Raw genomic sequence first — 144,179 nt, 5'->3', positions numbered from 1 at the left:
GTCCTCATGAAATCAATTCAACCTTATTTACTTTGTTAGCAAACATTACATGGTCTTGGGGTGAACAATTAATCTGTGCAAGTTAATACACAGAAAAAAATAGTTTTCCATGGTCATGTTTAATCAAAATATGAAAAGTAAAACATTTCAGATGATGTCAGTTTGACGACTTGGGTTTGAACAGAGCCATAGAAAAAACGGCTGTGGGTTTAATATTCTTAACCACTCCCCTCCAACCAATAGTCTGCTATACAGAGAGATGGAGAGGAAAAACCCTGCCCTCTATTCAAATTCAATTTCACTTGGAAATACATCACAGCACTGAAATAAAATAATGTGCAACTTCTGGTTTACTGGGACTTTCTGATAGTACCTACGATATTTAACCCTCACCCTTCCCTCAAGTCATTTTGGTTAAAAACAAAACAAAATTGATAGTGGATTATTCAATTAACCCTAGGACTTGTATCACACTTGAACAATGAATGCACACAAAAATTAACTGGATTCAATGAGTTTTGTGGTTGAAATAAAAAAACAAAAGTAACAAATCCTAAAGGTATTAATGGAATGTGTGGGATGTTTCAGTACAAATAGAAAAACCTAAAAATGCAGACAGACATGACACAAGGAAGGACATCACCAAGTGCAATGCAAAGCGTGGGATGCAGTGGTGTAAAACATGCTGCCACTGGACTTTAGAGCAGTGGAGACGTGTTCTCTGGAGTGACGAATCACACTTCTCTGTCTGGCAGACAGAGTCTGGGTTTGGTTGTTGCCAGGAGAATGATACTTGCCTGACTGCATTTTGCCAAGTGTAAAGCTTGGTGGAGGGGGGATTATGGTGTGTGGGTTATTTTTTCAGGGGTTGGACTTGGTCCCTTAAACTCTAAATGCTTCAGCACACCAAGACATTTTAGACAATTTTATTCTCCCAACTTTGTGGGAACAGTTTGGGGATGGCCCGTTCCTTTTCCAACACGGAACAATGCACAAAGCAAGGTCCATAAAGACAGAGTCCTGACCTCAACCCGTAGAACACCTTTGGGATGAATTAGAGCGGAGACTGCAAGCCATGTCTTCTCGTCTAACATCAGTACCTGACCTCACAACTGCGCTTCTAGAAAAATGGGAAAAAAAATCCCCAAATTCCTAAACCTCATGGAAAGCCTTCCCAGAAGAGTTAAAGCTGTTATAAGGGTATAAAGGGTGGGACAACTCCACATTAAACCCTACAGATTAAGAATGGGATATCATTCAAGTTCATGTGTACGTAAAGGCAGGCATCCCAAAACGTTTGACAATATAGTGTATATATGTACGTTATAATGTTTAGACCACTAATTAATTGTGAAAATGTGAAGAGTTCCAACCAGTGTAACAGAGAGCATATTTATAAAGAAATGCCTACCCCACCTTTAACTGAAAACCAGAGGTGTATAAATACTGTTCTTTAAGTTATAGTGATGTAAATCTGATTCAAACCACTTCTTAAACAAGAAAAAATCTAGGAACATTTTGAAATGTTAAAAAATGTTGTCCATCGGGAATTGATCGGACCGTTGTTTTTCTATTACAGTAATCTCATGTGAGGGACAGGTTGTCCCATCCTTGCACCAGTAAACACATCATCAGTGAAAGTTGCTCTTGCAAGAGGAAGAAATTTAATTTATTTAAAGTTAATACTATTACAATATATTTAAAAAAAATGTATTTGTCAATTTTGATTTCATGGTGACTAACCATGTCTGTTAACTTAATTTTGATGAGGAAATTGAAACTTTTACTCTGATGTATTTCTTTCTCTAGATGCTTTCATTACATTTGTGCTGAAAGAGAATAGTTACAACGAGAAGTGCTGGCCTTTTGTCAGTCATGTAACAAGAGAGTTGTCGAACTGAGCTCAGGGATCTTTTTACTGCAAGACAATGACAAAAACTGACCCCTCGGACTAAAGATGGGCAAATGTCAAACTAGAGGACACAAAACCCTCAAACATGAAATATGACTCTGGGAACTCTGAGGAAAGTGATATGAAACGAGCGGAAAGCATTGAAATTAAACAAGGTCATTGGTTATTACCCAATCTGTCCAGACTGAAAAAGTTAGTAGTAGCTGTAATTTACTGAGCAGAATGTTCAATTATCTAAAACCTCTCGAGAGATAACCACTAAATTACTTTTAAGTTCTAAATTAATTTAGATTAAAATTCGAATTAGTTTACTACAATTTTTTTTTATTCTAAAAAAATTGAAGCTCTAAATTTAGAACTTTTGAATTCAAATGCATATGCATGTGAACATACAGATTGGGAAGTAGATGATGGGGCTAATTGAAAGGGGTAATTTTCAGTGAATTTTAAATTAACCTCATTACTATTCACCCTGTTACCACCAACTTGCGGTTATATTAACTAAAAATAAAATAAAAAAACTCCTTACTTAAAAATAAAAAATAAACATTAACTGAATTAAAATGAAATATAAAAAGTAAACCTTTTATTTCAGCTAGGTGCCAAAGCATTATATTTTTATTTTTAAGTTAAAGTATTAAAATGATTAAAACTTAAAAACTGTCGACATGTAAAAACAAAAAAACACAAAAAATATAATAAAAATAAATAACATGAACCTGTAGTGTGATGAAATTAAAAAATCCATAAAACTGCATGGTCAATCAACAAAGTATCATTTAGATTGTAAGACATTTTTTAAATCCATTATAGATGACATCCCACCGCAGGACACGGCTTGATTACTTCAACTCATCTTCAATAAGACAAACAAAAGACAACAAATACACCAACGTTGAAAACAACTTTATTTTTTCGCTACTTTTTTTTCACAAACAAGACCTGATATTTAATGAAAACTACTATTCTGCAGGCTTGAACAATAAAATATAAAAGAAAATTTGGTTAAAAATAAACAATAAAAATACAACAGGAAGCATTTTTATAATATAGAAATAACATGTACGTCTGAAATCAAGATGAAAGTTTTGACAGGAAGGTCAACACATCATCTCTCTCACACTCACACTCACACTCACACTCGACAAGAACAGTGAAAAATTGTTTTTGAAGGCCTAGGTTTAAACAAAACAAGCCTATTGCCGGGAATTTAACATCTGCACATGCATGCACAAACAAATGTCCATAATTAGTCTTAAAACAACCCTTACCATTCAAATCAATAAACAAAATATTAAACCAATTATCTACAAATCCTCACTCAAATCTCAAAAATATTAAGGCACTATTTTAAATCCTATTAATTTTCCCCTGTCACCGTGTTCAATTTTGACATCAACACAACCGTCACAGCAGATTACCACATCATACTAAATCAAAATAAGTCACTTTAGTCTAACAGTGCTGTTGGGTAACCCAGTGCTGTGGTTTGATAAGCTGGCAGTTCGCTAAGTGGATTTTTTGCATGAGCTAATTAGCAGCAAAAGTCTTTGTACCTCTGCATAGTTCATTGTTCTGCTTACTGGTTATACTGAATGCATTTATTTTTTTACTTCACTGTAGCAGTCTTTAAAGGCCAGGGCATGTTGCAGTGAGTAGTAATAGAACTGCGCAACCGGTCAGTTATACCAGAGGAATGTCTTCATTGATACCTAAAAATTCAGTTTTTCAACGGTTAAAACCAAAAAAGGTGTGCTTATCTATGGCTAGCATGAGACAAGGTCAGTCACAGTCAGTTAGACTTCCAACAATACTGATCTCCAAGAGTTTTTGGTTTGGTACACATGTTCATGAAAAAGGAAAAATCTGACCATATGCCATCCTGAGATGACATGACGGTGTTCAGCTTTCAGTGTCTTAAAGCCGAACGACTTGATTCATACAAACAAAAACAAGACGAGCGCATGGAAAACAGGTGAGAGAGAGGGTGGGAGAGGCACGAGAGACATGATGAGAGGCCCAATGAGGTGAGGTCTGATGATGAGGAGGAGGAGGATGCTGGGACAGGTCTGCAGGGTGAGGGTGTTCATGAGCATGGTCCATGTACACTGGAGCACAGAGGGAGGACACAAGGAGGCTTTCATTTCTGCAAAGACAGAGTGACACACAAAAGCATTTCATTCATACAAATGTCAAATGCTGAAATGGCACAACCATTTTCAATATTGATAAGAAATGTTACTTGAAGAACACATAAGCATATTAGAATGATTTCTGAAGGATCGTGTGACACTAAAGACTGGAGTAATGATGCTGAAAAGCATCTCTCAGCTCACTTATCACAGAAAAACATTGCACTTTAAAATATGTGACCCTGGACCACAAAACCTTAAAAGGGACAAAAATGTGAAATTGAGATAATACATCTGAAAGCTGAATAAATATGATGTATGGTTTGTTAGGATTTGACAATATTTGGCAGAGATACAACCGTTTGAAAATCTGGAGGGTGAATGAGGGTAAAAAAAATCTCAATATTGAGAAAATCTCCTTAAAAGTTGTTAAGCCAAAGTTGTTAAAGTCCTTAGCCATGCATATTACTAACTAATAATAATACTTTTTGTATATTTACAGTAGGATATTTACAAAATATATTCATCGAACATGATCTTTACTTAATATATTTGGCATAAAAGAAAAATAATATAATTTATATTATTTGGAAAAATGGGTATAATTTTTGACCCATACAATGCAATGTTTAGCCAAGAAATCTAGACGCACCCTATAGCGGCAGCAAATCTAATCTGCCGCGAGTGTAGTCTAGCAACTCTCAATAGACTTCGGAGCAGGAAAAACCAAACTCTAGTCAGGCCAATCACATCGTGTATAGAGTCGGTGGGCGGGCTTAACATAATTACGGCAGAGTTGCGTGCTACTTGTAAACAAAGAAGCTGCCGAACGGCTGAGACTCTGGAAGACTTGGAGTTAAGCTTTTCTTTGAGAAAAGAACAGCACTGAAATCATTCTTAAGAAGGGAAGATGTGTTCGGAGATTTGCCGAAAGGATACGGCGAAAGTTGACTCAATCAACTAGCTCCGCTTCATGTTGCTCTGGTTGGTGTAGCGCTATCCTATCGCTTGCAGAGGAAGTTTGAAAGACAACCGTTTATCCCGCCCCTCGGACTGAGCCCTGTCTATGGTGAGTTTCCAGACCAAACATCTTGATGTGGGTCTGGCTTGTCAGGCTATGTATTGTTGGCTATTGCCACAAATATACCCGAGCGACTCAATGATTGGTTTTGTGGTCCAGGGTCACATACATTTCATAGAAAACAGTTCTTTTAAATTATAATAGTTCACAATATTGACATTTTTTATATCTTTGATCAAATAAAATGTGACCTGTGCTGTCAAAATGAATCACAACGAGAGCCCTTCAAAATGATGTATGGTTTGTTTCAATCAGACAAAAAAAAAGGGGAGGGGGGGGAGGAGGAATAGGAATGAGCTACACCTGTTTGAAGTTGATGGAGTCAATTTTGAGAAAAATTAAGTAAAAAGTTTTTTGAAAATTCCAAAACAAAATCACCTAGCAACCATAGCTTAAAATACATATCAGATGTTTCCCCCAAACATTAACCAAACATTTACATAAGTACTGTAATTCTGTAAAAACAAGAGCTGTCTTTGTGCGCATGCATGGGATCGGTCAGTCAGCGCGAGTAAGATTGTTTTCATGGAAAAAGGGAGGGTACTCCTCTCAGAAAGCATACAAAAAAAGATACTTTTAGACATTTAATTGCTATTGGGATTGCTAGATGAGGGCTTAAAGAAAAATGTTTTATGAAAACCTCAAAAATCAACCAAAAAAAAAAAAGAAGAATAATTTTTCACTTGTTTTGCCTGTAGCCTGAAAAGTTTGTGCATATTTCTGACTCATTTTGCCAGCACGGGTCACATATGCTTTGATGAGCAGGAAACTTCAAAAGCATGCATTTAATTTCACTAAAAGTAGAAAAACAGCTGATAACACGATGACACTAAAAAAATCTTTTTTTTTTTTTAAACAACTGTGATGCAGAGAATCTGTGACAGACAAGAAACAAGGAAGACATGCTGTTTTCATGCATTATCATTCCGTTAATGACAGCTTTGATGAAATGCCCAAATGCTGTTGGAAGCATCAAATTCTGACCCTCTCAATGCATGTTTTAGTAATCATTTTATCCAAGTTAATTGTTAAATTGTGCTACTTATGTGATTAGCTAACCAACAACCGAGCAGTTACGTGGCTCTGAACTTGGTCTGGTGTGTGTAAGTGTGTGTTGACCTGTTTGCTGCATCAATACCTCTTTCCTGTTTTCGGAGTCGCTCTTGTTGCCTCTTAATCTCACGGTTTGGGTTGGAGATAATTTCCTCAAAGTCATGACATGAGTTTGAATGGCTTGCTGACCTAGTCCTAGAGGATGTTTTGGTCCTACAGGGGAATGAGCATTTCTGCTGTTTATCTGATGGACTGTACGGGGTGGATTGACTGCTTGGAGACGCTACACTTGAGGTTCCCTTAGGGACAAATTTGGATTGCGTTGTAGACGCCGTATTTGAACAAGCTAAGTGACTCGACGTAGTTCCCTCAGCGGATCGGGATTTAGAGATGTTAGACTGCTTTTTGAGAAACGCACGTTCTGCATTGGACTTTTTAGAAAGCTTCAGATCATTTTCCTCCATCTCAACTTTACGCCTTTTCTCTGATCCATCAGTTCTACCTAATCGTACGGCAAAAGCTTCGACTGAATGTGAACCGGTTTTGGTCACGGGTAAAGATGTGCGACGTGCTTTAATAAACGTGTTACTGCGAAATGGTGCTGACATTTTCTGCTTATTTGCCTGTGACTCATTAACTTTGGGTTGTCGTGACTGAATAGCGAAGGGTCCTAACCCTCCGGTAGAGTCATCTAAGGAGCGAGACGAACTTGACCCGTAACTCCGAACAAAAGTAGTGTCACGCACAAGACCGACAGATGCTAAACTCTGTGTGGACGTGGAGGACTCGGGTTCATTTGAGGCAGAAAGAGACGAGGATGAGGAAGAAGACGAGGGCACTCTTACGGGGCTGCTGTGAAGGCTGCGTGAGATCATCCTCAAGTGGCTGCTCATGTTCTGCGGGCCTGTAGAAACCAGCACCGGACTGGAGCGTGGACTGCTTCTCATGGGGCTTCGCTGAGCTCGGCCTGATTTGGTCAGATGCTTGGTCCGGGAATGGCGTGGACTCCCACCGTTACTGAGAGGCGACAGAGGGGTCTCCAGGTCCTCCAGCCGCTGGGTCAGTGCCAGTTTCTGCTGAATGGCCATGCGGAGGAGAGAGTTGAGTGTCTTTTTCTCATCCTCAGCGGCGGCGAGCTGTCTCTGAATTTCATCTAACTGATTTAAGTACTGGTCACATCTGTGAAAACAGAGGGAGATAATAAGAGTACAGGAAACAGGAATGGAGATACATATATGATGAAATAATAAAAGAATAAAAGGGATTACACTTTGCATAAACATCCTGTGAAAACATTTTAGTTTTTATTAAAAACTGATGCAAGAATGTCTGGAATAGAGAGCGGTACACACACACGCACGCACACACGCACGACATAAATCCATTTTAACTATAATGTGCGTCTATCTATCTATTTTTAAACAGGATTTAAATAATTAATCATTTCCTATTATTGAATTAAATATGATTGTATTCTTATTATTCCAAGCATATGACATTTTACAGCAGACAATCATTCGACTGACCACTTGAGTAGTGTTCCCAGGTGTAGATTACAAAACTTTATTATTATCATTATGTGTTGCATACCATATGAGTTATTATAAATGTTCCATAGAGGTCTAGGGTTTTTCTTTTACAGTTACTTGACTCAAAACGTTATCCCTGCTTCCACTACTCACCGTTCCCTTGACACTTGATCTATGACTTGAGCTCAGAGCTCAGAGAGCATGCACGTTAATCAGCATGTGAGAGGAGCTCGTGGGAGAACGGGCCTTGAGATTATAATCTTATTAGCGTGCTTTTAAAACAGGGTCATGACTGTCTAATCTCTATGACTGTATCCCAGACCTCTCATAAGTCTCTATAAATGTAAACAAACGTTGACTGCAATCTTTCACCATGATTCAGGTTGTACTATGACTATAAAACTTCTATATAAACCTTTATATCACGTCAGCTGATGATTTAGGATTTCTCAGCCAGCCCAAGACGATCCATGAAGATGATTAGATTTAAAAGTTAAAACTACTAAAACTAAAATTGTTTTCTAAATTGTTTTCTGATTGAATCAACTTCTCCCATGAAATCATCTGCATTCTTTCCATAAATCAAACCAGTATACAAACAACCAGTTTAACCCTAAACCCCATAGATATCCTTAGAAAGGAGCTGCACGAACGATGACCTGAGAAACTTCCTTGGCCTGCGAGTACACAAAGCACTTTGTGCACGTGTAATCCCATCATACCTGCTTGCGAACATGACCCTTAGGGAGGAGAATGTGGCTGCATCCTCCTTCAAAGCCTTCAGTTCATTTCTCAGCTTCATCATCGTCTCAGACACCATACTTTTCTCTGTCTCATACTTTGTCTTCAGGTTGGTCAAAGCCAACTCGGCTGTCTGGAAGAATAATTTTTTTTGAAATAAAAATGTATCCAATCACATCAAAATAATCCATGTGCCATGTATAAAAAACGTACTCTACACTGCACAAAGAAGAAGTGACAAATTGAAATACTGGCCATGCCCAGTAGTTTACCAATATATGGCCATTTTTAAGAGTTGTTTGCTCTGAAATCTAAACTTCTCAATGACAATGTACGTTTTCTGTTTAAATATGTAAAATGTTTACTGCTTGAATTGTAATGATACGATTAGAGCTGAAAGGGATATATGTAAGAATTTATGTATTAATTGCTTTTTTATTGCCAATGTGTGAACCGCTTGTAAAGAAACTTCCTAGGTTGCCTATTAAAGCCTTTAGACTGATTTTATGAAGGACTTGAGACGTTTTTGTCTGGAAAAATCAACGTTTATGCACGCTCCCAAGAGCTTCTCTTCCATTCAATGACACATGAAATGAATTCTTATACCTCATCTGTCAACATAATGCCAGTAAATTGCAGAGCTGGTACAAACATATCCACATCACTATGACAGGATTTTTCCTACATTTAAATTTTTTTGGCAGCCGCCAAAACTCATTTTTGTCCCACCAAAGCCTTATTTGATCAGTTATTGTGATTTTTAGTGATGTAGAATAGATGACTGATGCGCTTGTGATAGGGCACGTTAACCGAGTTAGGGAGAACGATCAGAGAGCTCCTCACCCCAGCGCGCACTTTCTTCAAAATAAGCACTGTCTTAGCTCTCTCACATTTAACATATTAATCACAATCCAAAGTTTGGAAGACCGAATCCATAACGCATTCGGACAATTTTTTACTTGAATTATCGCTGAGTATGTATTGCGCTGACATAGTCCATAGGCCTACTTTCAAAAAACAGGAAACAAATCCTATCCAGTTATGAAGTGGTTTCTGTGTGTTGACAAGTCTTTTACAATGTTCACAGACGGGATTCGTATCGTCTGCTAATGTCCGATTCACAAACCAACGGCTCCTTTGAGCCGAATCATTTTAACGACTCATTAAAACAACTGATCTGTCCAACACTGAATTTACAAATCAGGTTAATCATTTACTCAGAACACAAGTGTGCTTACCCAGTTCAGCAAGAGGGGATAGTAAGAATTAGTTTTAATTATCCACAGTATTTCAGCTTATGTTGACAATGTGTAGAAAAATAAATAGCCTAAAATCGACTGGAGTGAGGTGAAAACAAAGTTGTTGTTAGCTAGATGATCATTGAATTAAATTGTATTAGGCAGAAAATTAAGGTATTTGTAAAAAAAATAAGTAAATAAATAAAATAAATAATGCTACTTAATCTGTAAATTTAAAGAACATGAGGAATAAAAAAAGCAAACGGGAAGCAAGGGAAGAGATCCTACATAATATGAGAAATCAAAATAAGATAAGCAATAATTACAAACTGTTTCTCTGCATTTATTTTAAATTTATTGTCAGTATTGCGCTTGCAGATCAGGTGGGTAGGATACTTTTTAGTGTGTGTGTCGATGACGATGTCTGTCAGCCAACACCGAAGACCATTTTTGACCCAGGAAAAACCCTGTATGATTAGATGCTTTTCTTAAAGGTGCCCTAGAATGATTTGAAACAATATGTTAAATTGTTCTCTGATATTTACATAAAGGGTATGTGGCTTATTTAAGGGCAAAAATTTTCCAGATACGGTTTTACAGGTCCATTTACAACCCTATAAATTGTCCCTAGGATGTAATGCTCTGTTTTTGCCTTATTTGGAAGAGTCATGAATATTAATGTTGAGCTCTGCTCTGATTGGCTTATTTCAGCAGCTCACAGCAGTTCAGCTCGTGAGTCCTGACTAGAGGTTAGATCGGGCTCAAAAAAATCAAGCCCGACCCTACCCGAGCCCGTGCACGTTGTGTCCGAGCCAGGCCCGACACATTAACTGTAATTATGAGCCCGAGCCCGATTTAAACCCGACCATTTTTCAATACGTGGCCGTTTTGACGAGAACGAGCCTGTAATGAGCAAAGCGCAGCGAAATGGACCGGTGTGACTCATGTTAAAACTAACGTTGATAAACTTAAATGAGTTGATAACATCACTGTTTTCTCCACAGTGTCTGTACAGCCGAATCAAATTTTGTTGCAATATTTTCCTGTTTAACACTTTGAAGCTGCTTTGAAACAATCGTCATTGTAAAAGCGCGATATAAATAAAGTTGACTTGACTCCGCTCAATAATTCGCAGGCGCGCGCTAATGATCCGCTCACCGCTCAAATCCAGCTTAGACATTTATCTGTAGCTTACTTTGTGGTAGCCATTAAACAATGTTTTTCCTTCATATTTATGGTTAAATATTATAATATTATTTTTACATTTCATCTGATTATGAAAAGTGAAAAGATGCGAGTGGGTCAGAAATGATTTTGGTGGTTATATTTAGTTTAATATTAAGTTTTGTTTTATAGAAAGCATTTCTTTCGTTTTATTTAAATTGTATCTTAATTTTAAAAAAGGTTTCTTAGGCCAATTGCCTGGATTTAATAAATAAAAAGCAAATAGCAGACTATAATCGTGAGGTGAAGTCGTGGGAATGATCGCTTTCATTGCTCATGAACTGGAGCGCGTCTCATAAATAAACCGAAACTCAGCAGCTACTTGCCTCACAGACATGAGAAATATGCGTATAAAAAGCTTGAAATGTCCACTTTTAAACGAAACGATTCGAAGATATTTAATTAAGCAAAGTGCATTGTTCACGCGAGCAGCTCTTGACACAGCGTTTCTGTTCAGAATCAATACTTCACTCCATCACTGCACGAGCTGTGAGTTTAACGCGCATTTTTACACTAATCCTGACCTGTGCAACTTTGTAGCCTACACATTTGTTTCTTAGTTGTTGTATTAGTTCTTACTTTGCTAAAAATATATATAATTTCTGATTATAGCCCAATAAGACTAGTAAAGTAGACTAATGATTAAAAAAAAAAAAAACGCTTGAGCAAGGGCCCGGCCCTACCCGGCCCGAGGATAGTGCCAGGAAATCTCTTCGGGTCAGGTTCGGGCTTGGGCTCGGGCAGAGAATCTAAACTCTAGTCCTGACCGTCCTGACAGAACACAGACTGACTGAATGACACTTTAAGCTTGCTTGAAATGGGCCAAACAAACGAATGATTTGTTGTGATTATAATAAACCTCAACCATGACTGCTGACATTTGACAACAGTCCCATGCACAGCCTAAACATGACATGTGTCATGAGAGCCATTTTTGCTATCCTCAAGTGTCGTTTGATGATTCGGCTGCGTCATATCCACCTGACAATGAACATGCTTGGACAGATGCAAATGTTGAGGATGTGCATATAAATGATCCCGAACGCTTGCGTCACGGTTGGGTTTATGTTGAGAAGCAATTTTTTCTGTGGAGTTTTTGATTTACGAGATTTACATATGAAGGAGGAGGCAGTGGTGTTTGAGACTCACAGTATGTGATGTCCATGAACTGAACTCTTATTATTTCACTATGGCAAGGTTAATTCAATTTTTCATTCTAGGGCACCTTTAACTGCTGCTTTCTCACCACTGTCATTTTTGTTGTGTTTATTTTGTTATTGAGAGGAAAGCGCACAGCACATATTTAGATGAGCATGTAAATGCCACTCTCAGCATCATGGGCAGTGTTGGGATGTTCGTTAAAGGGATAGTTCACCCAAAAATGAAAATTCACCAATTCACCCTCATGTTGTTCCAAACCCACAACACCTTCGTTCATCTTTGGAACACAAATTAAGATATTTTTGATGAAATCCGAGAGCTTTCTGACCCCACCAGCAATTGAATTAACACCTCTTCAAGGCCCAGAAAGGTAGTAAAGACATATTTAAAATAGTTATGAATGATATGAAAGATATCATCAAAAATATCTTCCAACTGTGTTCTGAAGATAAACAAAGGTCTTGCAGGTTTGGAACAACATGAGGGTTAGTAATTAATGACAAAATTTTTATTTTTGACTGAACTTACGCTTTAAAAGTATATCGCTGCAAAGGTATTTCAAACTTATTTTTACCTCTAAGCAAAAAAGAGCAGAAAATGGACTATGCGGTGACCATATCGGGACCACGAAACGTTTTGTGTGAATGAGTAATAATTTGCTGGCTGCAGTTCACATAACGGCCACGGGTGTCGCTAATAACAAGGGTTTCTGAATTATAAATATAGACCCTTTAAATATAAATATTTGGGTAACGTTTTTTTTTTCTAGAACTTTGAAGCACATTTTTAATAGGTAGTACACTAATTATCTAATATCTGTACCTGTTTGTTGGCTTTTAGGACGGTTCTGAGTGTGGCTATCTGCTCTCTCTTGGTGCTCAGCAGAGACTTCAGTTTTAACACTTCCTCAAGCAGTGCCTCTGTATCACGGTCTGAATCAGTGCTTCCTCCTGCTGCTGGGGAGGACAACAGGTTGCGCTGCCTGCACAGGTCAACCGCCACCTGAAAAGGTTGCAAAAGTAAGTATTTAAATAAATAAGATGCATTTATAAAACACACTCTAACACAGCAATGCTGACCCAAATTATTGAACCAAGTAAATAATAATTATATAAAAAGCATGACATGCATAATATAAAAACAATCATAAACAGAATATAAACATATTACATCAAAAGCTCCAAAGAATAAATAAAAAGCATACGTTTAGATATTCATATAACTATTTTTTAAAAATGCTTTGCTTACTTGAGTGGATTCAAAGCAACATTGCTGCTATAATCCAAATTTTGGTGCTACAAAAAGATTTAGGCAGGCATCCTAATGCAGCCTTGTCAGATCCGTTTATATTTCATGCCTTACCTCACCCCCCAAAAAGCAGCTTAAAGGCTTAATATAAAATAGTCCACCCAAAATTTAACATTTTGTTGTAATTTACTAACCCTGTTCCAAATTTCTTATTTTCTTCCTTTTGTGCAACATAAGAGATATATATTATACGTTTATATAAATGTTCCACAAAAGAAAGTCATACAAGTCTAGAATTCTACTATACACTTCCTAATTATTTCTTAAAGGTGCACTATGCAACTTTCCGTCCACTGGAGGGCGCCTATTCAAAACAAATGCGTAGTTTGATGATGCAAAGTTTGAGCGCTGCATCTTGGGACATGTGGTCTTCACCTTACAGCCGGTGGAAAATAGGACTCAGGCAGAAATCATGTTCATGCATGTGGTTATTAACGTTACCGAGTGTTGTGGAGCTGAGCACAGCTGCTGGAGCGACTGTTAAACAAATACCACCTCGCAAACACCAGGACTTTTATTATGACAGGACGGGACACATTCGCCGGGCGCCTGCACTGATCCGCTCTTTCGGTTATGATTATGAGGTAATGGAGCTTTTATCATATTAGATACATTTAAGAGAGTTTAAAATGATGTTATGATGTTATGACGTTACGCCGTGCGTTTACTTGTTCACACTGCTAAGAGTAAAGTGCTCCTGGCCAAATAAAACACACGACATCAAGGGTAGCGCAGATATGACGCAATTGACAGGCGACTTCCTCAAACGCTATGCTGAAACATCCCGGTCCTTAGTTAAAATAGAAATTTTCTCACAATTCACAAATAGTTGGAAACATCGGCCTAGTGATTTTTGGATATTTTACTGCAAAAATACTACATAGTGCACCTTTAAGTATTTGTACTATAAAGAATAGAGCCATACCTGTAAATGTTTAATCTGGCAGCGTATGATAGCTACCAGATTGCGCACATTGGTTGGGTCCCTGAAGTCTAATGTAGGAGACCCTGGACAACTTCCACAGCTAGAGGACGTCTCCCCACTACCTCCGCTGCCCAAGTCCAACACTTCACCTGACCGCCTGTGCTTGCGGAAGGATCCGCGATAGTGGTGGGATTGTGAATGGTTGTGCGTTCTCCCTGCTTGGGCTCCTTCACGATAGTAATCCAGTGTGACACGACTAGGCGTGAGGTTATTACAAACACACACATGATGGTAAAGGTTGGCCAGCTCCTCAGAGAAGGCCAGAAGCTCCTCCTGCGCAACACTGAGGTGGCCTTCAGAGTCGGTGGCGACCTGTCGCGTGGCACCAATTTCTCGCTCCAATTGTCCTATTCTTTCCTGGTCGTGACGGCTAGCAGCGATACACTGTCTAATTTTATCAGCGAGTTCTTGCGCCTCACCCCGCCAGCGTTCTTTCTCCTGCTTGCAGCGCTCCTCCAGGGCCTTGGAGCGTTCACCAGCCTCTTTCAGCTCCTTGCGCAGATGCGCAAGCTCCTCAGTTGCCTCTTGCATGCGGCACTCTAATACTTCTGTGTTTTTTGCATCCACTTCGTAATAGTTGATGCCATTATCAGCCTCTTGGTTCTGAAGGGACCTGGGAGACAGACTTATTCCATTCCCTTGTTCACAAGATCTTTTTGAGACTGTTCTCTGGAGGGTCTCCAAACATAGGGTGAGCTGATCCATCTTCACCTGTTGCTCACTGAGAGAATCTTTGGAATGGACTAACTGCTGCTGAAGGTCATGCACAGTGCTGGTCAGTGTGGCTTTCTCTCTCTCCACCTGGACATGGGTACACAGATGATAAGGCTCTCAACAAGAGTATTTTGTCACAACACAAGGTTTATTCCGATTGACTAAAAAAATTCAAATGTTTTGGATAGAAAACAACACTCAAGAGAAACTGAAAACTCTCTAAAATAAGAGCCAGTGAGTAAGTGTTCCTAAATATTCTATCAAATAAAGGAAAGAAGGCCAAAAATGTACCTTAATCATTAAATAAAAATAATGAAAATCCATTATCAATTATACACTTTATAAATAAATTAATAAAAACTATCTGCTATGAAAGGTAAAAGCTGGGTGGATGAAAGACACTTTGTTACTTGATGATACATCCTGAGAAGGAAGTGGTATGAAAAAGGAAGTAGTACTCATCTGTCAGATGAGGGTATTATGAAACTGCAAGTAAAAAAAAAAAAAAAAAAAAACCAACAGGAACATTTTAAACAGGTGTTTACATCATGGGGTCTGAATCTTTTATACCTTGGTCTGAGGTTAGATCTGAAGAGGTGGACATCAGCCGATATGACCCTGACTACTTTTTGACCTTACTTGCTCCCGATGTACAACCATGCTATAGCATAGGGCTATTGTGAATTCACAAAAACTGTGATTCAATTTAAAAAAAAAAATATATGCCCTGTGCTTTAATTATTTGAATGCATCTCAGAGAGGCTCTGTTCACAGTAAATGCTGCTCCACATTAACTGTTATCATTTACATGCGTGGAGCAGCTCAAAACCCATCTCTGCATATGCTGTGAGTTTGGGCTGCTTATAACGTTCATCCGGGAACGCATTGTGCCAACACAGGAGAATACATCAATCAATATGTTTCTAAATATGCAAACCGACTATTTCAAATAAAAGATGTCCACATATTCATATAGCTGTAGCATTTCTTTAATAAAGTAGAAGTCAGCTGTAAAGTGTAAAAACAACACCGAACCGTTGGTGTTGTCGGCAGGCATTTGCTATAATACATAATGTACACAAGATGATTGTTTATATTATATTATGCATTTTAATGGTATTTTTCTATAAAAATCATGATTACTTGCTTTATATACTTTGTTTGAACCAAATATTGTTGCCTCATTGTTCACCAAAATGATGGTTGTGTTGGTAAGTACTTCTTTTTACAACACCGGCAAAGATCGTTTACACTCATCTTCTTCTACTTCTTCCAGAGTGCATGCAGTTGAGTTCTGTTGACAACTAAGCGTCGCTCAACACTTACTCTGTTGCTCTGATTGGTTGTAGGTCTTTTTAGAATGCAGAGGCATTTTCTTTCCTGGTTCGGGTTGAAACACACCCCATAATCACAGCCGTATTGAGCAATATCAGACTCATATTCTGACTAGAATCTGAGTATGACCACATCAGGCTATCATTGTTATACATTTTAAGTAATTTTAAATGCTATTGTTTGCTTAGGTTTAATTTTATTACCACAAAAAAAATCAGATTAATATAATATAATATAATATAATATAATATAATATAATATAATATAATATAATATAATATAACATAATATAATATAATATAATATAATATAATATAATATAATATAATATAATATAATATAATATAATATAATATAATGTAATATAATGTAAAAGGTGGTTGGGTGTGTGAATTTGGAATGTGTATTTCCACTGTCCAATAAGAAAAATGTGTATTTAATATCTAATTTGCAAAGTAAAATGTGTATGTCAGTGCATGCAAACCAAGGCAGGAAGGAAAGAATACACAAATACACACACAAACAATTCTCTCAAGATAGTTTGGCAAACTTTCCAATGATGAACCTCTGAAAGGACAATGCTGCCACAGCTCAAGAAATGAGTAAAGAGCAAGTAGGATGTGAACAGGTTGCCTCACCTGCAGCAGTTGCTGCTTGAGTTTCTGGCTGTCGGACAGGTGCAGCTCACTCAGAAGGTCGGCCACCAGCCCAGGAGCCTGAGGTCTGAGGAACATGTCGCTGTTTCTGGGTGTGGAGCACCGGTTTCTCTCCATCCCTTTAGAGTTATTATACCCACTGTCCATCTCCTCGTCCTCCTCTCCTCCCTCTTTGTCCTTCTCTCCATCCCGGCTGTCATCCAGCTGTATCTCCAAGTGGCCGATAGAGTCGAAGGGGTTGAGGGTAAGGGCGGTGAGTTCTCGTCTCAGGCTGTTCTTCTGCTCCCTCTCCTCTTTCAGGGCCTCGAGTGCCTCATCCAACTGGCGCTCTGCGATCTCCCTCAGACGCCCGGCCTCTTCCAGCTGTGCCCTCATCACCTCTAGCTCCTCGTCTTTATGGGTCAACTCCAACTTCACTAACTCAAACTCCACCTGTGGGCACAAAAATAAATGTTTAGATAGTCTGTCTAGTTGCAATAGTAAATCAAATACAGACTAATTTTACTGGTTGAAAAAAATAGGTATAAGGATAAGGAGGACTTTGCAGTTAGAGATCTGAACATGAACGTGAAAACTATTGTTATTATATGCATGCTATTATAGCATTTATTAATATTTTGAATTAGCTTTACTTATATTTTCAGTATGAATTTTTCATCTAATATGCATGGTGTTGTCCTGGAGGATATCACATTAGCAAAAAAATGTGGATGGAAATTAGGAAACACATTACATGTTCAGGAACACATCCCTCTGTGCAGAAAAAGGTTTATAACGTAAGGCCGTATGATTTGTGATGCAGAGGGAATCTCAGAGTCCAGTCATGAATATTAACTTTACATTTAAATGAAGAATTCATGTAATACACGCAAACTGATGAACAAATAACTTGTAGGCCTACAGCTCTAAGTAGAGCTGTAGGCCTACAATAAATCAAATCACGAGTCACAACATGGTCTGTGAATATTAAAGTGCAAAACGTTGCTATATAAATATATAATCTGCTTGTTCTGTCTCTGTGTGAATGAGCAGCTCCATCTACTACATACTCAAGTCTACTCGTGATGCTCATGGTGTTTTTCACGGCTCACAAACCATATTTGGACATGAACACATCCTGAGCTGATCTGAGAAAATGCCTAATGAGCATTTTCCACATTTTATTTGAATAAAAACCAGTCAAATACACTCTGTACCCAAGTAAAATTTAATTGAAGTAATTTTTACTTGAGTAGAATATTTTGTTACTCTTTCCACCTCTGCTTTCTCTTGTCCCATGTAGCTCCCTGCCCCCAAAACATACCACCACAGTGTTAACTTGTTAGGCTGGATTAGCCTGCCTTTACTGATCTAACGTCATTTAACAAATGATCACAGTAAAACACAAACAATAACCACACTCTTAACTGATGGTTAGTTCCCATTTTCATAAACAAATGACAATAAATATATATTATTTTACTAGGGTAAAAAAGGAAGCCATGTAATCCCTTTATGGCATCCTAGCCATCACTACGACACTAAATTTAAATAAAAAATTTATTCAGTGTCACGTTGCAGTGTTAATCCCAAACCTTTGCATACGATGAGATGGTGACATCACGACATGCTGTTAAATTCTTGAAAACACACATTTGAGTTAATTCACTATGAGTAGTCTAGTTATTAAAGTCAAGTCTTGAGGACAAATTATTTTGTTTATTTACTGCATGAATTCACCCTGAGCAAACCGGTTTTTAGTCCAACAGGGAAGGCGTCCTCGTGTGACTGTGAATATTTATGCGGGAAGTGAATAAGACCTTTCTCTTGTGTGTTCCCTCAAAAGGAAGGCTTTGTCAAAAATCAGCTGAGTCTGAAATGCTACAACAGAAGTGTTTGTACTGCAGTGACAGCAGCTGTGAGAAACACATTCAAAGTCATAAGACATCTCAAGTGAATATTCCACTAGGAGAGACTTATGTTCAGTAAACACAAAAAGAAAGAGCTTAGCCTCGCATTAGAGGATTACTGACATATTTATGAGAAACATAGCTGGTTACTGAATAAAACAGAGAAAACATCAACACAAACAGTACTTAAATATTAGCCTTCTCTAGACCCCCAGCAACACCACCCACAACATTTTCTCACACACCTGGTTCTCCTTAAGCACTGAGACTTGTTTCTGCAGGGAGATGTTCTCCTCTTCCAGCTCACTGTTATCCTGAAGCTGCTGCACCTCTCGAGTCTTGTACTCCTTCATCTCCTCTCTCATACGGGTCTTCTCCACCTCCAAACACTCGCACTCCTAGAGAGCAGAGAAAGTCAGTCAGGGCAAGTCCACAGAATTCAGACTGAACAGAAATAATTAGAGCTACTACACAGCAATTACATGGTGGTAGCTTTATAAAATGTTGCAGCTGTAAATCTATTCAAGGGGATGGTTTACTCAATTTAAATTTTGTAATTTAATACTCAATTTTACGTGTCTTGATTTGCACGTCCACATATTCCAAACCTTACTTTGACCAAAAAAGGTGACGTTTAGCACAATGTCCCAGTTGCACTTTCCATACAACTAACAGTGAAGACGGCCATTGACCACACCAATGGCATGACAAATAAATGGACAATAGTTGTGCAGACATTGTGAAGCTGTTTAAAATAAGGCAGAGAAGTATTATTATTATTTTTATTATTATTTTATTAAAGAACTCGCCACATTTCCTTTAGAATTAAAAAAAAATCTTAATTAAAAAAAGTGCTTGGTTATAAGCTAAAAATCATATTTTTTCCCCACAAAAAGTGTAAAAATTAAATTAATAATTCAAAAAGAAAAGAAAAAAACACCTTTTGGCCCACCGTCTTCAAATTTCTTGGCTTTGGTCAAGACTGAAGAATTTATTTCAGTGCATTACTACAAGAATGACATTTATACAACTGAGCATTTGCACACTGTAAGTGTATTGTACACGTACAATAATTCTGTTAGTAGCTCACTTGGCCTTTCTTCACTTCAAGCTGACTTTGAAATTCAACCTGGTTTTGTGTCACATGATCAGGCCTCATGAAAACAAGGACTCTTATTACCACTTTTACTTTGATCAGCTTGTAAGCCAGCAGATGGTGCATTGTTTAGCTCCATTTCAGCTCAGATTTTTTTGTAATGTTACATATAAATAGGGCCTCTTAGCATATGAACCCTATTATACAGCTCATAACTTAAAGTCAATCAGCGTTTTATTGGAATTGTGTATGTGGTTAGGAATGGTTAGGCAAATTTTAATGTAAAACCGGTCTTCTGACTGATGATGGTGTATGTACCTTCTTCAGCTGAGTGGAGAGCCCGGACAGTCTCTCGTTTTCAGACGAAACATTGGCCAGCATTACACGGGCCTGTTTAAGCTCCGTCTGCAGCTCATCCATGCGAATCTCCATTGCCGCCTCTTTAGTGGCCGACTCTTGCATGAGCCTCTCTTCTCGATTTTCCCCATCTGCGGCTGCACGCTTATGGCTGCTCACAGAGTCTGCCAGAGCCTATAAACATATACATCAATCAAACCCTCTCATCTCCATCATAACAAAGACACTGAATTACATAAGGCGTTTTTGCCAGTTCCCAACAAAAGAAGAAACAAAACAATTTAGCTGATTGACTGAATGAACAAGCGACATTGACACAATTTACGGCCCTCTGCTACTTTGCGTGAATATCTGAAATTCTTCAAATGAGAACAGCAGTTTTCAGAGCTGTTGAAAATTAAGAAGTTGTTCGTCTTATTATTTTGAGTAATTTGTTTACTTGGCTAGTCAATAAACAACAGCAACTGTAAGAGGTGGGCGAAGTGAAACCCTATACATTACATTCCAGCGTCACTGGCAACCAGAGGGTGCAATTACAATGCATTTAATGAATGCTTTTGTGCTTGGACAAATTGTGACAAACATGCCCCAGATTGTCTCACCCAGAACTGAACTGTTACCAGATGAACCAATACTGGACAGGTTACCATTAACTTAGCCACACACTTTTCTCTGAACATTATAATTTGAATCATGTGAGAACATGTGGGAAAAACATGCTTGTGCTACTCTATAATTAGTGATGAAAGGCAGAGTGAAGCAGGGGAATTGAAGCGTGCATGAGAAAGCCTGTAAGCGTCATGCAGAAGAGTTTATACCGAAAATGCTGTTTAAAAGATTTGCTTATCCACCCCAAATGACTTCCTTGCGTGAAACACAAAAGGAGACGTTAGAATATCTCAGCAGCTCTTTTCCATACAACAAAAGCAAAAGGTGATTTATAAGGCCAAGCTCTTACTGACAAAAAAATAGTTTTTATAAATATTTAGATTTTTTTTTTTAATTATCTTTTCATTTGAGTTATTTTCAGTAATTTTGTCATTCACGTGTGTATTTTTGTCAATTCGTATTGTCCATAGTTTATACACTTATTTCAGTTTTAGTTATTTTGGAAAATCAAGTTAAACTAAATAAAAATGATGCAGAAATTTATATATATATATATATATTATTTTTTTTTTTTTCCTTTTTTTTTTTTCTCCAGTAAACAAACATTATTTAATGATTTTAAAGGTATAGTTCACCCATAAATTAAAATTACCCCATAATTTACTCACCCTCCAGTCCTTTTGAGTGTATAAGACATTCTTCTTTCAGACGAATACAATTTAAGTTATATTATACTTCTGAAGTGAACTTATGGGTTTCTGTAGGGCTGGGCGATATGGCCAAAGAAAAAAAAAATCATATCATATCTTTTTTGGTTGAATGGCGAGGCACGGTATATATCCCAGGATTTACTAGGTTACTCTATTTGGATAAAAGAAAAAAAATCTGTATTTATTTTAATAATGAAACTATCATTTTATTACACATTTTATTTCACATCCTGCCCAATGATGTCCTAAAAACAATGTTGATATTGAAGGCTATAAACAAATACAGTGAATGCAATGTAGGCCATGCAATACATTATGTGCAAAATGGTATTTACAATCTTAAAAAGAAGTATAATAATTGTGTTTTTCAATTCACTAAACTAAAATATAGGTATATTAGCCTATATTTGATATAATGGTCACTTTTATTAAAAAAAATATATATATTTACTTTTAGGTTTCAAAATTCAAAATATGGCACATTTATGGTCCAATACATATTTTAGAAATATGTATAGTTTAGTCATAATTATTGCATTCCTGTTCTGTTGCACTCAATCTGTTTGACGTGGATGCACGAGGCGATGCTCATTCACGGAAGCCTGAATTATAGCGGAGATTCACTTGCAGAAGGCTCGACCTCTCCAGAGAGCAAAATGGACATATTCGCATGACTTTTTCAACATTTACAGATGGAGAATATACCTGTGAAATGTAAGTTATGCACTGAGGAAAGCACCACATTTCAAACACATTGAACACCATAAGTATTTATTTGTCTGTCAGCACAAGCAGCCTACCTCTCAGAGCATCTGACAGGACAAGCTGCTTTAAACTATACATATAACCATATTATTCATATTACCAGTAATTTTGAAGCCCTTAATAGAAAGCACGTGTCATGTTTAGAACAAATTGTATCATGCACTTTCCCTGCATCAGCTTATTCTGCCATTTACTGCCATTATAATGCTTGGATTAGACAGGACATTTTTTAATACAACTCTCTATTTGTATTTGTCTGAAAGAAGAATGTCATATTCCTAGGATGGCTTGACGGTGAGTAAATCATGAGTTTGAATCATGAATCATGAATTTTTGGGTGAACTATCCCATGAATTATAAATACCTTGCTGCACATCTTTCATATGACCTCTAAAATCTAAACAACACACAATAAAGAACCAATGACTTTTGGCATCAACACTATTTTTGTAGTCATTGTATGGAAAAAAGCTGCTTGGACATTCTGCCCCAATTCTCCTTTTATGTTTCAGGATAGAAATAAAATCGTATTGGTATGAAACAGCATGCGGAGGCGGGAGGTTGTCAGTAAATCTTCATTTGTGGCTAAACTATTGCATGAAAAAGATAATTCAATACAAATATTCATTAGTAGAATCTTAGAAGACTAAACAGGAAATGACGGCTGCATCTCTAGATGATACACTAAAAAAAAAAATTTTTTTAAATAAATAAATATATATATATATATATATATATTTGCAGTTTGGCACTAGACCCAGATCTGTTCACTCCAGTCATCTCACTCTACCACACTCACCTACTTTGCTGATTTCATGCTCTACTAATCAGACACACAAAGAGAGAAATACATGAGCCTAATCTTCTACCACAGGGAGTGGGTCTACAATGTGCCACATATATGTGAACTTCATATCTGTGACATATTAGCTGAAGTTGGCCAACTAATAATGGATATGCACATATAATGTGCTCAATATGCAGCAGACCTGTAAAACTGTAAAAGTCCAAACTCAGGGATTTTGGGCCCAGATTTATGTAGTAAATCGGTTAAGAAAGAGAGCCAAAAAGGCTCACTCATACCAGGCTTACAGCCCATTTGTTTTCCTATTTGGCCATTGACCACATAGACTGATCTGTCTGAACTATGAACAGTGCTCTATTAAAATGCTGGTATACACACAAAATGGGAACACATTAAAGGTCCCGTTCTTCGCGATCCCATCTTTCAAACTTTAGTTAGTGTGTAATGTTGCTGTTAGAGCATAAATAATACCTGTAAAATTATAAAGCTCAAAGTTCAATGCCAAGCGAGATATTTTATTTAACAGTAGTTCCCTTTCAAAGCCTACAGCTAATGGCCAGTTTGGACTACACCTCCTGCAGGAATGACGTCACTAGAACCGTTTGTTAACTAACCCTCCGCCCACAAGAACAGCAAAATAGGGGGGTGGGGGGGTGGGGTGGGGGGACTTCATAGAACAAGGAAATCATCAGGCCGTTTTTAGGACAGAGGGAACAGCGCTGTACAGATAAGTCAATTGTGTGAAAAATGTTTTTTACACGCGAAACATGAACTCGTTATATTGCACACTGTAAACATAATCAAAGCTTCGAAAACACGCGAAGAATGGGACCTTTAATACACGTCCTCAATTTTTAAAGTCAAGACACCCCTTAATTTCAAACCTTAATAACTATGCATTTCCCTCCAAATATGGCAAAAAATAAAATAAATAAAAACATTTGAAAATAAAATGGCATCTTTTTTAAATGGAGAAACACGGCAGTTTAAGTAAATAGAAATGGCCTGACAATCTGCTAAGAAGTAAAGTCCTTGGTTTGCTTTCAGCTCATATTTCACAGGAGCTCATTAAATCTAGAAAAGATTATTATCCAAAAAAAATGAGCATGCAGACCACTAGATCAAGCTCTTTGTTGGCTTGACAAATCCCCAAAGCTACAGAATTTTTTTGCCATCAGATGCAAAAATCTAAAATTACTACTGGTTACTCCCCTGGGTCCCAAAGAACTGTTTATGACGTGGTTATCATTCAATTTAAATGTCAAGTTGCTTTTTATGGATTTCTGCAGGGAAAAGCTTTGGATAATTTAGCCATCATACCCAAGCTGAGTGCTCAACCAAAAATGAAATGACAAATCCTGCATGACACTGACTAAAAGGAAAACAGGTCACTTAAGGTGAAGTGTCCTATGTCCAGACAAAACATCAAGTATACAAACTATCCAGGTATAATACCACAAGGATATGTATCACAATGCAAGAAAATGATTCTGATCATTCAATATAAGAAGGGCAAAGAGAAATCCCAGGGCTGGTTGTGTAACAGCTAAATGACAGCAATGCTTCTCAATGCTTGACTGTTACTTGGACAAAATTCTTCTATGGGAAAAAGCACTCAGTGACTCTTAGTGGTTCTGAATTGGTGAGTCATGATCCAAAATTGAGTTGCATGTCTGTTCTGATAGGGTCACAACAATAAACAAAACAAAAAACAACAAAGCTAAACTCAAAAACCAACATGGGCCTACCCATGTAATCAGACAAATTAATAGGCTTTTGAACTTTTAAAAGGAAAGAGAAAACCCATCAAATTCTATGGAATTTATGGGAAATAATTATAGTTAGATCCAAAAGATGCTACAGAACACTGTTAGCTTACTAGCTGTAAAAGATAGTGTGCTACACTAATATATTACTTCACAGGCATTACTGGCTTGTACTTTTAAATCCATTATATTATAAAGTTACAGTTTATTGATGTTCTGTGGTTTTACAATTATTTTTTAAAGATGTCACATTATTTGAAGGTGAGCTAATATGAAAATCACAGGTTAGGTGTGATATCAAAAAGAAAAGGTATAATTTCATAGATTTTTCAATAGCTTTTCATATTCAAATATGTATGAACTGAATACATGACCTAGATTATTTATTTAGCAAAAATGTCCTTTTAAATTTATACAATTTATTGTTAATTAATTAAAGGTTTGCTGTTCTAATAAAGCTCAGTTTGCTCCCTTTAAGCTCCTTATGTAATGTAAATACTATTTAAATATATAAACAAACTTTGAATATTAACTAATTATTGTCAATTCAAGTTCATCTTTATAAAATTATTCTTTAAAATGTTGTTTAAAATAAACAAGAATTTTTCCCAAGAAAACGTGAGCTTAATGGGAACAGGGGTGTGCTTAAAGGGTACAAACATGTACCCATTAAGTGCAGCCAGACCTTTTGCATTAAAGGATGTATATCTTGAATTAAATGCTTTTGTCATTAAAAATAAAATGAAATTTTATTGTGTGAGAGATTAATCTTTTATTTTTACATAATTTATTTACTCAAACCAATACCCTGTGCACTAAAATGTCTCAATGTAGATTTTGTGAGCTTAATAGGTATGTTTACCGCTATATCAACAAATGTATCTGTTCTCAAATGCAAACATGAAGTGGTTGGGATATGCCCACATCCTAAAAAAAAAAACGATAAACAAAATACGGAAGGTAATAGGAGACATGACCCAACTGTTTACAGTTAACAGGCTCACTTGCTTCAATAATAAACATGGTTTGTTTGATTACAAATGTTTTGTGCTGAAAATGATTGGCTGCTGAGAAGTCATTCAGACAAGAAATACTCACTCCTACGTCATAATAAATCATTTTAATTATTTCCAAATATTTAATTAATAATTTAATACAATAAACAATTTTGGTGGTGTTGAGTCATCACTTGATATCAAATGCAAATGGAAAAAAAGCTTCTGCCCCTCTTCTTCTATATCTTTCTCTTGACTGACCTCTCTCAGCTGTTGCATTTCCATCTTAAGGGCTTCATGTTCTTCTTCCAGCTGGCTGTGTTTGGTTTTAAGAGCAGCACTCTCCTCCAGAACGGCCAGACCGTACCGTGCAGCCTGTAACTTCTCCTCATTGGCTTCTTGGAGTTCTGCCGTCAGCCTTTCCACCTCAGCTTGAAGCCCCTCTCCTCCTGCTCCGATCTCCTCCACCTCTCCATCACCTTCCTCCAGCATCCTCTGCCCAACCTCAAGTTCTGGTCGAGAACAGACAATTCACTCCCGTCTTGTCATCCTTGAAGTCAGCAAGAAGACAAACGGACTAGGAGTTAAGGCCAGTTCACACCTGGACGATAACTATAAATGTAATGATAAATATATATTAGCATCCACTCCAATGTGGATTGCAAGAACTTGTAAGCACAGTCTGCAGTTATGTTGTCTGCCATTTCAAATGTGTGAGCTCTTTAACCTCTGGTGGATTTTTATTAGCTGTTAATGTTATTATTGTTCATCAGGTGGGAAAAAATGTCCTGAAAGTTCTTCCAATGATATTGATTGTCTGTGTTGTTATAGCTGTTGGTTAGCCTGGATGCCAGCCGAACTTAACCCCGCCCACAAAATGTTTAGGTCGGGCAGTTCGGTCTGGCCTTGCTCCATTGAGGAGTAATTATCCCCGAACAGAAACTGTTCGGACCAATGAAATCATCAATCTCATGTCAATCTTGAGTACCTATAGAGCAGGGCTATTCAAATCTTACCCTGGAGGGCCAATCCAGTGCAGAGTTTAGCTCCAACCTTAATCAAGCACACCTGAACACGCTAATCAATGTCTCCAGGATCATTAGAAAATCACAGGTTGGTGTGTTTGATTAGGGTTGGAGCTAAACTCTACAGTGCATTGGCCCTCCAGGGTAAGATTTGAATAGCCCTGCTATAGAGTATTGCATCCTTCATATCTCCAAAAAGTCTTTAGTTTTATCATATTTATAAAAGAAATATAGGAAAAAAAACGAGCGCCTGGAGGCGTATTGTGTGAGCGGAGCTAAAGAACGACGAATGCGCACAAAGCGGTGGTGTCCTCAAGCTAGAGCCCTGCACGGGCCTCAAATCTAGGCCCTAGCCCGGCCCTGGCCCGAGACGCTGAGGCCCTAGCCCGGCCCGTGTCCGACAGCTTATCAAAATTCTCGGCCCGAGTCCGACTGGAGCCCGTTTTTTTTTTTTTTTTTTTTTTACATTGTTGCGGTCATTAAAATAGTTCTGTTTTGTTTTTAATGTCAAAGTAGTTATATTTCGTTTAGTTTCTTTATTAAGTTAATTTAGAAAAATGTTTAGAGCATTTTTTTGTTTGTTAAATTAAAGTTTAAATTTTTTAAGTGACGACCAAAAGCGGCCAGCGGCCACAGTGAGTTAACCGCATATTTAATCGATTTAGTCTCTCAAATCAACTCTTGACTTGTCTTGCCTATAATAAAATCCATAAAACACTTTAAGCATCACATTAACAATTAGTTAATTTCGCCTACTATTACCACCAGAAGCCTAAAAGGCATTTTTGACGAGCTGAGGCAGGCTGATTCTGCGGCTCTCGCAAACGGAGCTAAACAATCTAAAAACAAATAATAATAAAAAAGAACATGCAGGTTGTCTTATAGCCTACCTTACACCTACGCAAAATGAATATAAATCCCATCTTCAATTCCCGGGGTATATGCTCATTTAATGGAGTTTACAGGAACGAAAGCATAAGATTAGATGCATTTTATTCAGCAGCTCATTTCAAATTCAAAGACCACATAAGAGAGCGCGACCTAAGCGCACTGGTAAGATAATTTAGTCACATTCATTTTTATTGAAGATGATTGTGTTTTTGAGCATCTAAGACTTATTTTAAGTTTAATTTACGGCCATTTGCATTGGCTTGCATTAGTCATTTGCAGCGATGCGTGTTGCAGCACCATCATATCTATCTGACTACAACATATATAGCCCATAATACATTGTGACACACATAATGACATTTTCATGTTTGAAAGTCTGTAGGTTAACATAAATGCAGATAGGCCTAATTGTAATAATAAAAAACAACATACCGGTAATTATCGATTTTGAAATATTAAGCCAGTCAATACAGAACGAAATATTCTGTAGCCTTTTGCCGTCAATATGGATATGGTATGGGCCGGCTACTGCCGACGTTGTCTTTGCTGTATCAATAGGCAATATATTTATATTTAACATGAAGTATAGGGCTTCCCTGTACATTAATAGCAGCAGACGCCCCGCGGATGACACGCAACAGAAACGCCACGCTCACACCACGCTTGCAGTGTGTCTCCGGCCTTAACTCTAGCAGCTGCGCTGAAGAAACGCGCGCTGCTGCTGCTGGCACGGACTCTGAACCTATGCTTTGAACACTGTGCGAGCCATCTTGACAGTCGCGTTAGCTATTATGGTGTCGTGTTGTTTCCACCAGCGCAGAACTCATTGTTCCTTTTAAGTGATAAAATAAATATAAAACGAAGGAGAAGCCTAAAAAAAGGCCCGAAGCCCGGCCCGCGTTTTAGGCATGACGTGAAAATTGGCCCGAAGCCCGGCCCTAGGGGCGTAAAAAAGTCGGGGCCCGTCGGGCTCGGGCATAAATGCAGGGCTTTACCTCAAGCGTGGAGAAACCCGTGGCTATCGATCCAGAATCAAATTCGGAGGCTGAAATAAATTAAACAGGAAAAACAGCAACAGCAGGACGCCCATCTCTGTGGTATGTACTGTATTTAGTGGCCTGTCAACATTTGTGTGTGTTTACTCGCAGTTTATGAGGACATGATTCGGTTTATGGACTATTGTATGCGACTAAACCTTAGCAGTAGCAAGCAAAACGGTTTTGCATGTCAGACTAGTGTAACGTTATACAAAGAACAACAATGGAGTAACCGCTTTTGAATGACGAAGCACACGATCGTGTTGTTTACTGATGTTTACTCACGCGACGATAGCCAACAGCTTAGACATTTGAAGCAGTTTGAGGGCTTGTGAATCAAAATCGGATAGAATTGGAACATCTGAATCGATACCCAGCCCTAGTAAATGCTACAGTTAACAGACTGTAAGTCCCATTTGTTAACTAGGTTGTATTAGCTTATTTAGCTCGCTTACATGAACTAAATGCATTATGCAATATACACTCACCTAAAGGATTATTAGGAAGACCTGTTCAATTTCTCATTAATGCAATTATCTAATCAACTAATTACATGGCAGTTGCTTCAATGCAATTAGGGTTGTGGTCCTGATCAAGACAATCTCCTGAACTCCAAACTGAATGTCAGAAAGGTGATTAAAGCAATTTTGAGCATTGCCTGGTTGTTGGTGCCCGATGGGCCGGTCTGAGTATTTCACAATCTGCTCAGTTACTGGGATTGTCACACACAACCATTTCTAGGGTTTACACAGAATGGTGTGAAAACGGAAAAAAATCCAGTATGCAGCAGTCCTGGGGGCAAAAATGCCTTGTTGATGATAGAGGTCGGAGGAGAATGGGTCGACTGATTCAAGCTGATAGTAGGGCTGGGCGATAAATCGATTTTATCGATTAATTCGAGTTTGTAGTTTCATGTCGATTTTTGTGAATGAAAATCGGTTTTCTCTCAAATCCGCCGATGCTCCCTCTGGGCTCCCGCAATAGCTCAGCCCTCCCCGCGCGTTTGCCAGTGCCACAGAGATACACAAACAACAAGGATAGCGTTTAACAACATACAGTGTCATTGGTTCAGTTTTTCACAGAACTATTAACAATAACTTGCTGTAAAGTGTGTTTGAAGTCTGAACGGAACTGCACTCATTTGAGCTGCGTGGACAACGAACGCAGCGCGAGCTCATACACGGGCCGATCTCGTGACAGACACGATACACAGCGCTAAAGATCCAGTGAGAGAGCGTTTAAATTCACCACAGAATTAATAACATCGCTGCTGTGATCTAGTGGAAGCGTTCGGTGCAGAATTCTGTTATTAACCACAGATATCAGATCAAAGCTTGACGTGGAGACGACATGAGCGAAGGTCAGGGGTTTCAGTCACAAATCACCAACATTCACCATGATTTACTGTAGTAAAACCACATGGATTTAATGTTGTTGTCATTATTTATCTCCTGTACAACCTTTTGAGATTGAAATTCAAGCACTTTCCAATGGTTTCGTACACTTATTTGTACACGTACTGCACTTATTTCCAGCACTTCAAAGCTCTAAATATCCAAAATATGCTATTTTTAATGTGATGGTTTGTAAAACTAAAAGTTTAAAGGGGTCTTGTGAAAGAAATAGTCTTTTAGTTTATTTTTTTAATGTTTAATCCATTTTGTGGCAAACAAGCATTTTTTATTAAAAAAAGATATGCCGTGCCCACCACTATAACCAGCAGAAGAGCACTTATTGATTTATTAGCCATTTCCACTCCCTAATATATGGAGAAAAGTACGAAGTCACCAAGTCTCATGAAAAACTAAATTACACAGAAAGCAAGTAAAGAGCTCATTTAATAATAACTGAAGCTGTCGGTCAATTTAGTGTGAGACTATTGAAGAACAATGGTAATCTATATTAAATAATATCATTAGCATATTATTAAATAGCATAACATTAAAATTTTTCCAATACTTTTTTTTTTTGCACATTACTGTTGTTAATAAAAGTTAATTTGATCTGCATATCAATTAATAAACCTTTGATATGTATACTGTATATTGCAAAAAATATGGTGCCCATTTATATTGTGGAATGGTCTGGGTTATTCACATGCTGAAAGTTTTGCACCCCAGGTAGGCACTCTACCAAGCTGCAAATATTTTACCTAAACAAAATAAAGTTAAAACTTGTTTTGAACAATTTATTTGTCATGCAGATTAATTTTAAGTAGGAAGAAAAAAGAAAAAAAAAGAAAAAAAAAAAGAAAAAAAATCGATTAAAATCGTAAATCAAATTTTTGGCAAAAAATCTATGATTTTTTTGTGGCCATATCGCCCAGCCCTAGCAATTTGCACTCAGTATTGGTAAAATCCACTGTCTGTCGGCCTCTAATTTTAACCCAAAATTCTTACATATTGTGCCTTTACGTTTTTTAAAAAAAAAAAGTATATTTAATGCTCAACAAAACTGCATTTATTTTGATCAAAAATACAGTAAAAACAGTAATACTGTAAATTTTATGTTTTTGAAAGTCTCACCAAGGTGATACCCCAAAATTGTAAATGGTAATGTAAGATTGCTGAATAATTATTTTTTTAATTCTATGATGCATTAAATGTGTCAAAAAGAAAGTAAAGACATTTTAAATACTGCTCCAAAAATGGGTTTAATAAAATGCTGTTTGTTGATGTTTCTATTTATCAAAGAATCCTGAAAAAATAAGCAGCAAAAACAGTTTTTGACATTGATTAAAAAAACATTAATAACTGAGTATTAGAATAATTTCTGAAGAATCATGTGACACTAAAGGGAGGAGTAAAGATGCTGTAAATTCAGCTGTCATCACAAGAAGAAACTACATTATACAAATATATTCAAAATTAAATAAGAAACAATAGAATTAGAATAGAAATTAACTAATTATTATTTTAAAATTGTATTGTTTTACTCTATTTTGATCAACTAAATGAACAGCATTGGTGACCAGAAGATACTTCTTTCAAAAACATTTTCAAAGGTAATTATTCAGAACTTTCAAATTGTAGTGAATTATATTATTGTCCTTTATGGAAACAGGCCTTTCATGTGATTGTTTACATTTGTGTTTATATATATGTTACATTTTTGTTGATTTTAACTTAATCTTAATTACTCAAAATACTTTATTTTATTGTTCCTCCCTTTAAAGCACTTTGAGACTTTCTTTAAAATGAAAAGTGCTTTATAAATTAAATGTATTATTATTAAAATGTATAATTGTTCCTCTTGTCTAAGCTGCTCTTGATTCCCATCTACTTGTATTATATTGAAAAAGAGCAGCTTTGACATTCTGCTAAACATCTGTGGAGTGCCACAGAAGGAAGTAGTATGGGTTTGGAACAGTATAATAACAGCTAAATCATTTTTGGGTGAACTATTACTTTCACATTCAGACAAAGAATGTGTATTAAATATTACTATCAGTCCTAAAGTAATGAACCAATAAGCTTCTTCAAAACAAACTGTACAGCTCAAAGACCTCAGATTTAACATTATCATGAGATTATCAAAGCTGTTAATCTGACATTCAATGAATCTGTTTCCCATCAGACCAGCAGGACACAACCGAATGAGCTTTAACGTTACTCTAGCAGCTTAAAAGACTTTTACACTTTCACTCTATAAAGCTATACGTCCATCTAATGGCATGATGGTTTAACATGGATTACTGAACGGACAGCTCACACAAACCTGAGATTACGTCATTGTTTACTAAACCTCATGCTATTCCAAACCCGCATAACTTTTGCAGCGGAACACACAAGGATAATAGTCTGAGTCATCATTCGCTTCAATGGTGGCAGAATTGTCATTTTGGGGTGAACTGTCCCTTTAACATCATCCAATATGTCTGTGTAAACCACCGAGCATTTTAAAACACTGACAGTTCTTCCTTCCTCATATATTAACACAAACAGTGCCGATTTTTTGGTTTTAGGCTGGGGGGTTTTCTGCCAAAAAAACATTCATATTTTGGTGGCTTATTGATATTTTTAGTTCAGGAAGTGACAAATTGTTAATGTACGTTACGTTATTACACTTCATTGCGAATTGGGATGGTCAGGCTACGAAAGCTAATGGTTAGTAATATGTTGGTTCCTAAACATTTTATTTGTATACAAGGTGACTTTAAATTTGTCAAAACATTTGTATGAAGTTAGATAACGTTAGTTTGTGAATAGTTTGCTGTAGCCACGGTGCTAACATATGAAGGGTTACAATTTTCTAGGATTTAGCTTGAGGTTACAAAACACTCTTTCTTGTCATTATGAACGTAGCAGATGTTGTCTAAAATGTCCAACTGTCCATTTGAAAGTAACGTTAACGTTAATGTTATCTGTATAAACTCAATACATCCGCTTTATTTGCTACAAGGTTAGCTAAGGAGAAATTGTCAGCTGGCGCTGGCTAACGATAAGAATGTCGCTTTTAATCGTCTCTTACCTTGAGATTTGGTTGGCAGAATTATGCAGTAAACGGATGAAACATGAATTTGAGCTCGAAGGAGATCAGCCCTTTCCTTGCTTGCGCGCGCTCCAGAAGTCAGCCGTTTGAATGAATGCACGCGCACAACTCTGAAGAGTCAGGTCAACAGCCAATGACGCGCGTCCACTTCCGCCACACTCTGTGCGGTGCGCACGCTCGCGCAGCTTCAGCGAACATGTTACAGCCACACAGCGGATGTGGTTCTGTCTATGAATAAACACAAGATAAAGTTGTCACGCATGATAAAAACGTGAAAGTTTCTTATTTGATGTCTTAAAGTCACAAAGGCATCCAACAAAATTAGCCTATAGCAATACATCTACCTACCACTGGTAGGCTATGAAACAGCACTGACCAGTTGTTTCTTCCAATAAACACCCCAATGTAGCCTACATGAAGTAAGCCTATTTTTTTGTGATCATTCCTTAAATAACTGACTATCTAAAAAAAATATTGTTTTATTCATACATTGATAATTTAACAATCAAATAGGCTAGTCAACATGTATCTTGTCACCATTCAATCAAAAATTGGCATGAAGTGCAGTAGTTTACCTATATATATATTTTTTTTTTTTTGGTAAAAATTATTAAAATTTAACATTGTAATCTTTAATTAAAATAACTTCCCCTCTTTTGCATCAACATCTCTTCTCTGATGATGACGTCTTCACCGGCACAAGGGCAGGACAACCTGTCACTCACATGAGATCACTGCAGTGGAAAACCACAATGATCCAACAATCCAATCATTTCCCAATGGACAAAATCAAGGCTGCATCCAAAAACCTAGGCAGTTGACTTGTTGCATTGCTGGCTTATCATCAGGCAATGACTTGTAAGACATTGTAAGGGCACAAAGGCACCCCACAAAACTGATTTTGGACAGACCTCTGAGGACCTCTGTTTAATGATACAGCAAAATAAATGAGTTTGTCGAGAACTAAAACAAAACAAAAATTACATTTACACACAAACATCTGCTTATTTCAGATACCATCTTTCTTTTTCCAGCTCAACTGTCACGACATGGAATGCATCGGCCTATATGGATTGTGGGGTCAAAGGCAACGAAGGATGCATCTATACTGCCTTCAAAAATCCATCAGATGAAGGTCTCTCAGGAGGCAGGAAGTGAAGCTAACTGTAGAAGCTAAATCTAATACAAGCTACTGAGGTGTTTTGGTCCCGGAGAAACTAGGTTGACTCGCGTTACGTTGTTTCTAGTTCATCCATAAACACAAGAAAAGCCATTCTTTCTTTGCATCCGATCACCGCTTTATTGTGGCTCGCCAACTCCAAACACCATCAATTACTCTCATTGTGTACAGTTCATTTAATGGAAAAGAGTGTCCTTAAATGTTCCCCGCTATTGCGGTCAAAACCTTTTTGCCCTTCCGGGTCAAAACACCTGGCTTCCATCACAAAGGAAGCACACATATATACAGCAATAGTGTACCAACAGCGCCACTCTGTGGTCAACACAAGAACATCTTATTTTGGCTCCTACATACCGACCCCTAATTGTTAATGATAAACAAACATAACAATTCAAATACAATAAAAAAGGAGCCAAAAACATTACCATACACCCAGTCAAAGCAATGTTATTTAAACTTCATGTAGTAGACAAAGTTTTGTTATTGGTCGTTCAATGATGCTGGCTTTAGTCTGCAACCTCACAGAACGCACCAAACCATGTTTATCTGAAAAAACCTCTATGACCTTGCCCAGAGCCCAGGGACCACGAGAAGCTGATGAGTCCATAATCGCCACAATGTCTCCAACAAGTAAACTCCTTTTCTTTAGATTCCACTTTTGCCTCTCTTGAAGCAAAGGCAGGTACTCCCGTAGCCATCTTTTCCAGAACAAATCTGAAAGGTATTGCACCTGTCTCCATCGTCGTCTCATATACTGGTCATGAGGTTCAAACACACCAGGTGGTAAAGCTGGTTTCCCTTTTAAGAGAAGAAGATGATTGGGCGTCAGAGGCTCCAGATCATTAGGATCGTCTGATAACTTGGTAATTGGTCGATCATTCAAGATTGATTCTACTTCACAGAAAACCGTGTGAAGTCCATCATCATCTAACATTTGTTGATGTAGAACAGAGCGGAGAACCTTTTTTACAGAGCGTATCATTCTTTCCCATATACCACCATGGTGTGAACCTGCTGGTGGATTAAAGCTCCAACGAATTCCAATCTGTGCCAATTCTCCTTGAATTTGATCATGATTTAACGTAGCAAGAGCCTCCTTCAGTTCTCTTTGTGCTCCAACAAAGTTGGTACCATTATCTGATCTTAAATGTTCCACTTGTCCTCTTCTACTAATGAAACGTCGTAGCGCATTAATACATGCATCTGTTTCCAGTGAACTTGCTACCTCAAGATGTATTGCCCTACTTGCCATACAGGTGAATACCACACCATATCTTTTACAAGTTCCTCTTCCTTTCTTTACTTCCACTGGTCCGAAGTAATCTACTCCGGTGTTGGTAAATGGTGGTAGATCAGGAAGGATCCTCTCCTTTGGAAGATCTGCCATTTTTTGTTCAGCTGTTCTACTATTATGACGTCTACAAAAGCCACACCCAGAAATGATCTTCCGGACAGCTGAGTGGGAATTAGTAATCCAAAATTTCCTCCTAACTGTGGATAGCGTATGGCTTCGTCCACCATGACCCAGACTTGCATGTACATGTTTCAGAATAAGCATAGAAATATGCTGATCTTTACCAAGTATAAGCGGATGCTTGACCTCTTCAGGCATAGCGGCTCTACTCAGTCTTCCTCCTACTCTTAACAGTCCCTCGTCCAAAAAAGGATCCAAACGATAAATTGGACTTTGCCGATTCACTGACCTTTTCCCAGATGAAAGAGCTGAAATTTCCTCACTGAATTTCTTTTGCTGGCTATATCGAATGATGGCTTCCTCTGCTCCCAATAGATCATCTAGTGTCAGAACAAGACTCTTAGGCGTTGCTGTAACTCTTGATTCCTTAGACTGTACACCACTATTCTGATTGTTCTTTGGATAATCAGCATTTGTAGCTTTCTGCTTCCTTTGTAAGCAAATTCTTTCCAACAAGATCATTTTCAACTTGAGAAACCAGGCCACTGCTACTTTAAGCCTCCTCCACTCAGAAAAGTAATTAATTAGTTGGTCAGTGGGATTAGACACTTCCTTTACATTAATGGCGTTTACTGTTATTTCTCGCTTAACCTCTGCGTCATCAGAATCTACTGAGATATTTAGTTTGTCCATAGGCCAATACTCCTCATTCAACCACAAAAAGGCTGGACCTTTAAGCCACCTGCTGTTCTTCAGAAAGTCTCCAGTCTTCATTCCTCTTGAAGCGTCATCAGCTGGATTGTCCTTAGAACTGACATATCTCCATTGTGAGGGTTCAACAGTTTCTCTAATGGTTGCAATTCTGTTAGCTACGAATGTATGAAAACGCTTGTCTTCGTTGTTAAGATACTTTAGTACTGCTGTACTATCAGTCCAGAAGATTGAATCTTCCAACTGGATTTTCAATTCCTCTTTCAACATTGCATCTACTTTGGTAGCAAGCACAGCTGCTGTCAACTCCAAACGGGGAATGGTTACGGCCTTCAATGGTGTCACTCTAGCTTTACCAAGTAGAAAGGAAATGTGAATATGTTTCTCATGATTTAGCATTCTGATGTATGTTACTGTGCCATAGCCATTCATACTGGCATCAGCAAAATGGTGTAGTTGAACATGCCTAGGCTCTCCAAAATCACCAGGCTTAATACACCTGTCCACAGTGAATGCAGCTAACGACTCCAGATCTTCCAACCATCTCTTCCACTGGCATAATATGTCTTGTGGTATTACATCATCCCATCTACAATTTCTCCTGCAGAGTTCTTGTTGCAACATCTTAGCAGACAACATAACTGGAGACAAGAACCCCAGGGGATCATACACAGAACTGGTGATTGAGAGCATGCCACGTCTGGTAAAAGACTGCTGTTTTACCTCCAATTTGAACTTGAAAGAGTCCGTTTCCACACACCATTGTAGGCCCAATGCTCTTTCGAGTGGAAGTTTATCTCTGTCTAAATCTAACTCCTTCAAGTTTTTGGCCCTTTGATCTACTGAAACTGTTTGCAATACAACACGACTATTGCTGATCCATTTTTCCAAAATGAATCCCCCTTTCTGACACAGAGCAATGAGAGCCTTCATCGTCTTTATAGCTTCCTCTTCAGTAGCTGAACTCTGCAAGCAATCATCCACGTAGAAATTTTGATATACAGAATGAATCACATGAGCTGGAAACTTAAACTGATTATCATCTGCAGTTTTCCTCAGTGCGTAACTTGCACAGCTCGGAGAGGAAACTGCACCAAACAAATGTACAGTCATCTTATATTCCACAAGTCTCTCAGAAATGTTTCCATCTGGCCACCAGAGAAAGCGAAGAAAATTTCTGTCTTCTTCAGCTACCTTCACTTGATGGAACATAGCTTGAATGTCACCCATAAAGGCCACGGGTTCTTGTCTGAAGCGAGTAAGAACCCCAAGCAAAGAGCTTGTAAGGTTAGGACCCTGTAGGAGCTTATTATTCAAAGATGTCCCTTGATATGTGGCTCCACAATCGAACACAACACGAATAGATCCTTTCCTTGGATGATGGACACCATGATGAGGAATGTACCATACCTTTCCATTCTCAACGTGTAGCTGTTCTTGAGGTACTTGTTCTGCATAGCCCCTACTGATGACATCATTCATGTATCTTGTGTACTCCTGTTGAAAATCATGGTTGTTGAGAAACCTTTTCTTCAAACCAAGGACCCGTTGCTTTGCCACAGCAAAGTTGTTAGGCAGATATACTTCCTTTGTCTTAAAGGGCAATTTCAAACAATATTTCCCATCTTGAAGTACCGCTGACTGCTCCATGATTTCCATGAACCTGATATCCTCCCTGGACATTTCCTTCTTCACAGTGCTTTCATTAAAGTCATGATTGTACTGATTCATTAACATTTCCTCCAATCTGCACACAGCAATATGATTCACTGTAGCAGTAGGGATCTCCACTCCAAATGCACCACTGTTTCCATTCAGTGGACCATTAACAACCCATCCCAACACTGTCCTAACAGCATATGGGCCAGTCCCACAGCTGTTGACAATCTCCCAAGGTTCCAATATCTTGGGAGCATTAGTACCAATCAGCAAATCGACATTTGCTTTGATGTTTGGGATGTGCACCTTTGATAGGTATGGAAACTTAGCCAAATCCTCAGATGTTATCAGGTTGTCAGTACTAACTGGCATTTTCTGCTGTGTGAGGACCTCAGGAAGCTGATAAAAGTTATTATAATCCAGACTGGATACTTCCAAACCAGTCAAGGAATGAGCTGGAACTATGGCTTGTTGTCCCATTGTACTGAGCAGAAATGTGACCTGTTTACCTGAAATATTCAGCTTCTGCATAAGTTGTTCAGAGCAGAACGTAGCTGAACTACCTGGATCCAAGAATGCATATGTTTTTATGACCTTGTTTCCTTTAATGGATTTAACTTGTACAGGGAGAATAGACAATGCACATCGGTCCTTACCGACCCCTGTATGCCCACATGTTTTGGAAGAAACTAACTTGTCACATGACGACTGTTTTACAGCTGCTGATTGCCTTTTGATATGAAGTACTGTCGGATGACTTTGATGACAAACGTTGCAATTCAGACGCTCTTTACAATGCTTGCTTATGTGCCCAATACACAAGCATGCAAAGCAAACTCCTTTCTCCCTTAGAAAATCTATCTTTTCCTTATGCTTCTTTGAATTGAACTGTTCACATTCCTCCAATGAGTGAGTATTAGAACAGCATAGGCAATCATCCTTGTCAGCCTTCCCTGGGTCTGATCTTAAACTCCCAGATCCTGAAGGTGAGTCTATGTTTGCTACTGTAATGGCAAAAGTATTTCCCTTCATTCTTTCCTTGGGCTGTGGCTTAAATCTTGTAAATGTCTTTGTTCCAGTGACACCAAAGGATGACTCCTGAATATCACCAAACAAGGGATCAGAAAGGATTCGGACATGACGTTCTATGAATGTGACCAGGTCAACAAAACAAGCTCGACGCTTACAGGTTTCCATTATGTCATAAGCTGTTACTCTCCACTGATCCCTTAGCTTGAAAGGCAATTTGGAAATAACACTTCTCATGTTTACAGGCATATCCATTTCTTGCATGTGCCGGAGCTCGCCCATTACGTTGCAACAGCCACGCAAAAACAAAGCATAAGCTTGCAGAGATTTCACATCCTCCGATTTAACAGGGTTCCAGGCCAGAGCCTTTTCAATATAAGCAGTAGCAATTTTATATTCATTACCAAAGTGTTCCTGTAGAAGATTCTTTGCTACTGTATAGCCACGCTCAGGAGCCATGTGTTGGCAACTACGCACCAGATCTCGTGGCTGCCCACGGGTAAATTGTTCTAAATAGTATAAACAATCTGCCTTACTGGCCTTAGCTTCCACACCTTGTTCAAAAGCCTTTATAAATGTTCTGTATTGCAGTGAATCTCCATCAAATATGGGAATATCTCTGGGTGGCAATGACATTGAACGCTGATGTTGAAGCAAGGCAGTTGTGATCTCATTTTGCTTATGCATGATGTTAAGTATACCATCAGGCGTGGCATCATTCTGACCAGTGGCATCATAGTACACAGACCTCCTGTCCGTTAATTGAGAAGTTGGATGCTGTGATGTTCCCTGTGCAGCAATTGTCTGTCGTTGTTTGTTAACAGCATACTGTTGGCTTGTAGCAATGTTAAACCGACTCTCCATTATCTTAGGTCGCACATCAACAAATCTGTCAGATGGTAATGAACAAACACTTTTTTGAACAGTTTTTCCTGGTCCAGGTTCATATTCTGTTGCCATAGGATTTAATTCATTGTCAGATTTCCTTTTCCTTCCTTCCTTTTCCAACTGGGAATTTGTGACACTTGCCGATCCTGAAGAACGTTCAAAAGCTTCTAAAACAGCCAGTTTAGCAGTAGTTGCAGCCAATTCAGCATCCAGATCGAGCTGCTCCCTTTTCCTCCGTAGCTGCTGCTCCTGCTCCTCAAGAGCATGCCTGTCCTTTAAAGCTGCAGCACGAGCAACAAGTGCAGCTCTATCTGCTTCTGCCTTTATCCTTGCAGAGGATGCAGTGCTGATTCTACTACTGCTCATACTGCCTTTAGAACGTTTACTTTCTACATTGGACACACTCAGTGCGTTGGGCGCCATTAGATGATCTGTTGTTGTTGTTCTTCAGATGCTTGTAGATTTTCCAGTCCCGCGACGTTCATTATAGGCTACTGATGACAAACCGCAGAAGCACTCTTTGGCATAAACAAATCCAGCGACTCCCGTTAATGCAGGCTGCAGCGTCCTCCTTCAGCTTTGATGCATTCAAACGTACCGAAGTTCCAAACAAAGTTCCACAGAGCCAAGGTTTTGACTTGATTGTAGAAGCTAAATCTAATACAAGCTACTGAGGTGTTTTGGTCCCGGAGAAACTAGGTTGACTCGCGTTACGTTGTTTCTAGTTCATCCATAAACACAAGAAAAGCCATTCTTTCTTTGCATCCGATCACCGCTTTATTGTGGCTCGCCAACTCCAAACACCATCAATTACTCTCATTGTGTACAGTTCATTTAATGGAAAAGAGTGTCCTTAAATGTTCCCCGCTATTGCGGTCAAAACCTTTTTGCCCTTCCGGGTCAAAACACCTGGCTTCCATCACAAAGGAAGCACACATATATACAGCAATAGTGTACCAACAGCGCCACTCTGTGGTCAACACAAGAACATCTTATTTTGGCTCCTACACTAACATTGGATGTGCCTGGGTGCATTCCTACTTTGAAAGGTGTCCTCCAAAGGTAGCATTTTCCAGTTTTTGGATGCAGCCCATGCAAATCTCATCCTAGTTTTTTTTTTTTTTTTTTTCTTGTTTGAGAAGGCTTTCATTTCACTCGAATATGGATACTTGTTTCTGCTACGGAATAAAAATGTATGACTTTTGATTTTACAATTCTGACTTTTTTCTTGCAATTCCGAGTTTCTAATTTAGAGTAAGCAAGTGAAGTGCAAGAAATCAAAATAGCAAGACAGCCTCACAGTTTCAAGAATAAGAAGTCAGAATTGTGAGACAAAAGTCACAGTTGCATTCTTAATTGTGAGTTTGTATCTCGTTTTATGGAAGGGAAAGTGAATTGCAAGTGTAAATAGAATCTATTGCTATTTTCACTCAGTGCAAATAGCCGCTGCCGTACTAAAAATAATTGCTATTTTTTAGTTGATGCTCTCTGTGTGTCTATTTTCTAGCACCAATTCGACATCTAGTGGTGGAGAATGCAAGTGCAACCATATATTCACTACTCTCCCTGCATCCCAATACCAATGTGTATAATACCCTATCCCTAAATAGTATTGAATATTGCTAATTTCACATAATATTTATGATAGATGGTATGCACATTGAGATGCATGCATAGCCAGCTTGAGCCAGCCAGGTTGGAGTATTGGGCGTGACGAAAGGTTGAAACATGGAGAAACATCTTTATCACTTTATCATTTGTTGTGAAAGCTGGTTAGGGATAGGCGATTCTGTTGTAGCAATTCACCTTTTGCCACGCTTCCTTTCCGCACGCACATTACTATCCATAGGTCATTGGGTCCATTGGGCAATTTTCCCAAGGAAGCAAATCATGTTCCTGGGTCAAAATATTTAGTTGGCACAACATTCCTGTCAGAAAAATCCTATCCCTAGTGAATAACACTGGTGTAGAAGCACCTAACCCTGGTTGTAAGCCTTAACTTGACATACACTGTAAACATGTCCCTCAAATTTGATAGGTTGATTTGAAAACTGTTCCAGAATCAACAAAGATTGTGATCAAGGAACATATTGTACTTGGTGAAATCACATTCACCATCTCTGATGAGCAGCTGTTCAGCTGAGTAGCGGCAGCAAGTGTCAAGTACCGAATGTGATGGCATCATCATATTAGCTAAGAAGTGCATCAGAGTGGCATCCAACAGCTGATTATAAGTTCTCTTAATTTATTTTCTGATATAAATATAGATGTCATTTTAGTAGTGCCAATTGCTGTATGGCAGCTGCTATTCAAGTTTTAGCTCGGACTCTGAGGCCAAATAATGTCAGTGGGTGTCTGGCAGGGATATCTGACATTTTTGTTTGTTTTATGTATAACTTATGTTTTAGCCACTGCGGGCAGTCATAAGGCATCTGCTGGGCAGCTGTTAGCCTAAATAAGATGCCAATTTTCATGTTTGGTGTTCCTCCCCAACTCTACGGAATATCATAATGTGAAGTATTATGGTGTAGCTTATCTTCTTTAAACTAAACCCGCTACTCCTTCAAAGATGACTAACCAACAAATACTATCAAACTGCTCCACATCACTGAAATACTTAAAATATGAAGCCCAAGGAAGATGAACAGCAAAGTAGTGGAAGATGTAAAACATGACATCTATGTGTGGAGCTTCCCATGAGGAAATTTCAGGGAAAGAGACTGGGCATTGCCCATTACTGTGGGAAACCCAGTTCTAGGCTTCCACACTGCCCCTAAGTTTAAAGGTCAATGGTCATCCAGTAGCTGCCCTTACAAACAAACCAAGATCATCAGGACCAGGCATGACAGATGTTGTCATTGATGTAAATATAAGACCACACATATAGGCTAAGATTATTTTACTAAATAAAATAATACTTTTATTGGCAGTAAATACATTCATATTTATATTTAAATAAATGTTGTATTTTAAAACTTTCTATTCATCAGAGAATCCGGAACAAAGGTTTCCCCAAACAGTTTAAGCAACTGTTTGCATCAAAATGTTACTTGAGTAGCAAATCAGCATATTATAATGATTTCTGAAAAATCATGTGACAATCATGTGAATTTTTTATTTGAGTTGTTGATAAGAATAGTATAACAATATATATGATAATAGTTTAAAAGAGACTTAAAGGAACTGTATGTAAGAAATATATTTTAATTAATCATGAAATGTCCCTGATATGTCACTAGATATTAAGAAATCATGTTCATTTCAAATACAACAGTAGTCCGGCCAGGATAATGTCATTTAAACGTTTTTGTTGCAGCCCTCAACTGATGTTGATGTTGTGTTTTGGCCTGAAGGTCCACCCTCCACCTATTTACCAATCAGTAGTAGTGTGTAAGTAGTGTTTGGGCATCCGGGTTGCCAGATCTGCTCTAGTTACCACAGCTGCAGCTACAAATGTTCCTGCTGATCCTGCAGCCTATCTGGCAACATCGAGTCAGGGGGAGGGAGAGAGGGGATAGTGACTACAGTCAATTATATACACTCACCTAAAGGTGTCAGACACAGATGAGGACACAGATGGATTAGTGCAAGTGCAAAGTTTATTATCAGAGGTAACGGACACAGGTGATACTTAGATGGGTGGTGAAACTCAGACGAAGGACGATGATGGTGAAGACGATGATGATGATGAAGGTGAAGACGAAGAAGACGATGATGATGATGATGATGATAGAGACAAAGATGAAGGTAGGCGAGGGCTTCGAAGAAGGACAGGTAGTCGAGGTTGGATCGGTGCAAGACCAGACAGTGAGTGTGAAGGTGAGGAGTGTTTATGTAGTGTTGCTGGTGATGGTGCCCAGGTGTTTAGAATGCCGGTGATGGTGAATGAGTGGGCGTGGCAGTGTCTGATGGCTGTGAGGGCATGACAAAAGGGTTATTAGGAACACCTGTTCAATTTCTCATTAATGCAATTATCTAATCAACTAATCACATGGCAGTTGCTTCAGTGCATTTAGGGGTGTGGTCCTGGTCAAGACAATCTCCTGAACTCCAAACTGAATGTCAGAATCGGTAAGAAAGGTGATTTAAGTAATTTTGAGCGTGGCATGGTTGTTGGTGCCAGACGGGCCGGTCTGAGTATTTCACAATCTGCTCAGTTACTACAATTTTAACGCACAACCATATCTAGGGTTTACAAAGAATGGTGTGAAAAGGGAAAAACATCCAGTATGCAGCAGTCCTGTGGGCAAAAATGTCTTGTTGATGCTAGAGGTCAGAGGAGAATGGGCCGACTGATTCAAGCTGATAGAAGAGCAACTTTGACTGAAATAACCACATGTTACAACCGAGGTATGTAGCAAAGCATTTGTGAAGCCACAACACGCACAACCTTGAGGCAGATGGGCTACAACAGCAGAAGACCCCACCGGGTACCACTCATCTCCACTACAAATAGGAAAAAGAGGCTACAATTTGCACAAGCTCACCAAAATTGGACAGTTGAAGACTGGAGAAATGTTGCTTGGTCTGATGAGTCTCGATTTCTGTTGAGACATTCAGATGGTAGAGTCAGAATTTGGCGTCAACAGAATGGGGGCATGGATCCATCATGCCTTCTTACCAATGTGCAGTCTGGTGGTGGTGTAACGGTGTGGGGGATGTTTTCTTGGCACACTTTAGGCCCCTTAGTGCCAATTGGGCATCGTTTAAATGCCACAGCCTACCTGAGCATTGTTTCTGACCATGTCCATCCCTTTATGACCACCTTGTACCCATCCTCTGACGGCTATTTCCAGCAGGATAATGCACCATGTCACAAAGCTTGAATCATTTCAAATTGGTTTCTTTAACATGACAATGAGTTCACTGTACTAAAATGGTCCCCACAGTCACCAGATCCCAACCCAATAGAGCATCTGTGGGATGTGGTGGAACGGGAGCTTCATGCCCTGGATGTGCATCCAACAAATCTCCATCAACTGCAAGATGCTATCCTATCAATATGGGCCAACATTTCTAAAGAATGCTTATAGCACCTTGTTGAATAAATGCCACGTAGAAAGGCAGTTCTAAAGGCGAAAGGGGGTCAAACACAGTATTAGTATGGTGTTCCTATAATAATCCTTTAGGTGAGTGTGTGTGTGTGTGTGTGTGTGTGTGTGTGTGTGTGTGTGTGTGTGTGTGTGTGTGTGTGTGTGTGTGTGTGTGTGTGTGTGTGTGTGTGTGTGTGTATGTGTGTGTGTGTATGTGTGTGTGTGTGTGTGTGTGTGTGTGTGTGTGTGTGTGTGTGTGTGTGTGTGTGTGTGTGTGTGTGTATACTGATCAGGCTTAACATAATGACAACTGACAGGTGAAGTAAATAACACAAGAATATCTTTTCATCAGAGCACCTGCTAGTGGGTGGGATATATTAGGCAGTAAGTGAACATTTTGTCCTCAAAGTTGATGGAAAATGGAAAAATGGCAGGAAAAATGGCCAGGCGTAAAGATTTGAGCGAGCAAGTTTGACAATGGCCAAATTTTGATGGCTAGGCGGTCAGAGCATCTCCAAAACTGCAGCTCTTGTGGGGTGTTCCCAGTCTGCAGTGGTCAGTATCTATAAAAAGTTGTCCAAGGAAGGAGCTGTGTGAACCAGCGACCAAGGCTAATTGATGCACGTGGAGAGTGAAGGCTGGCCCGTGTGGTCCAATCAAACAGACTGAGCAAAAAGTTAATGCTGGTTCTGATAAAAAGGTGTCATAATACACAGTGCATAGCAGTTTGTTTAGTATGGGGTTACATAGCCTCAGACAAGTCAGGGTGCCTATGCTGACCCCTGTCCACCGCCGAAAGCGCGAACAGTGGAGCAATGGAAAAAGGTGGCATGGTAGGATGGATCACGTTTTTTTTATATCACGCGGACGGTCGGGTGTTTGCACGTTGATTACATGGCACCAGGATACACTTTGGGAAGAAGGAAGAAGATCTTGTTGAATATTTAAAATGTCATATTCTTTAAAAATATACGCAGCTTGTTGTCAACATTTTCTTGTCTACATCCACAACCTTCAGGCCCACACAAGGATGATTTTATTAATTGAAGTGGCCTTAAATCACTTTGTGTGATGGTTTTCCCTGGAACGAGAGGTCACTCCACTCTCAGTTCACAGTTCAGGGAGCATTTATCGAGGTTGGGGGGGGGGGGGGGGGGGTGAAAATGCTAGATGTTTACGTCAAGGTCAGAGTAGAGGGTAGGAAAAAAAGAAGTATAAAAACACTGGAAGGAGGAACATTTCTTATCCAGCGCAGTACAAGAGGAGAGAAGTTTGTGAAGGAGTCAGGGCATTAAACGTGGGGCACATATTATACCGGTAGTTAAAGTGATTTGATCCATCTGTAAGAATGAACGTTCACTGCTTGACTCTTCTAGTTCTGTCACTCTCAGCTACCAACACACAGGCCTTATGGAGGTAAGTGAACACACTCCTCCTCAATGGAGAAGGACTTCCTTCTTGACAATATTTGCAGATCCTTTTCTGTATCATACAAGCTTCTGTAAACCAAAATGTCTCATATTTGGGGGTCTTTGGCATAAAAAAGATATATCCTAAATAGTCGGATATATCATATTGCTTTTATCGCGGATGTTTTGATCAATAATAATATGCGCTAAATACCTGACATAAATGCTGTGGCTTAGGAAAATATTTATCAGGGCAACAGGGTGTTGTAAATGTTTCTCAGAGATTTTGGTTCATCTTGACATGACAGCATCTCGCATGTGAATCTCCCGTTCCACCACTTCCCAAAGCTGCTCTGTTGTATTGAGATCTGGTGACTAGGAGACCAGTTGTGTTTAGTAAACTCATTGTCATGTTCAAGAAACCAGTTTGAGATGATTTGAGCTTTGTGACATGGCAGGTTATCCAGCTGGAAGTAGACATTAGAAGATGTGAACACTGTGGTCATAAAGGGATGGACATGGTCAGCAATGTGGTGTTTACACAATGCTCAATTGGTACCAAGGGGCCCAAAGTGTGCCAAAAAAATATATCCCCCATAGCATAAATCAATCAATCAACTTTATTTATATAGCACTTTTACAATGATGATTGTTTCAAAGCAGCTTCACAGTGTTAAACAGGACAATATTGCAACAAATTTTGATTTGGCTGTACAGTCGCTCTGTAGAAAACAGTGATGTAATAGCAGCTTATTTTAATTTATCATATAGCGACAATGTTGGCAGATCAGTATTATAGTTTATACAATTAAATAAGTGCTATTAAATTATTTTTAATTAGTGTCCCCAACTGAACTGAGCAAGCCAGGCCAAAGGTGACAGTGGCAAGGACACCATTATCAGCCTAAGCCGTTACACAAGGCATGATGGATCCATGCTTTCATGTTGTTCACACCAAATTCTGACCCTATGTTGCAGCAGAAATCAAGACTCTTCAGACCAGGAAAATATTTTTCAGTCTACTTGTCCAATTTGGTTGAGTCTATGTGAATTGTATAGCCTCAGTTTGCTGTTCTTAGCTGACAGGAGTGGCACAGGTGTGTCTTCTGCTGCTGTAGCCCATCTGCTTCAAGGTTTGGTGTGTTGAGCGTTCAGAGATGCTCTTCTGCAGACCTCTTTTATAACAAGTGAATCTGAGTTACTCTTACCTTTCTATCAGCTTAAAACAACCATTCTCATCTGACCTCTGTTATCAACAAGGCATTTTTACTCACAGAACTGCCGCTCACTGGATATTTTCTCTTTTTTGGACCATTCTCTGTAATGCCTAGAGATGATTGCACCATTAAAAAAAACATTGGATCAGCAGTTTCTGAGAGCGTGGTCTGAAGCACATGGCACAGGTGCACTTAGGGCAAGTCCAATTCCACTTTTGCTAGTTTAACGACGGAAAAAATGGTCCAAAAGGTTGGTACCTTGTCTCTTAATTAATGAGTTATGGTTGTGTTTTGGGTGTAACGCGCAATAAACCAATCAGTCTCATCTCCCATTCCTTTTGCGTTCGCATTGTGGCAGATTGCTATTTACATGGCGGAATATGCAAGCAGAAAAACGGAACAATTCTCCAGAAAGGAATTATTTTTAATATGTATAATGTTTGTGTTCTGCTGCACATCCTTGTGTGTGTAATAAGCAGTGTACGTGCATTGTGCACCCACCTATAGGTACATATTACTAACGTGCCCTTTATATAACACAAAAAATACTGTGGCATTGACTCTAGACCAGGTTTTTGTTGGTCAATGGCGCAGTCATTTTCAGTTGCATCAAAATAGCAACACACCAACAATGCGCCTGAACACACCTCGTTTTCAGACCAGCACGTCCATCAGTGAACAGAACGTGCGAGTGCATTTAAACAACTGGGCATGAAAATGATAACTGCGCTGGGCTGAAACTAGCATTGCATCTGATAGGGCCCTATGAGTGTATATGCAAATGGGAAAAATATGAGAAATTCTAAAATGTATAAAAAAAAAAAATATCTTACAATCTGTATTAAATGTGAAATTCGTCATTGTCTTATGTGGAGTATCTTTATGACTTAAATTAAAATAATTTAAATACTTCTTAAAATCTTCATCTTAAAATCAGATACAATGCTATACTACAGCCTATTAATTTTTTTTTAGTTTTGTTGTTGAAAAAATAATAAAAATACGCTTCTCTCTTCACTACTCAGGGTCAAACTGAAGAAAATGCCATCCATACGAGAAACCCTCAAGGAAATGGGTTTCACACCAGATCAAGTGCTTTCTGAGATTATGCCAAAATATGATGAACCATCACCCACTAACGGCACTGCGCCAACACCTCTGATCAACTACTTAGATGTAAATCAGAGTTCAAAAATGTAAAAGATCCACAATTTTGAGCATGTTCATATTTATAATTCTATTTGTCTCTTGTATTTCAGACTCAATACTTTGGCGAGATTAGTATTGGTTCCCCGGCTCAGATGTTCAATGTTGTGTTCGACACGGGTTCTGCCAACCTCTGGGTTCCCTCACATAGTTGTTCTCCTTTATACACAGCCTGCTGTGAGTGATTTGCTAAAACCAAGCTAAAAATGTAAAATATTTCCTAAAAGTCATTCTATTATCGACCTGCCTTCTACAGTGAAAAGCTCAGTCTTCCTTTCTCCATATGTCTCTTAGTCACACACAACAGGTACGATGCTTCCAAATCCATCACGCATATTTACAACGGCACGGGATTTTCCATCCAGTACGCTTCTGGGAACGTCCGGGGGTTTCTGAGCGAAGACGTGGTTGTAGTGAGTAACAAAAAACCATTAATTTATAATGTAAATTAAGAAGATAGGTTAAAGAGAATATCTTGACAAAAATAGCTAAGGTTTGTAAGATAAGATTTTTTTTTTAGAAATCCATGTTACTAGAAAGTCAGGAACAGCAGAAGATCCATTAATAACCAAGTCCAGATGCTTAATTGTCACCAAATTTACCATCCGTCAAGGCAAAATACCGATCAACTTTAAAACAAATTTATGACGATACAATTAGTAAGATTTGATGGAAGATTTAAACAAATAAAAAAATATTTTTTTATTTGTGCATCCTCGATTCCTTTGAGATGTCCAACAAGATGGCTGTGCTCCATTGGTTTCCGGGTCTTAGGATAGAGGACGGAGGAGCGAAGAAACGAGGAGGGATATTCAGAAGCACCTCAGAACTGTCCTTTTAATACAGTAGATGTTTGACCCTTGACCTCTAACATCTTTAGGTGGGTGGTCTCCCAGTGGTGCAGGTTTTCGCAGAGGCCACAGCTCTCCCTGCGATCCCGTTCATCTTCGCCAAGTTTGATGGAGTGTTAGGGATGGGCTATCCAGACGTAGCCATTGATGGAATTACACCCGTGTTTGATCGCATCATGTCTCAACATGTTCTCAAAGAGAAGGTTTTCTCGGTGTACTACAGCAGGTGAGCATCAGCATTTCTTTAGGGTGAGCACAGCGGGACATCAGGCAAAGTGGGACAAATACATTTCATGATTAAATGCCTTGTCATTTTTATTGCCACAAGGACTTTTGTCATTTTAAACAAGAATCACACTTCAAAACAAGTACATGAAAAATAAGGCCCCGTCCACACGGAGACGCGTTTAGCTGTGTATACGTATAAATTTTGTACCGTATCAGCGTTTCGTCCACACGGATCCGGCGTTTTAGAAGCATGCATCCGATATTTTTCGAAACCGGGTCCCAAAGTGGGTAAATCTGAAAACGATCATCTTCCGTTTTCGTGTGTACAGCGAATCCGTATATTTTCTGAAACGGTGATGTCATCACACTACGTCCAGCACGGTGAAAAAGTTAAGGGATACAACTACGGGCACTGGGCATGCGCACATCAATATCGCGTCATTTAATTAACGTATCTGCATTGTTGTAAGGGTAAGTTTTGGGTTGGGGTAGGTGTAGGCATTAATAAAACACATCTGTTAAGTAGCAAATGTATTTATTGTTATTTTATTGTGAGATTTTGCCTCACCTCCGACCACTGCTATACCCCTGCCTAGCCACAACTCTTCTTCTCCGTTTTTAGCCGTTTTTAGTGTATTTCTGTGGCAGAATTACAGCGCCACACACTGGCCTGGCATGCAAACTACATCGTTTTTAGTCCGTTTTTGTAATCTCGTGTGGACGCAGATATTTCTTGAAGCGAGGGGAAAAAAAGATCGGATTGGGAAAGCGCTGGCTTCGTGTGGACAGGGCCTAAGAATAATTATTTTATGTCTAGCGTGATCTTTCCGGCGTGATTATTTAAGTAAAAAAAGTAAATTATCAGTACATTTTCATTTTGAAGTGAACTAATCCTTTAATGTACCCGACAGCCTCCGTCGAACCATTTAGACACTTGTTGCCACATACCTGCACGACTCTATTTGCACAAAATATAAATAGACACTGCAGTAAGTACAACCTATCATCAAATAGGCTGACAATACAAAGAGTAGAAAAAACATATTTGATTCAGCATAGAATTTATTACACATTACATTTTATGCTGTTACATGTATGCCCTGTCTTGTGTGTTTTGATAAAAAAAGAAGAAATTGTTGGTTTAACTTTAAAAAAGTAAGTAACCTGTTTGCCTTAAAATGCTGAGTTCGTTGAAATAAAAAATTTGAGTTGATACAATGAAGGAAATTGGTTTAATAAATAGAAACTCATTTGAGACATTTGAAGCAGTTTTACTCACCGGCTGCTTCCAAAGCAGGACCGAACCTTTATCGCTGGGACCACTCCGTCAAAAACACACTTCTTTGGTATGATTTGGTGAAGTCCTGTGACAGCAGTGACAGTGGAAATCCACTTTGCGACGCGACTGAAGCAATGTTGTGAAGCTTCCTGTCATTTCTGCGTTCAAATCGGTTCAAATGCAGCGCTGCCTTCCCGGAATGCTGTGCTGAAGCGTTGAAGTCGCTTGATGTCACCCATAGGAATAAAGTGGAGCGCGGCGCGGACTATAACGACATAAGTGTTCACGGACGAGTGGAAATGCAGCTGAGCGAGTGTTTATGGGCGTGCATTTCCTCTCTCGCTCTAGTCACACGCACGCGCGCGCACCCTACCGGGAGAAAAGCCCGTACGGCCCATACAAGGACCTTCCGCTATATCGATGTCAAGCCGAGCCATACTCAAAAAAACTCTCCGAAACTTGTGAGAAACCGGAAGGAGTATTTTTGACACAGAAATACTCCATCAAATGTCCAACATTAGTTTTTGAAGCTTTGTCTACGTTTAAGAATCCAAGTCTTTAACAGTGTAAAAAGCTCAGTATGCATGAAACAGCATTTCACCCCCCCCCCCCCCCCCTTTAAAGTTTGGAAACACAATGGATTGTAAAACGGTCAAACTAAACATTTATTTTATTTTATTTTATCAATAATTCATGATATTTTCAGGAACAGTCAAAAACAGTAGGTTCGATATCAGACTACATATTCAGCTTGCAGCAGAGTCATTTTTGTCACTGTACATACAGTCTAATAAGCTAATTATGTATCTACTGTAAATTATAAAGTTGCAAGTCTGTCTTTTTCTGGTACATAACTTCGTATGTATGTATCTATCTATAAAGGGACCCAACACAAATCCCTGGTGGAGAGCTGGTGCTGGGGGGCACAGACCCAAATTACCACACTGGATCTTTCCACTATATGAATACCAAAGAGCAAGGCAAGTGGGAGGTCATCATGAAGGGGTAAGAATATTATCATCATCAATTTTAAAGAACAATGATGATTTCTTGCTATGTAGCTTTTTCTGCCATCTGCTTTACATCACAGTTTTCACAAATACTCCTGGTTGTAATAGATATCCTATATCAAATTTCCAGTAGCCACCCGTTTTTAATTTTGAAACCATTTCCAGAGAGGTAATCAATCCTTTCCCTGTGCCCTTTAAAGGAACAGCCGACCCAAAATTCCATCATACTTATACTCTTATGTCATACCAAATCCATATGACCTTTTTTTCATCCTTGTATAACTTATTTCATATATATAATGACACATAATAATAGATTTAAGTCTCCCAATAGTGGGTAAACTACCCAATTACACAGGTAACTTAAATGGTAAAATGATTTTTTGGCAAATAATATATTGCAGTCTATTTAATTCCCACAGTAATACTTTGTTCCTCTGCAGAGTGTCTGTGGGGGCAGATACACTGTTCTGCTTGGACAGCTGTTCTGCAGTGATTGATACAGGCTCCTCCTACATCACTGGCCCCGCCTCCTCCATTTCCATTCTGATGAAAACAATTGGGGCCGTTGAACTTGCAGAAGGAGGGGTACGTTCTGTTTAGACAACCTTGCTAACATTCCTTAAAAATCTGTCTTTATTTAAAAGTATACATATAATATGTTAATAATAAGAAAATGGGTTTGAGAGATTAAGCCATTGAAAAAGGAAATTCTTTTTCTGAACCAAAAATATGAAACCACTGCTTAGCATCAGAAAAAAAAAAAAAAAACTGAATAAGCCTTGAACAGTATTACGAAGTCTCAGCAGTAGTGGCAAACCTTCAAACTTCTCTACAGCTATTAAAAAAAGAACTAAAGTGTTCCAGTTGTACACAAACAGAGAGCATGCCGGACCTTCTAAAATATTTAACAGTCTCAGTTGATTATAAGACTCAACACTTTCACACTGCAGACAAATTTAGGATTATGTGCTGATATATGGAATATACATCTGATCTCACATACAATAGCTATTGTGAAACAATACTTTTATAGCCAATGCAAGATGAATTAAAACCTGTTTCTTGTTCTGTTTCCTTTGCCTGTTGCACAACTCGATGGGAACAGTTGCTTTGGTCTATCATGTTGGCTGTGCCTCATAAATTACGTCTTTAAGAGCAAATGGAATGCTTCAAACCTGATTTTTTTCATCGGCGGTGTGGTTTATGATATTTAATATATAAAATGTGCGTGTATGTTTTTTTTCTCTCAAGTGTGAAGTTTTGTGTCATTTCACTTTTTCAAAAATGCAGGATTTTTGTCTTTGTGTGGTTTTAAATCTCTCTCTCTCTCTCTCTCTCTCTCTCTCTCTCTCTCTCTCTCTCTCTCTCTCTCTCTCTCTCTCTCTCTCTCCTCTCTCTCTACAGTATACTGTGAGCTGTAATTTGGTCAAGTTGTTGCCAACTGTGGCTTTTCATCTTGGTGGTCAGGAATATTCTCTCACAGATGAGGACTATATTCTCTGGGTGAGGATTTAATATATATTTATTTAAAATAAAGAGTTGTATATTAACTAACTTGTGACATTTGGTGGTGCTAGAATAAGTGATCAAAGGCTTTAATTTTTCTCGTGTACACATTGTACACAAGATGCAGGCAGTATCAGTAGCCCAAGAAAGCTTATTTATTTTACATGGAGAGGGTCACCTCATGGAGGCTGCCTTTAATTTCACATGACCAGATGTTACTTTCTATCTGTAACCTGTTATTGTTCCGCTTTGCTTGTGGAATAAATGAATCATGGCTGACTATTATACCTTTTTGCGGAGGCCCCCAGCAGGCACACAATGTCATAAGACGATGATATTTGGTTACATTTTAGTTGTGACGTCAGGTGACCAAAATTCAACGTCAGCTCAACATCTAATGCCGACGTTATTTGATGTCCAATACCAACATCAGATGACTTTGATATTTAGTTGTTTTTGGAATTGTTGTAAAGTAACCAAAATCCAACATTGAGCCAACGTCTCAAGCCGACGTCATATTGACATCAGATACTGACATTGGGGTTGACATCCTTGATGTCATAATGGTAAAGTGCAAAAAAAAAAAAAAAAAGATTAGACGTTGAACTTTTGTTAGTTTTAGGTTGTAGTATTAACTAACCAAAATCCAACATCTCAAACCAATGTCATATTGACATAAAATACTGTCATTTAGTCATGAGGTATGACCAAAACCCAACGTCCACACGTCATAATGGTAACGTTATTAGACGTTGATATTTTGTTAGTTTTAGATTATGGTATTTAAAAAATCCAATGTTGAGCCAACATCTCAATACTGAAATCATTTAGTCATGAAGTATAATGACAAAAACCAAATGTCTCTGTAATAAAGTTCATAAATATGGGAAGGAAGGAGGCGGGAACCGGCGAGCGTTCAACAATTTTTAATCAAATAAATAAACAAAAACAAAGTAACGCGGGCAGCCCCTCACGGACGACTGTCCGCAAACACATAACAAAACATAAACAAAACTCAACATAAAGTCCAGGCCTGATCCTCTCTCGTCTTTGTGCCTCCTTTTATACTCCCGTCACTCCACCGTGAGACGAGACCGGTTTGGCACGCAGCTGCCGCTCATTATCACTCTCCACCGGCCCGCTCTCACGGTCCCTCACCCCGCTGCTTGCCAATGAACGTTGAGCCAATGTCTCAAGTCAACGTCATATTGACGTCAAATACTGACATTTAGTCATGAGGTATAATGACAACGTCTCCTGCCCAAAGTCGCGCCACTACTGTTTGAACCGCTTGCTCCAAGCAGGACTCGAACCTGGGTCTGCCGGCATGAGAGTCGAATACTCTATCAAGGAGGCTAAAGGCTGCGACCTTTAGTGTCAGTCGCTAGAGAGTCTCTTGAGATCAGAGGAGTGAGGTTTACTCACACAGCAACTACTAGCTGGCCTCCGTTACACTCACCCCCTAAACCTCACACCCATCCGCGTCATGGCACCAAAATGACACCTCCTTTTTTGAAAAGCCCATTCCAAGCGGAACTCAAACCCAGGTCTACTGGCATGAGAGTGAACCGCTCTAACAAGGAGGCTAAAAGCTGCGACCTCTAGCGTCAGTCGCTAGAGCGTCTCTTGAGATCAGAGAAGTGAGGTTTACTCGCACAGCAACTACTAGCATGGCCTCCGTTACACCGGGTATATGATAGGGCCCAGAAAGTTTGAGTTCGAATATCTTGCAAGGAGTAGGCCAATAAACACAATGGGGCTATAAAGAAATTACTGAAAAGAAAGAACGAAATTTCTGTAATTTACAGCTCAAATGGAATAACAGCCATGGCTACTATTCTGCAATGAAGAAGCTAAAAAGATGTATGTGGATGACAAATGCGACCACCAGTTGGTTGGGTTAAAGGGTTGGTTCACCCAAAATTTTGACACACCCTCAAGTTGTTCCCAAAGGATATGATTTTTTATTTATTTTTTCTGCTGAAAACAAAAGAAGATATTTTGAAGAATGTCGGTAAACCAAAAAGTTGATGGACCTCATTTACTTCCATAGTATAGAGAAAAGAAATATATATATATATATATATATATATTTAGGCCCTATATTATAAATGATGACAGAATACAATGTTTTGGTGTGATTACTGTGTAAATGTGCCACCATGAATATTTTACCTCACATGATTGAAACCCAGACGTTTCAATTCATTAACCTTAAGTTAATGTTGTGGTATATCTTTCACAGTTTTGCCTGCACTGTAAAAAAATGTGGTTGTTTTTTGTTGGTTTAACTTAAAAAAGTAAGTAACCTGGTTGCCTTAAAATTTTGAGTTTATTTAAATTAAAAATTTGAGTTGATACAATGAAGGAAATTTGTTTAATAAATAGAAACTCAAAATATATTTTTATCTGAACCACATAAATTTTTTGATAAATCATAAAAATAGCACTATTTGGCATGTTTCACTGTGTCATTAGAAATAAAACACACAATTACCCAATATGCTTACAAAATCTTTTAATAATATTTTAATAAAGGTTGTCGAATCTCAAAAAATTGTCATTGTATTAACTCAAAATTTTAATTTCAATTAACTCAAAAATTTAAGGCAACCAGGTAACTTTTTTTCTAAATAATTTTTTACAGTGTGGGCACAGTAGAAAAAGAGTCCTAGAGATGCCCTAAATTTACTTAAGCCTCGACTGAAGTGTTGTTTTCATTAAAAATACTTTTGCTGACTTTGTACTACGCTGTCAGTCTGGCATTTTTATTTATCATCGAAGTCTGGGATCTATTCCACTAAGTGGAGTGACTTTTTTCATTAAATACAAATGCCTCATGTTGTATTTGCATGTGGTTTTCCAGATGGCTTCTAAAGTGCAACATCTGTTTCAAGATGTATCCGTGTCTATGTTACAGCTATATGAACTTGCATTAGCTTTTCTAATGTCTCATTTTCTTCTTCTCACAGCAGTCAGAGTTTGGAGAGGACATCTGCACTGTGACGTTCAAAGCGTTGGATGTGCCGCCCCCTACTGGTCCCATCTGGATACTGGGTGCAAACTTCATAGCTCGATACTATACAGAGTTTGATCGAGGAAATAATCGCATTGGATTTGCTCGAGCAATCTGACAAACTTGGATTTTCTACTATCCTAAAATCTTGCTATCACATGTACACAACACATAGGTTATATATTCCCCTGTGAAAATGTAGAAGACTTTAGCGTACTTTATAAAAAGTACCTGTTATGGAAAAAAATATCATTTAAAAGTCTGAACTGAATGTAGCCTAATGTTTTCAGACTCACTCTTGCATGTTATTTACAATTAAATTAATATGTATTATAGTTTACATTTATAATAAATGCAACTTAGTGTTTTATTGATGCAGGAGTAGGCTATTGGATTTAAGTTAATCTTTATATGCAAATTAATGGTCTTTGAAATATGGATAAAATGTACAGCTGATGTACTTACAAGCATTTATTGTAAGCTAAAATATACTTTAAAATCAATTCTATTAAAATTTGTTCGTCATGTCTTTAATTAGCCTTGGCCCGAGCACCGATGGTGTGAGAACCTTATTAAAATTATTCTGCATATTCTTCTTCCTCTCTTCTTCGAAGTGAATCGCATTTTTTAGGGTCTAAACTTGCTTGAAACTCACGAAATTTTTCACACTAGTCATAAATGGTGACAATTTACATCTGAAATGGATTTCAGAATTAGGCGTGGCAAAATGACTCGATAGCAGCACCTACAACATTTTAATTAAGCGCCGTTCGCGATACATTCAAGTCTGAAAATTCAGACACATGTAACAGCCAAATAAAAAAAGTCCCTGGTAGCAAATTCTGACAACCCACCCAACAGGAAGTTGCCATTTCCAGATGTGCATTGTATTTTAACAAAGTCCTCCTGGAGATTTTATCAGATAAACATCATATTTGATCAGTCTAATCTTAAGGCCTTAGCAAAGTTAGATTGTGAAGATCTTCAGATTTTGACTGAGTCCCGCAGAACGGTTCGTATGTTCGTTACACGGGCAACAGGAAATTCCACACAGTAATTCACTCTCAGAAATAGGCTACATGTAAATATGCCACAAAGTATCAAACATGCTAGAAACACGTTAAAACAGAGGTGGGCAGTAACTAAATACCTTTACTTCGTTACATTTACATGAGTAAATTGTTTGGGTAAAATTGATAGGCTACTTTTACTTTTACTCAAGTAGGCTACATTTCTTGTGAAAAAACTGTACTTTTACTTCGTTGCATTCGGTACATCCGCTGCTGTCAATGGCAATAATTAATTATATATTTTAAAATAAGTTATGACTTGTTCGCAAGTCTCGCGAAACGTTGGACAGGCTGCTTCGCGAGAGGTGGATGCATCATCCGCATATAATTAGCGTGCGTTGTTTAGTCAGAAGATGTTGGCCGAAGCAGAGGAAGATGTGTGTGAGCTACGGGAGGCAGATCACCCGTGGCCTCAAGTTCAGTTTATTTTTTTTACTCCAAGATGTAAAAACGAACAGTTTCATAATTCAATGCATGCTGTGTTCACCAAAACGAACTGACATCTAAGCATACAAGAATTCCACCTGGGAAAAAAACATGTAGCGGTAAGTGTAACAATGATGCCTATTTGAACACTATTAATAGTAATTTGGTAACTATGGGTACTTTTCCCTTATTGTAATACTATTTCACACACTGTCCGAGTTTTTTTCGCGCTCTTGACAAATCGTTTGAATCTTCCAAACAGTAGGCCTATAGGCTACGTCCACAAACAAACGTTCACATCTCTACATCTTTTTTCTCACAAAACGAGAAACCTCATCGGCAAAATGTACCTGTGACAATGTTTTTGCAAAACAAACAACATACCAATACATCAAGTTTCCAACAGAAATGAACATAGAGGCAGAAAAACAGCATTATTTGAATCAGTAATAAAATATATTAAAAAATCAGTCCATGGTTAATTTGTTAACGAATACATTTTGAAGTTTGCGTCACAGTTCCATGTTCTGCTTTTCTGACTCAATAAATTGCTCGATAGCTCAGCTGATACAGATTTGTATTTGCAATACAAAAAGCTTGGGAACGAACCCCATGAAGAACGAGTCATGATAAAAGAGATCAAAGACGAGTTCAAAACATAAACTAAAAATGGCCATGGAAACCAAAACTTGCGCGCTTGGAACCGAAGATCGGAACCGAAAATAAATTTTCTAAACGATTCCAATGGAATCGTTATTTTTTAAACGGTTCCAAGTTAGAACCGGTTCTCGATGCCCAACCCTACATATCTTCACAGTCGAGACTCTAGATTGCAGTGATGCAGGAAGTGTCCTCCATCTGTCAATATCTCTTTTAATCTTTTGAACGACTTTATCATAATTAATATGTACAATTTCTTTTAGAGAGGGCCATATAAGTATCCCTAGGTAAGTTCCAGATCCAACGTATATTGTCTGCAGCCAAACGATGTGGAAGAAAGCCAGACTGATCGTTGTGAACTAATGTACAGATATATTTTCCAAGATGTAAAGCTAAAACCCTAGCATATATTTTAAAATCTGAAATTAGTTTAATATTTTAATATTTTAAATTGGTCTAATATTTTAACATTTATTATGGTCCTTATCTTTTTTTGGAATTAAAAAGATTAGAGCTGTATTCATTTGTTTTTCAAAGTGTCCCTTTTGGCATGACAGCATTTATTGCAGCATGCATAATTGGTCCTAATATATCCCAAAAAGTTAAAATTATTTCTGGTGGGATCCCGTCTGGCCCAGGGGATTTTCCCTTCTTTACCGTTTTTAGTGCTGCATACAGCTCCTCAAGAGTTATAGGCTGGCTCATTAATTTCGATTCACTATGCGTTAATTGTGGTAAATCAATGTCATGTAAAAATGTATGACATTGGGTGCGCTTGCATGCACGTTCTTAATACGATTATGCCCAATAAGCCGACAATGAACATGGTCATGTAAACGCGGTAACCCGTTTTCTTTTATCGGAGTAATATCATAAACGGCGTAAGCGTAAACCGGTCGGGACAGGTAGTTTTCTTCCTCTTACTTCGATTTCGTGCTGCATGTAAACGAATTAACCTGCTTTCTGTCCGCTTATTGGAGTGCGCATGTGATAGGTGAGAAAAATGCAAACTTAGAGCAGATTTAAATGCATCCAGACAGAGCGAGCGAGCGTTTTGCATGAATTAAGGACATATATCACAAATGCAGACTCGTTTAAGACCCAGAAAATTGTAAAGAGGTGTTCTCTTTTCTCATGCGGCAGGAGTAGCCTAGAAGAGGTTCAGTCAAAACGCTGCATAAGGGATAATGAGCCGTAAATTAGGGATGTCCCGATCAGGTTTTTTTGCCTTCGAGTCTGAGTCATTTGATTTTGAGTATCTGCCGATACCGAGTCCCGATCCGATACTTCTATAATACATTTTAAAAAAAATTAAAGAAGAGCGAAAAAAAGAACCAGGATGTTCCTTATTTTTTATTTTATTCACCTTCTTTTAACATTCAACAACTCTAACAAACAGAGGACTTCTGTGAGGTAGCTTGAACAATCAAGTAATAAATAACATAAATTCTTCACTTTTGGATTTTAGTGCAAAAGTAAATATAAAAAAGTCCGGGACCGGAGTTGCACATAGCAGGAAGTACAATGGCGATATCAAAAGCACACCCATACTCTCACAGATGCAGAACAATTTATTATGTTGGTGTGAAATAAACAGTTATGGAAATTAAATTAAATAATCTACTCCCAAAAATCCCGAAAAAAGTCTGTTAGTGCCTCAGTGACAACTTCACTCAGAGAAGACGTCAATCTCAGCTGTAAATCATGACGTCTCACAGCCGTTTTTATAGCATCAAATAACTAACTAAAACTAAACTTATTTAAAAAACGAACACTTGAAATGAAATCGTGACGATAACTGCCTACAATGACATAAACTAACTTTGGGGAAAAAATATTTGAAGTGTAATTTGATTGAAGTGTAATTAACAATGCTTTTCAGGTTTTATAGGTCTAACATTAGTTTTTAGGTAGAGAAATTGAATAAAGTAGGCTAATCAAATGTAAAATAGCTGCATATTTCACTGTTTCAATTAAAGACTTATCCTTACAAAAGCTATTCAATCAAGAGCAGTGAGATTCCTTGTCTTTTGTTTGACATTAAAGGGGGGGTGAAATGCTGTTTCATGCATACTGAGCTTTTTACACTGTTAAAGACTTGGATTCCCATCCTAAACATAGACAAAGTTTCAAAAACTAATGTTGGACGTTTGATAGAGTATTTCTGTGTCAAAAATTCTCCTTCCGGTTTCTCACAAGTTTCAGATAGTTTTTTTCGAGTATGGGTCGGCTTGACGTTAATAGAACGGAAGGTCCTTGTATGGGCCGTACGGGCTCTTCTCCCGGTAGGGTGCACGCGTGCGTCACTAGAGCGAGAGAGGAAATGCACGCCCGTAAACAGTCCCTCAGGTGCAGATCCAGTCGTCCGTGAACACTTATGTGGCACCGCGCTCCACTTTATTCCTATGGGTGACATCGAGCGACTTCAACGCTTCAGCACAGCATTCCGGGAAGGCAGCGCTGCATTTGAACCGATTTGAACGCAGAAATGACGGGAAGCTTCACAACATCGTTTCAGTCGCGTCTCAAAGTGGATTTACACGCCACTGCTGTCACAGGACTTCACCAAATCATACCAAAGAAGTGAACGGAGCGGTCCCAGCGATAAAGGTTCGGTCCTGCTTTGGAAGTAGCCGGTAAGTAAAACTGCTTCAAATGTCTGTGCTGTTGGCACGTCGCATGAGTAAACATCATTAAACGACGCGATCGCGTGCTTCGTCATTCAAATGTGCTAACGGTTACTCCATTGCTGTTCTATATATAACGTTACACTAGTCTGACGTGCAAAACCATTTTGCTTGCTACCTCTAAGGTCTAGTCGCATACAATAGTCCATAAACCGAATCATGTCCTCATAAACTGCGAGTAGAGAGACACAAATGTTGACAGGCCACTAAATACAGTACATACCACAGAGACGGACGTCCTGATGTTGCTGTTTCTTCTGTTCAATTTATTTCTGCCTCAGATTTGATTCTGGATCATTATCTGTATTAGCTGAGATAGCCATGGGTTTCGCCATGCTTGAGGACGTCACCGCTTTGTTCGCGATTGTCATTCTTTAGCTCTGCCCACTCAATACGCCTCCAGCCGCTCGGTTTTTTCCGGAAAGAGTCGGTACAGCCTATATTTCTTTATCACGTTATTCTTCTATTAGTGCTGTTGTAATGTATCACTGAGGAGCCAGCACGCTACAGAAACATACATAAAGCATTATTTTCAAGTTACAACCCATATTATTGATGCGTCATCAGATGTGAGATGAACCGCGGTGCAAGTGCGCACCTTTTAAATGGCAACCCTGCTCTCCTCACCCCATAATACACATATATATCCGAGTCCTGATCGGGATGTAACGTCCGATTCCGATCGAATCTGAAATCACGTGATCGGGCCCGATTTCCGATCACGTGATTGGATCGGGACATCCCTACCTTGTGCTGACACGGCGCACACTTTATTTAACATCACAACTGACGTAACATTTGAAAAACTCAGTCAGATATACGGACGTTATTATTTTTGACGTCACTAAAAGGAATAACCCGGTTTATAAATAAAGTCATGTAAACGCGGTTTACTTGCGTTGTCCGTTTACTGGTTTGCATGTGAACGGGGAAAACTGGTTATTTCAATAAGCTGATTTTTTTTTGGAGTTATCAGCTTACTGGTGTGCATGTAAACGCACACACTCAACCTTATCAGTACTATCCTTTGGCTGATATAGCTCTTTAAAATTTTCTGCGTAAGGTAAGGTAAGGTAAGGTAAGCCTTTATTTGTCCCGCAATGGGGAAATTGCATTTAGCAACAGCAGGGATGCAGGGGTAGGTAAAATAATAATCTCACAAACACTAAAAACATCAAATAACCTATGAATAACTAGATTAAATTATGCCCATCGCTATTGCACATTACAAGTTATTGCTCAGTCAAATAGCACATTACTTATATAGCCAAACATAATATAAAACATTGCCCAGTAAAAAGGAGTTTTCTGTTAGGAATGATCATTGTATAGTCTGACTGCAGCAGGAAGAAAAGACCTGCGGAATCTTTCCTTCACACACCGAGGATGGAGCAATCTGTCACTGAAACTACTCTCCAGAGCTGAAAATGTATCCTGCATGGGGTGTGCCTCATGGTTCAGCATGGATGACATTTTTGTTGACAATTGACATTTTGACAAGTATTGTTTATCTTTCTAGGATTTGTTACTAGGCCTTTTGTAGGCGAGTTAATGGTATCAATATTAACCCTAGCTATTAACCCTAGCTTGACTTTGTCTGAGTTGTAGAGCTAGTAACTTGCTGGGCCTTGTTCCATTATATTAATACTTCTGCCAGACTCTATGAATTATGAATTTAGCTTTTCTTCAAAGCAAATTATTTAGCTTGGACCTGGCACTCTTTAAAGTGTTTTCAACTGATCTTGACAATTTCTTCTTCAAATCTTTCTCATGGGAGAGGCAGATTTGTTCTAAATCCTCAATTTGTGATTTTCTTACTTTATTTAAATGTGATGAGAAAGATATAACAAAATCTCTAATAAAGCCTTTTGTAGCCATCCATACTATCATGTGGTTATCCACACTATTAATGTTTATGCTCAGAAAGTCTTTTAGTTTATTTTAAATATCTATTAAAAATGCAGAATCTTGTAGAAGCATTATATTAAACTGCCATCTTGGTGACCTCTCATGTGAGCAATAAATAAACTTTGTCAGAACAAGGTTATGGTCAGATATTATAGCAGGAAGGATAGCGATGCTCTCAAAACACATCCTTAGTTCCCGAGAACATAAAATATAATCTATTCTAGAATGTGTCTGATGCCTTGAAGAAAAGAAAGTGTAATCTCTAAACAAGGGGTTCTGAACACGCCATACATCTATGAGATTGAAAGCTCACATAAAGGACTTGAAATTGACTGATGTTATCTCTTGAGATTTGGAGAACATAGTGTTGGATTTATCAAGCATCACGTCAGCAAGTGCATTCATGTCCCCTCCAATAATAAGGGCATATTCATTCAGGAGTAGCAACTGATTAGTTAACCACTGAAAAAAATGTACGTCAAAAACTGCTGGGGCATAGACAGAGACAAAAGCTATTTTCTTGCCTTGAATACTTGTGCAAAAATAGCTCAGCAATGACTTTATAAAATTTATTTTGTACACGCAACATCACTTGTTTTAGATGAGATTCTTGAACTAAAGCCACATGTACGGTGTGTCTGTTTAAACTACACAGAAACTGTTCTCTTTACAGGACTATTTAAACCTCTGATGTTAACTGAAATCATTGAGCTATTAACCATAATCAAAGAGACTGTAAACTTTGACTATATTAAAGGATAAATACTGAGTTATCTTAGACAAGACTAGTTTGATTGCACATTTCACTACTAACATATATACGAAGAGATATGTGGCAGGATACCCCCGACCACTAGATATCCCCCAACTTGTTTAGAACCGTGACAAAATCATACGTTGCACTAATCTGAAACTCACACGCTCCCTCCCGTGTGTAGACGTTAAAAACAAAGGTTAAAACAATCATAAACGTAAAAATACAGTATGACCTTGGGGATGAAACGGCATTACTTATTGGTAGCCTATGTTTATCTAAAGTAAATTTGGAGCGACTTTAAGTGTACAGTTACATGGAGAGCCCTACAAGTAACGATGGCTGGTTATTTATCGGTTTGTTTCGTGTCCATTTCATATGGAACATCGCCGAAAGTCAGCTGGCGTTTTGCCCACGAACTGTCTGCGATCTGAAGTCAGAACGCCTCTGCTTCTTGTGGCGAAGAGAAAGACAGTTTTTCACCGTTGTGCATAACGCGTAGAATGGCTGGATAGATCAAAAAAGATTGGATTCCTGAAGCCCGCAAATCCTTTCGTGTGTCAGCGAAGCTTCTCCGCCTTTGCGAGGTGTATGCGCTGTAGTCAGCAAAACATTTCAGCCAATTCTCACCATCCAGAATTGGTCCTCTCTTGCCCCGTCTAAGATAGACTGACGGTCTTGATATCTCAGCACTTTAAAAAGTTCGACCCGTCTCCGTGGACCTCTGCTGTCCAGAGATGCTGTGGGCCCTTTCGATCTCTATCGGCCTGCTGGAGAGCAAGGGAATCCACTTCGGAAGCATTTCTGTGAGAAAGCGTATTGCGTCGCCACCCTCGCGGTTCGGTGCGAGATCAACAATTCGAACATTGTGTCTTTCGCGATCTTCCAATTCTGCTAGTTTTGCTTTAAGTTTAGACACATCTGATTTGCAGCCGACTACGTCTTGTTTCAGGCCTATCGTCTCAGGTTGGATATTGTCCATTTTGTCGACAAGTCCTCGTACAATGGCCATCTGTGATTGAAATTCGGTAGTCAGTGACTGCATGCACTGTGTCACATCTTTCATCGCTATATGCACTGCATTCCAGACAACTTCTTCCAGCGTATCTTGTGGTTTCATTGATGCCAGAGAAATGGTGTCCGCCATGTCTTCACTGCACGTTGAAGATTTCATCGTTTTCCAGTCTGGGTTTTAGTGGGCGAGGATGCAGCCTTCTTGTTGGCACTCATCTGGTTTAAAGTTGTGTTTAAGCTGTTAGAATTGTGAAGTTTAACCTGTTAAATGTTGATAAAAGAGGGAGCTTGCTAGGAGCTCTAAAGATCGGCAGCCATCATGTATGAAGCGTCACGTGTTCATCACATCTCCCTAATGCTTTTCTTTACAAACAAAGCGTATCGTTACAGAACTTTTTGTGTGTCTTCTGCATCATGCCCTAAAGGAACTCTGGGTTTTGCAGGTTTCGGGGCAGTGCCACCTTGTGGTCAAAAGTTATAACAAAATTTACAAAAATGCTAATAACTTTTGATTTAAGTAGCCTATTAGCCTATATGACCAGATATGACCAATCACCATAGCCTATATGATCAAAACTGGTCATAATACATTCATTGGCTCATGCTGAGAATTTAGATACCAATTTTGCCGTATTTGGTTTTAATTGGACATTAAAAATATATACAATTTAATTTAATGTCAAAAAACACAATAGTTCCCATTATAATCAAGTAATTTAGTATGTTAGGCAACACATATTGTGTACTGATTAATAAAACAATGATTTAAATTGTACTTCAAGGTACAATTTACTTAGAGTAAATCTTGATATTATTATAAAGTGCACTTTTTAAAAGTGTAGTTAAAATGAAACATAGTCATGAAACTTAAGTGCCCTTTTATTTAATTAATAAATTGAAATTTGAGCAATTGAGCATTTGAAAAAACAGCTTCTCTGATAATCAGAGGCATGTGCCTGCTACCATCCTGACTGACATGCCACCAATCCGACCACCAGTGTACCAGGTGGATACAAGGTCTCCTATATGGAGAGAAGTTGAAACAACAGTAAAGTGAGCAAGGTCAACATCAGCCCCTGGACCCAACGGCATTCCTCATAGAGTGTAAACAAATACTCCTTCTGAAATACCTCTGACACCAAATGAAGTTGGCATGGAAAAAGGTCATCGTACCAAAGGTATGGCGACGGGCAGGAGGCATCCTCATTCCTAAGGAGAAGAACTCTGTAAACATCCATTAGTTCCACCAGGTCAACCTGTTAAATGTTGAATGGAACATTTTCTTCAGCATTGTGCCTCAAAGGCTTTCAGCTTTCTCGCTGAAAAACAACTTTGTTGACATCTTAGTGGCTGAGCTAAGGGGCTTTTCAGGGTGCTTGGAGCATGCAAGCATCATTTTGCACCATTATAAGGACCTCCATGTGGTTTTCCTGGACCTTGCCAACGCCTTCAGGCCAGTGCCACATGAGGTAATCTGGACAGTGTTCAATTGCTTCCAGGTCCCAGGGAGCATAATAAAGGTGGTTAAGCATACTTCCAGAACCTCCAGAACACAGAACAACACCTCTGCCTGGCAGCACCTGGAAATTAGAATAATGGCAGGATACACAATTTCGCTCCTGGCATTCACTATGGCAATGAAGATGATTATTGAAGCATCATGATAGGTGGTGGGAGGAGAGCGATTGGAGAATGGGTTGTCTTCCACCGATCAGGGCGTATATGGATTACATGACGATTATAACAACATCAAAACCATGCTCCAGGCGCCTGCTAGATAAGCTCCAGGATAACATCAACTGGGCCCGTTTGAAGATCAAACCCAGCAAGTTCCAGAGCATCTCGATTGCTAGAGGACAGCTCGTCAATGAGAGGCTCTGCATCAATGGGAAACCCATCAAAAGCATAGGTTGATGGCATAATGCAGCTCTCAATGATACCGAACAGGTGGAACACTGTTCAGGCAGGACAAAATTAGCACGGATTAACAACTGAAGTTTGCGGAACTTCACGGAAAATTGAAGTTGTGGTGCTTCCATTGCGGGCCGCTTTTATGAGGCCAGATTCTAGTCCATTGAATGTAGCCAGGGACTGGGAAATGCGAGCCGACTTAGACCAGAGACTTACTTTACCACCAGTGATCGCTGTGACTAACCTGCAATTAGACCTAGTGCTGTCCATCTCCTGCTGTCATGTTTTAATTGTTGAGCTTATAGTCCCTTGGGAAGAGGCCATCGATGAAGCATATGAAAGGAAAAAGCTGCGCTATGCCACCTTGGAAGCTGAGGCAGAGGAAAGGGGCTGTAATGTGAAGGTGTGTCCAGTGGAGGTAGGCTGCAGGGGCTATATTTCTAATTCTACTGTAAGACTGCTTAAAGGGGGGGTGAAATGCTGTTTCATGCATACTGATCTTTTTACACTGTTAAAGACTTGGAATCCCATACTAAACATAGACAAAGTTTCAAAAGTTAAGGTGGACGTTTGATGGGAGTATTTCTTTGTCAAAAATACTACTTCCGGTTAGTCATAAGTTTCGGCAAGTTTTTTGAGATCATGCGTCCCCATTGACGTTAGTGGGGGCGGAATTTCCTTGTATGGGCCTTACGGACAATTCTACCGGAAGCGCATGAGAGAGAGCGAGGGAGAGAGCGAAAGCAACAGCCTACGCCCATCAAAGCGCTGGTTTATAGGATGCTGGACAGGTGACAATTACACATAGCACATAATGTCACCAAAAAAGTGCGTTTTTGGTTGCCAGACCAAGACAGTCCTGCACAGATTCTCCAAAACCCCGCGTTAAGGCAACAGTGGATGTAATTTGCTTTTCCGGATCAGCAACTGAGTTGCGCGAATGTTTATATCTGTTCGCTGCATTTCGGTGCCGACTGTTTCATAAACAAGGCCCAGCTCGACGCCGCATTTTCCCAATCGCCTAATGCTGAAGGATGGAGCAGTCCCAACGTTAGAAGGGTGAGTGAGACTGCTTCAAATGTCTGTGTTTTTTTTAGTCCGCTTACCATCTACACAAACCGCGTAAACACACAAACACACGTGCACAACTGCACTTCCCACATGTACACCTTCAAAGACAAAAATACGACGATATAATTCAAGTATAAATATGTAAATAACACAAGCCGCTAAGCATATTATATAGTTGGTGAATAACTTGTAACTTACCACATACAGACGTCCTGCTCTAGTCGTTTTTGCTGCTGCTCCTGTTCAACTGCAGCCTCTGGGTCTGATTCCGGATCATAGATGTATGGCTGTATCTGATTAAAAGCCATATTTTTATTTTGAATAAAGTTTTTTTTCCCGCTGTTAGGGATGACGGACTCGACTCAACACACAGCGCGCTGCTGCACACGTCATTCTTTAGCTCCGCTCACACGACACGCCCCCACCCGCTCGGCTTTTTTCGGAAAGACTCGGAACAGCGCATCTTTCTTATATAATTATTAAAAAAATAAAGACTTTTCGGAGATATGCAGGATGCAATGCTACTCTATAGGTACTCAAGATTGACATGACACTGACTGAAACTGAGTGTTTCACCCCCCCTTTAAGGAAATTAGCATTAGAGGGCAGGCCCAGAGAAAGACAATCAAATAACTTTTCTGAAAGGAGTAGTCACTGGCTGTGGTTGAGAAGAAAGGAGATCGCTTGGGGTGTCAAATGACCACTTGGTCCTCTCACGACACACCCAGGTCTGATCAGCCTGTGGTGGGCCTGCCTCGGTGGAGGTTTCCTTGTAGTAGATGGCTGAAACACCCAAATAAGCCAAGATGCACAGCTAAAGCTGTGTTGTGTAGGAGGAAACAGCAAGAAGTGGTCACCAATAAAACACTCTAACTTAGATGATGCCCCAAAACCCAGTCATGATAATGCCTCAAAAACCTAGTCATGATAATGCCTCAAAACCCACTCATGGTGATGCCTCAACCCACTCATGATGATGCCTCAAAACCCACTCATGATGATGCCTCAAAACCCACTCATAATGACGCCTCAAACCCACTCATGAAGATGTCTTAAAAAAAATCATCACTCATGATGATGCCTCAAAACCCCCCCATGATTATGCCTCAAAACCCACTTATGATAATGCCTCAAAAACCCCTCATGATGATCTTCAAAACCCACTCATGATAATGCCTCAAAAACCCACTCATGATAATGCCTCAACCCCCTCATGATGATGCCTCAAAACCCACGTATGATAATGCCTTAAAAACCCACTCAAGATAATGCCTCAAAACCCACTCATGATAATGCCTCAAAAACCCACTCTTGATACTGCCTCAAAGCCCACCCATGATGATGCCTCAAAACCCACGTATGATAATGCCTCAAAGACCCACTCAAGATAATGCCTCAACCCACTCATGATGATGCCTCAAACCCACTCATGAAGATGTCTTAAAAAAAATCATCACTCATGATGATGCCTCAACCCCCTCATGATGATGCCTCAAAACCCACTAATGATGATGCCTCAAAACCCACCCATGATGATGCTTCAACCCACCCATGATGATGCCTCAAAACCCACTCATGATGATGCCTCAAAACCCACTCATGATGATGCCTCAAAACCCACCCATGATGATGCCTCAAAACCCACCCATGATGATGCCACAAAACCCACCCATGATGATGCCTCAAAACCCACCCATGATGATGCCTCAACCCACTCATGATGATGCCTCAAAACCCACCCATGATGATGCCACAAAACCCACCCATGATGATGCCTCAAAACCCACCCATGATGATGCCTCAAAACCCACCCATGATGATGCCTCAAAACCCACTCATGATGATGGCTTAAAACCCACTCATGATGATGCCTCAACCAACTCAGGATGATGGCTCAAAACCCACTCATGATGATGCCTCAAAACCCACTCATGATGATGCCTCAACCCACTCATGATGATGACTCAAAACCCCCTCGTGATGATGCCTCAAACCCACTCATGATGATGCCTCAAAACCCCCTCATGATGATGCCTCAAAACTCACTCATGATTATGCCTCAAAACCCACCCATGATGATGGCTCAACCCACTCATGATGATGCCTCAAAACCCACTCATGACGATGCCTCAAAACCCACTCATGGTGATGCCTCAAAACCCACTCATGGTGATGCCTCAACCCACTCATGATGATGCCTTAACCCACTCATGATGATCCTCAAAACCCCCTCATGATGATGCCTCAAACCCACTCATGATGATGCCTCAAAACCCACTCATGGTGATGCCTCAAAACCCACTCATGGTGATGCCTCAAAACCCACTCATGGTGATGCCTCAACCCACTCATGATGATGCCTCAACCCACTCATGATGATCCTCAAAACCCCCTCATGATGATGCCTCAAACCCACTCATGATGATGCCTCAAACCCCCTCATGATGATGCCTCAAACCCCCTCATGATGATGCCTCAAAACCCACTCATGATGATGCCTCAAAACCCACTCATGATAATGCCTCAAAACCCACTCATGATGATGGCTCAACCCACTCATGATGATGCCTCAAAACCCACTCATGATGATGGCTCAACCCACCCATGATGATGCCTCAAAACCCACCCATGATGATGCCTCAAAACCCACTCATGATGATGCCTCAAAACCCACTCATGATGATCCTCAAAACCCACTCATGATGATGCCTCAACCCACTCATGATGATGCCTCAAAACCCACTCATGATGATGCCTCAAAACCCACTCATGATGATGCCTCAAAACCCACTCATGATGATGGCTCAACCCACCCATGATGATGCCTCAAAACCCACCCATGATGATGCCTCAACCCACTCATGATGATGCCTCAAAACCCACTCATGATGATGCCTCAAAACCCACTCATGATGATGCCTCAAAACCCACCCATGATGATGCCTCAAAACCCACCCATGATGATGCCTCAAAACCCACCCATGATGATGCCTCAAAACCCACTCATGATGATGCCTCAAAACCCACTCATGATGATCCTCAAAACCCACTCATGATAATGCCTCAAAACCCACTCATGATGATGCCTCAAAACCCCCTCATGATGATGGCTTAAACCTACTCATGATGATGCCTCAACCCACCCATGATGATGCCTCAAAACCCACCCATGATGATCCTCAAAACCCCCTCATTATGATGCCTCAAAAACCCACTTATGGCAAATATGCACTGAATCATTTGAGATTTTAACATCTAGTCCTATTATGCCATTTGAATTGTTATCTACAAGTACCGTTTAAAATAATAATATACTTTTAAGATTTAACTTGCAAGTGCACATTTAATATGATTAAGCACACTTCTTTTCCACGAGGGTTCAATGTCAGAGGCCAGGGCTGATATTGCTAAAACTCATTATAAAGTCTTCAATAGGAATTTATTTATTTACACATTTATCCACAAGTGAATTAAGATAGGAGGCTATTCTTGAATCAGCAAATGTTCTGTCCTCTGTCAGAGGTGTTTTGCAACACCAGAACAAATGGATTTATAATGTGTTTTACGAACTAGCTCAGACAATGGGGAAAAAAATAAACAATTCTGCATTCCCTTGAGAAACATTGTGGGTTTCATTGACCATGACATTTGGTTTTAGTTTTAGTTGAATGTGTATTAATAACTTTTGAATAAAGGAGTAGCTCAAAAAGACACACCCTTTGGGCTTCTGCTCAAAAAAGTTATAAAAGCAATTGTAGTTATATAAAATATATTAAGTTACATAAAACAAATAATCTGGGTAATTAATAATTTCTACATATAAGCAAAAAATCCAATATATATTCCACTACTGTAATCACCATGTACAAGACATTATATTGTTGTTGCTTTAATATATAATCATCAAAAGATGCAGTATGAACTGGTTTCACATGTTATTATTAGTTTCCTACAACGTGCGAATAATGTGAACACTCAATAAACCAAAAACAACTGTGTTTTTAGTTGGCAACACTTCTTTCACCTCTCAGAACATCAGAATCCAAACACACATATGAGGCGCATATGAGGCAAACCAAAGGTCAGGATGGATGAAGATAAATATCTCCTAAAATGTTTACCCATTTTGTCCATTCTCATTCTCTGTCCTGTTATGTACTCTGGAAGCTGTTACAAAAGATGTTTAGAACATCTTCATTACTCTAGCGTGTTCATCCAAATAAACATCGATTGAAGATATTCCCTGGTTCTTATTTTTTATTTTTTTATTTTTTTTGTCTCTCTGTCCCAGTCTGTGCGTGTTTAGAAACTTGCAGCGTTTCAATTGAGAAAGGTTGTGAAATGGAATGTGAGATGTGATCTCCTGCTGTTACAGTCACGCTGAAGACGCCTTCCTCAGCAGGAGCTTCAGATTTTATCACTATCTCTCTCTCTTTTTCTCTTTCTCTCTTCATCTATTCCTGCACACATTCTTTAGCTGGTTTGTAGTGTTTATCATCGCTGCTGTCAGTTTTGAAAGAGGTTATATCAGCTATAACAAATGTTCATATCGCACTGTATATGTTATTCAAAACTTGATTTCAAAATGCTATGGGAATATTGCTTTAAATGGTTATTAGTTTCATCAGGGTCTCTTTTCATCCTGTTAGTCTTTCATAATATCACAACAGTACAGTTTTGGTAATAGATCATTTTTTTAACTTTAAATAGTGTGATGCAATAACTCTCCCACTTTGGAAGAGACATTCTTGTGAACTTGTGCAGCATTCCCAAAAAGGTGACAAATCCTTTAGGTGTTCCTAAAATTTCCACTTTTGGTTATGAAAGGGCTGCAGGTTTCTTATATGACTTTAAGGGGGACGTTTTATTTTGAGTATTCTATGGTTTCATGGTAATCTTACAAAGTACATTAACAGAACGTTAGACATATAATAAGGTCCTCTGTTGGACATATAATAAGATTTTCAATATGAGGTTAGTTTATTTATTCCAAATAAAATATGGTCATGACTTTCTCGGAAGGTTACATTACTAGGCAACATCCATCACACCAGCTGGGACATTCTGAGAATGTTCTGGCAACATAAAATTTCCTAATAAAATATGGTCCCCTAAACTTTCCGAGAACATCATTTGGTAGACCTTCACAGAACATTCAGGAAGTCCCCAAACCCTTTTAAGAACTCTACATCATGACCGTCTCGGAGCATTCTGGGAACATTACTAGGCAACATCCTTGACACCAGCAGGAAAGTTCTGATAACATTCTGGGAACATAACATTTCCAAATAAAATATGGTCCCCTAAATGTTCTGAGAACATCCTGCATATTCTGTAAAGGTCCACCAAATAATGTCCCTGAACCCTTTAAAGAACTCCACATCATGACCATCTTAGAGCATTCTGGGGACGTTCCCAGACAACATCCTTGACACCAGCAGGGACATACTGAGAACGTTCTGGGAACATCAAATTTCTAAATAAAATAGGGTCCACTAAACATTCCAAGAACATCCTGAATGTTCTGTGAAGGTCTACTAAATAATGTCCCTGAACCCTTTATCATCATAACCATCTGAGAGCGTTCTGGGATCGTTACAAGGTGACGTTCTTGACACCAGCGGGGAGGTACTGAGAATATTTGTGGAATGTACAATTTGTAGCGGGGTCTATTTCATTGAGCTATACTAATTTAGTTTAAAAGTTTGGGGAAGTAAATTCCCTTTTTAAAGAAATTAATACTTTTAATCAGCAAAGATGCATTAAATTCCGTTTTAATGCTATAAAAATGTTTTCTCTTCATCAAAGAATCCTAAAAAAAAACTTTATCTCTGTTTTCAACATCGATCATAATTAGAAACGTTTCTTGAGCTCCAAATCATCTTATTAGAATGATTTCTGAAGGATCATTTTCGACTGGAGTAATGGTGCTGAAAATTCAGCTTTGCCATCACAGGAATAAATTACATTTTAAAATATATTACAATAGAAAACAGCTATTTAAAAATTATAATAAGATTTCACAATATTACCGATAAATGCAGCCTTGGTGAGCAAAATTAGCTTTGACTCAAACAGTATGTTCTTTTTACAGGTCAAACAAATCTTTTAGGATTTTACTTGATATATTTTACATTTATTTTCAATTTCCATAGGCCGCCATGTGTTTACTATCATTTGATTGATGTACTGCATGTTTCACTGCTCATATTGAAATATTTGCCTAACTGAAAAGTATGGCAAAGTAACAGAAGTGACATAAAAAACAAGAACGTATTTTCTCAGGTCAAAAGTGGCTTGTACCTCACATAACCATTTCCACCAGACAGAAAGAATGAAACTTAACTAGATGAATCTTGCTGTGAGGTGAGATACAAGACGAAACCAAAGCGTAAATTATTTGCTTTGGCAGGCATTTTTTAAGAAATGCAAAAACAGACACTAAAACACAATAAAGATAAGAGTCATCTGAAGGCAAAAGTGATGAAATTTGCCCTAGTGTCACCGAACAGGCAGGCACTGAGCATTCATCCACAACATCCTTCCATTGTTCCTGTATTTGTCCTGAAAAATGTAACTAAAGGTCTCATCTGAGCTATAACCTGCATTTACTGTCTACACAGCTAAATTTAAAAGAAGCTCACTGATATCTTCCAAATTAGATCATATGTTGTTGAGTCCAGGCATGTGACATTCCCAAAGGCATATTCCATTTTCAAAAGTGCATTCCGGGAAAATATCAAGGATAAGTTAATCCAAATCATTTTAAAATGTAATAATATATAACATTTACATTCCCTTTCCCTTAAGGCAGCTCCATTCATGAAAGGGTTAGATAGTAGATCTAACTTTACTGGCTTCTGTTCAAGATCAGATATCTCATTGTCTGTTTATTGTTGGTCACATCCTCAGTTCAAGTATTTTTGAATACAGACAGTACGCTAACTCTTCATTAGTTGTGAAGTTGTGTATTTCTTCATTTAAAAAGTTGATGATTTATCTATAAATGTTGGGTTTTTAAAAAACAGAGAACCAAATGCGCCTTTTGTTTGCAAACTGATAACTTCAGTGCCCTAGATCAGTTTATCCTTATCAAGCACACATGCAAGACATATGATCTCATGCTCAGAAGTGCTTAACACAGCATTCTGTGTCCTTCTCATTTTCAAAACTGGAATTAAATACTGCAATACAAATTATATTATATTATATTATATTATATTATATTATATTATATTGTATTGTATTGTATTGTATTGTATTAAAAGATAGAATTGACTGGATACTTTAAAAAAATAAAAAAAGTAATGATGAATTGCACCCCTATTTTGATATATAATGTGTGTCGTTGCACTGTATTTACATTGGATGGGCCTAAAAATGCATATTTTAAAAAAACTTTTCAAAAGTTTGTAATCAGATATATATATACAGTATATAGATAGATAGATATCTATACATATATATATCTATAAATATCTCTCTCTCTCTCTCTCTCTCTATATATATATATATATATATATATATATATATATATATATATATATTAGGGTCGGGACTTTAACGCGTTAATTAAGATTAATTAACTACGGGACTTTAACGCGTTAATTAATTACGCAAAAAAAAAAAATATTTAATCGCACTTATTTTTGCCCCGCGGAACGTTTTTCAATGAATGAGTTTTGACGGACCGATTATACTGGAACACCAACTAGCGCTCATGAGTCACGACAACAACCATGACAACAACAAACCATAGTGAACATGAACGAAGAAGCTGATGAGACCGCTTTGCTTGGCCCCGTGGATGGGAAATTTAGTTTTAAAAAACGAAATGATGGAAGCGTCGACAAGAGCATGGTTGTGTGCAAGCTATACAACAGGGGTATCCAAAGTCGGTCCTGGAGGCCACTGACATCCTGCAGAGTTTAGCTCCAGCTTGCCTCATACACTGCTAAAGTTTCTAGTATGCCTAATAAGACCTTAATGAGCTGGTACAGGTGTGTTTAATTGGGGTTAGAGCTAAACTCAGCAGAACAGTGGCCCTCCAGGAGCAGGATTGGACACCCCTGCTATACAACAAGGAATAAGCGTATCACCGCAGCACATCGAGCCTCAAATATCACAAATATGCTTTTGCTACAATTAATGGCAAACATTGCACTGGTCTGCTGGACTGAAATAAATAAACAATATTTTGTTGATTAAGCTTATGTATTCAGTCATTATTCAATGGTATGCTAAAAATCCATGTGTAAAATCGGGCTACTTCTCATTGTTCCAGGTCAAATATTTATATGCGATTAAAATGCGATTAATTTCGATTAATTAATTACAAAGCCTCTAATTAATTAGATTAATTTTTTTAATCGAGTCCCGGCCCTAATATATATATATATATATATCATTATTATTTTTTACAAGAAATGTATTCAGCAAGGATGGATTAAATTGATCAAAAGTGACAGTCAAAACTTTCTGAAGGATCATGTGATACTTTGACTGCGTAATGGCAGCTGAAAATTCATAAATTGAATTGCAACTTCTTACTGCAATAATTACTGTTATTTCATTTTATTCTAATAATATTTCACATTATTTATGTTTTACTGTATTTCTGATCAAATGAATGCAGCCTTGGTGAGTAAAAACTTCTTTCAAAAACATCATAATTAATATACTTTATGAAGAGCATGTTCTGTTTGTGTTTCCTTTAGTTCCTGTGTTCCCTTTCTGTGTTTAGTTCCTGTTCCCTTTGTTCCCATTGCCTTTTTGTTTCTGTCATTACTTATTGATTATTTGATTATATTCACCTGTTCCTCATGTTTGTATCAGGTATATTTTCTCAGGTTTTTTAATATGCCAGTTCTCATTTGATTCAGCTGCTGGCGAGACGTGGGAATTCATTCAGCGCGCGACTCTCACAGTGCAATATGAGTATTCTATGAGTATTCTTAAACTGTCTCCGGCGTGATGACTCCGATCCTTCGACTATTCCTATTCAATAATTTACTTGACACGTCATCCTAAATAAACCCATCTCTGGCGTGATGCCTTCGATCCTTTAAATATTCCTATTTAATAACTGTTTAATCGACGCGTCATCATCAATAAACCCGTCTCTTGTGTGACACCTCAAACTTTCAAATATTTCGATCTAATATGATTTCTGACCTGTAAGGTTGCCAGAATATTAATCATACACTGTTTATGGCCAGATGAGAACTGGCACCCCGACTGAGCCTGATTTCTCCCAGGTTAAAGTTGACTTGAATGTACACTTGTTATTGCGGTGTATTGTGGGATTGAATGAGTGCACTCAATAATGTCCACTTTGGTTTCGGATGCCACTACTAATGGCTGTCCCTTCAAATAGCACCTTATTTAAAAGTATAGGGGGTGATTTTGGACACGGCCCCCTACTCTTTCTTGGTTCTCATTTGCTTTATCTGTGGTTTGTGTTCCTCTTATCTTTCTCCAAATGATCTCCTGGCTGTTTAGTTTTGTTTAATAAAAAAATATATATTTTGGAAGAAAGTGAAGAATTTATCCATTTGTCTTCGTTGTTTGTGTTGGCATCTACACCATGACAGAACGTTCAACAGCATGACAGAACAGTCAACATTAAATATCACCAATCCATCCTAAAACAGTTGTGCTCTCATGTCTCATGGAGCCTTCTGGAAATGCCAGCATGTATGATTGACACCTTGTTCTTTAATCTTGACCAAGCCTGTGGTGAACAGTCTTTTTCCCCTCTCTTGAGAGCAATGACTTTTGCTCTGACAGTTAACATGTTAAGATGTCTCTCAGCATGCTTCAGAAGGTACAAATCTATCCCAGGAACATGGAGAACATCTGAGCATCAGCATACCAAAGAAGAAAAGAAAAGAAATGGTGTGACAAAAGACCGCAAACAGATTTATAGTTGGGTGAGTCTAGGGACACTAGAGTCATCGGGCACTTTGTGAGAAGGATGGAGAAAGATCCTGAGGCTGAAATCCAATAATTGCTTGTGTCATGTTTAATACATAGGCATGCCAAGTATTTGAATTTAAAAAAGACATATGAGCAGGAAACCATGCTTTCATAAAGCCATTATGAAACCTGAGAATGTAAGAAAAAGAAAGGACGAGAGAGGTGTGGGCATGAAAAGGCGGAGAAGTTAATGAAAAAGAAAAGGAGGGGGTGAAGGGAAGGGAAAGAGAGTTTCTGTGAGAAAATTCACTAGACACAAGTTGTTCAATCATTGTGCCCTGCTTGACAAGAATGTGCATTAAAATCAATGTCAGGGTCAGTGTACTTTAATTTAGATGGTGGATTGATTCTTTTCTGTCATTCTGCTTCAACTCTTCACAGCAAAACATCACCTGGATCTGCTCAAATGCATCTAATTGAGGATTGTAATCTTCTCCTGCTGGATCGGTGAGCCAGATGAACAACCCTACACCCCTTCACTTCTACAAAACCAAGGTAGGCTCGAAGGTTTTCAGTGGAGCTCAAGTGGTCTTTCTAAAAGCTGGAAACACGTCTCTTATTGATTTGATTTTGAAAAGACAAGCAGCAATGTTGTATTACATGTTAGCGTTTTTGTGGAGTACGAGCAGTTTGACTTAGTCAAGGCGAATCGGGGAAATGAACTGGGGAAAATTGCAGTATAGTAGCATATTCTCAAAGATGCTTCTTTTGGAGAAATTTTCACATTCATGGTGACGTCACCCCATCCACCGATTTCGTACATCTGCTTGCGCTGCGTTGTCAATAGAGATTTAGTTTTCCTTCAATTCAGCAGCTAAAACATCTTGAAAGGACAAAATATACTGTTCAAATGTATAGCCGTTTGCATTGTGAGTGATTTTTTTTTTGGTGTACATGTTTACAGTTAATATAAATTAATAGCTTAAGATAAGTAACTGCTTTGTATTAATTGGCAGAAACATGACTAGACTGTGGTTAAATTAATCTGCAGATGAATCTTGTTCAGGACTGAAAAGAAGTTATTGTTTAGTGTATGCTGGCTGTTAAAGTTATGACATTCACTGCCTCAAACAAAAAAAATATCAAAAGAAATTTCAAAAGGATTTTCTGCAGATGCAGAAATATAAAAAGCAGCAGGATCCAATGCTGACAGAGAGAGAGGGAAATAGAAAGATAGCTGCAAAAAGAAGACAGTAATTCTATATTTTGATTTTCCAACAATGAGCTCAACCACTGAAAATATTTCATGAAAATTAGAAGATAACAGTGAAAGGTTCTCACCTTTTATTCATGCATGGATTATTTCATATATTTTATGTTTTATTAAAATATATTCTCATAAATAATAATTAATATTTATATGTATCAGACCCAAGAGGAAAAAAATGCTTATACAAATATTTTCAAAATAAATCAAAATCTAAACATGGTTTCTGCAAAATAGTTACAGGTTTGGGGTACAGAAAATATAATATTAGCGCAGTATTAAAAAACTAATGTGAACCAAATCTCACGATGATTGTGTGTGTGTGTGTGTGTGTGTGTGTGTGTGTGTGTGTGTCTGTGTGTGTGTGTGTGTGTGTGTGTGTGTGTGTTTTCTTTGCTTGACACTACAGGGGAAGAATGTGTGTGTTCTCATGCTACTGTGTGTTCCCCTCTCCATGATGGACATCCCTGGTCCTTGCAAACATTCCATAACCATGGACCACCTGCTTCAGCTAAAACAACTGGTGAGGAATAACATCTCAGAAAAATGATTCAGGCCCTTCATAGATAAGACACATTTAAATTATGTTTACTTTACCTAATTAAATTAAGTTGTGTCGAAATGTATTTAAAACTGAAGTTTACTTAATTAATTTGCGTTAAAACTACATTAAATATTTGTGCTAACTGGGCAGTGGATCTGTGGTTCCCAGCATGCTTTGCAAGGGACTGCGCTAAGAAAGAAAATGTATGGAATAAAGTGTTAATTTATGTGTTTTTCAGTAAAAGCATTTTGCATTTTTTGTTCATATAACTAAATTGTTATTTGTAAAAATTGCTCAATATAGTTGTGTGCAACCACTTACCACATTAAGTAAATTCAACAAATCATTTTCTTGAGTGTAAAGCTTCAAGGTGTCATCCTTTGCTTTCAAATGTAGCACCTCAAATGTATCTCCTAACATTTTGTCTCATGTCGTTTGACTCTTCAGATCAGTAACCAGTTGCGGACTGGCTGTTCAATCACATATACATTCATTGAGAGAAAACACCTGGTAAGAGCATCTTTAAAACGTTGTCTTGGTCTGCTTTTAAATCAATGTTTAAAAACAGGGCTGTGCTTTTTCCATAATACAATATTCTATTCCAAGTTCTTCTGTTTCGAATCTGCCCTTGGAAATGCAGCAAAGTTGGAGGTGTGTTTTAGATTAGATGCTCACTCCAAAGTATCATCACTCATAGATGAGATTTCCATTGTGGCATCCATGACATGGAGTTACGCATGCATTTTGATGTGCATCTTTGATGTGTCTGTCGGTATACAATTTTTTTAAGGAAAAGTCATTCTGTGGACAGTCCAAACTTATGAACGTTGGTTTAGTATCTTAAAGGGATAGCTTACCCAAAAATGAAAATTTGATCTTGATGGACATCCAAGATGTAGGTGTGTTTGTTAGAATTAGATTTTAGACCCCATTGACATGCATTATATGAGCAAATGTTGGAGTTAAAAATCTTCATTTGTGTTCTACTGAAGAAACAAACACACCTACATCTTGGATGCCCTGGGGGTAAGCAGATAAACATCAACATTTCATTTTTGGGTGAACTATCCTTTAAATCTGAGTTAGGTAATCAGATTACTATTTTAAAGTAACTAGAAAAGAAATACAACACTTTTAAATTTACAACAACTCATCCATTTCAAATAAGTAAAGCCAGTTACTTTGTTTTCCCATTTATTGACTGACATCTATGCTGAGTGGCATTGTTTGTGCTGTGTATAAATGGTGGTTATATGTGAAATGTTAAATGACACAAATATACATTATGTTATTAATCTCACTTTAGTAACCAATGTCTTTGATGACCTTTGACAATCCAACTCAGCATATAAGTGTTGAACTTTCTTCTCCTGCATCCTATTCCTCTGCAATCTAGATTTAATTTCTATTTCTAGATTATTGCACATGCAACAGGAATGAGCACAACTGCAAACAAAGCCTTACACTCTAAGTTAACATGATTTATCTGCGTTTGATATGCCTCTGGTCATAGAGCTTTTTAAGGTCGGGGTGAATCTGCAATCTCAGACCTATTTTGTTTGCTGGCTTCCATGGCTGCAATATGTGTGTTCCGCCAACACTATAGTTGCCAGTGGGCAGTGAATGGAAAAGGGGCACCAAGAACTATTAAAGACAAAAAGACTGATAATCTCAGTAACCTAGTTAATTTGACTTACAGGGAAAGGGACAGGACTGGCAGAGAAATTTTGACTATTAAATAAACTATAAATGTAGACAAAAACAATTCTTAAATTTGTAATCCCATAGTGGGATCACACAGACTAAAACAAAAACAGAAATTCCGACACAACGCACATTTCAAATAACTATCAATGTTTTTCAGATAAATAAGTATGTGAACTTAGCATGTTTGTGCTACGAGCATATTATGGTACTTTTTGTGCTTTAGTAGGCTACAATCAAAGTACACCTTTAAAGGAGCTTCCAAAAGCCCTTTACAATATAAAAAATACAAGTAATACAAGTACAAAATAAATCAATTAAGAAGATAGGTGGATTAAAATATAGAAGAAATTAGCAATGCTGACCTCACCACAATCAGCAAAAGGCTAAAAAATAAATGTTTTAAAAATTCCAATCGACGTGCTTCCCAAAATTTCAATTGGAAGCTGGTTCCACAACCTGGGAGCTAGCCTAGAAATCTAGACGCACCCTAGCGGCAGCAAATTTAATCTGCCCGCAAGTGTCGTCTAGGAACTCTCAATACTCTTCTGAGCTGTATTCCCTTAACTCTTGCCGGACCAATCACATCGTGTATAGAGTCGGTGGGCGTGGCCATAATGACGACGGCCGAGTTGCGTTTGCGTGCTTCTAGTCAACACAGAAACTGGCGAACTGCGGCGGTCTTTCGAATCAGCTTTGACCGGGACTCTGGAAGACTTGGAGTTAAGCTTTTCTCTGAGAAAAGAACAAAGAACGGCACTGAAGTCATTCTTAAAAAGGGAAGATGTGTTCGGGGTTTTGCTGACCGGATACGGCGAATGTTTAATCTATCAACAAGCTCTGTTTCACCTTCGTTGCTCTGGTTGGTGTAGCGCTATCCTATCGAGTGCAGAGGGAGTTTGAAAGACAACCGTTTATCCCGCCCCTCGGATTGAGCCCTGTCTATGGTGAGTTTCCAGACCAAACATCTTGATGTGGGTCTGGCTTGTCAGGCTACCTGGGAGCAGCTAAAAAGAAAGAAAAAAGAAAAAGCTCAGTCCCCCTTAACATAACCGTGTTTGATGGACAACCAACAAACCATGCTTAGAAGAGTGAAGACTTAGGTTTGGAATACAAGGTGTTAAAAATGTAGAACTCCGGAGCCAGTCTGTGGAGAGCTTTGTATGTGAGCATGAGAACTTTAAAATCAACTCTGTACTTCAAAATGGGTTTTCAGCTGCAATATAATTGCAGCTGAAAGGGATAGCATGACGCAATTTTTCAATATCTCTGAGATAAACAAAAAAGAAGTCTTGATGTGTAATGTCTTAATGTGAATGTTTTGTACATGAGGGTCATGTCAAGGAGGAATCAAAGATCGCATTCATTTCTTCTGAAACGCAAGCACAGAACCATCAACGAGAGTATCACCATTTAAACACAGAAAATTATTAGCCATCCATGATTTTACAGAGATACGTTTTGTGACAGCCTCACTCCCAATTCTGAATTGACCAAGCAGAAATAAATTAAAAACTAAGGGTCCTAAAATTGAGCCCTGAGGGATGCCAGTAGAATCTGACCCAACATCAGACCTGTATGTGTCCAGTAAAATAGGATATAAACCAGTTTAAAAAGAAATACCAAAAATTATTTAGGTATCAGGTCTGATGTCTAAGGCCCTGTTTACACCTGGTATTAAGAGCATATTGGTCAATCATATCACAAGTGGATGATACTAAACACAGGTCTAAACCGGGTCTAAAACATTTGAGCTTGTCGACTTTTAACCAATTCCAGAGTCAAAAGCACATTCGACTGGACTGCTTTCATAGTGTAAATACTCATGTGTCAAATACGCTTGAAACCTCATTAGACCGCCTGCTGACTTAATGCGTAAAAATTATGGGAAGTGCGCAGACTGTCCTCCAAAAAACCCAGACTCTATAGGTAGTTTTTCAAACACCTCATTGAGACCTTTATTTACGGTTTAAAGTCACGTGCCCTCTAGCTGCCGTAAAAATAATGACAGTGTTGTGTTACGTCTGACGTCATGAAATGACAAATGATTGTCATTACCAATCAAAATGCGTTTTCATTTAAAAGCAATGTGTGGACTTTTTACCACCATTTGTCATATTTCCATTTAGCAAAGGTTTTTTTATTAACAACTACTGAGCAACTGTGTTCCCTGGGATCGAACTCACGATCGCATATTACATATTGTTGTATATTGCAATGCTCTAGCGGATACATAAAATCATTTCAATCAATCAATCAATCAATCAATCAATCAATCAATCAATCAATCAACTTTTATATAGCGCTTTTACAATGATGATTGTTTCAAAGCAGCTTCACATTGTTAAACAGGAAAATATTGTAACAATTTGATTTGGGTGTACAGTCGTTCTGGAGAATACAGTGATATTATCAGCTTATTTTAATTTATCATAGAGCGACATTGTTGGCAGATCAGTATTATAGTTTATAGAATTAAATAAGACCTAATTCATTAATTTTATTTGTATATTTAGTTGAATAATTTGGATCATAATTTTAGTGTCCCCAACTGAACAAGCCAAGCCAAAAGCAACAGTTGCAAGGATACAAAACTCCACCAGGGCATGATGGAGAAAAATAAATAAACCTTGGGAGAAACCAGGCTCAGTCGGGTTTATTGAGGATGACGTGCCGGTGAGGCAAATTCAGAAGAGACACCAACTGACACGGTCTCAGCAGACACTCCAGGATGTGTTGGTCTTGTCCAGACGCTGGTCCACCATCCGGTCCGGACACGGCCCGGATCCGGCCGACTGCAGTAAACCTCGGGATAAACAGAGAGACTAACATTAGTGTGGATACCACTCTTTATGATGTAACAAGTACATCAGGTGTTATGGGAAGTGTTCCCGGTTCCGGCTGACCTAGTTAATGCTAATGTTAACACTAACACTAACCTAGTTAGTGTATGCCATAGTAAAGAGATGCATTTTTAATCTAGATTTAAACTGACAGAGTGTGTCTGCTTCCCGAACAATGCTAGGAAGACTAAATAGGAAAAGGATCGACCGCCTGCAGTTGATTTAGATATTCTAGGTATTATTAACTGGTCAGAGTTTTGAGACCGCAATAGACGTGATGGAGTATAATGTGTTAAGAGCTCGCTTAAGTACTGGGGAGCTAAACCATTAAGTGCTTTGTAAGTAATAAGCAGGATTTTAAAATATATGCGATGTTTAATAGGGAGCCAGTGCAGTGTTGACAGAACTGGGCTAATATGGTCGTACTTTCTGGTTCTAGTAAGAACTCGAGCTGCTGCGTTTTGGACTATTTGGAGTTTGTTTATTAAGCGAGCAGGGCAACCATCCAGTAGAGCATTACAATAATCTAGCCTTGAGCTCATGAACGCATGTACTTACTGTTCAGCATTTTGCATCGAAAGCATGTGCCGTAGTTTAGATTTATTTTTAAGATGGTAGAATGCAGTTTTACAGATGCTAGAAACGTTGCTTGATTTGTTCCCTTTACAAGCTCCTTGTGTTTGTCAGCCTTTGTCGGATCGTTGTACTGTCTACGTCTCCCGTTCTCCTGTGACTTCTACGCCGTATGCGTTGAGTTTCCCCCTCATGGGTTTTGTTTTGTACTTAAGTGCAGAATTGATAATTTATTAACAAAATAAAACATAAGTCCTCGCACAATTTTCCCTTTTCCCCATAATGATCCGACCTTCAGAGGACTATGCAGAATGGGCATCTTCCTATTCCCATCTCCCTGCCCTTCCACTGCATCAGGAGAAGGTCAACACTACAGACTTCTTTCCCTCTGGCAGGAGGGAGCTAGCATAAAGGAGTTTGCTTACCGGTTCCTGTTTGCAGCGGATGGGGTCAACATCAGTCAGGGAGAGCTCAAGGATATTTTTAACACCCCCCTTAATGAGCCTATCATCGCCTGGGAGATGGAAATGCTGGGGACGTTATCATTTTGGCAGCTTGGGGGGTATGTGTATGATTGTGATGGTGGAGGAGTGCCCTGGAGGGGTGGTCTTCCACCTCTTGGGCCTTCCCCAATTTTCCCCACAGACTGCCATGTCCCCAGTCCTCCGATGACCCCATTGGGGAGAGGGAGGAGGAAGAATGGCACCACATCCACCACCTACTTAGAGGTCCCAAGTCCAGTGCTCCGTGTTCCAGTGGACCCAGTTCCGGTGGTCTCTAGGTGGAGGAAGAGAAGGAAGGCTACTTCTGTCTCAGTCCCAGTGGATTATGTTCCGTTGGGCCCACTTCCGGTGGACCTGGTGGACACAGTACCAGTGGATTATGTTCCGGTGGATCTAGTTCCGGTGAACTTCGTTCCGGTGGTCCCAGTTCCGGTCGTCCCAGTTCCGGTGGATGGTGTTCCGGTGGTCCCAGTTCCGGTGGATGGTGTGTCGGTGGTCCCAGTTACGGTGGATTATGTGCCGTTGGTTCCAGTTCCGGTGGATCATGTGCCGGTGGTTCCAGTTCCGGTGGGTCGTGTTCCGGCGGTCCCAGTTCCGGTGGATCGTGTGCCGGTGGTCCCAGTTCCGGTGGATCCTGTGCTCCCAGTTCCGGTGGATCGTGTGCCGGTGGTTCCAGTTCCAGTGGATCGTGTGCCAGTGGTCCCAGTGCCGGTGGACTCTGTTCTGGTCTCAGTTCCGGTGGACTCTGTGGTGGTGGACTCTGTGCCGGTCCCAGTTTCGGGGGTTCCAGTTCCTGGGGTCCCAGTTCTGGTGGACTCTATGCTACTCAGGCGTCCTGCTCTGCCTGCACCCTGGGCGTCTGAGCTCTGCAAGCCACCATGGCCTCCTGAACTTTTTGTTTTCCCCATTCCTTCCTTGTTGACCCCTCCCTTGTCTATTCCTTCCTTGTCTGTTTCCCCTGTTCCTTCCATCCTGCCCTTGTCTGTCCCTCTCGTCACGCCTTGGTCCGTCCCTCCCGTGCCTCCCTGGTCTGTCCCTCCCGTGCCTCCCTGGTCTGTCCCTCCGTCCCTAGTGGAGTGTCTGGTAGCCGCTCCATAAGGAGGGGGTAGTGTCACATGTCTGTCCTGTCTTTTGTGCACATGTGGGTTTTATGTTGAGCATGTGCTTCTGTCATTGTCTGATCCCTCCCCTTGTTATCTGATTATTGGTTTAATTTGCCCCACCTGTGTTCCCTGATTCCTTGCTTAAAAGGGCTCTCGCCTTTGGCTTGGCTTGCTCAGTTGGGGACACTAAAATTATGATCCAAGTTATTCAACTAAATATACAAATTAAATGTATTAATTAGGTCATATTTAATTCTATAAACTATCCAAATCAAACTAGCCATATCAAATTTTGTTGCAATATTGTCCTGTTTAACGCTGTGTTTAAAAGCTGCTTTGAAACAATCATCATTGCAAAAGCGCTATATAAATTAAGTTGATTGATTGATTGATTCATTTGTTCCCTTTATAAGCTCCTTGTGTTTGTCAGTCTTTGTCGGATCATTGTACTGTCTACGTCTCCCATTCCCCTGTGACTTCTACGTGGTATTTGTTGAGTTTCAATTTATGTATTTTCTAGTTTATGGTTTCCCCCTCATGGGTTTTGTTTTGTACTTATATTTTATTTTGTTAGTAAATTATTAATTCTGCCCATGAGTCCTCGTACCATTTTCCCTTGTGTTACACCACACATTTCAGCCTAATCAGCGGCTGCAGTCATGAACTCATCTCATAAATCAAACACTTGCTGTTCATCAACTACCTGATTATGCACTCACATTCATGTAAAGTAGACTAGTCGACATATTTGGTTGAGTAAAGGCAATACACACAGGATATAGTACCTTCAATGGCAATATCGCTTCTTTATATCCAAAACTAACTGCTGCAGAAAAAGTTAGGTGCCATGCAAAATGTAATGTGTAATTACATTACTCAACACAAATGTTAAGTGTTACCCATATTACAGAAGATGATCCACAAATATTATTTTACACATGCTAATGAGCCATATTTTCTTCTCCAGTTTTCTCTAACCTGTCATTCTTCTTTTTTGTCTTTTTTAGAGCGTTATGTGTTATGTGAAGGCTACATTGCCAAGGGTGCTTGAACTGTTTAACGTCCACTTCAAATACGTGCGGGGCTCAGGAAGTGCTCAAGCAGTGGTCTCCATACAGAACCTCGTTCTCAACATCTACTCCCAACACTGCATACCTTCACTGAATGAAGAACTGGAGGTGTGTGCACTCACATTCACACTCACAGATCTTGATCTCGGAGACAAAACGTCTTAACAAGGTTCTCTGGGTTACTTTAAAATGTAATTGTCTTGAAATATAACTATTATTTATATATATATATATATATATATATATATATATATATATATATATATATATATATATATATATATATATATATATATAATATTTATTTAATTATTTAATTATTATTTTTTTTGCTTTATTTTTAAGAGTTAAATTGACACCAAAATAATATATAATTTTGGTGACAATTTCACTCTTACAAATAATGTTTCAGTATTGCACATACAATAACTGAGATATGGAAGAAAAGATACCACTGTACCACAGAGTTTTAATATTTATAACATATCAAATGAGCAAGTGTGCTGATTTCCCCAAATATCAGCAAGGTTGCAAATGCGATATTAAATTGTATTGAACTGTTATCTAAAAATCAATAAGTAACTTTCAATTTAAGCATATCTTTCAAATTAAAATAGTTCCAAGCAAAGCCATGTTAGGAATCAGATGAGTCATGAATCAACCGTTTTGAAATAATCAGTTGAATGATTAAATGAATGATTCAATGACTCACTTAAGTGACTTGCCACCAACTTGGTTCCATGTTTATAATAATATAATGTTATAATTTAATATTTCTATTTAAAAATATCTATATTTAAAACAATCTCATAACATTATTTGTGACCTTGCACCACAAAAGCAGTCATAAAGGTCTTATATATATTATAAAACCTGAATAAATAAGCTTTCCATTGACATATGGTTTGTTAGGATATGACAATATTTGGCCAAGATACAGCTATTTGAAAATCTGAGGGTGCAAACAAAATCTAAATATTCAGAAAATCGCATTTAAAGTTATACAAATAAAGTCCTTAGCAGTGCATATTACTACTAATAATAACATTTTTATATGTTTAGAGTAGGAAATTTAAAAAATTTCTAATTGATAATTGTTGGCTATTGCCACAAATACCTGTGTGATTTATGAGGGTCACATATGTGCAATTATAAATGCAGTGTAGCTACTTTCATGCCACCTTGGAGTTGCATTAATCACTGTCTATTTTCCTTGGCTTAATACATGCTATAAAAAGGCCATTGTTCATCAATGTAACTATTGTTAATGCATATAATCTCCATGTAAGGTGTTATCCACTTTTTGCAATATTTAAAAAGGATGGTTACAGTGCAACTTTTTAACACAAAAAAAGTTAACATTAAAAATGTATTGGTAAGCTGTTATATTTACCAAGCAAGAGTAATTAATGGTGAAAAAGTATTGGGGTATAATTTATTTGGAGGTGTCTGTGTTGTAGTGTAATTATGCATTTGAAGCACTGTGTTATAATAAATAACTACATGTAATTACTTTAGGGTTACACTGTAAAAAAATATTTAGAAAAAATATTACCTGATTGCCTTTAAAATTTTGAGTTCATTGAAATTAAAATTTTGAGTTAATACAATGAACATTTTTTGAGCTTCGACAACCTTTATTAAAATATTATTAAAAGATTTTGTAAGCATATTGGGTAATTGTGTGTGTTTTATTTCTGATGATGCAGTGAAACATGCCGAATTTTTCATGATTTATCACATTTTTTATGTGGTTCAGATACAATAATATTTTGAGTTTCTATTTATTAAACAAATGTCCTTCATTGTATCAACTCAAAATTTTAATTTCAATAAACTCAAAATTTTAAGGCAACCAGGTTACTCACTTTTTTAAGTTAAACCAACAAAAAACAACCAAAAATATTTACAGTGTAGGATTAGGATTGGGGTTTGTTTTAGGTTAGTTGCATGTTATTACGAATAATTTATTACTACATGTAATGTGTAACAAGAATACTGTAAAATAAAGTGTTACCAAGTATTGTTCACTGGTGGTTCATATTGCCCATTGCATTAAGAAATATGTCACCACCTTATATTAAAATGTTACCTTTAAAAGATTAGATTGAAGGACAGATTCTTTAAGGTCTCTATTTCAACCGACTGTCTGATGTGGCAGGTTTACTTGATTATAGTCTGCACAATTGGAATGACATAAATCGCAGAAGCAAGAGTCAAGAGTGTTTGTATAGTCTGTGAGCTTAGTCTCATGTGAAAACACAAACAGATTTGAAATGCCCAGAGGTCATATCTCAAAAGAATAGCCGTATGGAGTTGATTGTGTTTTCTATATTATATTGCTCTATTACAATATGAAAGGCTAAAACTGATCCACCCTTTAATGAAATGCATTCAGAAACCTCACTCAAGCCCATATCTTTGATCAAAACTGCACTCCTCTTTCGTTCTTGCCGTGAGAGCAACATATCTGCAGTAAAACCCTTTGAATTCATAGTAATGTAAAGCTAGATGTCTGGGGATGTAGTCGTTTCGTTCACACTTTAGATTAGGGTCCAATTCTCACTATTAATAACCTATTAAAGGATGACCACATGATTTACTCACCCCCAGGCAAGGTGTATATGACTTTCTTCTTTCTGATGAGTTATTTTAATAAATATCCTGATGTTTCCAAGATTTATAATGGCAGTGAGTCCATTGGGTTTGAAGCTCAAAAGAGAGCATACACCACAAATCCAGGGTTAATAAAGGCGAGTCAATGGGGTTTTGTAAGAAAAATATCCATATACCTTACTTCCGCCAGACCCGTCGCTTCCGTATTCAACTTACGAAGAAAGTGTAAGGCCTCTCACAGTTCAAAATGCTTACGCTACATATGTTGTGTCAGTTGTGCTTTTTTTACAAGCTGAATATGGAAGGCGGTCTGGCAAGAAGGGTCAATTTTTGAAATTGAGATTTATAAATACTAAATGCTGAATAACTGACCTTTCCATTAATGTACGATTTTGTTAGGATAGGGCAATATTTGAAAATGTGAGGGAATATGAGGGTGCAACGAAATCGCAAATTTGAGAAAATCTCCTTTAAAGTTGTCCAAATGAAGTCCTTGACAACGCATATTACTACTAATAGTACATTTTTGATATATTTACAGGAGGAAATGTACAAAATATCGAACATGATCTTTTGACCCATACAGTGTATTGTTGGCTAAATATACCTGTGCAACTTATGACTGGTTCTGTAGTCCAGGGTGATATTTTACTTTCATAAAGATTTAAATATGGATATTTGTCTTACAAAACCCCATCAATTTGCTTCAGAAGGCCTTTATTACCCAGAGCCATGCGGAGTATACATTTATGATGTATAGAGGCACTTTTTGAGCTTTAAACTCTATGGACCTGCCATTATATAGCATGGAAGCTCAGGACATTTATTAATATAACTCAGATTCATCAGAGAAGACGAACGTCATATACACATGATGTCTTGAGGGAGAGTAAATCATGGGCTTATTTTCATTTTAAAATTAAATTAATCTTTTAATAGTTAACTTATAGTGAAAATTTTGAACCTAGTCTAAAGTTTTAAATTCAAAGTGAACTAATCCTTTATCTTCAACATTTGCATTATAAACTCGCAAATTACTGCTTATTTATAGTTAGTAACGTAGTGGTTAAGTTTGGGTAGGATTAAGAGATGTAGAATAAGGTAATGCAGAAAAAGGTATTAATATCTGCTTTATAAGTGCTAATAAACAGCCAATAACCTAGTAATTTTCATACTAATAAGCAAGTTAGTGAGATTTGGACCCTTTGTTTCTTCTTAAGCTCATAAAGCTAGATTCAGCTTGAGGATTTCGTCATCTGGCAGCTGGTGTCGTATATCAGACATGTGTGAGAAATGTGCTTCAAGTATAAGAAGTAAAAAGAAGTCATGCTGTCTCCGTTATTGTGGTGTGCTGTGAAAAAGGCATTGTTACAGCCTCTATATCTTATTTTTTCAACTTTATTTTCTTTTAATCCCAATAAGGAGCTATTATTAATCTATGGACAACGTCATTACTGACTGAAAATACATGCACATGGCATGAGGCAAAAACTTTTTCATCACCCTCTTCATCAAAATATAATATCTCATGGCATGAAGCAAAGCATGTGGATTATGGGATCTACTCAAACTACACTTAAGGAACCATTTATCTCTAGCTTTGCTGAAGATAATACTGAAAAGACAATTTGTCTTGCATAAGTTTCTGAGATCCGTTTCCAACATTTTATCATAGGGATTCCCCCTTCACATCAAAGGAGGAAACATGAGGTCAATTTATAAACCTGCTGTGTGCTTGACAACTTGAACTTTAAACATATTATCGACCACCAACTTAAATGGTAGTGTGTAATGCATGTTATGCTACTTATATGCTATGTATTATTTTGTATTTTCAAAGTTATTTTTTGCTGGTTTATCTTAACATTTTAATTTACAAAAAAATAAAATTGTCATCATTTACCCACCCATGTTGATCCAAAGCTGTTTCGCTCAACCACCATTAATGGGTCAGGAAAGTAGTTCATAAAGTATATAGTAAAAGTACTTATAAGGGATAAAATCTACTTTAAAATACCGTAACACCTTAAAATAACTAATTGGGAAGTAAATCTAATGTTTTTGGACACTTAAATAAATGTTAATTGCAATTTAGTGAAAAGAGTGTTAAAGGGTTACTTCAGCGATTAGCATATGGCCTTGTATCAGTAGAAACCCTGGAGTATATTCAAATGATTGTGCTTTCCCCCCTCATATCCCCCTGAGACAAGAGATTTATGCATTTTATTTCTGGAAAAATTCCTCCTATGATGGAAATTGACGACATTTGCGTCACGAGAGGAATGTTTGGAATAAGGCTAAAGAACACATAACGGTTCATTATGTTAGGTCTTTATACACCACTTGAAACATAGTTATATATATTATATTGCATTTCTGTCAATATATCCTATAAATATTACACACTGCACCTTTAAAGCAGGACCAAAAAATGGCTGAAACAATGATTTAAAATCTAAATTTTATTTTGACATGAAGTGTACTTAAGTGTGTTAAGAAACAGTCATGAAAGTTTATTCCCTTAATTTTTTTTTTTTCTAAATATTTGCTTTTAAGATTTGAAGTACACTATAAGTGCACATTCAAGTAAACGCACTTCTTTGTCACAAGGGATGGACCACATTTATGATATTTTGATGGTGCTTTTTCATTTTCTTTGAAGCTTGAGAGCTTTGTGTCCCACGGAAAAAAGAAAAGAAAAACTCTTTAGAACAACATGAGGTTGAGTAGACGATGACAGGATTGAAATTTTTATGTGAACTATCCCTTAAGATCCGTTGAATCCCGTCTCTCAGTATTTATTTTCGGTTTCCGCTTTCACTGTGACTCTCTGCAGGAGGACCCTGTAGCATTCGAGAGGCAGTACAATGAGACTCCTGTCCAGGCACTTCACCGAGTCGAGGAGGTTCTGTCCCTCTACTTGCACCTCATCACATCCACTAACACTCCTGTTAACTGGACCTGCGAACAAGAGTATAGCAGCAATGTAACCCCTACTGTGACTCCGCTAACCACTAGCACAGGTGAATGCACATACACACATACATTCGTCTACGTGAAAAGCAAACAGGTACAGTAACAAAGCTGTAGGCAAGACCTTTGATGATTTTCAAACACACAACACACACCCACCCATACACACACATCCCTCCAGCAATGATTAAAGCCACATGTTTGTCCTTTGAAAGAGGCTGCGGTGGGATTATTCGGGCAGGATCCTCGGGGGTCCTCCAGCGATGATTTCTACAGGCTGGGCTTCATTGTGGTCTCCATCTGTGCAGGATTTCTTTTTCTACTCGCTGCCTACTGCCTCCTAGAGAGAAAGGTATGCCATTCGTCCATAAATGCCATGAAAGCATTTTTATTTGGGTCCAAACTTTTTATGCACACAATATGTTATAATGTGATAAGTTTCCATAAGGTCAGACAGGCAAGCAATGTCCTTCATGATTGTAAGCAGCATTTTATATGTATAAAGTACTGTTCTGCTGCTTCTGCTGACATATTTTGATGACAGGTAGTGACAGACACATTTTTGAGTTATTTCAAATGCTTGGCAAGGTTTTGATGAAGATTCTGAACAACACAATATGCTTCACCTCAATCTGGTTTTGATTTTTGATAGCATGTATGTCTAACACTGAATATTTACAGTGCCCTTGATTCTTAACATCAGATGAAATGACAATACAGATTTATGTGATATATATTACGCATTACAAGTAACTCAAATTACGTAATCCGAGTACTTTTTCAAGTAACTAGTAAAGTAACGTGTTACTTTTAAATTTACAACAAAATACCTTAATTACTTTTTCAAATGAGTAACGCACATCACATTTTTTATTTTATTTTGCTGAATGATGTCTCTCCTGTTGTCATGTTGAGAAAAATTGGGAGTAAGTGCGGAGGCGATGTATGTTTAAACATGGTTACTGTAGTTCTTGACGAAATGTGAGCATGCATTTACTTATCTCACTTGCCCACAAAAAAGATTCAGTATTCCTCAAAATTAATAAAATCAGTGAATTGCAAAATCAGAATACTAAGGAAATTTCCAATAATTAAAGGTGCACTGTGCAGCTTTCCGTCCACTGGAGGGCGCCTGTTCAAAACAAATGCGTATTTTGATGACGATAAGTGTGTGCGCAGCATCTTGGGAGATGTGGTCTTCACATCACAGCTGGTGGAAAATAGGACTCGGGCAGAAATCACGTTCATTCATGCGGTTATTAACGTTACTGTAGTGTAAAGCAGAGCAGGACCGAGTGTTCTGGACCTGAGCACGGCTGCTGGAGCGATTGTTGAACAAATACCCGCTTCGCGAAAACCGGGACTTTTATTATGATGGGACGGGACACATTCGCCGGGCGCCTGCACAGATCCGCTCTTCCGGTTATAATTTTGAGGTAATGTAGCTCTGTTTATCATATTAGATACATTTAAGTGTGTTTAAAACGATGTTATGACGTTACTCCGTGCGTAAACTTGTTCACACTGCTAAGAGTAAAGCGCTCCTGCCAAATAAAAGCCGAAACCGAGGGTAACGCAGATATGACGCAATTGACAGGTGACTCCCTCAAATGCAATGCTGAAACGTCCCTGTCCTTAGTTAAAATAGCAATTTTCTCACAATTTACAAATAGTTGGAAACATCTGGGATATTGTTGGTACTCAACTGAATAAAATATATAACACCGGCCTAGTGGTTTTTGGATATTTTACTGCAAAAATACTACATAGTGCATATGTTTAAATATGTTAAATAAACAAATATTTGTGGACTTTATTGACCAAAGTACTGCTGACCTTCGATGATTCAGTTAAACCATAAGCAAAAATGACTTAAGATTTTGTGTTTATTGGTGATGGAAGTGTTGAACTTTCTTCTCCGTCAACGTATTCAAAATACAATCCAGAATGCCAGCACAGTTGAAAGGTTTGTTTGAGCTACTGTAAATTCTTAAATTTGCATTAATACAGTTTTTACGATCGCTATGACAATTTTAATACTTTTAATAATAATTTAATACTTTTAACAATTTTCCTAAACTCTTAACACACAAACATAACACCAACACAACTACAACGCACAATTGCCAAAAGGGTTAATTTCATGATCAAAATCACACACTGTAAACTAAACTCCAACACTAATTTACCAAATACAATATTACACTAACACAATACACAATAGACTATTTCTACCAAAACCCTAACACATGTTCTCTTCCTACAGGAACATTTAGTCAATCATAGCCCAATGTCATAAAAAACACTTACATCAGTTAGTGATTTACAGAAACTGCATTCAATTTCCAGGTCTGCACTAATACAATAGAGACAGTATATTTTACTGATCATAGCTTGTGTGCCTTTTGAAGCCTGTTTTGTTGGGTTTAGTAAATGCATGCATTTTGTTTCTAAATTCAAAACAAAATTAATGACCTATCTCAGAGTAACTTTATAGAATGCTCTTTAGTTTTATTTCATTATCAGCAGTCACCATGTTGACTATTGCAAGTTTCTGTTCTTCATTTAGGAGTTTTCCTGAGGGAGGTAGACGTTAATCCTTAGATAGTCAAAATACAGTTTGATATTAGAGACCACAGGCATATAGTTACTGTAATACATGGTAAAAAGTGTTTACACTTTGCAGGAAAAGAGATTTACTCTTTGCACTTTGTATTTACACCTTATACAATATCCTACCCGTTGGTTTCTCGAGAATTCTGGATGATGGATGCCACACTGCAAAAATGTTTTTCTTAGTATTTTTATCTTGTTTCTTGTCTAAATATCTAATAACTCTTAAATTAAGATGCATTTACTATATGAGTAAAATGGCATAAGATATTTTTTTTCTTGTTTTCTGAAAAATCAAATAAAAATTAAGCGAGTTGTTGCTTGAAACAAGCCAGTGGGGTGAGAACAATAATCTTGTTTCTGATTGATATTTTGTTTCTTGTTTCTGTCCCAACCATAAATATGATAAATACGAAATACCCCATTGGCAGATAATTTTGCTTGTTTTAAGCAAAAACTCCCTTTATTTAGATTTCCCCCCATAAAAAAACAAGAAAAAATATCTTATGTCATATTACTTATCTGGTAAATGCATCTTGATTTAAGAATTTTTAGATATTTAGATTAGACAAAGACAAAAATAATAAGTAAGATGAGCATTTTTTGCAGTGATGTGTCCCGGCTGAGATTTGGCTGTACTCGTTCATCAGCCTCTCTGTGTGATAGCCTGTGGTTTATGACGTGGTTTATGATAGTAGCTCTTATTTCATCAGTTACTCTAATTCTGGCCCTTCTTTGAACACCACCATGCATTCTATCTCCTCAATCTCTGTCCAGGCATTCCTCTCCTTTGCCCTTGTCCCTTGTCCTGGTACTCATCTTACTCTCCCTCGTGCAGACATTTATCTTACTTTCTTTGTGTTGCTCAATTATTCCATTTTCCACACAAGAACAGTCCAAAGATGCTCTTGTTTACTGCAATGGTCATGTGAATGAAAGAACATCAACACCCAAACAATTCCTAGACGGGAATCAGCTGTGATTTATATATTTGCACAACTTCAACCGACTGTTTCTCAGAAACAATTTGTGTTTCAGTTCTCATTATGAAAAGCTGTTCATTTGGACTTTAGCCTCTAAGGTTAGGTTTAGAAAATGCTGTTATTTGTTCTGACATAGTGTTAAATCAAGTACGTTTGGCAGTAAAAATACATTGGTTTGGTCTTGGTTGAGCCTGTGTGTAAAAGAGGTTCAAGCTTTTTAAATGCGTGTTAACTATATTCTTTTGTGTCAAAGCAACAATGAATATATTAATTGTATAGCCTAAACATACAGATGTTGTGCTAACTGAGTTAAGAGTTTAAGACATTTGGTAAAAGTATTGACAAAATTGTCATAGTGATTTAAAATAAAAACTGTTACTTGTGTAGTTTGTCATTGCCTTCTCAATATTATATCATGGGTTATTTAAGACCCAATCAAATGGCTGCTAAATGAATAACTGTAAATTTCAATGTAAGCATGACAAGTCTACATACTTTTAATTTACATCCATTAGCATTGCCATTCATCTCACTGGCAGTTGCTTGGCTGGAGCATGCAGTTTCTTGAGCCAGGCACCTGTGCCGTGAATGCATTGTTACTAATCACTTTGGAGCTACAGGAAAAGACTCGCTGATGCACACCAAGTATGCACACACTTGTCTGTTAAGCATGGTTCCATCAGCCCCAGCTGGTAGACATTGTAACTACACCATCTGGTAGTAAAAGCATTCTGCCCTATTAACAGCCATTGAAATGTTACTGTGTAATCTGATGAAATAGATGTTTTATTTTGGCAGTGCCCAGTTTTTGTAGGCCTTTTACTAGCATGAAATTGATTTGGAATGGCTATTTATCCCTGTCGGTGTCTTTTTTAAATAACACTGGAGCCAGAAGCAAACAAACTGTGAAAGATTTTTCTCATACCTTACGTTCATCAACATTAGGTCAGCTATAGTACGTTACACACTGTAGCACAGTCAACCTCACACTTAACCTGTTACTGTTTTTAAAGAGAGTAATGAAAAGTGAGAAGTAAAAATGAAGAGTATTTGTTGAATATGCAACATGTCATTTCATCTGTAATTCTGTTTCCACAACAGAAGCTGCAACGTCAGCTTCACAGAACAAGAATGTCATCAGACTGGGGGTAACTTTGTGTTTTATCTTACCATCATGCTGTAAATTGTCACATACACTATATATTTGAATGCTTTGACCAATGACCTAATATGTCAAAAGAAATATCAAAGAAATATCAAAATTTCTCTTTACAGATTACAATTGGTTGAAAATTTTGCAATCCAAGAGGAAGTATGTAAGTATTTGATTATTATTTTGGATCAATGTCAAAATTGGCAACAAAAATAAGGTAACACTAAGGTTACACTTTACTATGGGGTGAAAAACTTAACTCACTTTAAATTAGTTGCTTAAAGCTATGGAAGCCCGTTTCCACCACTAAATAAAACTAAAAAAAAAGAGTAATTGCGACTTTTTATCTCAGAATTCAGACTTTTTTCTCTCAGTTGTGAGTTGTAAAGTCACAATTCTGACCTTGTTTCTCACAATTGCATGATATAAAGTCACAATTCTGAGATATAAACCTGCGATTGCATGATATAAAGTCACAATTCTGAGATATAAACCTGCGATTGCATGATATAAAGTCACAATTCTGAGATATAAACCTGCGATTGCATGATATAAAGTCACAATTCTGAGATATAAACCTGCGATTGTATGATATAAAGTCACAATTCTGAGATATAAACTCAATTGCTTGATATAAAGTCACAATTCTGAGATATAAACTCAATTGCTTGATATAAAGTCACAATTCTGACTTTTTTGTCACAATTGCCACTTGGCAATTTAAGCTTAAACTGAGAGGTGCCAACATGGGGGGAGTGATAAAAATGTGTTCCAGTGATAGAAAATAGAAAAGTAATCAAATGTAATCAGTTACATTACTGTAATAAAGTAACTGAAATGTCACACTACTTATTACATTTTAGTAGAGTATTATTACATTTAGTAGAGTAACTTGTAGTCCATAATCTATTACATTTCCAAAGTAGCCTTCACTACACTGATCATTTCAGATATTATCTTCAGCACACACCATTTGAGATTGGGAAAGATTGGTAAAGGTTTATGTGCCTTGGAAGGATTGAATTGAATTGAATATTGTAGGAAAGTGATGAACAACAAGGTCCAAAAAATGGTTGAACATTTAGACATAAAATGGAGGAACTGCAAGAGATACATAAATGAATGTTAGTGATGTGAAGCTAATAATTAATTAAAGCATACAAAATGTAATTAATATGTATAAATAAAAGTACATACAGTTATTTTTTTAATAAAAACAATCAAAATAAAACACTAACATCTTAAATGAAATGTATTTTTTTAAAGATGCTTGAAATAAAATAACTGATTGGCTTCATCACTCGGTCTCCTCTCCACCAATCAGCTGGTGTGTGGTGAGCGTTCTGGCACAATATGGCTGCCGTCGCATCATCCAGGTGGATGCTGCACATTGGTGGTGGTTGAGGAGATTCCCCCAGCTATTTTGAGTACCCAGATAAGCAATATATAAATATTATATATAAGTATTATATTTAGAACAAAGGGAATACAAGCCTCTTTCCACAGTTATGGATTCCTGTTTCTAAGCTCTGTTTAGTTTTTAATTTCATTGGTTACTGATTATCTCCATCATTTGTTTCTATGGTTATAAATAATTATTTAAACTCCCTCTTATGTCAAGTCCCTTGTCTGTTCTTTTATATGTGTAGTGGTCTGTGATTTCTCCTGTTTCCGTGTAAGTTCCTGAGTGCTATGAAGATGAAATAATACTATTCTGAGTCCCTATTCCGTCTCATTGTTCATGCTGCAGACCAGACTGTTACCAATCTAGAGTATACATTATTAAGAATGATAAACATGTCAAACTAATCACTCCTCCTTTCTCATCTTTTGTAGACCAGATGACTGATCGACGGAAAGCGCTTGGCTCACACCTCTCCACCGCCTTCTAACTGATCTGATACAGTCCACACACAGTGAAACAGACTGCATTACGATTCAGGAAGACCACAACCATGACATCAACGGTGTTTCCAACATCAGCGGAAACAGACTTAAAGGAACACGGCACTATTTTTTAACTCCCCTAGAGTTAAACATTTGAGATTTAGCATGTTTGAATCCATTCCACCGATCTCTGGGTCTGGCGGTAACACTTTTAGCATAGCTTAGCATACGTCATTGAATATGATTAGACCGTTAGCATCTTGCTCAAAAAATGTCAAAAAATGAGTTTCGATATTTTTCCTATTTAAAACTTCTGTAGTTACATCGTGTACTTAGACCGACGGAAAATGAAAAGCTCTGATTTTCTAGGTCGACATGGCTAGGAACAATACTCATCCCTGCGTAATAATCAAGGAACTTTACTGCAGTATAGGGCTGCACGATATTGGAAAAAAATTATTGCAATATTTTTTTCCCCCAATGATATATATTGCGATATTGAGAGCCATCAATCCAGGCTAAAGTCAATAATAACCATTCCATGATATTAAAAATTTCAATAATAAGCAAGCTTCATTACAAGTGACAAAAAGAAATGTTGGAAAGTATGTGTAAACATGAAACTAAACCTCCAGTAGGTGGCAGCAGGTGACCGTCTTAATGAGTGAGTCACTGAGTCGTTCATTCAAACGATTCATTCAAACGATGAATCGTTCACGCTTGTTGCTGTGAGTGAGACGCGTTACGGGTCTGCTGTGAACGATTTTCACTGCTGAAATAGAACAAAAACACAAAATATTGCATCTAAAATGTAAGTGACTTTAAGTGAATGTTAATTAGTAGTTCATGGAACTGTCATATGAAATGAGTGTCATTTTCAGTCGTGATGGTATTCAGGAAACGCTCTAGTGTTGTAATTTCTACCCCGTGAGGCTGCATGAGCGTCAACAGCGCGACCCGTATCGTCAGTTCATTATATATTATTATTATCCACTATCGATCGCCACTTATACTAAATTAATGCACAAACATTCTTGCATTTTGGTGATTCGCAAGTTAATTTTTATTTTAACCAGGCTCTTGTCCGTCAGGCAAGTAAAATTCTCTTTCACTTGTCTGTTCAAAAAATCCACTTGTCAAGGACAAACGTTAATGTCGAGCCCTGCTTTGTCTTCGTCGTAAAGATCTTTGTGGTACCGTTTTAAGTGATCAGACAAATTGGTGGTGTTTTCTTGTTTTGTGGCCACAAGACTTGCAAAGGAACTCTTTTTGTTCAACATCCTCCTTCTTGTAGCCGAAATAGTCCCAAAAAGATGATTTCTGGTACAAACCTTTTTTTTTTTTTTTGCGGCAAATCCTCTTTGTCACGCATTTTAGCAGTGAATGTTTGGCCGTGAGCGGTGAGCAGCGCCACAGCGAACCAATCACTGTGCAGGCATGAGGAACGTGCATGTCACTCCAGCAACAAACTCGTGTTTACTGTGTGCTTCCGTTCTCTTGATACACCATGGGCTACTACCCTTCACATCGCATGTTCCGGCGATGTGACTGTCGCTCACGCGCACATCGCGATGTCGATGTTAAAACAGAACATCGTTCAGCCCTACTGCAGTACCATGGGTCCAGCGGCGCAATGATATTACGCAGCGCCTGAAAATAGGCTAACTTCTGTCAACATGCTTGCATAGAGAGCATGCTGGGGACTATTTTCAGGCACTGCATAATATCATTGCGTTTTAAATAGGAAAAATATCGAAACTCTTGAGTCATTTTTTTTGAGCAAGATGCTAATGGTCTAATCAGATTCAATGATCTATGCTAAGCTATGCTAAAAGTACTACCACCAGACCTGGAGACCGGCTGAATAGATTTGAAAACAGTTAAATTCAACTGTTTAACTCTGGGGGAAAATGAGCCTGTTTTTAAAAATAGTGGTGTGTTCCTTTAAATATACTTCTGATTATTTGTTAATATAACCCATACACCTTGGACATTGTACATATGTAAATATGCATATTATCACAAACATCTATTTCTGGACTACTGGAAGTCTAAATATTGCATGTTTAGTAATGCTACAGTTACACCAATTCAGCAAATGCCTACTATAACAACTAGTTTGTTCCAGAGTTGGTTTCAGTTGTCAGTCTCCTATAATGCTGTTATTGTTCATATGTGGGCAGTATCTTACAGTAAAGGCTTCATTTGTTAATACAGAACTTCTTTTTTAAATTTCTTTCCATTTCCATATATATATATGACTCAAAAGTTTGGAGGCCGGTCATTTAGTGTTCAAGGACCAAAGTTGTGGAATGCACTCCCTGTAAACCTCCGAAACATTACGGTGCTGAGTGTTTTCAAAACACATCTGGAAACACACTTTTTTAATCAAGCTTTTGACTCTTAGTGTTGGACTTGATTGGTTAGACTTGTCTTTATGTTGTCGTTTGATGTTTATTTTGGAAAGCGCCTTGTGCACCTTTTGCTGTAAGGCGCTATATAAATAATAATTGATTGATATATATTTGACATTTGAAGGAGGTTAAGGCTTGAGATAAAATTGTCAGAAAACAATTATTAGGCTAAATACTCCAGATAACACTGTCTCACATATCTGGCATATGTTTCAAAAAGAGGTCAAAAGGTTATCTTCTTTTTTTCCTGCTGTTTGAGCTGAAAACAGTACATTTTATAAAACAGTTTAAAATAAAGGTTCTTTATTGGCATCAATGATTCCATGAAGAACCTTTAACATCCACAGAACCTTTCCAATTCACCAAAGGTCTGTTATAGATATTTTAAATGTTCTTCACAAAGAAAAAAAAAGGTTATTTTAAGAACCGATCACTCTTGGAATGGTTCTTCTATGGCATCGCTGCGAAAACTCGCTTTTGGAACCTTTTTATTTAGTATAGAAGTGTATTCATGCATGGGAACTTTAATGTGGTTTAGGACAAAGCCACATAAAGCCAAAATCCATGCAGGATGGCATAATATCTACTCTTAAGGGAACAGAAGTAACAAATTCCAGACGTGAATGTTTCCGGGCGACCCACTTGAGTTTTTATTTGCATTTTGTTTCTGTCTGGAGTGTGTGTCACCGTTTCTTAGCATTTAACACTCAAAGGCTTCTCTCGAAATCAAAAACAAGGAAATGTGGTGGAGATTTTCGGACGTCTGCTAATGATTACGACAAGCCAGTCATCGGAAAGGAAGAGCTTTTGTTTAGCAGGAAAACAGGACGTAGCTTCTTGTGAATGAGATTTGAAGGCCTGCTCTAAAGATGCTGAGTGGGGATATTCACAGTGTAATGCAGTAGTCCAACACACTTTTTTTAACATGCACCACAGTTAAAAGATGACACCAAACAATGAACAGAAAGAACCGAGGGCTTAAATAAACACATTAATGATCAACTGAACAAGAAACAGGAGCACAATTCAGGGTATGTTTACACGACAACGACATACTAAAAACTGAAAAGATTTTCCGTAGCGTTTTTCGAGTACAGATGGGACTATTGTCAAAATGATCCCTTTTTCACGCGGATCTGCAAAAATGACTAATAAGCGCTGTATTCTGCATGCCAGGCCAGTAGTTGGCGATGTCACTTTGTAAGGTACACAACGCATCTTATAGCGCAAACGCAACGTTTTCACAAATTTCTGTTTTTGTTTACACAGAAACAGTAACTGTATCCTTATCAAAATCCTCCCTCACATCACAAGTGAAGGGAGGATGTTTCGGCTGGGACTTTTTACTGCGCCGAGTCGAAGTACTCTCAGAAGTGCTATTCCGCCATACATTATAGTTCTCCTTTTTAATCCGCTTAGAAAAGCGCAACGTTTTATTTTATGTCACCATACTAGGTCGTCCAACTATTCGTGTAACTGTATTTAAATAGGGGACACGTGGGGGTGTTTGGTTGCATCTAACTTGATCTCTGTTTGGTACCATAGTGAATGAACTGGGCTTAGTGGGCTAAGCTAAATGCTATCTGATCGTCACCGCGCGTCAGAGAGATTAAGTGCACGCACTGAGACGAGAGAGGTATGTATCAACTCGTCTTAGTTAAAGGGATACTTCAGCGATTAGCATATGGCTTTCAGTGGTGGAATGTACTTCGTTACATTTTGCAGCAAATATTTAACTTTGTACTCCACTTCATTTCTACGTTTCGTTACATTTTGTGATCAGTTTCAGGGCTCGAGATTAAGGTGTTCGGATAATTAATGGATAATAATAGGCTAATGTATGAACTGATGGTTGCGCTGTTGACAATCGCGCAGCCTCTCGAGAAATGAAAAACAAACCAACGCCGCTCGTACAGAGAATCTCAGTAACATACTGCAGTAAATATTCTAAATGTGAAGGTTTTTATATTTTATAACGTATAATACAGTTAAAAAACATCACATCACATGACACGACCAAGAGTGCTGTTTTCCTGAATACCATCACGACTGAAAATGTGACTGGTTTCATGACAGTTCCATAAACAATCAATTAAAATTAGTCACTTACATTTTAGATGCAATATAAACTGCTTTTGTTCTATTACAGCAGCGAAAATATTTCCAAGATCAAATCATATTTCCACATCAGAACCACAACGCATCTCACAGCAATAGTGTGTTAAGGAATGATTCAGTGTTTGAATGAATCGGTTGAATCAAAGATTCAATGACCTGTCCGTAAACGACTGCCTCATTCATGAACGAATCAGACGTTTGAACATCAAGACCCGCCGCCACCTACTGGTAGTTTAGTTTCATGTTTAAACATTCTTATTGTATTAAAAATATATATTTAAAACAATCTCATAACATTATTTAATGCAGTTGTAATTTGTCAGTGTAAATTATTTAATTTAACAACCATATAGCGTTATTCTTATTTAATTTATTAATAAAATCTAAGAATATATAAGGAAAGCTGAAACATATCCTATATTTAAGATTAATCCTCATAAATATGAAGATTTAAATACATCAAAGCTGATGAAAATGTTTCTTCTAAATATTGATATTTTACTCTGCAGACCACCCTGATATTGTGAGTCAGAATGTAAACTGGGCAACAGATGATGCGCACAATTAGCCTACATTAACCCAAAACTAACTTAATTAAAACGCCACAGCCCATACTTTTTTCTTCTTTTTAATTATTATAATATAGACATTAAGAGAATAAATTGTTATACAAGTACTTTTACTTTTAATACTAAAAGTTCATTTAAAATCAAGTACTTTTTTGCTTTTACTTAAGTAGGATTGTCGTTGTAGTACTTCTACTTTTACTTAAAGGGGGGGTGAAATGCTGTTTCATGCATACTGAGCTTTTTACACTGTTAAAGACTTGGAATCCCATCCTAAACATAGACAAAGTTTCAAAAACTAATGTTGGAAGTTTGATAGAGTATTTCTGTGTTAAAAATACTCCTTCCGGTTTCTCACAAGTTTCGGATAGTTTTTTTCGAGTATGGGTCGGCTTGACGTTAATAGAGCGGAAGGTCCTTGTATGGGCTGTACGGGCTCTTCTCCCGGTAGGGTGCGCGCGCGCGTGACTAGAGGGAGAGAGAGGAAATGCACGCCGTAAACACTCTCTCAGGTGCAGATCCAGTCGTCCGTGAACACTTATGACGCGCCGCGCTCCACTTTATTCCTATGGGTGACGTCGAGCGACTTCAACGCTTCAGCACAGCATTCCGGGAAGGCAGCGCTGCATTTGAACCGATTTGAACGCAGAAATGACGGGAAGCTTCAAGGCATCGCTTCAGTCGCGTCGCAAAGTGGATTTCCACGGTCACTGCTGTCACAGGACTTCACCAAATCATACCAAAGAAGTGTGTTTTTGACAGAGCGGTCCCAGCGATAAAGGTTCGGTCCTGCTTTGGAAGCAGCCGGTGAGTAAATCAACTTCAAATGTCTATGCTGTTGGCTACCGTCGCATGAGTAAACATCAGTAAACGATACGATCGCGTGCTTCGTCATTCAAATGCGCTAACGGTTACTCCATTGTTGTTCTGTATAACGTTACACTATTCTGACTCTGACGTGCAAAACCGTTTTGCTTGCTACCTCTAAGGTCTAGTCACATACAATAGTCCATAAACCGAATCATGTCCTCATAAACTGCGCGTAAAGACACACAAAGGCCCCTAAATACAGTACATACCACAGAGACGGACATCCTGATGTTGCCGTTTCTCCTGTTCAATTTATTTCAGCCTCAGATTTGATTGTGGATCATTATCTGTATTAGCTGAGGTTTCTCCACGCTTGAGGACGTCACCGCTTTGTGCACATTCGTCATTCTTTAGCTCCGCCCACACGATACGCCTCCAGGCGCTCGGTTTTTTCCGGAAAGACTCGGTACAGCCCATATTTCTTTTATAAATATGATAAAACTAAAGACTTTTCGGAGATATGAAGGATGCAATACTACTCTATAGGTACTCAAGATTGACATGAGATTGACTGAAACTGAGTGTTTCACCCCCCCCCCCCCCCCCCCTTAAGTAAATATGGCTCTGGTTATTTGTACTTTTACTTAAGTACTGAGATTCAGTACTTCCTCCACCACTGATGGCTTTGCATCAGTAGAAACCCTGGAGTATATTCCAATGATTGTGCTTCCCCCTCTCATATCCCCCTGAGACAAGAGATTTATGCATTTTATTTCTGGAAAAATTCCTCCCATGACGCAAATATCGTCAATTTGCGCCATCGAATTGTTGGCCAGAGGCTAAAGACTACAGCCAGCAGAGGGAGCCATTTCCGATGGGAGATCACACAGCACTCAGCTTGCAGCCTCAGGCATTCATGTTTAAACGGCAGCCAGCAGAGCTAAGTAAGTCTTTCAAAATCTATGCCGTGAATCTATGCCGTGAACACGTTTACCTCAGCTCTCATCACCAGCTCATCCATGACTCAATATATCTGACTCCTGCAGCGTTTTGGGCAGTGAGACTCCCTCAGCGGCTAAATCACATATTGAACAAACACGTTCAGTTTTTAATTGTAGTGTCTGTTCTCTAACTGAACTGATTTTATGAAGATGATCACGGTCGCGGTGGGAAAGTGATCAGTGATTTCAGTAATCTAGTAGTGATGGCTTTGCGAGTGGCCTCGTAGGTCAGCGAAGCATTCTGGGAATTGTTGTCTTCCATCCCCATGAGACAAAAATACGTTTTCTGTCTTTTCTCAGTGTAGAAAGCACAAAATTAAAAAATAATTTCACATTTCTACTATATTAATGACCCAGTTTAAATACAGATTCATCTTCCCAGCGCTGAAGTACTCCTTTAAGGGAATAACATAGTTTAATATGAAAAAGCGGAGAAGTATCCCTTTAAGCAAACACACGGATCACAAGCAGCGGGACTTTTATTATGACGGGCTGCAGACGCCACTTCTGCTTTTCTGGTCATGACTCATGAGTATGAGGTAACACAGCTCTGTTTATCATATTAGATACATTTAAGTGTGTTTGAAATTGTTATGATGTTACCCTGTGTGTCCGCTCAAAGGCTGCTGTGACATGTTCACACTGCTAAGAGTAAAGCGTTTCTGCCAAATAAAACCAGAAACCGAGGGTAACTCGGATATGACGCAATTGACAGGCGACTCCCTCAGACATCCCGGCTCCTTGATCAAAATAGCAATTTTCTCACAATTTACAAATATCTTTAAACATTTGGGATATTGTAAAAACTCATCTGAACAAAATATATAACTCTGGCCTAGTGGTTTTTGGATATTTTCCTGCAAAAATACTACATAGTGCACCTTTAAGTGATTTTTTTTTTTAACAGTAAGAAAAAGGTGTTCTGAAGCTTGTTGTTTTGCAGAACATCATATGATATATGATATGAGAAAAGCAAGTTATGGATTAATTGTTATTTAAGGAAAATATAATTATATGTTCAGAATTACATCTTTTTTTCCCAAACATATCTGTGTAAAAGACCCTCTGCCACCTGGGGTAAAACGTTGCTTCCCACTATCATAATTACTGTAGCTGCCATGTTCTGTAAATTATTCGGAAGTGATTTATAATGTTACAAAAGAACCATGAGGGGGGGAAATATGTATCAAAAAAATAATACCCAGCACAACTGTGTTCAACCTTGATAACAATAATAATAATAAATGTTTCTTGAGCAGCAAAGCATCATATTAGAATGATTTCTGAAGGATCATGTGACACTGAAGACTGGAGTAATGATGCTGAAAATTCAGCTTTGCCATCACAGGAACAAATACACTCAAATTGTAATAATTTCAAAATATCAATGTTTGACTGTATTTTTGATCAAATAAATACAGCTTGTTAATAATTATTTAATTTAGAATGATTTTTGTATAAATGTAGTTATTATTTAATAATGTTAGTCAATAGTGATGAAAACCATTTATTTATATATTATAAACGTATATTATTATTATAAACTGTAAATGTGTGGGATTTTTGTACACATGGAGAATAAAATCATAATCATTCATTCTTATCTCTGTGAGGAGCATTGGCATTAATAACAAATTAATATTGAATGTTTCCACAACTGAAGTTGTAACTGGCTTATATTAGACTATGTTTCTTGCACCAAAAAATGAAAATTGTGCCAACCAACCCCAGTTCTGCAATGAATTCTCTTTCTTTCCCACACTTTCCTTTTTGTCACTCTTGCCAAGGTCAGCCTTCATCGCAGATGTCTGAAAACATCAAAGTCCTCCACATATGCATCAAAGTTGTATTTTTTCCACATTGATTTTTCCTGAGAGCATTCCTGTTCTGCTAGTCACTCGCCTTTCCACAAGGGAAAACAATGTTTGGCTGTACGTTCATGGCTCTCCGTTAGAAGACTGGTCGATCACCTCCTAAGCTTCTGGTTTCCAACGGACTTCTGGTACGCCTAATATTTTGTATTGACACTGTTTGGTTTCTCAAACTGCCCAGAAAAAAGAACAAGCACAGAATGATTTGTGATATTATATTAAACAACTTCAAACCCTTATCACACACTTGACCAGCCTAAATCAGATTCACAGCTCCCTCTAGAGGTGAAGAAGACGTCAACGCTATAACATTACTAAACACAAAGTTGTTTTCACTATCTTTTAGTAAATTTGATTTTATAAATAGGAAGTGGCCTCTCGCAGACGGATTTATGGGATTTAGGCCTATCCACATTATCCAGAGCGGGTCATTTTAACAAGCAAGACGGATTATAATTAGCTGTATAAAAACAGTCCATGCTGTTTGATGTTAAAATGTTTGTTATCATATTATTTTAATTAATTATCGTAATCATAAATTCAGAAGTATTGCACATTCAGTTTTAGCTTACCTCATGTTGAAAAATACGTAGAATAATTAATTTGAACAATGTTGTAGCTAGTAATACCATTGTGAAAAATAAGTAGCCTATATTTGTACAAAATCAACAACAAAAAAACTGTGCTTGCAGATATTGTTTTAGCCTACTGAAATAAAAGGCAACTGAAGTGAACTAAGTCCCCATATAAGGAAAATTGAAGTTTGGCTTTTAGTGCGAATATGTTAGCTTCACTTATAGGCGAGGGTCAGCACGATGAATTTCGTCACCAGAAGAGAAGGCCTACAAGCGTACCAAACCCTCATCGCCGTCATTTATATGCACAGGTTGCAATGCTCAATTGTCTTGGCCGAGCGGTGATTAAAATTAAACACTATTAGCTATTTAGGCTCTTCGATATGACCCACTCTGTCTTCCTGTTTCAGTAAAATTAACCACAAATGGTTTTAATTTCCTTATGACATTGGACTGTTATGGTTAGCCTACTTTAATGAAATGTGACAGCCTCATGACATGTGCAGCCAAATGCGACCTCCATGGGATGCAGCCTTTGAAATGAGACAAACTTCAAAATAAAAATTCTGTCATTTACTCAACCTCAAGTTGTATACCAATATACCAATAAAACCTGGATGAATTTTTATTCTGATGGTTCTAATGAACAGAACTGCATGCAGAGAACATTGCAGCCAGAGCTACTTCTCTTTGTCTATGTCTATTGGGTATTAAATCTTGAACACAAAAATGTTACATACAACAGCTTTAAGTACAAACTTGCAGATTATTAGCATTTATGTTTATATTGCACATCCAGGGCATGAAGCTCCCGTTCCACCACATCCCAAAGATGCTCTATTGGGTTGAGATCTGGTGACGGTGGGGGCCATTTTATTACAGTGACCTCATTGTCATGTAAAAAAAAAAAAAATTGAAATGATTCGCTTTGTGGCATGGTGCATTATCCTGCTGGAAGTAGCCATCAGAGAATGGATACATTGTGGTCATAAAGGGATGGACATGCTCAGAAACAATGCTCAGGTAGGCTGTGGCATTTAAACGATGCCCAATTGGCACTAAGGGGCCTCGAGTGTGCCATGAAAGCATCCCCCACACCATTACACCACCACCAGCCTGCACAGTGGTAAGAAGGCAAGATGGATCCATGTTCTCATTCTGTTTACGACAAATTCTGACTCTTCCATCTGAATGTCTCAACAGAAATCGAGACTCATCAGACCAGGCAACATGTTTCCAGTCTTCAACTGTCCAATTTTGGTGAGCTCGTGCAAATTGTAGCCTCTTTTTCTTATTTGTACTGGAGATGAGTGGTACCCAGTGGGGTCTTCTGCTGTTGTAGCCCATCTGCCTCAAGGTTGTGCGTGTTGTGGCTTCACAAATGCTTTGCTGCATACCTCGGTTGTAACGAGTGGTTATTTCAGTCAAAGTTGCTCTTCTATCAGCTTGAATCAGTCGACCCATTCTCCTCTGACCTCTAGCATCAACAAGGCATTTTCACCCACAGGACTGCTGCATACTGGATGTTTTTCCTTTTTCACACCATTCTTTGTAAACCCTAGATATGGTTCTGCGTGAAAATCCCAGTAACTGAGCAGATTGTAAAATTGAGAGATTGAAAATAGATTGTCTTGACCAGGACCACACCCCTAAATGCATTGAAGCAACTGCCATGTGATTGGTTGATTAGATCATTGCATTAATGAGAAATTGAACAGGAGTTCCTAATAATCCTTTAGGTGAGTGTATACAATTTTCTTTTAATTGTTAACTCATTTGAATAGCAATGTAAAGTATGTATATATATATATATATATATATATATATATATATATATATATATATATATATATATATATATATATATATATATATATATATATATATATATATATATATATATATATACACACACACACTATACACACTATAGACTATCCCGTCACTATGCCGTCTGACGTGAGCAGGGGTGCCGTGTGAAAGGTGCCGGCACGCACTTGCCCCGCGGTTCATCTCACATCTGATGATGCATGTTTAATATGGGTTAACTTGAAAATAATGCTTTATGTATGTTTCTGTGGCTCTGTAAGAAGCTTATCAAGGTTCTGGCATGGCTCAGCCAGTCTCCAGACCTAACCCAATAGATCATCTTTGGAGGAAGCTCAAACTACATGTTTCTCAGTGACAGACCAGAAACCTGACTGATCTAGAGAAGATCTGTGTGGAGGAGTGGGCCAAAATCCCTCCTGCAGTGTGTGCAAACCCGGTGAAAAAATACAGGAAACGTTTGACCTCTGTAATTGCAAACAAAGGCTACTGTACCAAATATTAACATTAATTTTCTCAGGTGTTCAAATACTTATTTGCAGCTGTATCATACAAATAAATAGTTAAAAAATCATACATTGTGATTTCTGATTTTTTTTAATATATATATATATATATATATATATATATATCAACTTTACATTGCTATTCAAGTGAGTTTTTACAATTAGCCTTCAACAAAAAATAAATGAAATTGTAGATTATAAAACAGCTTTGAAAATAACTAATATTGTAATATTAATAACAATAATAAAAAGATTAATACATATAATATTATATAATACATATAATATTATTACATAGTATTACTAGCAGGAAGCATTGAAGCATAAGAAGATTTTGTAATTTCATCAGATTTGGGAAATGAAGCTGCCTCTACTCTCAGCAGTGCAGTTTGTTTTTCAGAGTTATTGAGATGACGCAGATTGACTGGCAGATCAAAAGGTTAGTCGGAGTTCTGTCCGGTTAAATTTCGCATTTGATTTACTATCACAGATGGGGAGCAGGATTCCTCAAACGTAGTAGCAGATGCACTGTGCCAAATAATAATAAAAAAATAATAAAACAAAGCCCCATCTTGGCTGTTAACATTATATGTCATGGTCTGTGAGGTTCTGGACACTTTATAGAAGTCTCACAAACCTCCAGTCTGCTGTTCCTCTGAGGGCTGACATAAAAGCTGAACATTTTGAAGAACATTGTGTCCTCTTTCACTAGATGTTTCTGTAATCTGCATTCAACCCATACTGGGTTACTTTTTTGACACCTGAACCTTTTCCTTTCTTGTTTTAGATAAGGGCTCCTCAAACTCGGTCCTGGAGGGCCAGTGTCCTGCAGAGTTTAGCTCCAACCCTGATCAAACACACATACATTTTTTTGTCTAGTGATCCTGAAGACCTTGATTAGCTCGCTCAGGCGTGTTTGATCAGGGTCGGAGCTAAACTCTGCAGGACACTCTGCCCTCCAGGAGGTTCAAAAAGAACATATTTTGAGAAAAATCCCAGTGTTTTCAGTGAGTGTAACCAAAACTGTTTGGTCAACAAAATATAGCCTAGAAATCTAGACGCACCCTAGCGACAGCAAATTTAATCTGCCCGCAAGTGTTGTCTAGGAACTCTCAATACCCTTCTGAGCTGTATTCCTCTCAATCTGGACGGGCCAATCACGTCGTGTATAGAGTCGGTGGGCGGGGCCATAATGACGACAGCCAAGTTGCGTTTGCGTGCTTCTAGTAAACACAGAAACTGGCGAACGGCGGCAGTCTTTCGAATCAGCTTTGACTGCGATTCTGGAAGACTTGGAGTTAAGCTATTCTCAGAAAAAAAAGAACAAAGAACGGCACTGAAGTCATTCTTAAAAAGGGAAGATGTGTTCGGAGTTTAGCCGACCGGATACGGTGAATGTTTAATCTATCAACAAGCTCTGCTTCACCTTCGTTTTTCTGGTTGGTGTAGCGCTATCCTATCGAGTGCAGAGGGAGTTTGAAAGACAACCGTTTATCCCGCCCCTCGGATTGAGCCCTGTCTATGGTGAGTTTCCAGACCAAACACCTTGATGTGGGTCTGGCTTGTCAGGCTAAGCTTTATTAGTTTTGAATGAAATTAGGTGAGTAAATCATGACAGTTTTCGGGGTTTTTTTCAAAGTTAATAAGAATTATACAATACAGCTAATGCCATTATCTGTCTAAATACTTCATTCTGATTGACTGAAAGGTTTAAAGCTACGCTGTGTAACTTTTTTAGTTTATTCTTAGCTAAAAACACTTAGTTCTTTCAAAAATATATGTGCTCATTAATGTATATTTACTTCTTTCACGTAATAAAGTATTCTCGTAAGTTTATAATATGCCTTTGAAAATACATACGGGTGAGGGGTTCGAATGCCGGTCGCCATGTTGGCCCTCCATCTTGAAAGTACATTAGCCAAAGAGGGACATACCCATAAATCAATGGTGTGATTGCACCGTGTCGAATGTGAAGAGGGGGATTGCCATGTTAATTTTGGACTAAATCGGCCACCATAGGAGTTAAAACGAAATCGGAATTGAGAAGAACTGAAACTAATATTCACTGGATGGTCATATACCTTTTCACCGCTAAATGGGGGAAAATATAACACAGTGTAGCTTTAATGCAGGCATTGCAGCACATCCACATACTGTACATTATATTGCCAAAAGTATTAGGACACCCCTCCAAATCATTGAATGTAGGTGTTCTAATCACCAAATCAAGCAGCATGCAGACGCTTCTTCAAACATTTGTGAAAGAATGGGTCGCTCACAGGAGCTCAGTGAATTCAAGCGTGGAACTTTATAGGTTGCCATCTGTGTAGTCCATTTGTGAAATTTCCTCACTAGAAAATATTCCACGGTCAGCTGTTAATGGTATTAGTAGAAGCAATTGGAACAACAGCAACTCAGCCAAGAAGTGGTAGGCCATGTGAAATCACAGAGTGGGGTCAGCGCATGCTGAGGTGCACAGTGGGCAGAAGTCGCCAACTTTCTGTCAATCGCTACAGACCTCCCAACTTTGCGTGGCCCTGAGATTAGCTCAAGAACAGTGCAAAGAGAGCTTCATGGAATGGGTTTCCATGGCTAAGTCAGCTGCTTCCAGGCCTTATATCATCAAGTGCAATGCAAAGCGTCGGATGCTAAGAGCAGTGGAGACGTGTTCTCTGAGTGACCAATCACGCTTCTCTGTCTGGCAATCTGATGGATGAGTCTGGGTTTGGCAGTAGCCAGAACAGTACTTGCCTGACTGCATTGTTCCAAATTATGGTGTGGGGTTGTTTTACAGAGGTTGGACTTGGCCCTTTGGTTCAAAGTAAAAGGAACTCTTAATGCTTCAGCATACCAAGACATTTTGGACAATTTCATGCTCCCTACTTTGTGGGAACAGTTTGGGGATGCACAAAGCAAGGTCTATAAATAAATGGATGAGCGAGTTTGGTGTGGATGAACTTGACTGGCCTGCACACTGAGTCCTGACCTCAACCCGATAGAACACCTTTGGGATAAGTTAGAGCAGAGGCTGTGAGCCAGGCCTTCTCGACCAATATCAGTGCCTGACCTCACAAATGTGCTTCTAGAAGAATGGTCCAAAGTTCCTATAAGCACCCTCCTAAACCTTGCGAAAAGCCTTCCCAGAAGAGTTGAATCTGTTATAGCTGTAAAGGGCGGGCCAACTCCATATTAAACCCTACGAATTAAGAATGGGATGTAATTAAAGTTCATGTGCATGTATAGACAGGCATCCCAAAACCTTTGGCAGTATAGTGTATATCTGGCTCACACACACAAAATTGTTTTCAACAATTCAACAACTATTGTTGTTCAGCCAGGATGCATCCCGTTTGATATTATGCTGTCTGGGAAAGTTGGAATAATGCCTATGGCTAAGCTGGTTTATCCAGGGATTGGGCAGAAGAGTCGGTTTGGCTTTAGCAGCTCCGATTTGAACAGCCACCTGAGGCAAATTCCCAAGGTTTTAGTGCACCTGAAATAAATCAAATTAACCAGCTATAAGATATGCAATATTTCATTAAGCCCAAAAGCTCCATTATGGGCTTCTGGAATTGATTGAGTCTCGAGTTGCAATTACAGTGAAGCTGATAGAGGGTTACATGTCTGTACTGGTTGTAACTGTTGAGATAAACATCTTGCAGAGTTTTATATGTTTTCATATCAACCTGTTTTCTCTGATTAAGGTTAATATTAAAGTTCAAGACGCAATACTCTAGAAGTGACAAAAGGAGTGCAAGTTCATTCAAGAGCATACTGAGCTCTCATCTACATAAAGCGTGGCTACTTTAAAGATAAAAGATAAGATTGATTTTATATTTTTGTCAAATAAGTCCTATACTTTCACTTTAACTGGTAAATGTTGAAGATACATAAAATAAAAAAAGTAGTCATGTCATACAATTTTCAATTTCATTAGACAATAGTGATTTAAAGTCAGCATGAAACAGTTGTGATAGTCTTTTCTTCCCTAGTGTGACATTATTATATAAGTGAAATGGCTTCTCAAACAAGAAACAGTATAGGACATTGATGGGATCGTTGGGTCATCTGACTGGTCTGCTTCCCCATACACAACAAACTGCAATACACTGTGTATTCTGACACCTTTCTATCAATCATCATTAACTTTTTGAGTAATTTGAGCTACAGTAGCTCATCTGTTTGATCAGACCACACGGGCCAGCCTTTGGTCCCCACGTGCATCAATGAGCCTTGGCCGCCCATGACCCTATCGCCGTTTCACCAGTTTCTTCCTTGGACACTTTTGATAGATATGGACTACTGCAGACCAGGAACACCCCACAAGAGCTGACAGCTTTGTTGACCACTTTGATTTAATAAAGTTATTTAAAAATGTTAATTTCATAACAGCTAGCAATAGCAAGTTAGCTTTAAAAGCATAAGATCCCACCTTCCCACCAGAGCGCTCTCCAAAGCCACACCTCCTCCAAAAGACATGAACGCGGACAGGTCATGCACAGCCAGAGCAGATTCAGCAAAGCATTGCGAGACACCATTACATTACCTCATGACATTTCTCAAAGCACATAACATTACAATAATGAATGTAAACAACTTACAGAGCTCTGACTTGTACTAGCTGACTGCTGCAGATTGAGTACGGCATTGATAGTGTAGAGCGTCAGCTACGACACGGCATGAATGCAGCATAGCCTAAGCTCAGTTTGGTTCAGGAGAAACTGAAAAGGGAGCTGCTGTTTGTGTTTGGTCCTGAGACTTCCACAGATAATGTACGTACAAGTTTTAATATTTAGACCACTTCCATTATTGACTGCTGTTTGGATATGAAGATGTTTTCAAATTGTTTAACAAAAAGTGCTTATGAAAACAATTGCCTTACCCTAGCTTTAAGTGATGCCAGAATAATCATTTTTGGGTGAACTTCCCCTTTAAACTTAGGAAACCCTCATTATTCTAGACTGTAAAACAAACTAACAGCTCCCTCTAGAGGAGTTCTGCTCTTAATAAAACAGGATGTCTCTCAACATGGACGTCAACATTATGAATACAAAGACAAAACTCCTTTTTACACAGTGTTGTGAAAGTCATTTAATCGTAGAAGATTTTAGAAAAATCCATTCTTGATTATGAAAAGTTATAAATTCAACATTGTTTTAGAAAGCTAAACAGCTTGAGTTGACTCTTCAGAAAAACAAAACAAAAAACAGTTCTCAATTTTTTTTGGTTGTCCTTTGTTGCTTAAAATTGAAGAAACAGAACGAAAATGAATGAACCAATAGTTCACAACACAATGTCTGTCTTAAAAAGTTGAAGACCACTGAAAACTTTCTTTACGACCAAACAGCAGAAGAAAGCTTCTTTCTATCTTTACAAAAACAAACAAAGGAGGTCAAATACCTTAAAAAAACCCAGATTCTTCCAAACTGGTTTTCAAGAGTCAAGAACTCATCTAGAGAGGGTGACGGTGTTACAGGTTTTCACTTATCAATATACCACTGTACATAAAGCTGAGAGCTGGTCTGAAGTTTGCTTTTGCAATTACAAGACTGGAAATGCAGTCCAACTGTGAAATCTAACTTCATACATTAAGTGGCCCTCAATGACAGGACTGTCTCAGGCCCACAAGCAGTTCATTTGGGAAGGGGTACGGATGCATTGGGGGTCCAGATGAAGCAGGGTCAGTAGGTGGCATGGGTCCGAGCCGGAGCGACGGGCTGGATCACCGGTTCATGGGCCTCAGGAGCTCTGTGGCTGTGGCAGCATCTGGAAACAGGTTATGGTACGTAGGGAGGGGCACGTAGGCAGCTGTGATCATTTTACCTGTAAAAAGAAAATAGATTGCGTTGAATTGTCACACGCAGCCCATGCAAAACTTGATTGATGGGAGAAAATGGGAGAGGTTTACCTGCAAACCACCGCCCGTGCAGAGCGCTGACGACAGCCATTGCTACTGGGATGGTCGGACATTTTACATAAACATTTCCCTGCCAAACAAGAGCAAAAGTGAGGATGTCAAATGCATGTAGGTGTAAGTTGTAAGGGTGAGTCTCACAAAAAACAGAAGAAAGAAATCTGAGACAAATCTAACTAATATATGCGCACACACACACACACACACACACACACACACACACACACACACACACACACACACTAAAGTGTAAAGCCCAAGTTCACTTTAGGGTCAAAATGGACCTAAACTTCATTTAAGCTGTTATATCTCCTAAAACACCCAAAGTTTCATTTTTGTACTAAAAACTATGGATTTGTATGTACCTTTTCTGGGTCAAAATGGACCCAAATGCATTAAAGGTGGATAAAAAGAGATCTGACACAGACTTTTTACATTTCAGCTGCAATTTTAACTGGGGTGTAGACTTTTATAGCCACTGTATAAAAGTGATCGCTTACTTGAGCAGAGTTCTTGTCGACATATATGTGAATAACTCCTCCATGTTTTTTGCACTCTTCGATGACATCATCCTGTATCTCCATGTCCCAGCCAGGTTCGTTTTCCCTACAAAGCAACACGTCAAAAAGTTTATTTTAACAAGAACACATCTTATTTGACATCACATACACCATATTGTCACTGTCACAGAAAGTATTAATAATTAGTGCAACTCACATCTGTGGACTGAACATGTTGGAGAGCTGTAAACAGTGTGTGGCTAGAGGCTGGGTTGGAAGGTTCATAGCTTGGTTCATCCCATGATTGGGAAGAACAGGAGGGGCGGTTGAGGCTGCAAGAGGCACAGAATCACAACTAACTGTTACCATCACAGATAAGCATCACATCACGCATGCCATTCGGGAAACGTTCTCTTGTAACAAGGGTCTCTACCACAAACTGTTACTGTTAGCCTTCTGAAGAGCAAACAATTGGTGGGAAAAGCACAGCAGGTGAACAAGCTCTGCTTGGATTTTTCAAATCTCCTCTGGAGGCAAATTCTCAAGATCTCAGTGTATTTAAAAAAAAAAAAAAAGACATCAGTTGTATAGGTTTATAGGATATGTGACTCAGATCCAATTTGTTTTTATAACCGTGTGAACAGCACAAACCCCTTTTATTCTGATTAGGGCCACTTCTATATGTGGTCTTAAATCAGATAACGGTCTAATGTTTTGCAATGCGACATCAGTCTGAACAGTCATATCTAGGAGTGTAACGATACACTGAAATATATATATATATATATATATATATATATATATATATATATATATATATATATATATATATATATATATATATAAAACAATGTATCGTTACACCTCTAGTCATATCGGAGTTCAAGCGACTTTTCCCATCACTCTAGATCAGTGGTTCTCAAACCTGTCCTGGGGTCCTCCCACCGTTTCACCTTCTCCCTCATCAGACACACCCAATTCAAGTTTTGCAGTCAGTACTAATGAACTGATAAGTGGAATCAGACGTGTTAGGTGAGGGAGACATGCAAAATGTGCAGTGGTGAGGGGTCTCCAGGACAGCTTTGATAACCACTGCTCTAGATACATGTGTATCTATATACTGGTAGTTCTTTGGCTCCTCTGTAAATGTGGAAGGCAAAAGTAGTCAGTAGAGCAGTGACTTTCCTATACAAGCAAGTCCTTGTTGGACTTTCTCTCTCTCCTCATCTGTACCCTGCATATCTACTACACACAAATCAGCCTTATAATTGGACGCATAAATGCTGACTTCAGTAACTTGTGTTTATGTCTATATGACAGAATGCCGTCTTTGTTACTTTTGCGCATGTAGGTCAGTTTAAGACTGTGATCTGTTCACACTTTTACTGTTTTATTTAAAATAATATGAGCAGCCTCATTGTGGGCAGCAATCACATGTATCTTATATGAATGAGATAAGTACAATGAGGTTGGTGAAGATCTGTGTATCCGTTTTCTCTGATAGTTTAATTAATGTGAAAGATGTGACATGGTTACTCACTGGATCGGCTATATAGACCAGATTTTGCTTTCTTTTAGATCAAGGCATTTATATCAATATACACAGCCCATTCAATGGATTCTAAGATAGAAATATTATATATATATATATATATATATATATATATATATACACACATATATATATACATATATATATATAAAATGACTCGGACACACCATTTGCCAGATTTCCAAATGACACAGAGCCGCTCATCTGTAAGGCCTGCTTGGCAGCAGCAGGAATCTGCAGTCCTGTGCCTAAAAAACATCACAGAGACACATTTCAATGAGTACACAACAATGCAGTACCATTTGAATGAAACGGTTTAAACAGTCATTTGCACATCTGAGACAGAAACACGCAGGGTTAAATCTGTACCTTCTGCGAGTCTTGCCATCAGCTGAAGGCGACCTGTGGTGCCCAAGTCAATGCCAGTTCTCTCCAGCTCATCATTGTCCAAGAAGGAGCTGGCCGAGGAGGCATCCGAACGCTCTGTAACATGACCCACCTTCATCGGTCGTCCCGCAAGCTCAAATCCATTTAGCTGCTCCAGAGCTTTTTTTGCACATTCTGCATCTGCAAACTGCACAAAAAGACAGCCAATCAGCATGGGAATGGTGAAATACAACTGTCCTTGTCTTTTTGAAATGAAAGTCAGAACATTTATTTTTAAAAAAAGCTGCAAAAATTGCTCATTCAGAAAATCTCATTCAGAAAACAGTAATGACCTCACAACTAGGGCTACACGATCAATCAAAATAAATCCAAAATTTCAAGATGGCTTAGTGTAATTAATATATCACAAAGATTTGGATTTAATAAAACAAAGCACACTTATAAACAGGATGATGTCAACACAAAAAGAAGATTTAAGGACTCCCAGCAGTTTTGCAACCAATAAAACCTTGAAGGATTATATTTTTATTTAAAAATAAGGAAATTATAATAGTATTGAAGACAGATTATTAGAATACTAGATTTCCTAATTTTACAGATCAATTTTACAAGTTTTACAATAGTAATATTTCTTTTGTTGAATAATAACAATTATTATTATTATCATAAATGTATATAAACATACATGTTGGCCAAATTGTACAGCTCACAAACAAGCACAGCAAACCTGGAGAGTAATATATATATATTTATTTTTTTATTTAAACAAACCGCAATTATATTCTTTCCTCAAATTGTGCAAACCTACTCCAAGGACCAGCATTTGAGTAGTCATCCACTGACTACTCAAAGTCAGTTAGATCAACAGTAGCATGGCTAAAGGGGCCATCCCTTTACCATTAGTAAATTTGCATTTTGATGAACTCACTGATATGAAGCCGTATCCTTTCGACCTGCCCGTCTCACTGTCCATCATTAGCTGGATGCCCTCAATCTAAAATGAGCAAAAATAACTCTGATTATTGAAAAGACTGATTAGTAGATTCACTTTAGTTAGTTTTATCCTGCTTATGCATGCAAAAGCAATTTTCAAATGCCAACCGCACCTTTCCGAACGGCTCAAAAATGCCCCTGAGCATGTCCTCAGTTATATTGAAGTGCAGGGAGCCCACGTACAGCCGCATGGGCCCTGCACCACCTCTCTGGAGCATGCTGGCCATGGCTGCGGCCCTGTTCTTCTCAGCCTGAAATATGCAAACAATTCAACAAATTGATTCGCACGCATTGGATTAGTAATTCAGACCGTGTTAATGCACTGACCTGTGAAGCCTGGACTATGATAGGCACTCCCAGAACTCTCTGCCCCGTCAGGCCGATTGCCAGCGGTACTGAAGTGGCCTCCACAAACTCAATGTAGGCAATGCCCTTTGACCTGCGAGAGTTTCTATCCGAGATCATCCTCACGTCACGGACCTTAAAAGATGGATATAAAAGCTCACGTCATGCATCTGTCAGTTATTGGGGATAAAAACAAAAAACAGAAATTGCAGCCAAATCTAGGCCATCATACTTTTCCCACTGCGGAGAAGAATTCTTCCAGATCTCTGGGTCTAATCCTGGCAGCAAGCTGCATGCAGAACACTGTACGAGCATCTCTCTCTTCTGGGCTCAGATTATCTATCGGTTGCCTGTTTGAAGAAACACACGTTATCAACAACTAAACAACTCATTCCCTCTGGAAATAAAAGCTTATGAGAGCAAATTAATCTTTCATGGACATTCTCACAACATAAGCTATTCATGGACATTTAATAAAGTTTTTCCATGTATAAAATAAACTACTAGGTACTATCTTACAAGATATTGCACTGACATAAAAATCATGTTCAGAGTTATGTAAAATCCAATATATAGTAAATCTTTTTTTGTTTTATGTCTCAGCTATCTCTCTTTCGATAGTTTTTCTTCAAATTTCCTCATCAAGAGTGGACACGCCCCTCAGGCCAAATGGACTAACATTCTCTATTAAAATAATACATTGTACTTTTTGACTATTGTTGACAACATTATTGAATTTAATCAATGACACTTATGTAGATATCTTTTAAGTCTACATTAGTCTAGATACGTTTGCAAATGGTGTTTTCATATTAAAGTGCTCTTAGGCCTAGTCCACACGTACACTGTATTTTTATAACCAGTTTTTCCTCCTCCGTTTAAAAAAAAACAATCGCATGGTTTAAAGAAAAATCTCTGTCCACGTGAAAACGCAAAACACACTATGGTGTTTTATTATATACCACATGGCACCGATGTACTGATGGATGCCATGGGCTCGGTGAAATCCTTCCACAAGTTCCTTTACTTTGGACTCAGAGACATGTAATACAGATATAGACAGGGGCTGCTGTTAGCAGAGTTATTAAAAGCTACGTCCTCCATCGCATAGACTCGACTCATGTAAACAAAAGAGATAATTGCGTACAATCTGACGTTAAACATAAGGAGATATTGGCACACACTTAGACTTCACAAGCCGAAATCTCCTGTTTCACCATCTACACGACAACGCTGCAACAGGAGTTTCTAAAAATCTTTACCCTGGCCGGAGTTTTCCAAAGTCTGGTTTCAGTAACCGGATACTGTTTGCGTGTGGACGAACAGTCAAACCAAGTAGAAAGCGCTGTGGTTTTGAAAATACCTATGTTCGTGTGGACAGGGTCTAGTCCACACTTGTGTTTTCAAGCATTTTCCAAAAGTTGGAAACGTCAGAAAGCGCTAAATTCACCTTACAGCGTATGCGTAAAACCTCATAAAAGCTCAGAGATGATAGACGTTTTCACACTATTCATCTGGCACAATCATTTTATTTAGTAAGATCTCTCACTGTTCACTGATCCGTCCATTGCCGTCCAATGTATTCAAAGTCAGATTTTTTTTGAGTGGTTATACAAAACATACGTTTTGTCTAAAACGCAACTGCTCAAGTTTTGCCGCAGGACAGCAATTGCGAGAACATTTTCTTTTTATCTTTGCAGGACTGCAATGAGTGTGCAAAGTAACATTTTAGCAACTATGTGAAAGTGAATAGTACATAACAGGCACAATAGTGGTATAAACATGCATATCTATCGGTTCAATATTTTCACAAAGCCTTTCTCAGGACAAAAAGGCGACAATGTGGACGAAAACTTATTAGTATGGACAAGGCCTAATTTTGATATCAAATCAGATTTTGTAGTAAATATGACACCAAATTGAGACCAGTTAATATAGTTAACATAATATACTATAACAATTTATTTTCTGTCTGTAATTTTGAACAGGGCAACGTGCCAAATGGACTGTAATATACTGTAATATATACATTACGTAATAGGTGTTATTTTTTGAATAGCATTAATGAATTTAATCAATGACACATTAATGTAGAGCTTTTGGCCGGTTTACAGAGCGCTGTCGGCTTGATGTACAGTATTACGGTGAGACCGAAGGTGAATGATTAACCTCTAACACCTTTTAAAAATAACTGCTTCCACCAGTGTCAGTTCCTCTTCTCATTTTATGTGCACCAAGATGGCTGATTTCGCTTTGCCTTACCTAGTAGGGCTGAACAAGTTTGGAAAATAATCTAATTGCAACATTTTTTATTACCAATATTGCGATTGTGATTTTATATGCACATTTGTAAAGCTCTTTATCTTCTGTTTTATTCAACAAGGACAAGCAATAAATCATTGTATAGAACGACCAAAGCAATATCAGATGTATTAAACAAACTGTTCTTTCCTGTAGGCCAGGCCTATGTGTTTTTCCTGGGTCAAAACGGTCCTCGAGTGGTGGCTGACAGACATAATCATCCATCACACAGTAAAAAGTACCCTACCCATGTGATCTGAGAGCCCAATACAGACAAACTCAAAATGAATGCAAAGAAACAGGTTGTGATAGTTGCTTATCTTATTTTGACATCTCATATTATGCATAATTTCTTACCTTGATGTTTGTTTCTTTTGTTCGTCATTGTTTACCCTTGGTTGCTCATTCTTTTTTTTTGGCCCCTCATTTTCTTCGGGACTGCGGCTGAGAATTATTCAGTTTACAACCTCTTCCAAATTATATATATAGACTATGCAATTATCAGACACAGATATTACCCGTCACTCTCACGGTCATGCTTTCGTGCCCTCTTTGAATTTTTTCCCCACTGGATTTCATAGCTTTGTGAGATAAGATCCTTCTTTGCTAGACCTGATAATTATTTTGGTATATAATCATATCGAGATTAAAAAGTACATTAAAAAGTCTAATTTTCTACCATATAAAATTGAATACAATTAGAAGTTAGCAAACAACTTTCTTTGTGCTTTGTTCTGGTTTCACCTCACACCTAAGTCTAAACTAAATGAGTTTATGGGGTATTTACAACAGTCATATAAATAACCTGAAAATACTGTGGATTATTAAGGCTAAATCTTACGAACCACTCTTGCTGCATGGGGTAAGCACACTTGCGTTCTCATTTCAGAGGTGTTCTGATTAAATTATTTATTTTCTTTTTATTAAAAGTGTGGTTTTTCAGCTGCATGTGCAGGAATGCATTTCAGAGATGAGGCAACGTTTTTTTAACACAATGCACAGTAATTCAGTACAAAAAAATTATCTGAATGTGCCACGAGAAACACGGATTCGATCTTCCGACAATGTCCGAGGGAGAGAGCGCAAAAACAGTGCTTAGTTTGAAGACAGACTCTGCTTGTTCTCTCCCTCAGTTAACATATGCCCTATCACAAGTGCAGCGGTGTACATCACTCAAATAGAATATAATTTATCAAATAAGGCTTTGGCAGGAAAAAAAATTGTTTTGGCTGCCGGCAAAAAACAGCATAGCATGCCAAGTTGATGCTTGCTCTGCACTGCTTTTTTCTCACAAGTGTAATTTTTACGGTTAAAAAATCTCACTTTATCATATCACAATATTATTGCAAATGCAATTCATTTTTCAGACCTATTATATAATGTCATTTAAACTAACATGGCTAGGGAACAACTTGTGGAAATACTACTATACTTCAGTACTACAGCAGACAGACAGTGATGAGTGTCTCACCTGACGGGGCTTTTGTCCTTCTTAAACGGGCTTCTGCTGCGAGAGCGTCTGCGACTAGAATCAGAATAATTTGTCAGTCTGTGTTTATAACCCGTCGGCGTATGATTACTCAAGACAAACATACACATGCAACACACGACAGGCAGCATAGAGTCACAGATAAGATCACCTGTGTTTGGTGAAATGTTGTGGGCCGGTCTTCCCTCCAGGACCACCATTTAATTTTGGACCCATACTATGACATAAAACAAAGGTTTGTCAACAACATACTGGTGCAAGGGGGCAATCAAACAGTGAAATCAAATTCAGTTTTAGCCAAGGAAAAACAATTGGTTACAGAGGTTATAAAACAATAAAAATATGATTTATAATAAACCAAAACAGACCTAACGTGAGCAGTTGGGTTATGTGATTATATTGACGTTTGTAGAAGACAAGTTTGAGATACATTTTAGATTATTTAGACATTTAAATAGACAAATTCAGGTGGAGAACTACACTACCCAAAATTCTGAAAAGGAGATCCTCTTTCAATCCACCAATCAGATGACATTGCTGTTACCATGAAAACAAGAACCATGCCATAAGAGCAGAGCAATCAGTAAAATTGCTCTGTAACAGCATTTCATAATGTAATTGTGAATTATTTTTTTATTTTTTTCCCCAATGGGAAAAATACTACTGGAACCATGGTCAATGATGGTGCTTTCACAATTTGTTCGATTGCTTGGTTCAATTGCTCTCCCCTCCCCTGCTGGTCTCTCTTTGTTTGGGCCCAAACTGCGGTACACTTGCGTCACGAAGCTGCAGTCGCTTACCCATGTTACTAGGTAACGGCTTATGAAGGAGATGCCAAAATGGATAGAGTTGCTCAGATCACTTTTTTTTAACCTTTGGTTTTGTTTCCAAAGAGTCAGCACATAATAACATCTATCTGCCATGAATGTACTGCAAAGGATCTGATGAAAGCAGGAGGCCATTTCTGCTGCAGGTGGGCAGAAATGAGATCCATTTTCCCTGCTTGGAGTGTCATAGCGAATCACTTCAGTGATTTTATACAATTGCATTCATAGCAGGAGTGAACGGTACCGGAGTTCACAACTGTACCTCAGAACACGTTGTTTAGGCAGACCAGAGTATGGTTCATGGGTATGAGCCAGAGTTCACATCGTTCAGCGTTCACATCCTCCAAACAAAAACTAGGGTGTGCGCCAAAAATGCTAGTGTGAAAGCAAAATCATGCTTAAAAGGCATGCCAAGTCATTTGACAGCAATAGGCCAATGAATTTGTGGTGAAGGTGGACCCCATGAATCAGAATACAGTAGGCCTAGATAGACTTCGCCTCCCTGTTTTCTATTTTCAGAATTCCTCAAAAAAGAAAAAAAAAAGAAAAGAAAAAGGGGCATCTCCAAAAATACAGTAAAATGCACACTTTAGCAATGTGCCATAAGACAATACAAGATAAAAGTACTTTTGCATTATTTGCAAAGGAGGAGCACATCAAGAAAGACACTGGACACATTTTAGTTACAACAAACTATGACATACTTCCCAAATACACAACATGTAGCAATAAATTCTAATTAGCCCATGGTCTGTTTCAAAGGATAGTTTACCCCAAAAATGTTATTCTGTTTTCATTTATTGTTATCATGTCGTTCTAAACCTGCATGAATTCTAATCATCAAATATTGAGCTTCATTAAATACAGTAAACGAGTGCTCAACCATAAATGCTTGACACGTGAAAATTAGCCTAATATAATCTCAGTCTGTATATCCGACCCATTTGGGTCTTTAGCGGCCCGGCTCTATATCTAAAATAGATAGACGTTAGACCTGTGATAGACAATGTAAATATATGAAAATTCTACAGAAAATAACTAAAAAGTTAAAATCTTACAAATAAATGTTTCGGTAACACTTTACGGTAAAGGTACATGAATTATCATGAATTCGTGCATTAATTCATGCATGACTTATGCATTACTAATTGCATTAATATCTCATGAATCATCAGGAACTAACAGGAATTAAAAGTCGTTTATTCATGACTTCATGGATGAACAACGCCTTAATTAAAACATTAACTAAGGTGAGTAAATCATCATACATTATGGTTTATTACACATGATCATGTAGTTTTCTATGTTTATAAATTGGTCTAATTCATGCAAGACTACTTTAAATTATTTTTTATTATTTTTATCGGGAGGAGCACATTCAGACAATTAACCTAATTATTTGCTTTACTCTAGTTGTGTAATGTAAGTGTGAACTTGTGAATTATTCAGGAATATTAAAAAAATCTACGTAACCTTATGCACAGGCTAGACCAGTACGGTATATAAATTAATGTGATTAACTAACGTTTTTTATTAATCATGATCTCTGAGTTAAGCATGTTCATGCCTTCTTCATAGTAGCCTGCAGGTAAATAGTCAGACCCTGAAATTGGCCAGAGGTTCAGCACATAGCACATGAATTCTGTTGACATTATAATACAGTAACGTTAGTCATCATTAACTAAGCATTAGCTTCTCATGACTTCTCCATGTTTGTGGCCCCTCAACTAAAGCGGTGACATGGACCTTTGAAACAATGTGATGAATGTGTGTTATTAATGATGGCATTGTGAAATGACATGGACATGTACATGAAAGTTCTGTGTTTACACACAGTTATCGCAAGATTTTTCATAGTTTAATATGAGGTACAGATGAATATTAAAGTCGGTAAATTCAAGTTCACGTAAACTCCACCCTCCCTCTGCTGCAGCGTCGCATGAATTAGTGATAATTCATGTACCCTTACCGTAAAGTGTTACCAATGTTTCTTTAGCTATAACCAAGAAACATGTATGTGAATGACAAGTAACAGACTGCAAGTCCCATTTGTTAACAAGGATGTATTAGCTTATTTAGCTAGCTTACATGAACGACGCTGATTTCTATAAAACTGATAATATAAAACTCTTCTGATATTAAAGATACAATTATAGAAGAATAAAAAACATATTTGTTACTTTTTGGAGGTTGAAGGGTTCAGTTTTTGAGCAGATGTTTTATCCCATCATCACTGTGCTCGTCAGAGCTTATTTGCCAGTACATTCAGCATCTGGCTCATATTCGTGATCGCACACATTCTCAAAACTCATTTTCAACGTCTTCAAAATCAATATTTCAATTCCTGACAGTTTCTTGACCAGATCGATCATCAAGTGACAGTGACAGTAATTGTGTTCAGTACTTGCTCAGCAGTAAATCACTGAGCTATTTCAAGTTTTGCAGATTATAATTATTAGTTTAGTTTTCTGTCCGAGAAAAAAATGTACGTACAATCTTACACACCTCGGGTCGTTAGTGACCCTATACCATTTTTTTTACAAAACAAAATAGTGCAAAAACAGGCATTCAATTATTCTTTTTTTATTTTATTATTATTTTCTTGTTATATTGTTTAATGGATTGATTGAGGAATAATTAGATGGTTGATGTCTAACTTTAAAAAATGAATGAGGAGGGTAGTGAATGATGTCCCTGATTGCAAAAGAGGTATTTAAGGTATGCATTTATTAATCATCACAGGTAGCATAATCTTTTAAGCAACTTACTGTTATATACTAGTTTGGCATGAAGAAAATGGAAAACGCCTGGTATTTCCAAGTCCATTAGCAGCAGCCTAATTTAATTGATTAGACTCACACATCCCTAGTTTATATTTGAATAAAAACCTAAATTAAATTGGTTGGTCGTAATAAAGCTATATTGTCTCTTCATTTGTATTAAACCGCAAGACTTGAATTAAACTGTTCAATTCATATGGATTACTTTTATGATGTCTTCATGAACTTTTTGAAAGACAATGCAAGGAAAGACATAAGAGTATTAAAAATCTCTTTATGGGTTTGGAACGACATGAGGGTGAGTTAATGAAGACAAAATTACTATCCTTTAACTATTTTACACTTTTGTTGATGACAGAGAGGCTTTTTACAATCCTGAATTTGGAAGACATGGCCATTTGTTTTGTCCCGTTCTTACAGTCATGCATTTTAAACCTACCAAACTTGAACACTGCAAAGACAAAGCCACACCTAGAAAAATAAGATTGAATGATCAGGGCTTAAACTCACAAGGGACTTTTGCGTCCACGGTAACGTCCGCCGCGATCCTTGCTGCGGGATCGCGAACGCTTGCGCTCTTTGCTCCGTGAACGTCTTCGCTCGCGGCTGCGGCTCCTGCGTTGTTCTCGGCTCTTCTTGCGCCCCCCGCTGCTCTTCTGTCGGCCTGGACTCGGACTACGACTGTTGCTGCGTCTTTTCCTACAGGGAAAAAAAACCCCACAATTTCATTCATTACCACCCGTTATACACAAAAAGCTTAAAATCAAGAAGAATGAACACAATACAGATAGTTTTTGCTTACTTTTTGCTCCGTTCCTCATTATGACCATTGGCGCTAGAGGACTTGCTTTCACCCTGAACAGGATTGATAAAAGAACAACATGAGGATTGAGAGGAAACAATGGAATGTGGAGAGGGGAGGGGGATAAGAAAGAAGATAGAAATGATACTATAGTTGGCTCCTTCATGATAAATTGCTTGATTTTCCTTATTTTATCACTTTGCAGAAAAGCGTATGCAAAAGTAATATAATCAAATGGTCTGTTCTTTAGAAAAGATCTTGGCGGGGACAGTCTTCAACTTGTTCAGTTACGTTCAAGGTCTTGACATGCTAGGCTATGTTTTTAGGGGACCTTCAGAGCCGTGGCATAGGTATCCTGCTATTTTAAGCCTAAATCCTGCTGTTGTCATGCTACAGAGATGCTAAAGGGCATTCCAGAGTCGAGGCTGTCAGTCCGTGTGATCTTCCCCAGTAAGCGCTGTTGGACTGTGAGAGCTCGATGCCATCTCTGTCTCACAGCTTGTCCTGAAGCAGACAGGGATTTACACGGCTTAGTCATATCGCTTCCCAAAAGACACCGCATCAAACTCAGCCAAAAAAGATACAAATTAAAACCTCAAAAGACTTTCAGGGTTTTTCCTGCATTTGCCTCATTTTGACAACTATGGCAGGCACTTATTTTTTGTTAAATAGAAAAACCAAAATTCTATTTATATTTATTTTTAATGATAGAAGTGATTATTGGTTGATTCAGTTTTAAAGGGGTCATGAATTGAGAAATCGATCTTTTGACATACAAGAGGTCATTGAAACATCCTGTAGGTTTCAGAACTCAAAACTGTCTCGTTAGTCCAAAAACAGCTTTTATTGAAACCAAGCTTTGAATATTTCGACACATTTTGTCTGTCATACACACAAAAAGACGAGGAAAATAACTAATTATCGCGCATTATTCATTACGAGAAGCAATTCTGTGCGCACGTGTGTGTATGTGGGTGCAGTAGGTATGTCTGCAGCACAGAAAACAGTGCGCAAGTCTTCTTTGAGCTTTAATGTTTAAAAACCCATTAAAATCTAATTTACTGCACACACATTTTGAATGCGTGCAGAACACAGAAAACAGAATTTGAGCCTTTTGAGCTTGAACGGTTTAAAATCACATTAAAATGCGCACACAGGAAACGATAAGCCGAACCGAAATGCACGTTTCTTATTGAATCACCGGTTCTGGCAAATTTGGAACCGGTAGCCATCCCTAAAACTCCTTTCATTTCTACATTATGACAATTTTGTGATGTAAAAATCATACTAACATTATAAGTGCACCTCAGGAAACATTATAAAATAATTTAAACACGCAGTTCATGACCCCTTTAAGATAAAGAGATATTACTAAAAAGGGCATGCACAAACCAGCGATTTTAGAGACCATCACAAGACTGGGTTGAGAGACAGTATTCATATTTATACACTTTATTAATTTATAGGAGAATGTGTGTCATTAAGGTTTTTTTTTATTAAATAAATTAGTACTTTAATTTAAACCAAGATCCATTACAGGGTATATACAGCAATCCTTAAGTTAAATTTACTACTTTTTAATACCTTTTTTACTACCTTCAGAATATTTTTTAAAACCATCACGCTACTGAATTGCAAGTGTTAATCAGCGATCTTTCTATTATTTACACAGATTTTGACATATATAACATACAAAAAAGAATAGATTTAGAATCGACACCAGGAGGAAATCTGTTATAAGTTATAACTGTGATAATTTGTGTGTGTTGTTGAGTTTAACAAAATACTAAAAACTAGTGCTGTCAATCGATTAAAAACTTTAACTAGATTAATCACAAATTTTTTTCTGTGATTAATCGTAATAAAAAAGAAATGTTGGTGTGCGTTTTTAATATATTTTTTAATATAATGATTTCACAGTTAATCAAATTAATGTAGAAACAACATAAAGACAGTATATTTTAAATACTTGTTTAAATGGCATCTTTTTATGAATGAAGGCCAGTATTACTGATATTAATACAGCTACTGATTGTTTTTTTTTTTTTTTTTTTTTTTTACAAATATTATTAGGCGTCAAAAATATAACAGTTTTTAATTTAAGTATACTTAAAACAATGCTAACATACACCCATAATAAATGTCATGTTTACTCCAGCTCTTGCTGTCTTAACAGTTAGGAAATATACAGAAATTTAATAAAGTTATCAAAGTTATATGCCGTCTGCACTGCATAAACTATAAATTAAATAGTTAATCCTTATTAAAGCTAAAAAAGTTATTTAGTCAAGAGCAGCAAGTCATTTTCTCTGTTCCCTGACAGGAAGCTTTATTGGCTGCTGTCCCTTTAAGAGCAGACAGACACGCAGATCTCACTGTTTATATACTGTCAATGGATCGCGCCTCATTCTCTCACAACTCTTTTTGTTCATTTTAGACTTTATATAAATCATTTAAGATTGCTCTTATGAGGATAGTCGTTGAAGATATGCCTTGAAGCAAGCAAGTCTAAAATAAAACGTAAGCCAGCCACTTCTGTTGAGCGTGCAGTGTTCTGAGATGATGCCGAACGACCGCTGAATATGACGTCAGCATCAAACATACGTTGAGACGGAGACGAAAGATCTTTGATTATGTGCCCAGATATGCTAAAGCCCATATTTAAACGAACTAACGCGAACGCAGATAGAATTTCAATCAGAATAGGACACCTGATAGTCTGAAAAAATAATACTTAATTTGGAAAAAAATAATACCTCCGAGACCACATTTAACACTTTTAATGGCCTTAAATTTGACAATTTTCATTTATCACTTTTTAATACTTTTTAAAACCCCGCGGACACCCTGCATTAAAATGTTCAAAAGACCTTTATAATCATTACAAAAAATGTATATTTCAAATAATTATTTTAAACTTTCTATTCACAGAAGAATCCTGAATAAAAAGTATTATGGTTTCCTCACAAAAATTAAGAAGCACACCTATTTTTAATATTGATTACCAAATTTCAATGATTTCTGAAGGATCATGTGACACTAAATACTGAAGTAACAGCTGCTGTATATTTGGCTTTTCCATTGTTGGACTAAATTACACTTTAAAATATATTTAAATAGACCCCCCAATTGTATTAATATATCCAGTAGTTACAATATTAGTGTTTTTACCATATTTTTTAATCAAATAAATGCAGCCTTAGTGAGTATGACACACATTATGAGACTTTTTTAATTATTATTAGCAACCCCAAATTTAAACGGTCGTGCACATTATGCCACTCCATTAAGTTTCATCCTCAACAGATTTTTACTCATGGTGACATCACTGAAAGGTGAATACTGTCTCTGCTCCATGTCACATTATGTTTAATCTATTGCCATTCAATCGCCGTTCTGAAACCGAATTAATTTGATGGCGTAAGGTGGCGTTCTATTTGTTTTGTTTACCTAAGGGATCAAAGTACATTAATACATTGCGCAATTACTACCTTACTTTTTTTCACAGTTCACACTGGAATCAAAGATGTATTCAGGGGAGTAGAGGTGAGATATCATTAGGCAAGTCTATAAAGAGAGATAGACGGGCATTTATTTGAAATTCAAGATATGACACGACACAAAATAACTATTTTTTTCACACACATTACACAATCTTACACTTCAGTCAGGCACAGGCAAAAAAGGGTTTCTGAGTATCCATGACAACACAAGGTGGTTCAGTTCATACATTTCACATAAAAATTACAATTCTGTCATACACCCATGTTGTTCCAAACCTAAATGACTTTCTTTCTTCGAGAAAAACAACATTACAAACTTTGTAAAAAAAAAAAAAAAAAAAATTCAGAATCAGAAACTTGACTACTTTAATGAGGGAAAGAACTACAAGGCATTTGTGAAGGAGATGTTTAAAACTCCTGATTTAAAGATGTTGACTCTATATATAGTAACAATATATTTTAGCTTATTGCAAAATATGCATGCACAGACAAATATTTAAGTAGTTTGAGGGCCTTGTTCGCAGTGCTTCATTCTACAGAGCTCCAATTGGCCCAATTCTGTGATTGGAGGATCAGGGGTAATGTCGTTTTTCCACCAAGAATTCTACATAATTATTTTAAAAATGCAGACTGGCAGCTTTAACAAAAGCATATCCACAACTTTCCCGAACTCTGACCTTTCACATGATCGCTATGGCAACGTAGAACAAGCCAGTAACAAACTTCCGGTTTACATTAGTCTGCACTGTTATCAGCTAAACGCTTGGTTGTATAATCAGGATTCAGGAGTAGACTTTTATAACAACTCTTCAGGCAAAATGAATAAGTTCTGACTCTCTTACAAGAACTTACTAATATCTATAGCACTAAGCGGTTCACCTGAGTTATGTGGCGCAGACATTTTGTCACTGTGTGGTAGGCTTGGCTGTTCCTATGAACCACGCGAGAGTTACCTTCCGTCCATGCGCCTGTAAATCGATTTTATTTTATTATAAATAAAGGTTTATTTGTTTCTAGTTATTTATTTTGTTCATCCGCATTCACCCATCAAATATTATCCTGCGCCGCACTCGGTTGTGCTGGGTCCCGCGGAAGTGCATGTCTCTATTTGGATAGTAACGTTAGGCTGTCAAAGCGGTCTTGCTACACATTAAATCTGTAAATTATTGAAAACAATAAACTTACAAAAAAATTATACAGTTTTACTGCAGTATTTTAAATAGGTTAAACTAATATATAAACCAGGGCTCTACATAACGCCCATTTTGGGCGCATTTACGCCTAAAAATTACTGTGTGCGACTGTGAAAAAATATTTAGGCGCACCGGTGCGACCCGATCGATTCTCATGAATGGATGTGTAATAATCAGAATAAAAAATACAACACTGAGTGAATCAACACTGAGAAACTGATAGGCTACGTTTCCTACTGCAATCAACTGCTTTCCATGCCTTCAGTCAGCAGAAGAAGACGTGCAAAAACGTGTGCAACGGACTACATTTCAAACAAAAATTGTTTACAAAGTGAACCGTGTGTGACGACGCAGCCATGCACACTTTACCAGACGCCTCGCGCTGTTGATTTACAGCCAAATCAAAATGAACTAACAGTTAGTATGGCCACATTTGGATTATCATAAACACGCTCAGAAATTAGTTGATGCTTGGGGCTTAAATGCCATCAAACAATAATGTATTAATAATACATTTACAAAAGCCCTTGAGTTAATCTTTATCACACATGCTGTTTAAAAAAATACTAAATGTATATAATGAGCAAGTATATCATGAAGATTTTTTTCCAAACCGGGGTTTTGTCTTATTCTAAAACACTGTACACACAAAATAAGTTATTCCCGCTGCGGATTAGCACAATATCTGCATGACTCACCACAAACAGAGAGAAGTAGATCCGGCTGCAATGTTCTTCCGCGAGACGCATGCGGTTCTGTTTATGAAGCGCCAGAGCGCCAAAAGTTACGGCTTCCTATAGCTCCGAGTATTGGCATGATTGCATTTGTGATACTGATCTCGTACAAAAATCCAATTGACAAGTTGATATTAAGTAACAACGTTTTAGCCACAAGTTACAACACTGTCTATTTGTGAAAATCAAAGCCTCACCAGAACTGATTCGCATCTCCAAGCGATTCGATTCAAATGAATCTTGTGTTTTGAACTATTGACTGAATGACTTGCCGCCACCTACTGGCGGTTTTATTTTCATATTTATACTTTGCATGGACTTTTTATTTAAAATATTAAACTTTTAAAGTTTAATTTGTACATATTTCTAAATTCAAAAACTTGTATGTAAAACATTCATACAACATTAACCCATGCATTAAATGCATAGGTGTTTGATTGTATGAAGTCCTGTTCTGCTTTTTGTGTGTGTGTGTGTGTGTGTGTGTGTATTTGTGCTGTACTCTCAGAAGTTAATGATAATATTATGTCAGAATTATGTTGAATTTAAGAAATTGACAGATGATGCATACATTTAATAAGATTAGAAAACATTGCTCTTATAATGGTAAAAATGACCCTGGACATTAAAGGACAAATATCGTCCTGTAATGGGAAAGATATAATTGGAATGTGTTTGATGGATTAGAATGTGCTCCTAAATTTTTGACTGTGCTCCTAAAATTTTTTAATTAGGAGCACAAGTGCTCCTCAAGAAAAAAGTTAGCGTAGAGCCCTGTAAACTCAATAATTACATTTACAGCAATGAAATGTTCATTTTTATTACAACGCACTTAAATTCATTGAAGTTCATGCATCTATTTTCATGTTGATTAAAAAAAGTTTACTGACAATGTCTGACATGAACAACATTTCAACAATTACAAATATTAAAATACAAATATTACTTCTACATCACAATTCTTGAGTTTATTTGAAGCTCGTTGGGCATTGAATGGAATGCGTAGGGTGCTAGGCAACATGTCAAACGAGTCCGTTTATGTTGCATGGTTATGGAAGCAAGGTTTTCGGAGGTGTGAGACCCATGCACTCAGCGCTCATTAAAGGACAACTCCGGTGAGAAATGAACCTAGGGGTAATTAACAGATGGTTACCGAGTAGATCGTTCTTGGGATGCCTTTTCATGAAAATCGAATATAAAGAGTTTTATCTTTAAAAACAGATTAGCGTATAGCACTTGTCTATGGGGCACAGGGTAGACACAGGGTGGTGAAATTAAATCGCTAGTTAATACCACTAACAAGGCTAAAAATAGCCTCACAATAACACAGTAGCATAACGAGGGTCCCTACATGCAAACCGAAGCATTGAGAAGTTTGTAAAAGTACAAACAGTTTAATAAGAAGATACTTTATAAACATAGTGCCTTACGCGTTCACGGACAGGCACCATCTTGAAAAACAGTCTCGACGAATCGATCCACGAGCGCGGTTCTAAGTGAGCTGGTCGATAGGAATTAAGTTTGTGAAATGTAATAACATGGACATTTTTATTTATATTTATTTATTTTTTCTGTTGTGTTCAGTGTTTTCTTCCAGAAACAACAGGCCATATGAGATTCCAAGTCAGTTCATCACTTAGCAGAGCGCACGTGGCTCGACGTGTCGAGACTGTTTTCCAAGATGGCGCCTGTCCGTGAACGCGTAAGGCACTATGTTTATAAAGTATCTTCTTATTAAACTGTTTGTACTCTTACAAAGTTCTCAATGCTTCGGTTTGCATGTAGGGACCCTCATTATGCTACTGTGTTAGTGTGAGGCTATTTTTAGCCTTGTTAGTGGTATTAACTAGTGATTTAATTTCACTACTCTGTGCCCCATAGACTAGTGTTATAAGCTAATCTGTTTTAGATAAAACTCTTTACATTCGATTTCCATGAAAACGCATCCCAGAGAACGATCTACACTGTAACCATCTGTTAATAACCCCTAGGTTCATTTCTCACCGGAGTTGTCCTTTAACCCCGACGAGAGCTGCCTTAACTCAGCTCGTCCATCTGACGACTGCCGCTGCCTGGCAGAAGCCCCTCCCATGACACAAATTTACGTCTGTTGTGTAGTGAATGAAGCGAATGGATTCAAAATGTTTACGCATCCAACTTCGCGCAAATTGCACTATTTATTCGTGTCACTCGCGTCTGGTGTGAACGCAGCATAACTGTTATGTGTGCTAAACCGGAACTGAGATACCGTCAACCGGAAGTATCAAGTGTCATGGTGACGCCCACTAAGACTTGCAGGAAAGTTGTGGATAACACCGACTGAGACAGGCTCAGGCAGCAGGTCTGTTTTAAATGGTTTAAAAATCTATTTCCCTATGGAGAAAAGAAATTTAATTATTACTTAATATTACTTAATAATTATTACATAAGCATTTTAAAATGAAAACGATCCTTGTCTACACTGGCTTTTCTATTGTATTTCAGAAAGATCTCTGTCTGCACTGAAAGCACTAGTGTAAACGGGGCCTATGGGCCTGCTTTCACTGTTCACTTCATGCGTTTTCTCTGAACAGATAGCAATCAGACCGTGAAAAGACCAGGTTTAATGCTCTCTGAAACACTTTGGAGACCAAATTAAATGCAATCACCTAAACCACTTAAAGAAGGTTGTTCGAGACGCATTCCAAACTGGACAAGTCTGAATTCAACCGGTTGTTAGAGCCACAAAAAAGTGAATTTTACTCCTCCCAAAATGTAACAAAATAAATAAACGTATGAATGTTACTATATGACATTATAGCCGGATATGACAACGCTACTGCAACACGCATTGCCGCAAATGAGTAGCTGAGTAACGTAGGCCTATCTCTTCAGCAAGCTGACATGGAAACTGCCACAGATAAAACTGAAAGTCGCAGATGCTCAAAACATAATCATCGTCATTAAAAGTATATCTTACCAGTGTATCCGATATCTACTTTTGACTTCCATAGTAATTTCCCCCATACTTTGAAATTCAATGGGCCTGTTTTGTTACCCATAATTTGTTTTTGTTTTTTAAATATATTCTTTTCTGAAAGAAATTCATACTTGAGGGTGAATAAACAGAATTTTAAATTTAGGGTGAATTATCCCTTTGAGAGTACGTAAAGTAAACCAGAGTAATTTTCTGAATTTGCCATGTTGTGTTCCTCATAAGAATGAAATGCATACGGATTGGAACAGTATGTAAATATGACAGATTTTTTTTTATTTTGGTTGAGTTAATCATTTAAAGCCTACAAAAATTGAGATCCGGTAACTTCCGGTCGTCTGCCAACCCACCTTCTTATAAGGAGCTTCCAGCATGGCCTCAACATCGAAGTCATCCGCCATTCTGACCTGCTGTAAATGGAAGAAAAAAAAGAAGCAACATACGGTTTACAAACATAGCCAACCTCATGAGTTATACCTCTCGGTTCTATTTTAGTATCCTTGCTACATCGCCAAAGCAAACCAAAATGAAAACCATCTTACAGTCGAGCTCTGGTGCCGTTGTTCTTTAAATAACACGCTCGATTCTGCAGCAAACGCTCTCGAGACACAACAACAGCATTACATAAGCAGCTAATTTAGACGCCACACTCATATTCTGGCTGACAGCTCGCTGTAAACTATGTAATATTCACACTTAAATCTAAACCAAAGTCTTAATTAGACCAAGAACTGTTTTTTTTTTTCTGTGGGCAAAAATTACCTGTTTTTTATTTAGGACTCCGGTTGTCGTCGCGACCTCTGCTACGCGCGTGTGAAGTTTGACACTCAGCACAACTGCTAAACAAACGGTCGAATCCGCCTATAAACGAGCAACACATACACCGAACAATCATTCAAACAAAAATAAACATCGATGTGTATATATCTGTGGATATTTTAAAAGCTCCGTTCTGTTTGTCATGAGGTTTTCCCCCACAAGTCAACTTCCTGCTTTCCCCAAAATGGACGCTGAAAGGGGGCAGGGTTTCCGACCGTTTCGTAATGAAGATAAAAGTCAGGGAAAGGAGAAATTTGAGTTTCTTTTTCTCCGGGTTACTTACACTTGCAGAATCTGCAGTGCTTTTGTTTCGATATAGAGCTGCTATGTTATTACCCAACTCCCACATGCATTGCAGAAACGTTTTGTAAACATGGGCGGAGTCATCATGTAAATATTAAATATAATAAAACGTGTAATATAAAAATTTATATTATTGTAAATTATTATACGTGCTGTCAAACGATTAAAATATAATTCATATTTTTTCCGTTTAATACGCTATTAATCATACTGTCATTAAAGCTTTATTTAATTAATAGCCTACTTTATAATTGCATCTCTAAAATAATGTAGAAACAACATAAAGACTATGAATTACTGATACTGATGTCTCTATCAAATGTATTATTTTTTCTTCTTCTCAATTTTAGCCATAGCCTTATTATAATTAATCATTCAACATAAGGCCTATATCATTGAAATATCAGTGCCAGGTTGCATAAGCACTTTAAGTTTAAGGGAAACCAAGCTGAAGGGAAAATTTAACTTAAGGTGTTATGCAACCGGGCACAAGTAAATCACAACTTTTATACACAAAATGTAAGTGAGCTTAAAACAATGTTCATATAAACCCATTGTAATAAATGTCACTTTTAGCTTTGCTTTTATATCAGGGCTTAACGGTATAAGTTTTTTTTTTTCTATTGGCCTTGTCAGGCTGAATCTAATATTGAACATGGCCAGCAAAAATCCACAAAAAAGGTTATTGTGTTCATACTTTTTTACCCTTGCAATCTTGAAAACAGTGCTTTAAGATTTTCATGTACATCTAACAGTAATAAATAGCCTATAGACATTTGATAACACCAACACTGCAGTCTTCACTCCATAAATTATACATTTAATTTAGATGAATCCTTATTAAAGCTTAAAAAAAAGATTCAGTTAAGAGCAGTGAATGATTTTCTCTCCGTATTTTGTTCTTTGATTAACATTAATGAAACATACAGAAATTTACTTTGAAAAATAATGCATTACAATATTGCGTTACTCCCTTAAAAAGTAACTAATTGCGTTACTTAGTACTGAATGTTTTTGTGAAAGTGAGAGGAGTAAATGATCACATTTAGTCTAGAACTACAATACCATGTTTACAAACAACACCTCTTTACTTATTCTTGATTTTTCTCAACATGGGGCAGACTGTAAAAACATTTTTTGACGTAGTTTCTATGACGTCACCCATAGGATTCTGAAGAGCCATTCTGAAGCGTTAAGTAGAGATGAGCTGGCCGTTGCCATCTTGCCAGTGTGTCATGCCCGGATAACAGAAAATTATAACAAATAATGTGGCTAAGGTGGCAGTGGTTTGAGTGAGAAAATTACACGCTATTATCAAGTCCGTCTAGTTCGGAACAGCGATGTCCATGGGGTCTGTGGACAAGCCTCCTCTACCCCCCCTCCCCCTCCCCCCTTTGGCGGCGGGCCTGGTTTTTTAAAATTTTGGTGTGTAAATTTTTGTAAATTTTTCTACGAACATTTTCCACTTCTGATGTCATTTCTAGTGAGAAATTACTAATGTAATAATTAAATATTTGTTTAGTTCTCACCAAAGCTCACTCTATTTTGCTGTAGATCATTAAACTACACTGCCCACTGAAGTCTGACTGAAATCAGTTTCGTGAGTTGCCTTCATGCACAACCGCTGCCTGTCTGATAAGGCAGCGAGGCAACGAGTCAGGTTTTCGGACGCAGCCAACATGTGGTTTAGTCTGTTTTTGGGTTTCAAATTCCATTGGACAAACAGTCACTCTTTATTATGAAAGATGTTGTCCCAGTTCACGCTGCCAATCACCTTTCACCATTCTTATATAAGATTCAACAGCGTTTTGCTGTTTACTGTTGCCATCCCTTACGAAAGGAAAATATATTTACAAATATATTACTTGAAATATATTATAATATATTATAAATACATGGAATAATATAGGCTATTGATGGTATTATACAATATATTATATATTCATGTAATATATTGCAAAAAAATACAAATTATTGCCACTTTCAATATATTGCAATATATTGGAAAATATAAATATTAAATCCTATATATGTGAATATATTGCCTAATGTATTACATTATATTTTCCAATATACTGCAATATATTTTTTTGTTTTGTAAGGGGTGCCAGTTCATCCACTTGTTAGAGGTTGCTGGAGTTAAAATGAAAGTAAAGAGTGAAAGTGACATGTGAAGGCCAGGTTATTAACCAATACTTAGAATTTGTCCTCTGCATTTTACCCATCCAAGTTAGTGCACACACACAAAGGAGTAGTGAGTGCATATCCACAAATGGATAGGAGATAGTGCATGACCCCAAGAAATCAACCTGTTAATTTATAACTTTTCATCAAGATAACATTTATCTCTTGTAAATGTAATGCACTTTATATATCACAGTGTGTTAACTGTTAGAGCTGTTTAAGTCCTGTTTTATCTTTTGTTCAATGAGGGAGGTGTTGCTGCCGTTACTCAACTAGAAACACAGATTCCTAAGGCTGCGCTCAAAATATTTAAAGAAATACTTGCTTAATATAATTTTAAGGAGATCAAAGCCACTTAAGCGAACAGAGAGACAAGACACTCAAGTACACTTCTAAATAGAAATAGAAAATAGAAATAGAAATAGAAATAGAAATAGAAATAGAAAAGTAGTTTTGTTAAATTAAACGTTTTACCTTAAAATGCATTTGAAATAATTGCATGTACCAATTTACTAATGTTTAATTACAAATGTCTAAATAAATTACATAAAATGTTCAATAGAATTTGGCATTAAAGTATATTTTAGTGTACTCCTTAAACATGTACATTCAGCAATAAACCTTGACATATTTAATGGAAGTTATTATAAAATGACATAAGATGTGGGCCAAAAGACTGCATTTAATATTTAAACTATAATACATTTTTAATTTCATTGCATATAACATGCAATTCAGTGTCCAAAAACATTACATTCAATACTTTCTTTTCACAATGGTAATCGAAAATGTATAAATGGAAAATGGATTAATTGCTATAGAAATATTTGTGATTTATACATTTATTTTTACAAATACATATTTTTTTATATATGTATTTGTATACTTTATATATATTTGATATATACAGTACAAATCATATCCCATTAAATATTAAAATAAGCTTTTAAAAAAACAAGCTTCACAGTACTCAATTCTAAAGTTCATAATGTTTTATGGTCTAGTCCGGAGATAGGCACGTTTGGTGCTAGAGATCGGCTGTCCTGTAGAGTTTGGCTCCAACCCTGAAAACGTCTAAGCTCTTACTGAGAATTAACAGAGGTTTACAAGTTGATGTTTTATTGAAAATATTTGGTCACCATTATGGTGATTAGTGTTTTATTAAGTTGGGCTGTTTGACTCGTCTTTTAATTGAGTTTGTAATTTTTGTTACAGTTTTAATAAAACATAGCCTAGAAATCTAGACGCGCCCTAGCGGCAGCAAATCTAATCTGCCCACGAGTGTCGTCTAGCAACTCTCAATACCCATCTGAGTTATAAACGCTAAGCTCTTGACGAGCCAATCACATTGTGAATAGAGTCGGTGGGCAGGGCTTAACATAATGACGCCAGAGTTGTGCTTGCGTGCTTCTAGTAAACACAGAAGCTGGCGAACGGCGGTCATTTGATTCAGCTTTGACCGGGACTCTGGAAGACTTGGAGTTAAGCTTTTCTCTTAGAAAAGAACAAAGAACAGCACTGAAGTCATTCTTAAAAAGGGAAGATGTGTTCGGAGTTTTGCCGACCGGATACGGCGAATGTTTAATCTATCAACAAGCTCTGTTTCACCTTCGTTGCTCTGGTTGGTGTAGCACTATCCTATCGCGTGCAGAGGGAGTTTGAAAGACAACCGTTTATCCCACCCCTCGGATTGAGCCCTGTCTATGGAGAGTTTCCAGACCAAACAACTTGATGTGGGTCTGGTTTTTCTGGCTAAATAAAACACATAATCTGTTCTAAAACAAAAATTGTCATGAAAAAAAATGTTTGACTAAACTCATTACTGACTAAAAATGTATGCAAATAATATTCACCAACAATACTTTCCTGCCACAGATCAGACATTCTAAATTTAGATTTTTGAATACATAAGTTTGAATACATAAGTTTAGATACACACAGATATCAAGAATCAGCATATGCGTCTCAACAATGATGATATAAGGCTGCAATGCATTCTGGGAGTCATGAGTTTTATACTGTGGTGGCTTAGTAGGGTTGGAGCTAAACTCTGCAGGACATCAGCTCTTCCAGACCGAACTTGCCTGCCCCTGGTCTAGTCCAACATTGTGATTCATTCCTCTTGTGTAATGCTCCTGTCAAACATCAGTCATTTTCAAGTGCAGCATTTTTAGTCTGTATCAATTTTGTTTGTGTCTCTGAGAACGTGAGACCACACATCCTGAGGCCCGTTTACGCAGTTGTAATCTGGAGGAACGTCAAAGAAGAGCTCATCATCAAAGCAGTTCTCATCACTGGGAGAAGCCAGGTACGGAAGTTTGAGAACTACACCAGTCAGCACACCGCCTACTGCCGCCACAGCAATGGTAGCGAATATGGCAGCCACCTGAAAGAGTGCCTGGTCCTGTGCACTCCGACCCAATCCTGCTTCCAGGTCCGGGATAAACACCCGCAACTCCGCAAGCAGAGGGTCTCCCTCTGGAGGTGCCCGATGGC

General features: G+C 38.0%; 5 protein-coding genes across 9 annotated transcripts in view; 2 read left to right on the top strand and 3 right to left on the bottom strand.

Moving 5' to 3' along the window:
- Nucleotides 1-2,797: 2,797 nt before the first annotated feature.
- On the bottom strand, nt 2,798-33,643 carry zgc:162200 (uncharacterized protein LOC558638 homolog). Of its 3 annotated transcripts, none has more exons than XM_067413275.1 (10): nt 33,485-33,643; nt 26,323-26,673; nt 20,373-20,585; nt 19,204-19,356; nt 17,052-17,501; nt 14,305-15,165; nt 12,894-13,073; nt 8,430-8,581; nt 7,024-7,357; nt 2,798-4,058 (listed from the first exon to the last, which is right to left on the bottom strand). In XM_067413275.1, exons 2-10 carry the CDS (start codon nt 26,551-26,553, stop codon nt 4,053-4,055), a joined length of 2,580 nt encoding a protein of 859 aa, XP_067269376.1. In that variant the 5' UTR covers nt 26,554-26,673; nt 33,485-33,643; the 3' UTR covers nt 2,798-4,052. The 3 variants fall into 3 exon arrangements, with proteins under 3 accessions (XP_067269376.1, XP_067269375.1, XP_067269377.1); XM_067413274.1 differs by having other exon boundaries at nt 26,323-26,611; XM_067413276.1 differs by lacking the exon at nt 26,323-26,673 and having other exon boundaries at nt 33,485-33,642.
- A 13,040-nt stretch (nt 33,644-46,683) lies between these two features.
- ren (renin) lies at nt 46,684-57,593 on the top strand. The gene is made up of 9 exons (XM_067412551.1): nt 46,684-46,835; nt 49,071-49,221; nt 49,305-49,428; nt 49,546-49,664; nt 50,132-50,328; nt 52,492-52,614; nt 53,063-53,207; nt 54,027-54,125; nt 57,101-57,593. The coding sequence occupies exons 1-9, from the start codon at nt 46,768-46,770 to the stop codon at nt 57,260-57,262; spliced, it is 1,188 nt and encodes a 395-aa protein (XP_067268652.1). The 5' UTR covers nt 46,684-46,767; the 3' UTR covers nt 57,263-57,593.
- Nucleotides 57,594-78,878: 21,285 nt separating this feature from the next.
- csf1b (colony stimulating factor 1b (macrophage)) lies at nt 78,879-100,566 on the top strand. The gene is made up of 9 exons (XM_067412549.1): nt 78,879-79,118; nt 80,240-80,353; nt 80,822-80,884; nt 88,108-88,278; nt 93,623-93,809; nt 93,975-94,111; nt 98,457-98,503; nt 98,631-98,671; nt 100,345-100,566. The coding sequence occupies exons 1-9, from the start codon at nt 79,080-79,082 to the stop codon at nt 100,398-100,400; spliced, it is 855 nt and encodes a 284-aa protein (XP_067268650.1). The 5' UTR covers nt 78,879-79,079; the 3' UTR covers nt 100,401-100,566.
- Nucleotides 100,567-117,148: 16,582 nt separating this feature from the next.
- rbm39b (RNA binding motif protein 39b) lies at nt 117,149-139,397 on the bottom strand. 3 transcript variants are annotated; one of them, XM_067413271.1, is made up of 17 exons: nt 139,140-139,397; nt 138,728-138,787; nt 129,974-130,026; nt 129,682-129,870; nt 125,716-125,781; nt 125,547-125,600; nt 124,433-124,519; nt 122,007-122,124; nt 121,757-121,909; nt 121,543-121,680; nt 121,365-121,430; nt 120,419-120,623; nt 120,217-120,297; nt 118,715-118,829; nt 118,498-118,603; nt 117,992-118,070; nt 117,149-117,906 (listed from the first exon to the last, which is right to left on the bottom strand). In XM_067413271.1, exons 2-17 carry the CDS (start codon nt 138,776-138,778, stop codon nt 117,806-117,808), a joined length of 1,662 nt encoding a protein of 553 aa, XP_067269372.1. In that variant the 5' UTR covers nt 138,779-138,787; nt 139,140-139,397; the 3' UTR covers nt 117,149-117,805. The 3 variants fall into 3 exon arrangements, with proteins under 3 accessions (XP_067269372.1, XP_067269373.1, XP_067269374.1); XM_067413272.1 differs by having other exon boundaries at nt 124,433-124,513; XM_067413273.1 differs by lacking the exon at nt 124,433-124,519.
- A 4,070-nt stretch (nt 139,398-143,467) lies between these two features.
- LOC137038586 (solute carrier family 12 member 5-like) overlaps nt 143,468-144,179 on the bottom strand; it is a 112,251-nt gene continuing 111,539 nt past the window's right edge. The window contains exon 27 of the mRNA XM_067413270.1: nt 143,468-144,179. This exon is cut by the window's right edge and continues 670 nt beyond it. Coding sequence (XP_067269371.1) covers nt 143,854-144,179 — 326 coding nt within the window. The 3' untranslated portion in view covers nt 143,468-143,853.

Source organism: Pseudorasbora parva, chromosome 13 (assembly GCF_024679245.1).
Source record: "Pseudorasbora parva isolate DD20220531a chromosome 13, ASM2467924v1, whole genome shotgun sequence".
Taxonomy (NCBI): Eukaryota; Metazoa; Chordata; class Actinopteri; order Cypriniformes; family Gobionidae; genus Pseudorasbora; species Pseudorasbora parva.
This window is presented reverse-complemented; position numbering and strand designations above follow the sequence as displayed.

Bases quoted from the DNA above. Each gene is read 5' to 3' on its own strand.
- zgc:162200 (XM_067413275.1), bottom strand. From the start codon at position 26,553: ATGCTGGAGGAAGGTGATGGAGAGGTGGAGGAGATCGGAGCAGGAGGA. The intron at 20,586-26,322 runs GTCAGTCAAGAG...ATATGTTTATAG, and splicing joins AAATGCAACAGCTGAGAGAG to GCTCTGGCAGACTCTGTGAG. The intron at 19,357-20,372 runs GTACATACACCA...TCTGCTCTCTAG, and splicing joins TCTCCACTCAGCTGAAGAAG to GAGTGCGAGTGTTTGGAGGT.
- ren (XM_067412551.1), top strand. From the start codon at position 46,768: ATGAACGTTCACTGCTTGACTCTTCTAGTTCTGTCACTCTCAGCTACC. The intron at 49,429-49,545 runs GTGAGTGATTTG...TATGTCTCTTAG, and splicing joins TCCTTTATACACAGCCTGCT to TCACACACAACAGGTACGAT. The intron at 49,665-50,131 runs GTGAGTAACAAA...TAACATCTTTAG, and splicing joins TGAGCGAAGACGTGGTTGTA to GTGGGTGGTCTCCCAGTGGT.
- csf1b (XM_067412549.1), top strand. From the start codon at position 79,080: ATGAACAACCCTACACCCCTTCACTTCTACAAAACCAAG. The intron at 80,354-80,821 runs GTGAGGAATAAC...TTGACTCTTCAG, and splicing joins TGCTTCAGCTAAAACAACTG to ATCAGTAACCAGTTGCGGAC. The intron at 98,504-98,630 runs GTAACTTTGTGT...TTCTCTTTACAG, and splicing joins AGAATGTCATCAGACTGGGG to ATTACAATTGGTTGAAAATT.
- rbm39b (XM_067413271.1), bottom strand. From the start codon at position 138,778: ATGGCGGATGACTTCGATGTTGAGGCCATGCTGGAAGCTCCTTATAAG. The intron at 121,910-122,006 runs GTATGATGGCCT...CCATCTTTTAAG, and splicing joins TCTTCTCCGCAGTGGGAAAA to GTCCGTGACGTGAGGATGAT. The intron at 121,431-121,542 runs GTGCGGTTGGCA...TGCTCATTTTAG, and splicing joins TTTTTGAGCCGTTCGGAAAG to ATTGAGGGCATCCAGCTAAT.